Raw genomic sequence first — 144,179 nt, 5'->3', positions numbered from 1 at the left:
TACAAGAAAATTACTTCTCGACGAGTTCCAATCGGACGGCTGTCGTTGTTCCACGTCATTGCTTGCAGTTCCTTATGATCTTCAGTCTTAACCGGCAAAAATAGAAAGTAAAGCTTCTACTATAATACGAATAGTGTGCATTTTGTTACAATATAACGTCATTTGAAAACTAAATTACACGCAATTTGGCACAATAAGAGAAATTATTAATCGGAATAATAAGGCTAGTGATTTCCTAGAACAACTTAAATTGTACTAGAAATAACAACAACTACACCTCAGTTCCAAGTAAATTAGGGCCGACTATATGAATCCTAACAACTTTATTTAAAATTCGCATTGAAAGTATAAAGATTTATTTCGTGAAAGTCAGAGGGAGATTTTTATAATTCGCGGGCAAAATAAAATATATGCTTACGTATACCTGTTAATAAAATTGGTCCCTTAAGAAATTATAATATGACAGTTATATAATGATATCTTTGAAAACTACAATTGTATACCTTAATAATTCAATGTATGAGTACCTACCGAAGATTTTATAAATATTTTTGTAAATAGGTATGAAGTAAATATCTTTTCCAGACTCCACCGGTTTACATGGGATATGCTGTTATTGTATTACTCCCTCTGTTTTAATTTATGTGAACCTATTTCCTTATTAGTCAGTGCAAAAAAGAATGACCTCTTTCTATAGTTGGAAAGAGTTTACCTTTATGCAATGATTTATAGCCACACAAAATATATGTGACTCATTTTACACCATAAGTTTTAAAGTCTTCTCTACTTTCTTAAACTCCGTGTCCAATCAAATGGCTTCACATAAATTGAAACGGAAGGAGTATTTGAAATACATAAACATTTTAGCATAATTTTATTTGGCCGCCTAGTACACCAATATCCCTAGTCAAAATCCAAAAGAAGGTAGAAAAAGAAAGCACAACTTTTTATTGGGACCCAATAAGCACGTTAATAGAAGCTAGAGGCCGAAAATGACTAGAAATTAAAATGTAAGGTTTCATTGGTGCCCCACAGTAAGATGGGAGGCCTACTCCTTACCTGAGATTCACATTTGTGGTACCCACAAATCGTGACCACAAAGGCTATACCTTAAAATTTCAACCAAAAATAAAAATATGAACACAAAAACGAAATAAAAATTTAGTCTCGATTGCCACTTAGTATAAATTGTGGCTATTCCAACAACAATTACTTCAGCAGCTGGTAGCCCAATTATTCGATTCCAGTTCTTTTGCTGTTCTAAAACTACAAAGCAAAATTAAACTTGTTTTGCAAAAATGGCACAAAATGGTAACGTTATGAGGTTTTTGCTAGCCATTGCCATGGGGATAATTATGCTATTTTTCTCGTCAGCTGCTATGGCACAAGAACTTGCAATGGCTCCAACACCGCCTATGGAAACTGGATCGGACACTGGCAATGGATTCGGGTTGCCCGTTTCTGAGGCATTGGTTTGTTTTTCAGTGTTGTTTTCTATGGTGGTTGTTTTATTTCGTTGAATATCGTTCTATGAAGAGATATTGCTGCTGAAGGTGTTTGAGCTTGTACTATACTTTTTGTTTAATGTTGTTGTGTTGTAGTATACGTGCTTGTATTGTCGTTTTTATTAATATACGTATAAATAATTCTTCATTTATACTTTTGTAAGTAACAGAGAGTCAGAGACACGTGCTAATAGAATTACAAACTATTGTGTGTCACGAAAAGTTAGTGCTGTCATTGGTATCTTCTAAGAACCTTTTTGGGAACGATGATCTTGAGGACATGTGATTTCGCATTTTATTGAACTTTCATTTGAAGAAATAAAAACTCAAGTTGCAATTCTAGAGTTCGATGATCTAATATGTGCTAATTGAATGTTTGTATGGCAGTCTTTGTCATAATTACATTTTGATAAAGTTCAATGTTGATAAAATAGAGTTGGGAAGGTGCTTTTTCATAATATCAAATGTATCAATAACACATTATACATATCATGTATTTTGCACATACATTTTTCTCACTTAACTATAATTAATTTATGGTAATTGATACGTGAAACAGTCAAGAACATCAGTCGCAGCATCAATAGAAGAAAAGCACTTATATTCTACCGGTTCAAGGGCGATTCCAAAGGCCCCATTTTTTTGCTAGCTTTGGAACATAGACCTAGGAAAAGAGGAAGGCCAAACGAAGTAGTGACCAAAAGTCCAAAACAAAGAAAAAATGCGAGAAATCAGTCATGTAACCATTATATTTACTAGGGTCTGTTTGGAAAGCCACCTAGTAATTGGAATTGGTGTAATTACTAGGGTAGTAATTATACAACCTAGTAATTACACAGTATTTATTGTAATTACAACGACCTGTTTGTTTGTCGTCACGTAATTACAGTGTAATTACAAGCTTACTATTTGGTTGCACAAGTGTAAATTATACTGTTAGTTTAATTTTAAAATAAAATTTAATTATCAAAAATGAAAAAATAATATTTGAAAAATATGTGCCTTTATAAATGATATTAAATTATGTATTAACAACACATTATTTCTTGAAAATATATTACTTAATAATCATATATTTGTATAATATTGTAAAAATAATATATATATATATATATATATATTTCAAATTAATAGTATTTTAATTTTAATTAATTATAAAAATTAAAAGCAGACTTTGTTGTGAGAACATCATGGATTGGATGTTTGAGAGCCCAAACCTCCATTTCTCCTACCTGTTGTCCCCCTGGCTCTTCCTCTAAGGAGTTGTTGTCTAACAAGCGCATAATGAACACCCATGGATTTTATCATCAACTTGATGAATTAATTTCAAGATATAAGGCTTTCCTATTATAACGGGTTGTTCAAAAGGATTCCCCAAAAAAAAAAAAGTAATATTTATAAATATAATGCCATAACATTATTCAAATGTTTGACAAAAACAAATTTATCAATTGTAAGTGAAAAATAAACAACATGCGATGTGAAAAAACAAGTCAATAGTACTAAAGCAAATAAATTAAAATTGAAAATACAACCTAAATTCAAAATCTAAAAAAGAAAAGTTAACATACTATTTTGATGTCAAATTCCAACATTACATAAGTAAGTTCCAACATAACTTAAGCAAATATAATTTAAAAGAAAGGGAAACTGTAAATATATAACCTCATTCACAATGAAATTCTACTTTAATAACATCACTCATTATATGCCAAGTTTGTTGATGACTCATTCTCTTTAATACTAAGAGATGTGGTTTCAAAAATTAGAATAATAACACAGTTATGCTAAATGTATAAAATAAAAAATAAAAAAATAAGAACAATTACATGGAACAAGAAGAGTAAAGGTTAGGAATGAGGAAAAAAAGGAAATGAACGATAAATAATATAAAAAAGAAAAATATATTTTAGGAATAAAAATAAGAAAGAAGATAAAATAAAAAATAAAAAAGAAAAGAAATTAAAATAAAATAAAACAAAAAATAAAGAAGGAAGCTAAAAAGTAACAATGTAATTATAGGGTGTAATTACACCCAATTCTCAATCCCTCCTTAAGAATTGGAGAGTGTAATTACACCATCTCAATTTCATTCAATTCCCACCTAACAAAGTAATTCTTTGGTCAAACAAATAGGTCAAACTATATAATTACACTCAATTTCAATTATCAGGTGCATTCTAAACATGCCCTAAGTACATATAATTTAGTATAATCAGTTGAACATATGAAGTTTTATCGTCAAACAGTAACGAGGTAAAACTTATCGGGCCCTACCGGTGCCTCTTGACACCAATTTGTACACTATTTGTGTGATTTTCTACACTATTCAAAAATCAATACACACTATTCACAATTCTATGCCTCCTAGAAAAGAAAAAGGATCATTGAAACCAAGGGTTTTTTCTTTTTCTTTTTCTTTTTCTGCTGAATATTGAAACCAAGGGCGTGTTTGGTATGGAGCTGGAAAAGATTTTCTAAATTTTTCATGTTTGATTGCTCAAAATGTAAAACAAATAAATTATCAGGAAAATGACTTTTTTGGTAAAAGTAAGAAAAATAAGTTTTATAAATGACATTCCATGATAATGATCTCCCTTACAGCCTATCACTCAATACTCCATCTATGTACAATCCTCACCCCATCCCCACCCCCCGGATTAGATATTATAGTTAATTGGATGTGAGCCACTCAAAATGGATAGATAGGCTTGCGATCACTTTCTTTAAAGTCACACCCTCAAATGCGAAAATGTATACAAGAAAGCTACTGTGATTCTTTGGTTGATTTGTATTTCTTATTTATTAGATATTATTTGAGTTATGATTGGATGTAGAGGTTTGGAAATTTTGAACACCCTTTAAAATATTGTTAAGATAGATGAATAAGCGAAAGTGTTTCAATTTTACCTAAAAGTTTTGTTCTATTTCTTTCTTTTTTTCAAGGAAATTAATTGCCTTGCGTCAAATGTGGGATTACTTGGTCATCTTTTTCTTAAAAGAAAACATACAAACAATGTCCAAGTTTAACTTTGGTTGATTTGTATTTGCACTTATTTGCTTCCATTTCCGATTGAATTTATGGAGAATTTGTATTTGAGTTAGGCATGATTTGCATTTATTATATTCCTATGTAGGTTTGGAGTTACGTTGGATTCATTTGTCAAGCCTTCCTTTAGTATTTACTTTCTTTCTTCCTTCCTATTTTAAAAAGACGAAGACATATTGTTAAAAAAGAAGACAAAGATCTAATAGCAAGTTAGCTACCACTTATTTTGTTCTCTTTTCTTTTTTAATTGCTTGTGTGAACATTTTAATTATCTAATTTTGTTCCCTTTCTTTCTTTTTTTCAAAGAAAATTAATTATTCGTTATCTCTCGCGTTGTAACATTCTTGATATGATTAAAGTTACGAATAACGCCCCTTATTGTTCTCTACTGCTTTAAAGGGATTACGTACACTCGGGTATTGTTGTATCATCATTTGATACTACAGTAATCAATACCGTAAGAGTTTTCTAACAATGAAATTTATCAAGAATAACTTGCAAAATCAATTGGACCATAAAAGTTTAGCCTGGTGTGCAGTGATAATGTTTTAAAAAAAAAAATTGTTGCACGCATTCATTGAAAAAAATTTATATACTTGTCAACATTTGAACAACCTTACCAAAATTTTGAGATAGATAGGCTTATAACGCTGTTGATTTTACGATCCACCTTCATCCAATATGGAGAATTGGGTTTTTGGTCCTTTATAAACTTCCTTAAGTTTTAGACGCTTTTACGAGAGATCTTTATTATTTATATATAAGAGATCTGAAAAAAACATATAAGAGATCTGAAAAAATTATTTTTTTCTATTCAAATTATAAAAGAGCTAAAGATCTAATTTCCTCCATCCAAAATCCCTTCACACTCGTAGTATTTACCTAAATTAATATAAAGACAGCGCACATGAAAAATATCTTCCTTAGTACCAAACACTTCCGTTTAAAGATGTTTTAAATAGTTTTCTTAAAGTAAAAGCAAATTAAAGACAGCGCACATAGAGAAGAGTCCAACGTTAAGCAGGTCATTTCCAGAAGATACGTGAAACGTGTCCAGCATCTTTTTCCAGCGCCGCAAACCATTACGAAATACGAACTTTCCTCCTTTCACATGCCCCGCCGATTCTGGGTCATTTGCACTTTCGTCCCTATTTTACGTTGGTCATTAAGTTTTCTTAATCCCGCACGATAATTTAGCAGGTCATTTTCCAACAAATTATCTTTTTTTTTTTTTTTCGCATTTCTGGGTCATTTGCTCTAATTTATGTGATAATTTTCACTTTTTGAGATTGAAATTATACATGTATATGAAATTTTATCAACGTTTTAGAATTTTTTTTTGTTACCAAATTGATATGATTAAAGTTGCAACTTATAATACTTTTCATGTAGTTTTTAAATATTTATATTTTAATCTTAAAATATTGAGTTAATTTAATTCAATTTAACTTCAAAGTCATTAATTCTCGAAAAGCAAAAAAATGTCACATAAATTGAGACAACGAGAGTAACTTTTCGTGTATCATAAACTTATATTTTCACATTATAATATCCCATAAATTATATCTCAGGTGACTTTTTCCCTTAAATAATTTATGCTCTAAATTCAATTGCTAACTAACAAAATTGAAGACCAACCCATGTGAAGGACAAGTCGTGCAATTTCATAGCCGATTTTTCGGTTACCCACGCCAACCAAAACTCTTTTGCCAGCTGTACTCCTTCACGCGTTTCCCACTCACTATAAATTCACAACCCCATACCCTTCAAATCATCAAATCAAAACCCTAATTCTCTCTCTCTATACATCTAAAGCAAAAACAAAAAAAATCTCTCTTACCTTCAATTCTTCTTTAACAGCAATGGCACAAATCAACATTGTTAAGGCATGTTTGGTTGCAATGATTGTTGCTGTTTTATCTGCAGCAGCATCGGCTCAGGATATTGGAATGGCTCCAGCACCGGCTCCTGACGCCGGAGCTGCGTTCGGCTTGGCTCAATCTGGTGCATTGGTGGCTACTTCTCTACTTGTCTCTGCTGTTGCTCTCTTGAGGAACTAAATATTATTTATTATTATCGAGATCTGTTTATACAGAGAGAGTGATTATTAGGGATTTAGGAACCTTGGTTATTATTGATTTGATGTGTATTCCTACTATTATTATTCTTTTTGCAGTATATATGAGAAATAAAATTTACTACATTTTATAATTAAAGTTGGATTCCTTATTGCTTATTGTCATATTCTGTAATGTTTTGGTGTATTTTCTCTTAACGAATTGTTGTACTAAAAGTTACGATTATATGCAATATAATAAACACCGGAGAAATATATGCGTAATAGGCAAAATTTGAGCTGAGGATTTTTTTTCTTTTCTCAAGAACAAAATTAAAACAATTGCTCATTTTAAACTTTTGATAATTGTCCATATTACTAAAAATATCAATTTTAAACTTTTGATAATTTCTGATGAATGTTTAAGCGTTTGGGAAATGATTTTCGAACCTTTGCATTTCGATGGTTACAACAAAAGCGTTGGGAAAATGATTTTTGGTAATTTTTTTTGGTCAAGCCAAGTCTTTGATTTATTCAAAGGTAATGCAAAGGTAATTTTCAAGCCAAGTCTTTGATTTATTTAAAGGTAATTTTTAAGCCAAGTCTTTGATATATTGAATTTTAGCGTTCAAATGGAATTCGAGGTTCAAACTAAAGAAATAATTCTAAAACTAAACTAGGGTGTATTATTATATCTCCAGCTTAGTATGTCGGCAGAGTCATCAACCTTGAAAGGATCAATTTTATAAGTCACTATATTATTATTTGAATAATCAAACAGGGTTCTTGCTAACACAGTACATACTCTCCATTTCGTGTTTTCCTTAAGTACCCTTGATATCACATTAAAACTAAAAAACTAGAAGCGCTTTTTTGTCTTTAACTAAAGAACTAAACCCAACACTAAAAATGAACCCAGCTCTTCTTTAGTGCCTTTCTCTCCTCCATCCATGGCGAATTCTATTGCAGGTGTTGGGAACGTTTTACTCAATAATAGCTTCTCTAATTATCATTTTTCATCCAACTATGGATTGAAGAAGATGAATATCATTTATTTATCTGTCAAGTGCATGGACAATTTAGATTGGGCAAACTGATATTAAAAAGGAGAAAAACCCCTCCTCTGCATTTTACTCTCAAGGTAGCTTTCTGCTTTGCTTTTTGAATTGAAAAAGTCACTATTTGAGAATTGGGAAAACCATCCTTGGTAATCTTTTTCATTTCTCTGAAATGAGAAATTTCCATGTGTTTCAAAGATATTGCCAGAAAGCTTTTGTTGAAATAAAAGGAAGAACTAGCTAAATAGGAACTGTTGTGTAAATATTAGTAGAGATATGTCTATGATTAGAGAGTCCAAGCATACCATTTTGAAGGAGTTGGGTTTCGGTCAAGTTCAATCTGGGAGAGGGCGAATTGCCTTCTTCTGGGGTGGTCTTTAAATTTTGCCACTCAAATTGCTCGTCTTTTAAGTTTTGTCCTTCTCCTAAAATTCATAGATTTCGGGTTCAAATCCCGCTCATTCAAAAATTTTAAAAATATTCGCAAGGCAAAGTTTAAATTTCGCTCTGCTCCATCGGGCAGACTTTTAGTTAAGCATAACTAAAGTCTCGCATTTAGGCGACTTTCGCTCGACGCATATATTTTTTTTTTTTTACTTTTATGCGAGAAACTTTTGTCTAGGCAAAAGCTTAATTTATGCCTTAACGGGACATACTTTTAAGATATAATATGCCTTAACTAAAAGGCGGCTCATAAGATATAACTAAAAATGCCTTTTAAGCGAACTTTTTGCTTACGACATAACTAAAAAGGCATCTTTGGATATGTGCAACAAAAGTACGCTCTATAAGGCATAAAACTGCCTTATAGGGTGACTTCTAGTTATGCCTAATTCACCGATATCCATGCAGTTTTTCGAGCCTGTATAGCGGGTTTCGAATCCGGTAAGCACTCGTATTCGCCCACCTTTTTTTAAGTCACTACACAAACTTAGAAAAGACTTACAACATGGAAATATGAGGGAAATTTGACACCACAAATGAGGAGTAAAATTTAAAGACCACCCCAAAAGAAGGGCAATCCGCGCAAAAAAATGGAGGGATATTGCAAAATGTAGACGGGGAAAGTTTTGAGAATTTGGCTAAAAGACAAAAATGACCCTCCAATTAATGTGCTAGCTATGTGTTGGCAGTGGCATTTTTGAAGAATAAAAAAAATGGGAGGATGCTAACATACTACCTCCGTGTAGTATGCTAGCAAGACCCATCAAACAATTATTTTCTTGACTGACAAGAAGTGGTAAGTACTTTTAATTGCAAAAGATTGTGACTTTTTTTTTTTTTTTAAAAAATAAGGCCCCATGGGCTGTTTTATTAATATTGAAAGTAAAGGTCCTACAATGCAAGACCCATCAAACAATTATTTTCTTGACTGACAAGAAGTTTCCATTTTACTTGGTAAATACTTTTAATTGCAAATCTTCAGATTCATCATCTCCGTTGCCCTTTTTGCCGATTTGATTTGTGGTGTTGCTTCTCTTGTAAAGTTGACGTCTTTTCCGTTGCCTTCCCTTGTCGATCTGTATATTTGTTTCGATTGTGACTTAGAATCTGATTCGTGCTGAAATATGTACATTTATTTCAAAAAATTTAAAGAATCAAAATTTGATTTGAAGTTGAAAAGTAAATCTCTAATTGGTGTGAGATTATCAACTTTTTTCTCACACGATTAAAAGCATCCTTCGAGATTTTATTCAAATTCCCAATAATTTTTCATTGTAGGCAAAGGCATTAATTCGGGTCTCACGCAAATACCATACCATCTAAATACTCGTCTCTCTTTTATTATTATCTCACACCATTAATAGTATTATTACACTTTATATTTAACTTATTTTTGTTTTTCAACTAACAATATTGATTCACAAACCCAACACATTTAACAATATTGCTACCACACCTTAGAAAGTACTACACTCCTTTAATTGTTACACCCTCCATCTAGATTATTCGAAGGTGTTTGACTGTACACGAAATTTAAGAATAAAAGGAAGAAAAATAAGTCATAGATATTTACGTGTCTATAGAACATTTCATTTTTTTAAATAATATTACCTGATTGGATCCTGGTGGTGATGTATTTATTCATGTAAATGGTACATAAAAGCATGGGGAGGGGGGGTGCGCTATACCAAAACCCCATGTATACATCACAGATTGCAATGCAATCACCTAGGAATGTTTATGCAGATTGCAAAAAAACATTCCCCTTATAGTACATGCTATATATTTAGCTAACAAAAAAATTGGCCTTGTCGTATTTAATCCTAATGTTAGGGATCTGTCTCTTATCCAGCAAAAAAGGCCCTTTAGCACCAATAGGCAGCTGCTCAAAAGTGTTATAGACTCTTTGCTCTCTCAGAGTTGTAGCTAATTTAGCCAAATGATCAGCCACTCTGTTGGCTTCTTTATAGCAATGAAAGAAAGTAACATTGGAGTTGCTAGTCAAGTTAGCAATGTCCTTTATAATGGTCTTCAAATTAAGATTTTGAGATGTCTTGCTCTTCATCATATCTACAATGATCGCAAAATCCATTTCAAGGTTGCAATGTTTGTAGCCATCGTTCTTTAACCATTGCACAACATAAAGGGCAGCCAAAGCTTCAGCAATATTATGGTCTCTACATTGAACTGGTGCAACAAAAGCAAAAAACAGATTTCCAACAGAGTCCCTAGCTATTCCACCAATGCCTGCTTTTCCATTTTCTCTCATAAAACTTCCATCAGTGTTGATTTTAATCCAATCATCACAAGGCATACTCAATGTCACGACCTTTGCAATTGTTTTATGCCTCATTCTTTCAACTGTATCACATAATTGTATCCATTGTAAATTCATCTTGTGCATTTGATAGGTTTTATCCATAGCCGTTAAGCCATTGACACTGCTGCTCCATTCTTCTTGTGTAAAACCTTGTTTGTGTCCCATATCTACAAAAGCATCTTGTGGTCCAAAGTATCCAACAAATCACAGTAGGTATGATTTGTATCATCATTTTGTGAATAACATTCTTCCCTCTTTGCTTGCCACCAATCTTGTAAGAAGCTTCTCACTGTTCTACATTGATATCTGATCCCCATAGGCTGACCAAAGTATTTCCATAAGCTTTGAGCAAGCTCAGAGTCTATGAAAAAATGCTTGATGGTTTCAGGTTGAGAATCTGCACAGCATAAGCAATTCATTGGGCTTCTATTCCAAGACCTGCAAATAACATCATTAAAGGAAATTTAAATTTTATTAGTCTCCACATTAGCAAAAAAATCTTAAAAGGAACACTCTTGTGCCATATATTTTTGAACACAGGGTCAGTCATTCTAAAATCTCTAATAGATTCCCAAGTTGTCTTGTTGGTGAAAATTGCATCTGAAGAAGCATTCCAAGACAGCATGTCAAGTTTGTTGTTGGAACCAATTTCCAAGTTAATAATCTTATCCACTAGCCATCGTGGTAGAACATTTTGCAGTTTCTGAGCATCCCAAATTTGATTATTGAAGAAGTAGTTCGCAGTAGTGTTAATATGATGCCTCTGGTCAGGGCAATAGATAGCTAATGCACCATAGCTTGTCCAATGGTCCCACCAAAAACTACTATTCCCACTATGGATCTTCCATATCATATTATGTTCAGCTTTTGCTCTAGCTTGAGTCAGATTTTTTCAAATATAAGAATTACCAGATACCCATACTTTGGAAACAGCATGGGCCCTAATGCAATACTTGGCTTTGGTGAAAGTTGCCCACAGAGAATCTTGTCCTCTGAATCTCCACCACTTTTTGATATTTATGATGTCAAAAATATCCTTCATACTTCTCATTTCAAGCCCCACCCCCTCATTCTTAGGGTAGGACATATTCTTCTAAGAACTCCAATAGTATTTATCTTCGTCAGCATTAGAACCCCAAAAAAATCTCGCAAAATGCCATTTCATCATTTTGATGATGCCTTCTGGAGGAGTAAGAGCTGTCAGCGTATATATAGGCAAGGACTTAAGCACATGCTTGATTAATATGTATTTGCCTCCACATGATAACATGTTGCTTTGTCAACCATTTAACCTTTTAATGACCTTAGACAACAGCTTCTCAAAGTATTTACTTTTCTTCAGTTTATATAGATAGGACATTCCAAATAATAAAAAGGAAACTCTTTGTTGAGGAATCCTATAGCACTTCTAATCTTGTTGATTCTGCTGGGACCAATTCCTAGAGCAATAAGAAAAAAACACTTGTGCTTGTTCATTTTTTGATCAGAGCTTTTACCATATCATTGAATCTTTTCATGATCATTTTTATGGACTTAGTGTTATCACTTGTAAAAATCACAATGTCATCTGCATAAGGAAGATGGTTAATAATAGGCTCATGCTAGACATGACAAAAGGAATGAAATGCTCACTAGTAATTAGTCTGTTAGGAAGTCTAGCCAAAACCTTAGCACCAATGATAAAAAGAGAGGGGGAAGAAATCATTTCTAGTACCATTAATAATGATTGAATACCAAACATTAGAAGCAGTGCCTATAAACAGGATAATAACATCTTTAGAGAATCCCAATTTGAATAAATAAGCAGTGATAAAAGGCCATGACATTCTATCATAAGCTTTGGCCATATCTAATTTGATAACCACATTACCCCTTAAATTCTTACTTTTAATATCCTGAACAATCTCTTGAGTATGTAAAATATTCTCAGTAATAAGCCTTCCTTTCAAGAAAACCACTTTGATTTTCAGCAATCATATTAAGAAGTAAAGGGTTAAGCATTTTAGAAAGAATTTTAGAGATGATTTTTCTAGAAAAACTGCTAACGGCTGATAGGCCTTAAATCAGAGAAAGTAGCAGGAGAATCAACCTTTGGAATTAATGCTAAAATGGTATGTGAAAAGAACTTGGTTAGTCTACATGTCAAAAAGAAAAACTGAATTCTATTACCTCCTTCTTAACAATATCCCAACAAGAGTGAAAAAACTTACCTGAGAATCCATCTGGCCCTGCAGCACTGTCAGCACTCATGTCAAACACAACATCTTTAATTTCATCTTCTTGAGGACACTTAGAAATATTGACATTATCCTCATGTTTATTACAACTAAGAATGCAGTCCAATAAATTAAGATCCACAAGTATGGGGTGAAGATTAAAGAGGTGCTCATAATGTTTAATAGCAGCTTTGGCAATCTTGTCATTACCAAAAATCGAGTACCCATTCTTCTTCTTCTTCCTGTCCCTGACAACAAGAAGGAAATACTTGCTATTAGTATCTCCTTCTTCAAACCACTTCATCTTGGCTTTTTGCTTCAAAAGAGATTCCTGCTTATTGAGCCAGTATACATATTTAACATGACCCTTGTTAACTTCTTGTCTGTTGTCTTCAAATCTGTTGAGCAAGTCTTCATCTTCCAGTAATTGCATCTTAGCTTCCCAAATTTCCACCTGATCATTAACATCACCCATCTTTTCTCTGGACCATTTAGCTAATCTATTAACAATATCCCGACAAGAGTGAAAAAACTTACTTGAGAATCCATCTGGCCCTGCAGCACTGTCAGCACTCATGTCAAACACAACATCTTTAATTTCATCTTCTTGAGGACACTTAGAAATATTGACATTATCCTCATGTTTAATACAACTAGGAATGTAGTCCAATAAATTAGGATCCACAGGTATGGGGTGAAGATTAAAGAGGTGCTCATAGTGTTTAATAGCAGCTTTGGCAATCTTGTCATTACCAGAAATCCAGTTTCCTCTTTTATTTTTTATAGTGTTGATACCCACCCTGATAACAACACGGAAATACTTGCTATTAGTATCTCCTTCTTCAAACCACTTCACCTTGGCTTTTTGCTTCAAAAGAGATTCCTGCTTATTGAGCCAGTATACATATTTAACATGACCCTTGTTAACTTCTTATCTGTTGTCTTTAGATCTGTTGGGCAAGTCTTCATCTTCCAGTAGTTGCATCTTAGGTTCCCAAATTTCCACTTGATCATTAACATTACCCATCTCTTCACTGGACCATTAAGCTAATCTATTAGCCACAAACTTGAAAATTTGAATTTTGACGTTGTGTTTGGACATGTGTTTTACTTGAAAAAAAATTAAAATTTTGTGAGTGAAAGTGAAATTTGTCCCAAGAGCTAGTCTAAGTCAGTTTTTAAAACTTGAAAATAATTTGAAGACAAATTTTCAAAGTCTGATCAAATTTCATGACAAAGCAGATTTCTGAAGATAAAATTTTAACATTTGATTCAATATCTATTGCCAAACGCTAGCTAAGACATTTAAATTGAGGCAGAGGGAGTAAATATCTTTTATGAAAAATTTCTTCCTTAGTACCAAACACTCCCAAGACAAAATAAATCTGTTTAAAGATCTTTTAATTATCTTAACGTTGAAGCAAATTAAAGACAACGCACATAAAGAAGAGTCCAACGTTAAGCAGGTCATTACCAGTAGTAGTTTTTTTTTTAAAAAAAAAAGGTCACTAGGTGGGACCCTAGTGACCATTTTATTTTATTTAATCAATTCAGCAAAAACAAAGCACAAGAAAGAAAGAAAGAAAGAAAAGGTCTAAACAAAATATAGAGACATTAGCTATGTGTAACGTGTCCTTTTTTTTTTTTTTTTTTTTTCCCAGCGCCGCAAGTCCATTTCGAACTTTCCTGGTTTCACTTGCCGAGGCGATTCTCGGTTCCCCAACACACCACTCAAAATTCTAAGGGCCGTTTGCTAATTAGTAAAGACAGGCTATTTATATATTAATTTTTACATAATTTATCATGTTTGGTAGTTAATAAAGAGATATTTTATTCATGTTTTAATTTATGTATATTTATACCACGTTTGATAGCTAGTTAGAAAATAAGTTGGTATAAAAATAATATAACGTTTGATTTGCAATTTGAAAATCCGTATAACTAATACATGTATAAGTTATGAGAAAATTTATATATTATTTGATGTGGGATAGACGATGGAATAACTAATATATGAATAAAAAGTTGAAATAACAGTATTGCCCTTATCACTCCCCACTTAAATATTTCCTTTCTAAACAAATATTTTTATATAATTTTTTACTATTTTGTAAGAAAATATAATATTTGACTTTTAATTGTAAACAAATATTTTAAATTTTAAAAAGTATATAATATTTATTAGCTTTTCATATAACAAACCAATATCTAAAGAAATAATTTATACATAACTAATAGCTTGTTTGGCCAAGTTTCTAAAATCAGTTTATTTTTTTAAAAGAGTATTTTTTTTAAAAGCACTTTTAGCGAAAAATGCTTGCAGGTTTGTGTTTGATCAATTAATTAAAAAAACACTTTTTAACAGCAATTAGTGTTTGACCAAACTTTTAAAAAGTGTTTCTATTTGTATTTTTCTCAAAAGTACTTTTAAAAAAAGTGCTTTTGGGCAAAAAACGATTTTTAGGCCCAAAAAAGCTGTACCTGTCTTTCACGTAAGCGGCATTTTCTCCCAAGCTTATTAACGCCTTTTTTTTTTCAAATAAACACTTATTGAAAAAATAAGCGTCTTTTGGGGGAAAAATAAGCAGCCAAACGGTATAAATCATAAGTAACTAATACATGCATAACTATTCATAACCATTCTTAATCCCTATAACTAATAATCATACCTATTCTTACTAATAGCATAATTCTATTAGCTACCAAACGAAGTAGGATAAGGAAGAATAATAATTTTGGAATAGGATGTGAGATTATTTTATACCGTATTTGGTAAAGAGAATTAATTAGTTTTAAGATTATTTTATCTCACGTTTGTACTAAAACGGTGAAATTACTATTTTATATAGAAGGTGGGAAAAATAACTTCATGAAATATTCCAGCCCATAGGAATCCTTATTTTATACCTTCAATCAAAGTACAAATATAATTTTTAATATCCCATCAAACTATAGTACTTTTATTCCACCATTCAGGTGGGGACAAATTAATCCAAGAATCCCAGAATTATTTTTCCGAAATAACTTAATCGGCATATCAAACGACCCTTAATGCCAGCTTTTTCCTTCACGTGCTCCCCACTCCTTGTAAATTCACAACCCCCTGGCCTTCAATTTCCCATCATCAAATCAAAACCCTTAATTCTCTCCGCATCTCAAGCCAAAAAAAAAAAGTCTCTATTCTTCTTCCTCAAATCTAGCAGAAATGGCACAAATCAGCATTATCAATGCATGTTTGGTTCCAATGATTGTTGGTGTTTTCTCTGATGCACTAAATGATCAATTTTATAAGTCACTATTAATATTATCTGAAAAGTCAAACAATTACTTTCTTGACTGACACGAAGTGGTAAATTGCAAGAGGTAATTAGTATTCAAATGGAATTTGAAGTTCAAACTAAAAAAAAAATCGTAGAACTAAACTAGCGTGTATTATTGTATCTCTAGCTTAGTATGCCGGTAGAGTCATCAACCTTGAAATGATCAATTTTATAAGTCACTATTACTATTATTTGAAAAGTCAAACAGTTATTTTCTTGACCGACAAGAAGTATTAATACTAAGAGGTAATTAGCATTCAAATGGATTTCGAAGTTCAAACTAAAGAAATAATCGTAGAACTAAACTAGGGTGTGTGTATCGCCAGCTTAGTATGTCGGTAGAGTCATCAACCTTGAAAGGATTAATTTTATAAGTCACTATTACTATTATTTGAAAAATCAAACAACTATTTTCTTGACTAACAAGAAGTGTACTAAGAGGTAATTAGCATTCAAATGGAATTTGAAGTTCAAACTAAAGAAAAAAATCGTAGAACTAAACTAGGGTGTATTGTTGTATCTCTAGCTTAATATGTCGGTAGAGTCATCAATCTTGAAAGAGTCAATTTTATAAGTCACTATTATTATTTGAAAAATCAAACAATTATTTTCTTGACTGACAAATGGAATTCGAAGTTCAAACTAAAAATAATCGAGAACTAAATTAGAACTAAATTAGCATTCAAATGGATCATTCGTGACGATTGAAGCCGAAAAAAAAAAAAAAAATTTAAAAACGTTCCCTCCGTTTTACTAATATTGTAAAAATAATCTATGATAGGTTTAAAACGTATTCTCCTACTAGATTTTACAAAGTTACAACAAATTTAACAAAAATATTAGAAATTCTTTTGGTTTTGTGACTTTTTGAACTTGGTGCTCGTGTAATTAATTTAAAATTCTAGATCATATAGAGTCTCGAGTTAATATCAAATGGAAATATCTTTTCTCCAAAGTGAGAACAGAGAAAGTATGAAATTTTCAATACTTTAGTGCAAATGGTCAATTACATATTTTTCATAGAGTCACACAAAAACATAAAAAAATTTATGTTTGCACTTTTTTAACGGCTTCATTATTTGGGGTATATAATCAAATGTAAATTTTTGGCCGCCCTGTTTTCTTGATTATTGTGACTAGTATGTTGAAATGGTCAATTTTATAAGTCACTATTACTATTATTTGAATAATCAAAGAGTTATTTTCTTGACTGACAAGAAGTGGTAAATACTATGAGGTAATTAGCATTCAAATGGAATTCGAAGTTCAAACTAAAGAAATAATCATAGAACTAAACTAGGGTGTATTAATGTATCTCCAACTTAATATGTTGGTAGAGTCATCATCCTTGAAAGGGTCAATTTTATAATTCACTATTATTATTATTTGAAAAATCAAACAGTTATTTTCTTGACTGACAAGAAGTGCTAAATACTGTTAATTGCAAAAGATTGTGACTTAGAATCTTATTCGAGCTGAAATATGTACACTTATTTTCAAAAAATTTAAAGAATCAAATTTTTATTTGAAGTTGAAAAGTAAATCTCTAATTGGTGTGAGATTATCAACTTTTTTCTCGCACGATTAAAAAGCATCCTTTGAGATTTTATTCAAATCCCCAATAATTTTCCTTTGTAAGCAAAGGCATTAAGTCGGGTCTCACACAACATGCCTCTTCATACTCGTCTCTCTTGAATTATGATCTCACACCATTAATAGTATTATTACACCATATTTTTCTTTTCAACTAATAGTATTGTTTCACAAACCCTACACATTTAACTATATTGCTACCACACTTTAGTTTATTTGAAAGTGTTTGACTGAACACGAAATTTAAGAATGAAAGGAAGAAAAATAAGTCATAAATATTTATGTGTGTATAGAACATTTCATTGAAACTTTGAAAATTTGAATTTTTGAAACTTGAAATTGATATGGACATGCAATTTATTTGAAAAAAATTTAAAATTTTGTAAGTGAAAGTGAAATTTCTCCCAAAAGCTAGTATGAACTAGTTTTTGAAACTTAAAAATATTTTGAAGTTAAATTTTTAAAATTTGATCTAAAATTCATAGCTAAATGCTAAGACACTTAAATTGAGAGTTGAGATGGAGGGAGTAAATATTTTAGTACCAAACATTCCCAAGAAAAAATAAATCTGTTTAAAGATCTTTGAATTGTTTTCTTAAAGTTAAAGCAAATTAAAAACAACGCACATAAAAAAGTGTCCGACGTTAAGCAGGCCATTACCAGTAGATATGTGCAACGTGTCTACCTTTTTTTATTTTTGTCAGCGCCCCAACCCCATTACTAATTTTCATGGTTTCACATGCCGCTGCGATTCTCGGTTACCCACCACACCAATCAAAACTCTAGTGGTCGTTTGGTACGTAGGATTAGAATCATAATTTTGAAATAAAATATGAGATTATTTTATTTGGTATTTGGTAAAGTGAATTAATTAGTTTTGAAATTATTTTATCTCACATTTATATTAAAATGGTGAGATTTCTATCCAATATAGAAGGTCGGAAAAAATAACCTCATGAGATATTCCAGCTCATAGGATACTCTTATATTATACCTTTAATCAAAATATAAATTTAGTCCAGTTTAGTCTTGAATATCCCATCAAACTAGATAGAACTCTCTTCAGTTCAAAAAGAATATGTATTTAGTTATTTGCACACCTATTAAGAAAATACTAACTTTTAGATAAAAATAATAATTTGACTAAATTACCCTTAATTAAATAGGTATTAGAAATTGATCACTTAACATTTTATAAAGGCAAATTTTAAAAAATAAGGTTAGTTTTTTTTTTGACTTGACAAGTGGCAATTCTTTTCTAATCAAAAAATAAAAACTAAATGAACACTCTCATTGAAAAGGAGAGAATAATATAATACTCCATCCGTTTTAATTTATATGAACTTTTTCGGAATACGAGAGTCAAACTTTATAACTTTGACCCTCAATTTTGATATAGATTTTTCAAGTTTGTAAAAATACAATTTATATATTAAGAAACTATATAAAATGTACTATATGTTATGGTAATTTATAATTTAAATGATTTAGAAAAAAATATAAGAAAAATGTGGTCAAAGAACCACCTCGAAGTCTCCCTAAATAGTACTCCCTCCGGATAAAAAAAAAAAGAGTTCACTTAGCCATTTGCACATACCTTAAGAAAATACTAACTCCTAGATAAAAATAGGTAATTTGACTAAACTACCTCTAGTTAAATAGACATTGACATTTGATAATATAACACTTAATAGGAGCAAATATGAAAAAAATAAGGTTAATTCTTTCTTGATTTGCTAAGTAAACTCTTTTTTTTTATCCGAAAGAAGTAATAGATTCACATAAATTGAAATAGAGAGAGTATTTTATTCCAACATTCACGTGGGATAAACTAATTCACTGACCTAGAACTATATTTCCGAGATAACTCTTTTCGCGTACCAAACGATCCCTAATGCCAGCTGTACTCCTTCACGCGTTTCCCACTCCCTATAAATTCTCTACCCCATAGCCTTCAAATCATTAAATCAATACCCTAATTTTCTCCGCATCTCAAGCAAAAGCAAAAGCAAAAATTCTCTTCTTTTCCTCAAATCTAGCAGAAATGGCACAAATCAGCATTATTATGAAGAAGGCATTTTTGGTTGCAATGATTGTTGCTGTTTTCTCGAGAAAAGGACATAAATGGTCCCTTAACTATATGAGTAGGTTCAAAATAGTCCCTTAATTATGCACTTAACAGTTTTGGTCCTTTAAATTTGTCACAAGTTAACAAAAATGGTCCCTTAACTATGATGATTGGTTAAAAATAGTCCCTTAAGTATGCACTTAACAGTTTTGGTCCTTTAAGTTTACTAAAAGTTAACAGTTTTAGTCCCCGATAAAATATTCATCGAGCTCTGTTTGTTAGATTTGATGAGAACTATGAAACAAAAAGGAAAAATTAGTGAGAACTCACATATAGAGGTACACATTATTAAAGAAATAGTCAAATACCTCGGGACAAAACTGACGGACGTCAGTAGTTTATAGGAAAAAATTGAGGAAAAACCTACAGACTTGATAATGTCAGAAAATAGTGTCTCGGAACACAAAGACCGACGGATTCTGTCGATTAAAACCGAGGGTATCCATCGGCTAAATAAAATACACTAGACTTTAGAAATAAATTAGAAATATCAGAAACTAAAAAAGTTGTCACTACTAAAAACAAGCGAAAAAAACGATGGACGGAAACCAATGGATAAAATTGAGGGACACTATTTTTTTTTTTTTATTTTTATTGTTTTTTACGAAAACCAACGGAAGTTCATCGGTTATTGAGGAAATATGCGCGGAAACTATTTTTTTTAAAAAAAGAATCACTACACCGGAAGTATTTATTTTTATCGAGTTTTCAGTAAAAACGAGTCCAGTGTATTTTTGCTTGAGTGGACTCTCTCGATTTTAATTTACGAGTCCGTCGGTCTTGTGTTCGAGACACTATTTCGACATTATCAAGTATGTAGGTTTTTCCTCGGTTTTTTTTCTATAACCGACTGACGTCCGTCGGTTTTGTCTCGAGGTATTTGATTGTTTCTTTAATAATGTGTACCTCTAGATGTGAGTTCTCGCTAATTTTTTCCTTTTTTTTCATAGTTCTCGTCAAATCTAACAAACAAAGTTCCATGAATATTTTGTCGGAGACTAAAACTGTTAACTTTTGGCGAACTTAAAGGACCAAAACTGTTAAGTGCATATTTAAGGGACTATTTTTAACCAACCCTCATAGTTAAAGGACCATTTTTGTTAACTTATGGCAAATTTAAAGGACCAAAACCGTTAAGTGCATAGTTAAGGGACTATTTTGAACCTACTCTCATAGTTAAGGGACCATTTATGCCTTTTTCTCCTGTTTTCTCTGCAGCAGCATCGGCTCAGGAAATTGGAATGGCTCCAGCACCGGCTCCTGACGCCGGAGCTGCGTTCGGCTTGGCTCAATCTGGTGCATTGGTGGCTACTTCTCTACTTGTCTCTGCTGTTGCTCTCTTGAGGCACTAAATATTATTTATCATTATCGAGATCTGTTTATACAGACAAAGTGATTATTAGGGATTTAGGAACCTTGGTTATTATTGATTTGATGTGTATTCCTACTATTATTATTATTCTTTTTGCAGTATATATGAGAAATAAAATTTTCATTTTATAATTAAAGTTGGATTCCTTATTGCTTATTGTCATATTCTGTAATGTTTGGGGTATTTTCTCTTGGCGAATTGTTGTACTAAAAATTACAATTGTATTCAATATAATGAACACCGGAGAAACATATATGTAATAGGCAAAATTTGAGCTCTGAGGATTTCTTTCTCAAGAACAAAATTAAAACAATAGCTCATTTCTGTGAAAGTACTTTTTAAAACTTTTGTTTGGGATGGTTTGTACAGTAGTACTATTAGTTTTAAACTTTTGATCATTTCTGTTGAAGCTTTAAGCGCTGGGAAAATGATTTTTGAACCTTTGCGTTTAGATGGTTACAAAGTATTAACTAATTTTTGGTAATTTTAGTGTTTTAGTAAATTGGTTCTGAACTTTTAAGTATTTCTATGGTTTGGTTGAGGATTTTTTGGTTCAAATTTTCAAGCCGAGTCTATGATTTATTCAAAGGTAATGCAAAGGTAATTTTCAAGGCGAGTCTTTGATTTATTGAATTTTACTTTTGGAACTAAGAGGTAAGTAGCATTCAAATGGAATTCGAAGTTCAAACCAAAGAATACTCGCAGAACTAAACTAGGGTGTATTATGGTATCTCTAGCTTAGTATGTTCGTAAAGTCATCAACCTTTCAATTTTATAAGTCACTATGTTATTATTTGAAAAATCAAACTGTTATTTTCTTGACTGACTAGAAGTGGTAAATACTTTTAATTGCAAAAGATTGTGACTTAGAATCTGTTTCGTGCTGAAATATGTACGTTTATTTTCAAAAAGATTAAAGAATCAAATTTTGATTTGAAGCTGAAAAGAAATCTCTAATTGGTGTGAGATTATCTACTTTTTCCTTACAGGATTAAAAGCATCCTTTGAGATTTTATTTCAAACCCCTAATAATTTTCCTTTGTGCAAAGGCATTAAGTGGGGTCTCACCCAATTACTGCGCCATCTCCATATCCGTCTCTCTTGAATTATCCTTTGAGACTTTGAGCCCGTTTGGATTGGGCATAGGTTGGAGCTTATAAAAATTTGTTTTAATTTTTTGAGTGTTTGGTTGGTAATTTCCAGAAGTCATTTTGTCTTAAAATAAGGCAAAAAATAATTGGACCCATTTAATTTAGTTTATCTAAAGCAGCTTATAAGCTGAAAACAGCTTTAAGCTATAAGCCAATCCAAACGGGCTCTTTGTTACCAGTTGTTGGTCTAATCTAGCTCAAAAATACTCTTAATATGGTGTGATATAATTGTCTGTTTTAATCGCCGCACCGTTTTTTCTCAAAAAATCTCACACCATTGTATTATTACACCTTATATTTAACTTATTTTTCTTTCAACACATTCCATCTGATCCAAAATTTATAGCTAAATGCTAGATAAGACACTTAAATTGAGAGTTGAGACGAAGAACAGAGGTTCAAAAAAATAACAAAAGTTAAATAAAAAAATAATGTTGTTCCTGGGGATCGAACCTTGGATCACTTGAGCTAAATTTTTGGATATGCTTAGAGTGTTAAGAACTTATATATGTACAAAAATATAAAAAAATCTATCCTCTATATATAAAGTGTAATTTTTTACCTCACATCCCCTAAATCCGCCCCTAATGGAGAGAATAAATATTTTTAGTACCAAACACTCCCAAGAAAAAATAAATCTGTTTAAAGATCTTTTACGTAATTGTTTTCTTAAAGTTAAAGCAAATTAAAGACTACGCACATAAAGAAGAGTCCAACGTTAAGCAGGCCATTACCAGTAGATATGTGCAACGTGTCCAGCCCTTTTCTGTGTTCCCAGCGCCGCAACCACAATAACTTTCTAGGTTTCACATGTCGCAACGATTCTCGGTTACCCACCACACCAATCAAAACTCTTTCAGGGTCGTTTGGTATACGGCGTAAGGTTTTACCATTAAGTTTGAGATTAAGAGCGCGTTTGGATTGGCTTATAAGTTCTTTTATAAAATTTGTTTTCGAGGTTTTTTTGAGTGTTTGGGTAGTAGCGGGAACTTAAAGTTATTTTGTCTTAAAATAAGCTCAAAAAATTAATTGAGTTTGTTTGAACTAAGCTTGCTCGAAAGCGACATAGAACATAAATTTTTTTTTTAAGTTCGTCCAAACAGGCTCTAAGTTTACTTTTTTTGATAGTGTATATAAATTTATTTCACGACTAAGTTATATCTTTTACGAAACAGAATATAAGATGAAGTCCAAACTTATTGATGGAATATCCAGCGTTATTGTTAATCTTGAAATTATTTTATTCCACCTACTAGATGAGATAAATTGCTCGCATGATTATAATTTTGGGATAATTTAATCCGCATACCAAATGACCAGAAAGAAATATTCCATATAGATGAGATTTGGTAGGATGGGATATCTTGTCCCACTAAAAGAGTTATCCCACCAATCAAACATAAGACTAATAATCTTATTCCATCCTATCCTCTAACGATCTCTTAAAAAAAATTTGGAATAAAATGTTAATTTGTTTTATTCAGAGTTTGGGAAAGAAAATAAATTAATTTTGTGATTATTTTATATCACATTTGTACTAAAATGATAGTACTATCAAATATAAAAGGTCGGAAAAAATAATCTCATGAGATATTGCAGCTCATAGAATATTCGTATTTTATACCTTCAATCGAAGTATAAATTTAATTTTGAATATTCCATCAAACTACAGTATAATAAGTATTATTTTATTCCACTGTTCATCAGGTGAGATAATGCAATACTCCAAACCTATATTGCCGAGATAAGTTACTTAGCGAACCAAACGATACCTAATGCCAGCTGTTTCCTTCACGCGTTCCCCACTCCCTATAAATTCACAACCCCTTCCCCTTCAAATCATCAAATCAAAACCCTAATTCTCTCCGCATCTCGGGCAAAAAAAAAAAAAAAAAGGTTCTCTGTATTCTTCTTCCTAAAATCTAGCAGCAATGGCACAAATCAGCATTGTCAAGCAATTTTTGGTTGCAGTGATTGTTGTTGTTTTCTCTGCAGCAGCAGCATCGGCTCAGGAGATTGCAATGGCTCCAGCACCGGCTCCTGACGCCGGAGCTGCGTTCGGCTTGGCTCAATCTGGTGCAGTGGTGGCTACTTCTCTACTTGTTTCTGCTGTTGCTCTTTTGAGGCACTAAATATTTATGTATTATGTTCGAGAGACAGAGTGATTGATTTGTTAGGGATTTAGGAAGTTTGGTTATTATTATTACTTTTTTGATATGTATTAGTGCGAGTATTATTATTCTTTTTGCAGTATATATGAGAAATAAATTTTACGGTTTATTCCCTATGTCTTCTCTTTATGTCTGTTGTTTTAATTCTGGTTCTAGTAGCGTTTGGTGTATTTTCTGTTAACAAAACAAATAACTGTACCCGAAAATTACAATTATAATCCAATGTTGGTCGATTTTGCGGGATCTATTTATACAGAGTTGCTCTGTTAGGGATTTAGGAAGTTTGATCAATTATTGGTTTGATATGTCTTTACTACTATTATTCTTTTTGCAGTATGTATGATAAATAAGTTTACAGTTTATTAGTATTAAAGTGGATTCATTTTGTCGTATTCCCTATTTCTGTAACGTTTATTGTCCTAATTATGTTTGGTGAATGTTCTCTCCGCATCTAAAGGAAAAATCTCTCTACCTTCAAATTTTCAATTCGTCTACTTCCAAATTTAGCAGTAATGGCACAAATTAGCATTCTCTAGGCATTTTTGGTTGCATTGGTGGCTACTTAGGGCATCTCCAATCTTGTACACCATTTTGGTGGAAATTAATTTCAATCCATTACACTATTTTTTACACAATAAAAGAATATTCCTTTTATATTATTCTCTCTCTTCTATATTATACTCCTTATTTTCTTTTATTTATATTTTATTTTTTTATTTCATAAAACAAATCTTTTCTTTTTTTCGTTTTTACATATTCATCTCATGTAATTCATATTCTTTTGTTATATAATCATTTAATATAAAATTATTTTATACCATAAATTTTTAAATAATATAAATTATAAGCAAATATTATACGTTATACATATTAATGGATAATTCAAATAAAAGTGAAATCATTGATAAAATATATATAAAAAAATTATGTTATGGTAAAATTTATTTTAATTTCTACATAAATATTCTACTTCCACGATTAGGGCTGGGCGTTCGGTGTTCGGGTTCGGTAATTCGGTAATCGGTAATTCAAAGCATATACCAAATACCGAACTTTCAAACTTCGGTTCGGTAATTCGGTAATCGGTAAATCAAACTTCGGTTCGGTACGGTATTCGGTAATACCATATTGAAGTCAAAGTCCACTGTATTAGAATGCAAGTATACTATGCAGGGGGTCAATGTAATTAGTAACAACAGCAACAGTTCCAGAATTGAAGACATTCTACTCTAGTTAGATCTTTAAAAATCCTTAAGTTATTTCAATAACAAACGACAACCCCAAAAAGTAGCTACTTATAAATTCTTAGTCCAAGATCTCATAAGTCATAATACAGCAGCTTCCAACAACAAGAAAGGGCATTTGTGGCAATCCAAGAAAAGAAAAGATCTTATCCACTGGTAAGCTTAGCATATACTAATGAAAGGTGAAAGAATACAGAGGGCTCCATCTTAGGAATAGGCACCTATTTTTTCCTTGCAATTGGCCCTTCAAAAGATTCTGCTCACAACACATCTAGCTATAACAATATGGCATTGTTCCAGTGGCACACATTTTTGTGCATCTTAGTATAACAAAATTCATCTGTTTTCCTGAATTCAAAATTGCTATAAAGATGAGCTTTCTACTTTCTTCAACTAGATTCTCCAGATAAGAATAGAAAGTTGAAAAATTAAAGAGGGAACAATATTCAATTGCAAGACATATTTGCAGAAGCAACGACTATTTTGTAGCAATACACCATAGCAAAGACATATCGATAGTATAAAATATGAATAACCAACTGGAGGCTCTTTGTCAAGAAAGATAAAGAGAAATTAAGGGTTGAAAAGTTTTGAAAGACTAAGGGGATTAGTTAAGTGAGAAAAAGAAGAGGTGACCTTCCCCATCCATCCCATCGAGGTTGATATGTCTCTCTTATAGGTGCGTACGAAGCTGACAAGAATAACATGAAGCTCCTTTACCACCGTTGTAAGGTATTGATTCGCATAAGTTAAATCTCCAACCATCAAAATCATGGAAGGATCATTCATTATGAGATGATCAATGGTTGTGGTTGTATTGCTTGTAAGGCCCAAGTCGCCAACAACTATGCTATTCGTCGTGGATACTTGTTAGGTGTAGGCAATGCGAAGGTCTCAAATTCAAGTTCCTCACTCATTCTTTGCTAAAGAACTATCCCCGCACTTGTAGTAATACTTCGTTTCGGGTTCAAGACCTATGGAAAAAAAAAAAACTTCTCATTTTTGAACAAAAAAAGATTAATTAGCTATCACAAAATAACAATGGCATTCACGGTGTAGAAAGGGCCTAGATGTACATTTGACATGTGCCAATCCTTAAAGAGCTCGAAATTTATCCTCCACACTTACAGTAACATTTTTCAGATAGCTGCTAAAATACTAATGAGGTTCCCATTGTGATGAATGACCATTCCACATGCAGCTAAAATTAATAGACCATTCCACATGCAGCTAAATTAATGTGAGCTGGTCAAGTTTAGACTCGTTAAACACGTCAGAAACCAGTAATCGACTTCAAAAGTTGTCGTTCACGCAAACAATGCCAGCGCCTTCTTAAAGGGGTGTTCGGGTCAGGTTTGGAAGATGAAACGATGTCGTTTAAGGGGTTTTTGGAGGCTGAGATGATACAGTTTTTGGAGGCTGAGATGAAACGATGTCGGTTAAGGGGTTAGGGATGAAGGTGAAGTGATCGATGACGACGATGAGACGATGTCGGTTACTTAGGGATGAAGGTGAACGGATCGATGACGACGATGAGACGATGAAGGATTGAAGGTGAAGTGTTACTGTGTTAGGGCCTTAGGGATTTTTACGGATCTGGGCCATCTGGCTATTGGATTTCCGGATTTGGGCTATTGGCTATTGGATTTCCGGACTTGAAATGTTTTACAATGGGCCTTTAGGCTTTAGCCCTTCTCTCGTGATATTGGTAATTTAATTTCGGTATTCGGTATTTACCGGATGCCGAAACAGTATAATTGTAAATACCGAATACCGAAACACTAAATTTTATATTTCAGTACCGAATACCGAACCGAATTACCGAATACCGAAATAGCCGGTTCGGTTCAGTAATTCGGTTTTCAGTATTTTATGCCCAACCCTAGGCTTTAGCCCCTTACTCCTGTACAGTATTGGTAATTTAATTTCGGTATTCGGTATTTACCGAACGGTATAATTGTAAATACCGAATACCGAAACCGAAATACTAAATTTTATATTTCAGTACCGAATACTGAACCGAATTACCGAAATACCGAAATAGCTGGTTCGGTTCGGTAATTCGGTTTTCGGTATTTTATGCCCAGCCCTATCCACGATTAGTATGTTGCTCCCATAAGTGCTCTATTAATGCATTACGAAGTGCAAAATGAACCTCTTTGTTCTTCATATTTTTTGTGTCGAGCTAAACATTGTTTAAATCGATAATTTTCGTCTACTACCATTTCTACTGTTGGAGTTGGACCTTCTCAAGCATCTTTTTTTGTGTCTTAATTTTAATGTATTTTTAATTCTAAATTATTATGTTATTGAACATTGTGTTATTTATTAACAACATATTATATTTTTTTGCGATGCTTATATTTTTTATACAATTATAACTTATAATAAAATTAACTTACAATTTTATATAAAAATAATATATACGAAAATTAATTTATAAAAATTACACTCCAAAATTAAGATGTAAAATTAATATTATAAAGATATTTTATAAAAAATATTTAGGTATATTAGAGACCTAAATGAAAAAATTAAAATTTATAATATGTTAAATTAAAAGTGTTATATAATTAAAAAAAATATATTGATGAATAGTAATGGTGTTGATGAATAATGTTGCACCAAACACTATTCATACACTAAAATGATGTAAGAAAGGGTGCAAGGTTAGAGCTTCAAAACACTATTTTTTACACCAAAATAGGATTTGATGTAAAAAAAGGGGCAAGGTTGGCGATGGCCTTATTGATGTATTATTTTGATTATTATGTTCGAGATCAGATCTGTTTACCTAGAGAGACCGAGTGAGTGATTCGCTAAGGATTTAGGAAGTTTGGTTCTCTGTATTATTGGCTTGATATGTATTACTATTAGTATTATTATTCTTCTTTAGGAAAAGGGTAAAAAATGCTCCTCTACTTTGGGAAAAGAGCTAAAAATATGTTTCGTTAAGAATTTGGGTAAAAAATATCTCTCTTGTCACTAAAGTTTTCAAATATACCTCTATCTAAACAAAAATTTTCAAAATAATCTGATTTCATTTTTAAACCCGCTCTATTTAAACTCGGACCAATTGCATAAAAAATGCATATGCGACCAACTCGTTCCCGAGTTCTACATCTGGAGCCACTAAGCACAGGAACGTGTAATCCATATGGGTTTTTTATTTAGTTGAGTCATGTTTAAATGGAGCTGGTTTAAAAATGAAATCGGATTATATTGAAATTTCCGTTAAGACAGGGATATATTTAAAAACTTTAATAACGAGAGGGGTATTTTTGAAGCAAATTTATAATAGAGAATATTTTTAGCCCTTTTTTTAAAGTAGAGAGATATTTTTGACCCTTTTCCCTGTTTTTTTTGCCGTATATATGAGAAATAAAGTTAAAAATTTATTATGAAAGTTGAATTCCTTGTTGCCATATTTCCTATTTCTTCTTCCCTTTGCCTTTGTGTCTCTGGTGTTAATTCTGTAATGTTTATAGTTGTACTTGTGTTTTGGTGGATGTTCTCTCAACAAATGGTTGTACTCGAAAATTACAATTATATCCAATATTAAGAAACATCTCAGAAACAGATATTAATAGGCAGATTTGAGCTGAGGATTTCTTTCTTAAGAACAAAATTGAAACCAATGGTCATTTCGGTGATTTCTTTTTAAACTTTTGCTTTGGATGGTTATACCTTGCATTTAGTTGGTTTAAAAGGACTCCGTATTAACTGGTGTTCATGATTCATGAAGCTCGAGTTAGCTTAACTAATTTTTTGGTAATTTTAGTGTTTTAGAAGATTGGTTCTGTAACTTTAAGAATTTCAATGGTTGAGATATTTTTGGTTCAATTTTTTAAGCCAAGTCTTTGTTTATTGAAGTTTACTTTTGCAACAAAGAGGTAATTAGCATTCAAATGCAAGTTCGAAGTTCAAACTAAAGAAATAATCTTCGAACTAAACTAGGTTGTATGTAATATGGCATCTCTAGCTTAGAATGTCGGTAGAGTCATCAATCTTGAAATGATCAATTTTATAAGTCACTATTATTATTTGAAAATCAAACTGTTATTTTCTTGACTGCAAGTTTGCAACTTTGCTAAGAAGTGGTCAATGCACGACATAGAGTCCGTTTCGTGTTGAAATATGTACATTTATTTTCCAAAAAAGTTAGAAGAATCAAAATTTGATTTGTCGTTGAAAAGTAAATCTCTAATTGGTGTGATATTGTCTTCTTTCATCTCACACGATTAAGAATTTCCTTTGAAATTTTATTCCGATATCCAACATTTTTTTCCCCTTTGAATTAAATTTCACGTGAATTTTTTTTTGGTAACCACTAAGTGGGACTTAGTGGACTATTTTATTGATAATAAACAAAAGGTAATATATACAAAGGCCTATGCAAACTAAATGCTCAGCCGACAACATAAAATAAAATAAAGACAACATAACCAAATGCTCAGCCGACAACACCAAAGCAAGAAATCTAAAATTAGGAAAGTAGAGCCAGAGTAGCTCATCGGAGCTCCGCCAGTCTCAAGCTTCACCACCAGTTCAAGATGCTGATATATCTGATATGGAATCAATTTTTCGCACCCCTTAGCTCTCACCAGGCGCCTTGTATCCATATCCAAGGAGTTGTTTCTCAGATCAATCAGATCTATCTCTTTCACGTGAATTATCATCGTATTTGAAGATTAACTACTCTATATGACACCCACATCAGTAGTGTATTTATGTCTATTAAAGCCCCTGTAGTTTCTTTTTGTGGACGCCCCTGTACTTTCTTTTAGTGTACAAGTTTCCAAAGCTATAGTAAATCGTCTTGGTAGCCAAAGACATTAAGGTAAGTCCGGGTTCATGCAATTCTCAAAAAATCTCACATCATTAAAAGTATCATTACTCATTATATATATATATATATTTTCAACCAACTATATTACAAGGTCACAAACCCAACACATTTTTTTTTTTTTTTTGCCGAGGATCCAACACATTTAACTATACTGCTACCACACCTTAAAAGAACTACAGTCCTTTCAATTTTATCTTTTTACAACCACAGTACCTTAAATCGAGAAATATTTTACCCGTAGTTTTTCCGCAAAATTGAACAATTTAGTTTGAAAAACACAACACTCAAATATGGACCAAATAGAGAGCTTTTTTTTTTTTCCCTTTAAATTCCTCCCTCTTTTGCTCCTTAATTTACTGCAAAGGAAGACAGAAAAGCAAACATAGAGAAATGACGGGGACCAATCAATAATGAACCCAACGGGAAAATTATTGAGAACGTCTCTCTAACGGCAGACCAAACATCCCCCAAAAGACCATTCAGCAACAGCAATAATGCCATCCCCCCACAGTCCCCCCTCAACTTAGCTGTTATTCCCACTATAAATAACCTCCTTCCCCACTCTTCTTTTCTCCTCAGCTACTAATTCAATTTCAACTTCCTTTTTCTAAATTAAAAATTAATCAATTTCTTCTATCAATTCATTGAAATGGCGCAAGTTAGCAGCATCATTAAGGCTTCTGTTCTAGCCATCGTTCTCGCTGCAGTTGCCACGTCAGCACAGGAGGTCGGTTTAGCTCCAGCTCCGTCGCCGGATGCCGGAGCAGGTTTCTCCGTGCCGGTTTCCGGTGTGTTGATCGGAACCTCTCTGATCGTATCTCTGTTCGCTTCATTGAGGAATTAAAACTCCAGGCTATGGATTTATTTTTCTTCTCTGTTCGATTTTATTGGATTTGGAGGTTTTATTGTAATCGAAATGCTATTATTCGATTGATTCTTTTGCCTTTGTATATGGATAATATATCTGAATTTTCGTATAAATTGATTATGGATTATGATTTTTTTTTTTTTGGTGTATCTTATTTTTTCTTTAGTTTGACTTGGATTAGCAAACAGAAAATTGTTCTGGGATTATTGTGGTGATAAAAAAAACTTTTTACTGGTTGAAGAACGAAGGCATTTACTCTGTTTTACCTTGCAATTAATCTGTTATTTTTTTTTTTTGTTACAAAATATTAAATGGAAATATTAAACTCGTGCACAAGCTACACTGCTGAAAATTGCTGCGAGCAAAAAAGTCCCTAGGCTTAATCCCTTCTTCCCATATTAAATACAAATAACAAATAATGTAAGTATATAATATGAAAACAGAATAAAGGCCCTTTGCGGCCCTGGGAATTTTATTTGAACGGCCAATTTCCAGTCATAACAGAATAATGACTCTAATCAGGGGCGTATGTAGCACATTGGGTGGGGGTTCAATTGAACCCCAAACTTTCGACACAGGAGTATAAATTTATGTGTAAAAATGTCAAAATTGCAATAACATGAGCGTGAGACACATAACTTTTAAATAAATGGTTTATCTTTAAGAATGTTAAAAGGTTGAGCACTCAAAGTTTAAATCACTTTATCCGCATAGACTCTAATTAGTTTACTGTTTTAAGAAAAGTCTTACTACCCAAAAAAAAGTTAAAAATGAAATATCAATTACCTGTACATCAACAGTGCATGAAAATTAAACTCTAATATAACGCACGAAACGCATGACTTCTTCCCCATATAATTTTTTGTTTGTTCCATACTAACATATTTGGAACAGACAAAATATTATTGGTTGCACGTTCCATAAGGAAGTTATAGTCTAAATTGATTTGTTTCTGAAAACGTTACTCAACTTAATAACTCTAGATTGACTCTTGTGAAAAGTATAGTGCACCACATTACTCCTCTCCGCCATTATGTCCCACTCTTGACCTTGTTGTCATATTGGTTGTCACCGGGTTTCTCTTTTTCTAGTGAATTAGCTCACGCTTTGCGCGATCGTTAAAGAAAAATGTTTATGACTGAATTGATTGTTCTAATTATTATAAAAAAACTAATATTTATATATTCTTGTGATCAAGTTTATCCCCCATCTCTTTGAGTGAAATCATAGCCTTCCATCCATTTCTTGCACTCATAAAAAGCAAAAGACAGTCAAAAACAAAAACAAAAAAAATCTAGACTTGATGAAAATGTGACGGGGAATGGAGAGACATTATATCCACTTACATATATAGAAGCATATGCCGAATGATATGAGACATTTTAACTTCTCATTAATTGAAAGAATACTTTCAACCTCTATTTCTTCCGCGTTTTAAATATGGAGGCGTAAAACCTTCACCTTCACAAAATACACTATATACTTTTTCTCAATAATTTCAATAATATAAATTTTTTTATTACAATGCAAATGTTTTCTCAATACATGAATTTAGATAATTAATCAAGATAATGTCTCTTATATGATAAAATAATGACATATCTTGTTATGTCATTAGCCATAATTGGATGATATCATGTATCATATTAAACCAAAAAAAATGATATTTATCATATTGAACAGTTCAATTTAGAAAAGGAGAGAGAAAATTCAACACAACATATAGTTTTCTAAGAATAAATATAAAAACAAAAAACGTAAACACAAGGAAGTTTTGTCCCTTTTCATTGTTTTCATCCCTGGTATTATATTCTTTATTCATTCATTTTATATATATATATATATATATATATATATATATATATATATATATATATATATTAGAGAACTATTTTATTTCCAAAAGGTATAAGATAAAGGAAACTTAGAGAAGATACTATGCTTAAAATTCTAAATGAAAATAGCGAAAGTATCACTTTTTAATATATTGAAAGAAAAAATTTAGGATAACTTTTAGTTTTTTAATGGTTTCTATAATATTGTTAAATCTAAAGGAAACGAAATATAGTCAATTCCAAACAATTAAGGCAAAAACATTAGGAAATAGGCTATTCATTCATAAGATTTAAGCTATTTTATAGAAAATTACACAAAATTATCGTTTCCCAAAGTGAAAGAGACGTAGTTAGTTGTTCCAATTCTGATTCAAGTTCTTTCTTCAGAATCTTTAATCATGTCCATTCGTTCTAATATATTCCTACATCGAAATATAAAGAACAAATATTAGCAATATTAAAAAAAACACATATAAGAAAATAAAAATTTTCAAGCACAACATGTAAGAACGTTATAGACTATTTGATCACATATTTTCTCCATTCAATTGTAAATCCAAAAATTGTACATCAAAAAATTTAACTAAGTCTTACATATCTGAAGAGGTATTTACATATATACATTTATGTATTTAGTGGGTAAACTTTATAAAAAAAAAGTGTAGATTTTGAATCTTGCCGCAACTCTCTGTCTCATTCTCCTTAAATTTAATCTGCTCTAAAACAGTCTATGCAATATTATCTTGAGATCAGTAGCAGTAAATGCTTGATCACTGATGATAGGATTTTATGTGTGCCAGCATGAAAAGAAGAAGCAAATTAGTCCTCCCAAAAAGTAATGAGCAATGTAACTATCGTTTTTCATAATAGACTTAAAAATACACTTGCCGAATAATTTTAACAATATCTTTAAAACAAAAATAATCCAAATCAGCAAATTCACAAACTGAGCAACCTGCAATAGTCAACAAAACTAAAGTTAATAAAATATAAAAAATCGTAGAAAACAAAACACTAGAAACCGACACTCTAAGCACATGTAATATTCCAATTTTCAATAATTAAATTAGGAAAAGCCTCAAACAAAGATCAATAATAGAACATTCCCAACTTAAATTAATGGAAATGGGAAACAAAAACAAAAAAGAATAATAACAGTTGACTTCTAATTTTAAGCATTTTTGGAAAAGGTTTCAACTACATTGCAAAACACAAAATCTACTTAAAAAGAAAATGGGAAGAAGAAAGGAAAAGGTGGATTAAGAAGATTGTTTGTGGCAAAAAACGGAGGAATAGAACTAGAAGGAATAGAGGAGATTTCAGGAAGAGAATTAATTTCTTCAGTTTCAAAATGACTCTACCACTCTTCATTATCATTTATTAGTGCAAATCTTTATTGCCTCAAATCCTCGTTCTTCACTTTGTAGGTAACGGTGCCCATACTGTGACTCTTCATCATTCTCAATTATTTACTATAATTATTTATTGCCTTTACATAGGCTTTTAAATATAATTAATGAGAAGAATGATGCAATATATATATATATATATTCTTAAAATTGAATTTAATTGAATTGAATGAGTAGAATGAGGGGAAGGTTCATTGCCTTTAGTTATAATAAATTTAATACAAAGTAATTATAATAATTATAGGGGAAGTGATGGAAAAAATAATGATATTAAATGGTGAGTGAGTCTTTATTATGAGAGAGTGATGAAACCTTTAATATTTTACTTTATTTAGTAAAATAGAGAAATGAAGAGGAAAATGTCAAAAAATTGAGAAAAAAGATAAATGCCAATGGAGGCCATAGAGAGGTGTCATATAGGATTGTCTATGCCTAACTTTATATTATATATTGATTGATTATTTTAACAATGCTCACCTCATAAATTAGTTTTTGAAATTAAGTAAGGTATAATCCCATCTTTAATTTTAGTAGTCAATTAGCGAGACATTTAAAGAAGTTATACACCTTCACTGAATGTAAATGAAAGAAAGCCTTTCATCCTAATCTCAATTTTTGATTTCGTTTTGCTTCTCCGGATCGTCGAACCTGGTCGATGAGACTCTTTTTCCTGCCCCATTTTCTTTTTTATCATCGTATAAAAGCCAAACTAATCTCAATTATTGGTTTACCTGATATTGAGCCTCTATATTATATGTTCCAAGATTCAAATGTCTAGTTATGGACGTCCAAGTATATCAGAGTCTCAGATTGATTGTGAATAAGTTATTTGATTCCCTATATGGTCTTGAACAATGTTCACCTCTATATATTTTTAACGCCTTAAATGATGATACTATGAGCCCGTTTGGCTTAGCTTATAAGTTGCTGAAAACAACTTATAAGCTGTTTTCAACTCTTTTGAGTGTTTGGCTGGCTAGCTTATAAGTTATTTTGTGCTTAAAATAAGCCCAAAAAAATAAATTGGCTCGTTTGGCTTAGTTTAAAAAAAGCAGCTTATAAGCTAAAAAAATAAATATGATAGCTCAAGTTACTTTTTTGTTGGACTTATAAGTTGTTTCAGCTTATAAGCTACTTTTTTTAAGCCAATCCAAACAGGCTCTATGACTCCGAATTGAATTGTGGTTTTGGCCCCTCTGTATTTTAGAGGCAATTATCTTCTATCATTTTATTGGTTGTAAAGATTCTTGGTGTTTCACGTATCTTAAAAAGAATCGTGCAAATAAAAAGACAGTTCAACAATAATGCTCACAATCATTTCCACAGACAGAAAACTGAGCTGTTAGTTCAACGGATCAATTCCTCCGCCAGCTGTCATTTCCTTTCTTTTTCCTACTATAAATAACCTCCTTCTTAACTCTTCTTTTCCCATCCCAAAACCCATACTTTCTGTCTCTGCTAATTTAATTTCACTTTCCCTTTTTGCTTAGAAAACTAATTCAGCAGTTTTTTTTTTTGTCGTATCAATTCATCGAAATGGCGCAAGTTAGCAACATCATAAAGGCCTTCATCCTCGCTGTCGTTCTCGCTGCCGTTGCCACGTCAGCACAGGAGGTCGGTTTAGCTCCAGCTCCGTCACCGGATGCCGGAGCAGGATTCTCCTTGCCGGTTTCCGGTGTGTTGATCGGAACCTCTCTGATCGTCTCTTTGTACGCTTCATTGAGGAATTAAAACTCCAGGCGATGACCTAATTTTTGGAGTGAAATGGTTATACTTCACTTCTATGTTTGATGTGACTGGATTTGGAGGTCTATTGTAATCGAAATGCTATTATTCGACTGATTCTTTTGCCTTTGTATATGGATTCTTATTCATTAATATCTCAATTTTCGTAAAATGTTCGCCTGTGGATTGTGATTCTTTTTCTTTTGCTTCTTCCCATATTAACAAATACTAATGTGAAATGCAAACAGATAGGCTGTAAGACTGTAGTTGTAGGTGACGCGCTTTAGGAATTTTATTTGAACGGCCAATTTCCAGTCATAACAACAAAATTAATGATCTACTGTAATGACTCTAATTAATTTATTGCTTTAATAAAAGCTCATTACCAAAAACGAAAAAGTTAAAATAAAATATCAACTAAAATACAATTAGGACTCGTTTGGTCATGAGAATTTTTCAAATTTTTGAAAAACACCTTCCATTTTTTTGAAATTGTATTTGGACTTTTTAAAAAACCCTTTCATTTTTTTGAAATCGAATATTTTAAAAAAAACTAGCTTCAAAATTTTAAAAAAAGTGAAAAATATTTGATACTTATGGCCAAACGCCTACTTATGCTTCTACTGATAAAATAGGTAGCCGATTTAAACAACTGAGGGAAAAATCTAGTTTTACATGAAATAATTGTTTTTCTGAAAAAATTCCCACATAATCTTTTGTTTGTTCCATCGAACAAGTAAAGGGTACAAATAAAGATCTCATATTTGGCACAGACAAAAAAATTTGGTTGGCACGTTAAAACTGCCCACTATTTCTTGTTTGTTCCATCAAAGAAGCTCTATACTAATCGAACTTTTATCTTTCAAATGTAGTTGTTTGAAAAATTAGATATAGAAAAATAATTCTATATTGAATCTTGTGAAAGTATAGTACACCACATTACTCCTCTCCCATTATGTCCCACTCTTTACCTGTGTCAGTCTCTTTACCTATGTCAGTCTCATATTGCTGTCAGCGGGTTTTTCACCTTGTATAGTTCACCTCATGATTATGAGCTTGTTTTTGAGGTTAAGTTAAGTCCTATTGTATTTTTTTAATCATGATATTAAGGTTAAATTTATTTAATTTCTTAGTTTACCCAATATTAGATACACCATATTATATTGTTCTACGCTCCAAAATGTCTAGTCTTGTGCATGCACGGACGTGATTTCACGGTGGTTGTGACTTATGAGTTAGTTATTTAATCTGAAAAAAAATTCCCACATAATCTGTTTGAGGTGAGTGATGTTTACCATCGAACGATAAACTCTTGGCTCGGTAAGTTAAAAGAAAATACATCGGGTACAAAAAAGATCTCAACAATAAATAATACTCAAATATACTATGACTCCCTATTGAATTGTTGTTTTGCCCCCCTTTTTTGTATTTAGAGGTAATTTACTAATTTATATGTTATCATTTCATTAGTTATAAAGATTCTTATTGTTTTACAATTTTTTTAGGAGTATTATATTTATTGATCTTATGTAAAAAGGAATCGTGTGTCACGCACGTTAAAGGGTGTGATGCCCAATATTTCTTGTATTAAACCATCAACATAATACAAGCTTTCAAAAGAACAAACAACTTTATCTTTCAAATGTAGTTGTTTGAAAAATTAGATATAATTGATTTGCCTCAACTTAATAATTCTATATTGAATCTTGTGAAAGTATAGTACACCACATTACTCCTCTCCCATTATGTCCCACTCTTTACCTGTGTCAGTCTCTTTACCTATGTCAGTCTCATATTGTTGTCATTATCGGGGTTTTTTTCCACCTTGTATAGTTTTTGACAGGTCTTCACCGCGTCATGATTCATGAGCTTGTTTTTGAGGTTAAGTCCTATTATTTTTTTTAATCATGATATTAAGATTAAATTTATTTAAATTAATTAGTTTTCAATATTAGATCCGCCATATTATATATATCTTTATTAAAAACTACGATCCCAAAATGTCTAGTCTTGTGCATCTTGCGGACGTGATTTCACAATGGTTGTGACTTATGAGTTTCGGAGTTATTTAAGGCGTTCGTGGCGTTTCGACTTATATATTCTTTTAAGCACATTCTTGTTCGGGTCATAACAGGCATAGAAACTATAATTTGCCTGCATTAGGCACATCGGAGGTCGAAAACAAATAAGAATCCGGACATGCCAATAAGCCAGTATTCCAACCTTACGTCCCGCTTCTACGTTCATTCTACAATAATGTCATAAGGTGCCCGACATTAACCATATCTTCCAATTCCAAGCATTACTTTTTAACAACAAAAGACTTCATAAATCCATCAACCCCGAGAATTTAACTGCCAATTTTCAACAACCAAACCAATAATCATAAAGACAACATCCATAATCAACTCATAACGCATTCTAAGCAATTCGCACAATATTTCAAGACAACTCAACAATATGCTATGCAACCCGAAATCTTCCAACTTAATGAATACGATAATAATGCGTTTCTTTCTTTCCAATTCTCATACTATGTCAACAATTCCATTTATTTCCACATTAGCTCATAAATATAAAGAGAACACATTAGAACCATATTAACTTTCAAAAACGACCCACAACAATTGCGCAACTTCAACATAAGTCATTAAACTTTCATTCTCACCATATAATTCTCAACAACAATAGCTAAGAACACTAAATAAATTTGATTCATTCTTCCTTCACAAATCGGAAATAACATACCAACACCATAATTTCATGATTTCCATTCATTCCTTCACATATACAACACGCACAACCATCCATAATACGACAATCCAACATGTTAAATAAATTAGTCCTCATACAATCTAATACATACACACACACACAACTTACCACAAACTTTATTCATCTACACCCTCCACAACATACACAATCATCTATAACCTATGAAAATAAGATAAAACCATACCTTTCCTTCACCCTCTCTTGGCCAGATTGACGGGGAGTGTTTTTCTTGCTTGACAATTATTCCACGTCGACGGGGGACCTTCCAATTAGAGAAACAAGGAGAAAATATTTTTCCAGAGACCAAAATTAAGGGCTGATTTCGAGCCCCTTGGCCGTGCCCTTTCTCTTCCTTTCTTCAACTTTTCGAATTTAGGAGAGATGTTGTGTTCTCCCTCTCTTGACTCATATATATATATATGAATGAGCACATGACCATGCATTAGTTTTCTTAAATTTCTAGAGTTTTCTTTAAATAATAAAAGTTTTATGATCACATGTCATCTAATTCCATACATTTATATTTCAAGGTGGTCATGGCCCACCTCATTATTTCATGAATTTTAAATTTTCCCATACCCATTCTTACCCCAAATTTTTCTTATGTAAAAAGGAGATAACCTATCGTGCAAAAATATTCCGACACGCGCGTAAACGCGAGATAAACAAAAAAACAGTTGAGCAATGATGCCTCCCCAGTCGCCGTCATCTCTACAGTAAACTGAGCTGTTAGTTCAACGGTTCAATTCCTCCGCCAGCTGTCATTTCCTTCCTTTTTCCCACTATAAATAACCTCCTCCTCCGCTCTTCTTTTCCCATCAACTTTCTTCTCTGCCAATTATTTCAGTTTCCCCTTCCTATCGATTCTTCAGTTTTTTCTATCAATTCATCCAAATGGCGCAAATTAGCAGCATTATTAAGGCCTTCGTCCTCGCAGTAGTTGTTGCCGCAGTCGCCACGTCAGCACAGGAGGTCGGTTTAGCTCCAGCTCCGTCACCGGACGCCGGAGCAGGATTCTCCGTGCCGGTTTCCGGTGCTTTGATCGGAACATCTCTGATCGTCTCTCTGTTCGCTTCATTGAGGAATTAAAAGCAATTTCATTGCTTCGATTTGATTGGGAATTTGGAGGTTTTATTGTAATCGAAATGCTATTATTCGATTGATTCTTTTGCCTTTGTATATATGAAGTGTTATTGATTAATATCTGATTTTTCTTAAAATATTTGCTTATGGATTGTGTTCCTTTTATTTTATTTTAATTTTTGTTCAACTGGACTTGGATTAGCAAACAGAAACTTGATCTGGGATTATTGATGAACAAAGGCATTTACTCTGTTTTACCTTGCAATATTCTTAATCTGCTGCTTTTTTTTTCTTTTTTCTTTTTTTGGGTACAGAAATATTAAACTCGTTCATAAGCTTCATTGCTAAAATCTGCTAGGAGGAAAAAACTCCATATACTTTTAATCGCTTCTTCCCATATTAGCAAATAAGGTAAAATGAGAGCAGAATAGAGGTTGTAGTTGTAGGTGAAATACACTTTAGGAATTTTATTTCAACGGCCAATTTCCAGTCACAACAACAAAGTTTAATGTACTAGTTTTGTATTTCCGCTTTGAGTAACAAAGGCAATCTCCTGCTGGAATGACTCTGATTAGTTTACTATTTTAATAAGAACCATGTTACCAAAAAAAAAAAAATTCAAAATAAAATATCAATTAGTAAAAACAATTATGCTTCTTGTGATAAAATAATAGATAGCCGATTTGAAGGACTGCGGGAAGAATCTAGTTTTACATGAATGCACGAAAAACATGACTAAAAAACTTCCCCATACAATTTTTGTTTGTTCCATCGAATAAGTAAGAGGCTACAAAACAAAAAAAAGATCTCATATTTGGAACATACAAAAAAGTATTGGGTGCACGTTAAAACTGCCCAATATTTGTTTTTCCTTTCAAATGTAAAGTTTGAAAATGGGAAAATACATTAAATCCCCCTAAGTTGTTCTCAAAACTCACTTTAATAATTTAACTTTACGGGTAGCGAATTGGAGGAGGAAAATGGGGAGGATGAGAGTTAAAGAGTTAAATTCTTCTTAAAATGTGTTTACTTTCTGAGAATTTTATTTCACCAGCGAATCGCTGGCAGCGTTATTGCGTGTACGAGCAGCGTTATTGCGTGTACGAGTACCTGATTTTATTTATTTAATTTTGGCTTACTTTCTGTTAGGACATAGGAGTACCATTTAACATTTGTGTTAAACAAATAAACAATGTATCACACGTTTTTTACTTTTATTTCCTCGGTTACGTGCCTATAGAAGGGTAGAACCACTTTCTTTGCCACATCATCTCTTAAGGAAGTACTAATTTCACAGCGAATAAAAATAGAGGGGTAAAAAAGTAACCGTAAAGTTAAAGTGTGTAACTAAGTTCTCGGGACAACTTTGGGGAGGAACTTATGTATTTTTTCTTTGAAATATTAGATATAGTTGATTTACTTAACTCATGATGTGAAAAGTGCACCACATTACTTCTCTCCATCATGTCCCACTCTTTACCTAGTGGTCAGAGTCTCATATTGGCTGTCAGTGGGTTGTTTGATCTCTATGATTTTGACAATCATCAGCTTGTGAGTTAGTTTTTGAAATTAAATCGTAATATATATATATTTTTTAAAATAATGATAGTAAAGCAGTTTTTGAAGTTAAATCTTAATGTATATTTTGTTTAAATAATGGTATCAAAGCGAAACTCATATGAGTATTATTTTTTGATTTATTAGATATTAGACTTCATATTATATTGCTCCACGCTTTAAATGTCTAGTTCTGAATATGCAAGGATGTTGTAGTATCACATTTGTTGTTAGTGGGTTATTAGATCACCTATAATCTTGAATAATTCTCAATTAGAGCTAATTTTTAAGTTTGATTAGGCTCAAAATCTATGTTTTTTAATCGCTTATAGTACCTCAAATGAGTTGTAGTTTTGGCCCTCTGTATTTTAGATTAGAAGCAATCATCTCCTATCATTTCATTAGTTGTTAAGATTCTTTGTGCTTTTGAGTATCTTATTATATTTATTGATCTTTCTGTAAAAAGAATGGTGCAAATAAAAGACAGTTCAACAATAATGCCCCCACAGTTGCCGTCATCTCTACAGTAAAACAGAGCTGTTAGTTCAACGGCTCAATTCCTCCTCCAGCTGTCACTTCCTTCCTTAAGCATTTTTCCACTATAAGTAACCTCCTTCTCCACTCTTCTTTCCCCATCACTCAAGCCCATACTTTCTCTCTCTACAAATTCAAATTTCACTTTCCCTTTTCTAGAAAGTTCATCAGTTTCTTCTATCAATTCCATCCAAATGGCGCAAGTTAGCAACATAACTAAGGCCTTCATCCTCGCCGTCGTTATCGCCGCCGTTGCCACGTCAGCACAGGAGGTCGGTTTAGCTCCAGCTCCGTCGCCGGACGCCGGGGCAGGGTTCTCCATGCCGGTTTCCGGTGTGTTGATCGGAACATCTCTGATCGTATCTCTGTTCGCTTCATTGAGGAATTAATTGTTTTTGATTTGATTGGATTTTGGAGGATTTATTGTAATCGAAATGCTATTATTCGATTGATTCTTTTGTGTTTGTATATGGAGTGAGGAGTGTTATTGATAAGTTTCTGAACTTTCTTTGTAATTTTCGTCAACATTTTCCTATTGTAAATGTGATTTTGTTACTGCGTATTTTAATTTTTTATTCAATTGGACTTGGATGAACAAATAGAAAATTGTTTCTGGTATTATTGATGATGAGAAAAAGTTTTTACTGATTGAAGATCAAAGGCATTTATTTACTATGTTTTGTGCCTAGCAATGCGCTGAATCTATTGGTAAAATGAAGACTTTCTGAATGTCTAATTTCCACTGTCATTAACATAAAAACTAAATATTAAATATATTAATTAAAACCCGATTTTGCTTTATATGATATAAAACAATAATAGGCTCGATATTTGCTTGACCAAACATAATTTTTTGGTTAAAAAAAAACTTCCCTATAGTTTTTGTTTGTTTGTTCCATCAAATAAGTAAGGAACTAAAACAAGAGATCTCATATTATTTGGCTAAATCTTTGCCTCTTTAGTAGACAGAAGACACCCATAAAAAATGGTTGGGTCCACGTTAAAATTGCCCAATATTTGTTGTTTGTTCCATCAAATAAGTTTTAAACTAATTTGATTTTTTTTTTCTTCAAATGTAATTGTTTGAAAAATTAGATATGGCTCCCAATAATTATTGTTTTAGGCCCCTTTGTATTTTTGACGAAATTATCTTCTATGATCAATTATGTACAAAGATTCTATAAAGATCTTGTATTTTATTTATTAATATCTTATGTTAATCTTTTGTGAAAAGGGATATATAACCAAAAAAAAAAAAAAAAAAAACTCATCGACAACAGATGCTGTCCACTTCTTTCACTTTCGAAGACCAAAGTGACCCTTATTCCATTTAAACATTTCAATTGGCCATTCCTATTCCACTTAGACACTTTTTGCACCGTTATCGAGCAAAAACCAACAAAAGGGCGCCACCTACCGCACATCCAACCACCAAAGCCCCCGATTTTTAATGGTCCGTCAAAACTCCACGAATTTACAAATTAGTGAATTTACAATTAAAATGAGTTGACACAATTTAATTGAGTTGGCACAATTTAAATGAAATTTGACTCAATTTAATTGGCCACTTAATCCACGTAGAGACGGCGGTGTTGGTTTTGCTCGATAACGATGCAAAAAGTGTGCTAAGTGGAATAGGAATGCCACCTAAAGTGTCTAAATGGAACAAGTAGCCACTTTGAGTCTTTAAAGAAGTGGATGACCACAAGTATTTGTCGATGGGTTTGGCCAAAAAAAAAAAAAAAAATTCTAATGGCCTATACGAACAGATGTCCCATCTTAAACAACATGGCATACATGTGCTATAGTACAAATTCAATGCTCAAGATATTTGATGAAACATAATATAGGTAGGCCAACCACCACGTTCAAGCATGTTACTACCCATCATCAACTCCTATTTGTTAAAAGTTTTAAATAATTAATAAGTAGGAAAGTAGAGCAACAACTGTAAAGGAATCATTAAAAATCCAAATAAATAAAGTATGATTCAAATATTGTCTAGATATATTCCAATCATTTTTCCGCCTTTGATTCAAGAATCTTGCAGAAATAAGAGTGCTTATGTACCTTTTATTGAAGCTTAAATTGTTTTGTTTTTATGTGCATTACTTTTATTTAAGACAACTTGATGGCGAGATTTCAAGTTAAAATGGAAGCTATTCTACGATCTTTCATGAAAATCCTCTATGAAATTCATATCGCGTCGATTATGTCATAGGAACTGTCTCAACCTAGAATAATGAAAGCAGAATTTTCTCACATATTCAATATTGTATTAATGGCTTTCTCAGAAAACTTTATCATTAATGCAACATTCATTTTGCTTATTCATCAGTAACGTAAATTGATTTGGCTTACTTTGTTACACGCCTACATTATGACAATCAAAAGAGCACTATTCATTTTTAAATTAGAAGCGCCATGTTTTAGGTATGCATTTACTATAAAATTCTTCTCACTATCAACTAATAGACAATATCTGACTAGGTCTTGCTGATGTCAACAGTGAGGAAGAAATAATCAAAGGGGAATATCAACTGATTATGACTAACATTCTAGGTATTAATTAGGGGAAATTGGAGCAACAAGGAATGTCTAGACGCCGCTTTTATTCATAAAGATGATTCATCAAACAAGAAGATTTTAAGAAAATATGATTAAAGGTACATTATTTATTTTTGCTATATCTCATTGATGTCACATCATCATCCCCAAGTAATGTTTTTAGAGAGAACCAACTTGCTTGCAACTACCAATGGCTCCATCATACATATCATCAAGATTGTATTTGAATTTGAATCCACTGTCCATGAGTTTCTTCGAACTAGGCCGAGGGAACTTGAATTCTTTTGTCACCTTCAAACAACTACAATAGAATCAAAAGAGCCAATAACTTACACTTTTGTATGTAACATCAAATATTTGTAATAATTAATGAGCGTATCAAAATCTTAATCGACAGATAAAAAAAAAAAAAATCGGAGAAAAACTCACTCAATAGTTGGGATTTGGAATTGAGGATATCTAGCTCTTAGAAATTGAGATAATTCATCTGGACTTATATCTGCACTTGAACAAATGTACCTCCCTTTAACATTTGGACATTCCAAAAGAAAAATGTGAGCTCTAGCCACATCATCTATGTGCACCAATGCGATAACTCCAGAATCATACTCTATGGTAGTCCAATTCCCTACAAATTTAATTTGACAAAGTGAAATAGTAGAAGCATACAATATGAATTTAACAAGTATATATTCACAGTGTAAAATATTCTATGGGTCAACAATATTTTTGGTCCCTCGTGTATTAGTAAATTTTAATTTTAATCCTTATATCTGACTAAACACATTTAACTTTCAATTACTTGAAATGTGGATTTTGATTCCTTTGATTATCAATATTCACTAATTTTCAAAATTATTGACCGTTTCACCGTTTAATTACATACATGTTATGTTAAACATGTATTGTCAGGCCATATTTGAAAGTAATATCGTTATAAAAATAAAGTAGGGTGTGTTAGGTATGAAAGAAAATATTTTCTGAAAAATATTTTTCTCAGTACCGAATACACCCATAGAGTAAAAATTTGTTATATGTTGTGGGTTAGTGTATAGGAGTTAAATCCATAAAGATACTGCTACATAGAGTACCTAGAATCATAGCCATGGAGTAGCGAACAACTTCAGGACATTGAGGAGTAATAAAAGGGCCAAGAACCCAAGCATGATTCAAACACACAACATCAACTCCATTTTTCTCTCCAAAATTTAGAACTTCTTTTTCTATTAATGTTTTACTTATGGAGTAAACAGCTCCTAAAGGATTCAACTTTTTGATAAAATCTGTATCACTCCACGAACTTTCTTCTACTACATCTTGATCCTCAGTAACGTAACCAACTGTAGCATCACTAGAAGTGTATATAACTCATTTAATTGTTTTCGAATCCGAACATGCCTTTAAAATGCCTATAATCCCAGTAATAGCTCTTTGAATCTTCGTCTCCTCATCGTTTTTATCCTCGAAATCAACAGAATGACCAATTATGACTCCATTGCACCCTTCAATTGCTGGTTGAAAGCTTTCGGGCTTTTCAGGATTTGTCCTGAAAATTTTGAGTTTATTGGATGCATTTGGTAATTTCTCCAAGAAACTTGCTCCTTCTGATTGCATAGAACATGGAAAATTAGCAGGCCTTAATGATTTAGAGAACGGAAAAGGATTAGGAATACCTTTTTACTATACGAAATATTTTAGTTTTACTATGTTGTTATTCATATTCTTGTTGTTAACAAAATGTCTCAGCATATGCTTTTTGGCATAATAAAGCTCCAATTTGAAGTATAACGAATGGCAATTCCAAATTATAATCAAAAGCAAAGGATTAAATTTGGACATTTCTCCTAAATTACGTACGTAGACATATTTGGATTTCAGCCAGTGGTCCATATTGGAGTTCTATTAGAATCAAGGGAAAATTTAGATAATTTCTAACGACAAGGTTACTAGTGACCCAAAATAAAACAGAGAGTAAAATCAGTGACACAGCCACATTCAATGAAGGGTTATACGGCGTAGATAGAGTAAAACCAAAAAGCTTTAATACATATATAAATTTTTGAATCCCTTTTAAAATAGAAATAAGTTCAAGGTGCAAAGGCGGCATCTTTAGATTTTTCTGAATCCCTTGTTAGGACTAAATTTTGAAGAGTGAAATTAAAATATTTCGTATAATAAATTAACTAGAGATCGATACATACCTGGATCCAAGTTATTGTTAAAGGTGGTATTAACAGAATAACCAGATTGTAGGAGCCTCATTATCAACCAAGATGTTACATAACCTGTTCCACCAGTTACACATACAATGCTCTTCTCATTCTTCTCCATCTCTCTCTTTTTTCTTTTGTCAAATTCCTTATATGAAGTATATTTGTGTGTCTACATTTATATATACACATAACAGAAATTAAGATGAGATGCTAATACACGTGTTCAGTCAGGTATAAGTTTTATATACTAATCATGCAAAGAGATGTTACTTGACAGTTAACACCTAGAATTATTATCACTTTCTATAATAATTAAATATCTATAATATAATATATAGAGATAGTTTGCTAACTTAGCTATAAAATATGTAACCAACGAGATATGATAAAAGCCGAATATAGAACTTATCATTAGTGTAACCTTCATATTGCTCATGATTCATAGAGTTGTATTTAATATGTTACAAAAAATATGTTTATTCATCGTTAATCATGAATAATATGAGTTGGTTTGGATTACTTAGTAACACACATTTACAGTTTGACGATCAAGAGATCACCATTCACATATAATTTGCAATTTTGAATCCACTAATTCACTGCCTGTTGTTAATTCCGTTACCTAATCCTCTTGTTACAACTATATTAAAAAAGTAGTATTCAAGTCATCAATATTATTTTCGCCTTGTTGAGGCGTTGGGTTTGAAGGAAATAAAATTGGACGGAGTCTCCAAAATCTTTTTGAATTGTGATTCTTTATTAACATACACTCTAGAGGACTCATCAAACAAGATGATTTTAAGAAATTAAAATGACAACATGAAGAAAAGTTCATTATTTAGTTTAACTTGCTAATCTTAATTTATTCATGCCACATCATCATCCCCAAGTGATATTTCTAGAGTAAACCAACTTGTTTGCAACTAGCAATGGCTCCATCATACATATCTTCAAGATTGTACTTGAACTTGAATCCACTGTCCATGAGTTTCTTGGAAGAAGGACTAGGGTGCTTGAATGCTTTTGTCACCTTCAAACAACTGCAAATAAAATTAAAGAGCCAATAATTTACACTTCCGAATGTACATTAATTAATTAGAGGGTGATTTGCATAAATAGGATTTTTCAGTATCATTGTTTAATTTTGACTCCATTAGAATTTTTTTGCAAAAAATGGACACATCCAGCATTAGGCAACAAAATCCTGGCGAATCGCTACGATTTGAAATTGATGGACAAGACTTGATTGTCACAAAAATCATCAATCCCCACAATCTCCATAATTCGGGCCATTAATCCTGACATATTTCAAGTCGACGGGAAAAACTAGCCTCATCATGATTTGTGGCCAAAACCCGATAGATCGCCAGAATTTTGACCATAAATTCTGACGAATCGCCAAAATTGACCACAAATCGTAACGGATCGCCATAAGTTGTTGTGTAAAAATCTCACAAAGACATTTTTTACTTCAAAATCGGTCCAAACCAATTCCAAATGACTCTGAAGTTGATATACAATTTTCTAATATCAATCAATAATTTTAATTGTTAGATTCAACCCAAACCTTCAAAAACCAATAAAATTATTTTATCTTCTTCAACAAACTTTTTTCCAGCTCAACAAAATAAAATAATTGTGTTTTCAATTTTCTCCAACTAATTTTAGTTGTGTGATTCCTCGAGCCGAGGGTCTATCGAAAACAATTTTTCTACCTCCAAGTTAGAGGTAAGATTTGCACAATGGAGGTAGAGGTAAGATCTGTATACACTCTACCCTCTCTAGATCCCAACTTTGTGGGATTAAACTGGGTATGCTGTTATTATTGTTGTAATTTTAGTTGTGTGATTATAATTTATTGGAATAAAAGAAGGATAAGGAGGCCCAATACAAGAAAGTACAGAAATGACAACAACTCTTTTGGCAACAAAAATAATATAGTTGGCAAATTTTAATATTTGGCAACAACTTAGTTTTATTGTTGGCATATATGATGAATCTTTTAATTTTTTTTTTTTTTTTTTGCCAAACGATTTGATTTTGTTGCCATAGTATTGACTGTTGTTGCAAAAGTTTATTAAGCAACAACAAAAAAATTGTTGTTGCAAAAGAATAACCATTGGTAAAAGTTTATGCAACAACAATATTTTTGTTAGCAAATGTCTTCTTTCTTGTAGCGATAGGAATGTATTTAAATCTTAAACGACAAATACAAAAGTAGGAAAAACTCACTCAATAGTTGGGATTTGGTATTGAGGATATCTAGCTCTTAGAAAGTGAGATAATTCATCTGGAGTTAAACCAGCACTACAACAAATGTACCTCCCTTTAACTTGAGGACATTCCAAAAGAAATATATGAGCCCGAGCCACATCATCCACGTGGACGAATGCGATAAGAGAATCATACTCTATATTTGTCCAATTACCTACAAATTTAATATGACAAAGTGAAACAGTAGAAGCATTCCATAATTAGGTGCTCACGTTAGGTTAGATCAATAATATGATTTTAAAAATTGCTTAAACACATTAATTGGTATGAAAAATGCTTATACGATCAAGTCATTTATTAGATAGTTCCTGGTATAATAAACACTAATTGAGAAATCAAATAAATATGGTGACAAACATGCTAAAATAGGTAAATTACATTGATCATGTCTAATCTTTATAGGCCGTTACGTTCGGTTTGAAACTAGCATATCCCAAGATTATAATTTTGGGATTAAAACCAGGACTATTACCGGATAGCTTATCTCACCTTCTATATGAATAAGTTATCCAGATTATAATCCTGATTTCAACTCCGGTATAACGCACCTAATCTCTTGAACCAAACGGCCCCTTAGTATAGATAAACATAAAACCAAAATAATAAGGATTTAACTTATACTCCATTCGTCAATTTCATTATCATGCAATTTAACTTGCTACAAAAGTCTACTTGCTCAGGCTACTAATTTCACATATTATAGGTTGTTATATTTTTTCATTATCTTTAGACATATGATAATGTAAAAACGTTTTACAGTACTGTAGTATTAGTTAAACGAAAATAATAAAGAAATTGTTGAAGAAATACCTAGAATCATAGCCATGTTTTGAAGAACAATTATAGGGCATTGAGGAGCAATGAATGGGCCAAAAACCCAAGCATGATTCACACACACAAGATCCAGCCCATATTTCTCTGCAAAATTTTGAGCTTCTTTTTCTATTAAAGTTTTACTTATTGAGTAAGCAACTCCTAAAGGATTCAACTTTTTGAGAAAATCTATATCACTCCATGAACTTTCGTCTACTACATCTGGACCCTTTTCGTTATAGATAACTGCACCATCAGTAGAAGTGTATATAACTCGTTTAATTGTTGTTGAATCCAAACATGCCTTCAGAATGCCCAAAATCCCGGTAATAGATCGTTGGATTTTCGTCTCTTCATCGTTTTTATCCTCGAAATCAACAGAATGACCAATTATAACACCATTGCACCCTTCAATTGCTGGATGAAAGCTTTCAGGCTCTTCAGGATTTGTCCTGAAAATTTTGAGTTTTTGGGATGCATTTGGTAACTTCTCCAAGAAACTTGCTCCTTCTGAATATTGCACAGCATGCAATGCATGTTCCAACATGCATGGAAAATTAGCAGCTAGCAGGCATTAATGATTTAGAGAAGGAAAATTAAAGGGTCAAAATTAACCTTCACTAGATAAAAAATATTTTAAGTTTACTCTCTGATATATTTTGTTTATTCATATTCTTGCCGTTAATAAACAAAATGTCTTAGTTTTTGTTCTTGGGTTTAACGAAGGAGTTGATTTCTCAAATGGTCGCTCAACTAATAGTTATTATCTCATAAAGTCATTTTCATTGTTAAAAAATAATTTAGAATCAAGAAGGGTCATGACTTTCTAGGATAATAACTTAACTATTAGTAGAGTGACGATCTGAGAAATCAACCCTTTACAAAACTCCCATTTGAAGTATATTGATATAGGATAATTCCAAATTATAGCAAAAAGTAGAAGGATAAATTTGCATGTTGATGCACCGGCAAAGCTAAGGATAATTTGAAGAATTAGTCTCAAGGGAAATTGAGACATTTTCTACCGGCAAAGCTAAGGTATGAAGATATAACAGAGGGTAAAATCATTGGCACAAGTGCACAACCACATGCAATGTAGGGTTGTATATATTGCTTAAACAGTGTAAAAACAATAGTATAATTCTCTTTTGTATAAATAAAATTTTTTGAATCTCATTAACAGAAGATAAATACAAGTTCAAGCTCCAGGCATGACATTTTTCAATTTTTTGAATCCCCTCACTAGAATTCCTGACTCTCCCATTAAGTAAAATTAAAACAACAGTTATTATAACTAAAGAGATACATACCTGGATCCAAGTTATAGTTAATGGTGGTATTGACAGAATAGCCAGATTGAAGGAGCTTCATTATTAACCAGGAAGCCACATAACCAGTTCCACCAGTTACACATACAGTCCCCTTCTCCATCTCTCTCTTTTTTTTTTTTTTTCCCCCCTCTTTATTTGTCTAATTTTCTTTAGTTTGAAGTATGTTTGGGTGTGTAAATGGATATATATATATGTCAGAAACTAAGAAGAAATGCTGATACACGTGTTCATTCATATAATAATCATGTAAAGAGATGTTACTTAACACCTAAATAATTATAACTATCTATAATTATTAAGTATTGCGAGATTAGAACTTAATAACTCGCCACTATCTATAATATAGCTTGATTTCGCTAATAAGGAATTACTATCCTTTTTAGTCTGTTTAAAATAAACGTCTCTTTCCTAATTTGGCAACTTTTTAATTTCAACATTCCAAATGACCTGTTTATGACAACAAAATTAAAGGGCATGTTGGTACATTATACATATATTCAGTTGAAGACCAAAAGATTCAAAAGTCTTTTTTACTTTTTTAAATTTCGTTCCCAATCAAACTAAGACAAACAAATTGAAACATAGGAGTACTGGTTAAGAACGAGTTCGCCACAAGGGAAGTGCACGGAGAGCGAAGCATAGAGTGGTGTTAACTTCAACCTATTACTTTCACAAGTGGCGAAACCAAAAAATTAGTGTTTAAGAATTAATTTATAGATATAAAAAGTAAATTTTTGACCTATTAGTAGGTGTTCACACATAGATTTAATTGAAACTTGAAAAAAAAAAAAATTGAAGTTAGAAGTTGGGTGTGAATACGCACGGCATTTCATTTGAAAAGAAATAAAAGTGCTATGAGTCGGAAAATTACTTACATTGAAAAATTGATCAAACAATGTTTTGGAAATGTGTTTTTGACAAAATCTGTATCCAAAGGGGCCTTTAGTATTTTCTTTTCGACAAAGGGTGTTCAACTGAACACCCTGTATTGGATGCAGCTATGCCACTAACTTCCATCCAGTTGGGCCAGTGGCGAAGCTAAGGATTTTGCTAAGGGTGTTCAAGAATTAATATATATCTAAAAAAAGTAATTTTCGATCTATTTACTCAATATTATATTTTATATACATAATATAACTTTGCGATGAAAAATATTCAACTGACTTCCCTTTCGTGTATGTAGCTACGGCACTAATGGCCCCAAACGTTTTTCCCTCCTCAAAAGTTTCTTGTCAACGAGTTTAAATTATGTGCATTGGTAGTGTATGATATTCCTAAATTATCAAGACAAATTGCCTGTAATAACATATGATACAATTTATAATAATATGATATGATAACACAACTAAAATTAATAACCTCGCATAACATGTTAAATCATACTCTATTGATTAGTGATATGTAATTAATAACCTCGCATAACATGTTAAATCATACTCTATTGATTAGTGATATGTAACAAAGAAGCATGATTTTCCCCGTATTAATACCAGGGGCAATCTCTGACGTATTCCACAAAACCAATAATAAGATGTTGTTAATTTACTCTTTTAATTTGATGGGTGAAGTATCATTGTCAACCTATATTGCTTGGATTAGCAGATGAAAGCAAATCAAAATTAGTGAGATTAACGTGGTTTTGAGCAATTAGTGGCCGCAGGCTCCTAATTATAAAATGGTACTCTAGTAACTACTTTAACCAAAAAAAAATGATAATTACTGATGAAGACAAATCAGTCAAAGGAGCAAATTGTCCCTCCGTTCTAATTTATAAGAGTAATTTTTTTCACTTGTGCTTTCAAATATGTGATGACATGTGTGTGACAATAAAATGTAAGAAATTTGTAGTTCTAAACATATCATAACATTTATGAGTTCAACTTCGTGATTCTACCACAATTCACTTGATTTACTGAGTTTGAGGTCAATTATTTATACTTATGCGTAAACTTTTAAATAAATATACGAGATCTCAACCAATTTCTTAAAATTCAAATGGACCTATAACTTATACCCTAGATTGGGGGTAGTAATGTCGAGTTATATGGTGAAAACCTACATATCAAGTCGTCTAAGTTGAAGCCATATATATCCTACAAAATCTTCATGAAAACATTTTAATTCTAAAATTTTATATCGCATCGTCTGAGTTAAAGGGATTGTCTATGTACGACTAACGAAAGCAGAATTTATCCAAATCTTCACATTCTCAATATTTCTAGCAGTTTTCCAAGAGATCATTATTATCAATGCAACTTTCATTTTCATTCATGGTTCATGTTGTGTTTAGTATCTATGAAAAAGTATGATTATTCATATTCCATCAATAACGTGTGTTTATTTTAATTAATTACGCGCTTACAGTTTGGCGATAAAGAGATCACCTAAAGTAAAGATGCATGACATATATTTATACATACACTTCTATCACTTAATCATTGTAATTAATGCATATTTTAACTAAATTAAATCACTTAGACCATAATAAGTAAAAAGAAGTAAACTTCTAAATATATTTTTTAACGGTTGACTTAGTTTATTAAGTAATCTGATCGTACAAATATACGTCACATTGTGAGTGAATAGAACTAACCTCTTTTTTATGACAGAGAAGTCCGTAAGACGATATCCTCTTTTCTATGACCACCCCTTAGGACCAACCGCTAACTTCAAAACTCAGGGATAATGAACCCACCCATCTATCCTTCACCACTTAAATACCAAGTTTAATTCGCATGGTGCAGGGCTCGAATCTGTGATCCAAGTCTTAAGTCCCTCAACTTTGCCACTTGGAAGTAAGCCTTGTGGGCAGAACTTAAATCTCTTTTTTCATAATACTGATAACAGCATAAATAAACAGACAAAGCAACTAGAATTGGGGACAATTGCAGCACAGAACAAAAAATCACCAAAAAAGAATTATATTGGACACCCAGAAAACAATAATCACCATATGCTTATACATCAAATGTCTAGCTTCTGCATTATGTCAAAACAACCAGTACCCATCTTCACTGGTAAACCTAAGCAAATTCTGGAAGATGGTGTCTCCAAGTAGTCAGTTAAACCATGAGCAGCTGCTTCGACTATGAATTTAGAAGCCGTCTCAAACGACATCTTAAGGAACGGTGACAGAGACTCGGAAATGCTTCCATGTCTGCTCATTGGCTGGTATCCACCCGTATGGGTCATGTAGTCGGCTATTAGACTCAAATGTCGAAAATCTATCTCAACTCCATATATTCCGAAAACAGTCTTGACCTCTCGTATGATTGATGCCCGGGCAGCTTCATAGGTCCAATTCAACATAGTTCTTGGCTTTTTCCCAAAAGGTACCAAAATCTATTCTTTTTAGTTTGTTTCTTGGCTTTGTTTCTTTGTTTGTTTTTCATCCCACATCACCGTATTTTCAGTTACTTCATACTTGACCATTCTGCATTGGTCGATTTTACCAGAGTTCTTAACATACACTTTCTTTGCAGTCCTCTGGGAAACCTGCCAGGGCAGCACCAAGTAGAACATTTAGTAAACGAAGAGCATCATGGACCAAAGAATTTTCAAGACCAACAATTTGCCCAGTGATGCATAGAGATCGGACAGAAAAAAAGTTCTAATTGATCAACTGATGAGTCTACTCAACATAAGCTAGCTGAAGGATAATTACATGGTGGGTAGTGCATGATAAAGTGCTCAATCAAGTGTGGATTAAAGAAAAGAATGTAAGAACATAAAAGAAGGGTAACTCAATGATTTTCTTTAGGTAATTTCTGGAAAAAAATGATAGAAGATTACCTGAGCTAACAAGATATGAGGTTCGTTGACGAGTCTAAAGTGGACCTCAAAATGCTGTCCCTCCACATCAACAAAGACAGACCTGTCTGAATCCTTTCTGCTACGTCTTTCTTTCTTTTTCTTCTGTTTGACAGTTGTTTTGGTGTTTGATTTACTTGTTTTGGTACCTGATATGTCCTCTTCATTGCCATGGTCTCCAATTTCCTCTTCATCCCTATTTCCAATCTCCTGCGTTTGGACACTTTTCTCATCTTCAACTTCAGCAGTGGTCTCAGCTTCACTAGCTTCATCTTCAGAAGCATCATCATAATCCATCTCATCGGTGGTTTGCTGTTTCCGTTTTTGCGCGTCTGAACTAAGATCTTCAGTTCTTTCGTCATCGCCTTCGTCATCATCATCCAGCATCTCTTCTTCATGTCTGGCGCTAGAAGCATTTTCTTCAGTTTCATTTGAAGCCTCTGATTCCGAGCTTGTCTTGAAGTTCTGTATGCCATTTATTTTAGAGAGCAAGGCCAAATGACTTTCTATTGCATCCTCCAACTCTCTTAAGAAGACATATTTCAGGGTATACTCGCAATCTTCTGATGACACAAAATCGTGCTTTTTGAGCTTCACTGTGAGCTTGTAAAGTTGAGAAACTTGATGGTTGTAGATTGATAGCGGCAAAAGATTAACCTCCATACTCTCAATCATATCTGCAACAGTAATCTTCTTCACTTTTGCCAAAAGAGACTGGGCATCATCCCTGAAGATCATTTGAATCTTTTAGAATTTGCAACAGATTTCAAGAAAATGTCGATAAGAAAGACGACATAAAATCATTATCAATGAGAAAAGGCAGTAAGTCATTATATTGTCAATGTGGACTAAAGACCCGTTAGCTCATTCAAATGGAAATTGGAAACCATCTCGAAACAACGAAGAGATCGTTGGAGAATTCAACTAACTTTGATTTCCAGCCGAGGAAGGGGCACGTCATGATGGGAGTCTTAATAGCATCAGAGGCAGTCATCAGAATCTCCTGAAGACGTGGAATTCCAAGAGTGACATTCATTTCTCCACGGCCCGCAAGATGAAAAGTGTTAAGACTGAAATGAGAACAAAATGAGTGGAATTCAAAACATTATGTGTATCTGAAAACTCTAGCCTGAACTTCAATATTTAGGCAAAACACATGTTCCAACAAGTTCGTTATCAACGAATTCCTGGAGATAGATGTAAGGACAATATCTGAGAAGGCTCATTTTATGACTCGCATTCAATATCTTTTATTTCCGTCTCACGTTGCCTTTTGATATCAATTTTAACTAAACTTTCACCAGAATTCATTCACAACATCAGTACTTTCGGACAAACTTGTACTGTGACAGTAATTGGCAAGTAAGCGAAAGAATTAGGAGGGGTCGGTGGAATTTTCAAGAAGTTGAACAACCAAGCTTCAAGACAGACTTCATAGACAGCAATATGAAACTCTGTAACTAAAGAAAATCTGGATTTCATCAATAATGACATACAATAATGACGTACCAGATCCTCAATCATGACAACCATTTTAATATTAGACTGCCTGTGGATCATAGAAAGCCACAATAATTCAAGCAAGTCTATCTGAAATGGATCAATTCAACTGGCATAGACGGGAGAAAGTTAAATATTGGACCTGCAGTGTGGTCAGTGATCCAAACCAACAAGAGAACGGGCACATTCGTCTTCCCTTATTAGTAAGAATAAAGCACAGCCATAGACACACAGCCTTATTGTTTCTCATCGTGCGAGCACGCAAGGTATTAACATGCAGCAAGAGAACAATTAAGCGGCTAGACAAGTTGGACATTCAGGAAAAATAAGGATTAAGAAAACGAGATTTGTGGCAGTGACCTACTAAATACCCATATAATTATTTTCCATATACCTTCCTCCAGCTATATGGTTGTCTAATGGAGCAGTAAAAACAAGTTATTCACTTACTATATTAATCCTGTAGCTTTTAAAACCAACAGATTAAATCCAGCAAATTGTACTGCCTTATTTAAATCCAAATATCATTTTTCAAGTTCATATGCATTACATCCTACGAGTAACATACAAATTTGTACTGGTGCCTGGTGGTTTATAAGGCTGCTAGCTGGTTTCCCTCCTCTGCATCTCATTACTTTTATTTTCTTTTGTGTGTCTGTGCGCTGAGAAAGGGAGTGTTTGATGATCCAACCACACCGGCTTTCATATCTCAGTAAATCGTAGTTGGAAGTACAACCATAGTAGTAACTTAATTCACAGACAGTTTGCTACAAGACAATATGGGAGCAAAATGCCTGAAATTCAAGCAATGATTGTTACAGTAACATGTCATTTGATTTAAAGACCTTAATTTCATTTTCTTTGCATCATAGATTAGCATTTTCATTAGGAGATATCAATCGCATTTCCATATCAATGTGGTCCGAAAGTACTTAAAACAACAAAGTAAATAACCTACTAAGAGAAGAAAAGAGACAGTATACTATCTTACGTCATTTGGGTTGAAGGTTCACCTACTGACTGACCAGCAAGGACACCAACTGGTTCTCCTGAATCTGCCAGACTTGAGAAGTATTTTTGTCCCACCAATTCTAGAAAGTCCACCTCCTCCTCTTTCAGTTGCTTCAATATCTCTTCCTTTTTCACTTGCTTTTCTGATTTCTTCTCTAACTTTTTTGCTTTTTTTTCCCAGAAGTCCTTCACTTTTTCTTCCAGGCCATCAGGCAACTTCTCAATATAGGAGTTGAGCTTCTGTCCATGACGCAACTTTTGGCAAATGGTCTCTTGATTCTAAACATCAATAAATGGATAAAATGACTCAAGACACGGAGGATACACAATATATACATGTATAACAAGAATCCTTTATGAACATTAACTAATTTAATGACAAAAATATCAAAAATGAAAAATACCAAGCAATCAGTTCATTAATAACACGGATATTAAGGATATTATGGTATAATAAACACAGTATTAAATTCTATATCATTTCCTTAAATAACCAATGACCAACTTCACCTATTATATGCTAAATACCCAATTCCTCTCAACATTTTTTAAGCTAGAATGACTCGCATTAGTTTGTATTGATCCTTTCTTGATCCAAATGTACAATTTACTCAATATCTTTGGTAATCATATTTACGCTTTTAAAAACTTAGTAAATGTTAACATCCACAGTATCCAACTTTTTTCAATAAAGGAAGTAACTGAAATAAGTCCTCCTTATTCCTTAATGTAGTTTAGATTTTCTTTCAGTTCCATACGTAAACTCCACCGTTGCATAAAGTAAAGTTCTAACTTGAGAAAAGCGATAAAATTCATAATTACAAGATACTATAACAAATTTGACTTTTAGTAAATGATGTATAATACATAGCTTTTGACATGAATCTTTTCATCAACACAATACAGAAAATCAAAGTAAGATACATCTCTAATCAAGTTAACAACCTATTAGCAGGATGGGAAAAAAAATAAGATTATCTGTATGGCAATATTTACACAATCAGCAACACATTTATTTAACTGTAGAAAGGAATTCGAAATCCAGTTCTTACATTTTTCAGTGCTTTGAAGTTTTTGAGAAAACTTGTTCGATGTACATCAACACCATCTTCTCCATAATAAAATTGGATAATTGAACCATCTGCGTCACGGACAGTATAATCATAACAGACTTTAAGAGATTCCAGGTTTTTTATCAAGCACCTTTGCAGATATCCACTGCGAGATGTTTTGACAGCAGTATCAACTAATCTGTAAACAAGGAGCCAACAGTCAGGCAAGTACATGCAAATTTGACCAACAGAACAGTGATTGATGAAATACATGATAATGGTGATTCACAAACACTAACTAAAGAAATATAGGTAGTCTCAAACCATTTCCTCAGCAGCGGAAAGAGAATGGAACAAAGATGTCTAAACTATGGGTGTTACTCAGTAAGAAGTCAAGTCACCATTCAATAGCTAGCTTATTCATGCTTCAACAAAACATTTAAGGTGTTTCAATCTAAAATAATCTAGAGCCTGTCTGGATGGGCTTAAAAAAAGCAGCTTATAAGCTGAAAACAAATTATAAGCCCAAAAAAATAAGTTGGGGTAAGCTAAGCCAAACGGTCTCCTAATCAACCAGTAGAACAAAGTTGCACCTCCGGTCTGAAATGCAAAAACCCCCAAGGATGGCAAAAGATGTAGCATACAGAAAACCCAAATCCAGAGAAAAAAACTGAAGGACTATAGATCAACTTGTAACAACCAGAAGGTGGAAGTTAGATCTGGCAGATACCACAGCCAAAGGATGTAGAAGTAGTAGTAGGCGCACTTGAATAAATCATAAAGAGAAGGCTTAAAAAGGTTTTTGAAAAACACTAGGCCGTTTTGGATTTTAGTGGGCTTGTTTACGCAAAGGAATTTTGGGCCCTCATCCCGACTCCCCTTGCCATCTATACAAAAAGGCCTGGCTTCATTTTCTTAAATTACATGTCCTAGGATACGCTCCTCTAAAATGAGAGCCTGAACTCAAAATGGCTACATTTTTCCTGACCAAAATGAGTAGTAATCGGTCAGAATGATAAAACGAAGAGAGAGAAAAATCATATATTTACCCTTCTCGACCAGCCATGCAATGAAAATAGTACTCCTGGGGACGAAGTCCAGAAAGAAAACGATCACTGACATAGCCTCCTGCCCTAGAAGCACAATCCCATGGCGGAAAACTGGGCAAAGTCTTTCCAGAAACCATTCGTGGCACCCGTTTTCCTTCCAACTCTTGTTGGCCCAGATAAGAGGAAATTTGTTGAAAATTAACCTAAAGAAAAGATACAGAAATCCATCAGTCGGCACAGAGATAACATAATAATGATAGTAATGTTAGAGCTGAACTAATAGTGTATGCAAAATGATATGGAAGCAAAAATTTACTGGTCAACAACCGAGAAGTCGTGCAAAATCATGCAGAACATCCTAAAACAAACTCTACCAATCCTACAGCATCAGTGCTAGAAATTTAGTAGAAAAACAGACTATAGCATCAAAACCCACGTGAAAGCTAAAGAAATACAAAAACATTTAAAAAGATAGCTTTAACCATTTAATTTAAGCTTCAATGGAGTGTTTGCAGGTACAATTTTAGGTTGTGCCGAACATGCGACTCTTTTCTTATTAACTGCACCTTTTTTCTTTGTATCAGAGAGCTTATGCGGATCATTAATATTCCAGTTGTAAACCCACGTATTCTTTAACATTTTCCCTGGAAAGCAATCAGGAAGATCACGAATAATTAGATTTCTGAAAGTATTTTTATCAAAATTTAAATTGTGCAAGGTAGTTCCTTCTGAGTTCAATGATATTGACAATTTCTTATATGACCTAATAACCTTTTCAATGGCATAACAGGCACAAACATGCAGTTGTTTACATGAGCTCCTAAATCTATTACGGAACTCAGCAATGAAACTGCAAGCTTCTTCCAAGATTACGGAGTCATGTTTATGAGACATTTAATGAAAACCATGACTGATTAAGCAGAACAAGCAGCTATTACATGATAGTAGCCAAAAGAAAATTTATTAACTTCGTACTCCCTGTTTCACAGAGACAATGTAGAATTTTATTTTATTTTTTAGAAGGAACTACATATTGTAAGGTTTATAATCTATGATTAGCCATAGCAAACCGCATGTCTTGAAGTAACTTGAAAACTTATACAGACCTTTTCTTTTAACAGAGAACCTGAGGATATAAGGATGAGAGAGTAACATAGCACCACGCTTAAATTACGAGTGTTGTGAACTATATCTCATAATTAAACAGAAAGATTCCAAAAATTTACCAACTTACCGTGCTCCCCTTTGCCGCAGTAATTGTCATAAGGGCGATGCAGTTTCTGGGGAAAGGTTTCAGCAATCCTTTTAGCAGCAACTCTTTATTAAATTGTGAGCCTTTATTTGCCAATTTATTTTTCATCTTCATGTCTAAGGCTGCTGTGGCAGCTTCTTTGTTACTGCTTATTGCTTTCTCAATTTCTAGTTGGAGCTCCAAAGGGCCTGCAAGCCAAATTTCCAACATGCAACAGTCACTTGATAAGGACAAGAAAAATTCAATAGCAAGCAATTTTACAGAACCATGGTACTATATATCTCTTCATATGAAGCATATAAGACTTAAATGATTAATTTTCTTCATTGATACTGAGATGTTGACACCCTGCACATAAGTTTGGGAAACACCTGCAAACTCATGACATATACATTGGAACCTATTGGAATCATTTCCTTCAGACTTGATATATATTTGCTTCTACAGCACAACGTAACTTCGACTTTAATGTCATTATCAAATTCCTGACTAATGCCCCTAATTAATCCAGTTAGTGAAAAGTCAAACTATTGCCTCAAACTCACACATTAAAGGAAGCTACTTAGTAAGGCGTGTATAGAGAGAGAATTGTTTGAGCTGACAGCGATCATTTTCTCAAAGAGAAGGAATGATAAAAAATTGTTACAGCAGTTTGGACTGGTAACCCTTAGTAGCATATGCACATAACTGAAAGTGTATATACGTAATACAAAAGAATATGAAACTGTTACAAAGATAGCCATGCATAGCTATGATAAAGTAGGGCAATATTTTTCCGTCAGTTGCCTCACAAATCCTTAGCTTAATGAAAGATAGAATAATACTTACAACCTCAAAGAGCTTCATGACATACTCACCTATTTCTCCAGGCTTGAACTTCACAAAATCACAATGAGCGTCTTCTCCAACATCCTCTCCTTCAAGTTCCTCCTTCCTCCGAATATCGTAATGTGGTAGGATGACAAGATCATCAACACCACAAGTGAAGCCATGCAGCTAAAGAGAAGAGTAAATTTAGAAGAAAGATTTCACCAAGCAGACAGGATTAACAAACGTGCCAGGAAAAGAAATAACTAAAACAGCACAGCGAACCTGCAAGAAAATAGTAAATAATCGACTCAGAGCAGAAAGTAAAATGCCTGCTTTGTTGGATCCATAAAGCTCCTGAATTGTGTGAACTAAACCAAACTTTCCAAATTGAGCCTTGTCAATTACACCACGCACAAGCTCATTTTTCCAAATTAAGAAATTATTTTCAGCAGTTCTATCTTCTTCTTCTCCTCTTGACTGATATTCAACTAGGCGACTCTGGCTCAGGAAATATGCATACGGAATTTTCCCTTTGTTTTTCACGGTACAAGGTGCACAACCATTTGTCAGATGATTTAGTAATGCAGTGATGACCTACAAGTACAAAGCTTAAATGATCAGTTCTCGACGAAGTTGACCTTTATGATTACTCTTAACATTATATCCAAGGCCTCGAAATGAGTGCATAATGAGCTTGATTGGTCTTCACCTGCTTCCCTGTCCAAAGAGGCTTTGGTTTCCACACAGCAGGCAAGATATTCTGCACAATACCTTCAGAATCTACTACAGAAACTTTATTTGAATGACTTCCAGAAGCTGGACCAGGCCCAGAGGCAAACACACCAGATCCATACAGAAGCTGGTTGAACTCATGAAAGGTCAAAAAAGTATTCTTCATGGTAAGAAGCGCTGCACCTACAATGTGATCCTGGAGAAGATGAACAAGTCAAAGAATTATTAGGAGAAACATAGAATAAACACATAACAAGAATGAATCACAAAAAGTTGGTTTTGTGACTCAAACCTGAATCAGGCCTCTAACTGTATCTCCCTTAGTAGGAACAATGTACTGTTCATTAGCATTTACGATGTTATATGCTTCAGCACGAGAAATTTCATCTTGTGGAAAGTGGACATTCATTTCATCACCGTCAAAATCAGCATTATAGGTACTGAAGCAATACAAAAGCAGATTAGTCCTGGAAAGGAAATTTTGTACCATTACATTACATGGAAAAACAAATAGAGAATTCCAACCTGCAATTAGCATAGTGCATGCGAAGAGTTTTCTCTCCTTTCAATACACGGACAACGTGAGCCATTATACTGGGCTTGTGAAGAGTAGGCTGCCATCAGTTTTTTCCAGTTAGACCATTGTGCAGCTATGAAAAAACAAGTACCAAGGCAAGACAAAGCAGTTATGGATACACATTCCAATGATCACTTTCTTGAATATTTTGTCTTTGCAAGTGAAGCAACAAAGAGACGAACCAAACGATTATGTACCAAAAACCAGAACAGCTCAATCTAGCCCGCACAAGGTCGACCCAACGCAGTCATGGGTAACATTCCATCAATCACTGTCGTGACTACTTTGTTTATCAAGTGAAGCAACAAAGAAAAGAACCTTTATGTACAAAACCAGAACCAGCTCATTTTAGCGCGCAAAAGTTTTCAACGCTGGTCACCACATCAACATAATTGGACCCAAGTCATATGCCACTGCGTCGGATATGTGAGATCCAAACAGGAACCCAAGTATTCAGAATATCTTGCAAATAGTCCAAGCAATTTAAGTGGAGCTTCTAGGAGGCCGAGAACAGCTTTCCATAGTACCTACCCCAAGGCCATGACAACTAATGCAACCTTTTGTAGGCAAGTTATTTTGATTTTCCTCATTGATGAGACCAAATGTGGTAGTCTACTGCATTAATATTCTATTGCAAATGCTACAGTACTGCTACTATGAGGGCAATGAGAGGTTTCTCATGTTGAACACATACAGAAAAGAAAAGAATTGCTTAGCTGAAAAACAAGGAAGCTAGAAAATCCAAAGAAACTTCTGACGGCAATGAAAAAGAAACTCCCTTAATGTTCAGTTCTAGAAGCAATTCATACTGATCAATCCAGTAAAAGGCCAACTGGAGCGACACCGTGTTCAAGCTGCACAAACCAACAGTTTTCTTACACCTGGGTAAGAATTCCGGATAAAAACAGCCCGTATCAACTTGGTTATGTGTCAGGAACTGGTTTTCTTATCACTCCACCAAGAATAGAAATCCTCATTTGTTAATCCATCTATGAGATACGGGAACAACTGTGCCTCAACCCCATACAGGTTGGGCTCGGCTATATGAATCCTAACTTATCATGTCGCTCCATTTAAGCTCATCTCAAACCAATATCATACAAAATAAAAATAAAAACAAAAAATATTGGAAGTGGTTACTCGACGGGCTTCTTTCATTCATGTCGGGATTTCTTGAAGGAGGACATCATGAAGACTATCCCATACAGGTTGGCCTCGGCTATATTAATCCTAACCTATCATGTCGCTCTACTCAAACTCATCTAAAACCAATATCATACAAAATAAAAATAAAAACAGAAAGTGCTAGAAGTGGTTACTCAACGGGATTCTTTCATTCATATCGGCATTTCTTGAAGGAGGACATCATGAAGACTATGGATAATTTTCATACACAGCACTACTTTGAGAAAAGCTTTAATGAGACATACGTGGCTTTGATTCCTGAAAAAAATGGAGCTAAAGAGTTGAGGGATTTCATACCTATAGAATGCGTACAAGATTGTTCTAAAGTATTTGACCGAGAAACTCAAATTGGTGGTGGACAAACATCAAATAGCCTTATAAAAGGGGACAAATAATGGATGCCTCAACAACAACAACAACATGCCCAGTACAATCCCACCAGGTGGGATTAGGGGAGCGTGGAGCGTATGCAGACCTTACCTCAACGTTTATGAGTAGGGAGGCTGTTTCCGATAGACCCCCGGCTCAAAGAGAGATAAATAATGGATGCCTCGTTGATTGCCAATGAATGAGTGGATACCAGAATAAGGGGAGAGACACCTAGAATTTTATGTAAACTACAACAATGGAAAAGCATATGATCATGTAAATTGGGGGTTCATGTTGAAGTCCTGGAGGATCTGGGTTTTGGGAGGAAATGGATAAATTGGATAATTTTTTGTATTAGCACTGTCAGGCTTTCTTTTTGATGAAGCAAGGTGTGATATAACTGGCATCAAGAAGATGCAAAATAGTATAGAAGAAGATGGGTTAGCTCCATTACAAAAACTACATTATCCAGGGCATGGAGCTAACCAAAAGGATTGGCTGTCAAGCCAAACATAGAGAGATAATGAAATCTAGAAATGGGATAACATCATTTACAGGGGATAGATTACTCCAACTAAATGGATTCCCAAGACAAGAACAACTGACTAAGACAGCAAAGTGAAGCGGGAAATGAACAAAAGAGCAAAAAAGTTAATGTAAACCAAGAAGAACAAAGGGAAGGACTATACATTTGTTTTAATTTTGCTTCTCTTGTGCTTCGAATAAACACAAAAAACTTATATACCATTATATTTAACAAGATGAACTACTGACATTGTTCTATAGCATCTAACCCCAGCCAATAACATACTTATCTAAATCAGATTTGATATCCTTGTGTGATCCATGTTATAGTCTTATACATAGCAAAAGCTACAGTGGAATATCCATTAGAACTTCTTTTTGCTTAATTACATAGCATCGTAGTTGCCAATGATTAATCTGTTAAACAGCAGGTTCTTTTGTTAATTTGAGAACAGCAATTACACCCCTAGAAGGAAGCATGAAATACTGCATACAACTAGCTCTGCAGACTGAAGCAAAAAGCCATACCTGTCGATTCACGAGAACAATATCCCCATCTTGTAAGTGCCGATAAACAACTTTGCCTTCAAATTCATATTCATCGTTTCTCCCAGATTGAGTCACCGCCCCCCTCGAAGAAGGCAATTTTCTAGATATTGCTGTACGCATCTTTTTGCTTGATGGTAGTTTCACAGTAGATATTCTATCAGCAAAAGATACAGCCCCAGGATGGTTTTCAGGCCCATTGATGATAGCATCTCTCATTTTAACAGTATTCCAAGGAGTCACCCTCTGATAAAAGAATGAGATATTAGCACAGAACGAGCAAATATGGATAGTGCTAAAAGTTAAGCATTCAGCTCGCATATACAAATTAAGATGTTAAAAATACTTTTCTTCTCTTTTCCTCTTTCGACATTTTTTGATCTTCATCTTCTCATCATTTCAAGTAATTAATATTAGCCAAATTGAACTCCATGAACAAACATGGCTATTGAACAATACAGGGAAAGGGGATATATTTGCTCTAACCGGTTCATTATGCAACCGATGTAAATCAAATAAGGAATCCTATATAATCCTAGACACCAGAAAAATTTGATCCATCTCAGCAGCTTAGATGAATCTTGCACATATTTGAGCAAAGACAACATTTCCAGAGTCTCGGAATATGAAGCTTCGCCGACATTATTCTCTACAAAGATTAACAGGTGGAAGCTACCACTCAGTTGTTATCAACCCTTCCCTTCCACCAGAAGTACATGTTACAGGTGCTTCAATTGCGGGCCAGAGTTTTAAATAACAAGACTTAGTATCCCCAACCCCCCCCCCCAACCCCAACCAAAAAAAAAAAAAAAAGCAAGCATGACCCTTGTATACGTCATCATAGTCCTTCCAAATTAAGTTAATAACGCATGCTTGAGACCCATCGTTACAAGTGCATTGTTTTTTAACTAGGGCACTTAATCAAGGATGGCCAGAATAACTTGATAGATTCAGAACTGTTTGACAAGAGAATCTCATTGGTACAGGATCCGACACTGCCCCCAGTTTTATCTTTAGTTGCTTTCCAATTGTTCAAGGGAAACAACACCAGTTGCCTTTAACCTCCTATGAGCCACTTGAGTGAGAGTTTCAAAAAGCTTTGTGTGGGATTGAAGGATATGCAAGCCGACTAGGTAAAATTTTCTGTGCTTTTAGTCAAGACCTTCAAGAAAAGGAATTTGAATATATTTTACTTAAGTACCTGAGTACAATAATATAGAAGATAGAAGATAATTCAGAATTTTCGCAGAATACGGTGAGAAATGCAAGTAACAGGAAAAAAATACCAAAGCACAAAAAAAAAAAAAAAAAAAGAGATTAAAAAAAAGTCGTGGGGAGGTCAGGAGACAGTGATGAGAGCACACCCATATACGGAAGCATCGGAGCTACAAATTGAAAATTTCTACATATTCCGGTTCGCATAAGATGAAAGTATCTTCCCTGACAATTTTAGCCAACATTCCACAGTTGGCAACGGGTTCATGTGAGAAGTGCTAATCGCTCTGGTAGAAACTTTGCGCACATGATGGATTGAGCATCTAAATGGACTAGTAACCACATTAAACTCTAACAACGGTAGTAAGTTCATATATATGTGATTTTAGAAGCAAAAATAAACTCCGTCCAGGAAAAGCTCTGACTACAAACAAGTAGAGCAATAATAAGCCCATACAATTAGAAGTAGAGATTTCGCCGGAGAAATAACAAACAAAACCTCAATTCTTAGAGTAGTAGGCTTGAGTTTCTGATATTCTGTCCCCCCACCCCCACCCCCCCCCCCCCCCCCCCCCCAAAAAAAAAAAAAAACCACAACCCAGGGGAAACCGAAAAATAAAAAAAAAGCAGCACCAGGAAGAGGAGAGGGGGATCATCAGTAAAGTAACAGAGAAAAATTATGCATGCATATAGTACTTATAAGACTAGTGAATATTGATATATCTGGACAAAATGGTAAAATAATAGAGACTAATATATGCTGAATCGAAGAATGTAAAATCTATCTATTATGGTCTGAGCATAAAAGTTGAAACGTGTATTTCTTGTTCTATTTAATTTTCTCAATAGGTAAAGAACAATAGAAACAGCATAGCTATTCCAAAATAAGTAAAATACCTCAGGGTAGGTTAGCCTTAAAGCAAAATATGGTGGGATTCCAATTTCATTGACAGCCAAATAAGGATCTGGAGATATAACTGATCGGCAGGCAAAATTGACTCTCTTCCCCATCATTTTCTGCCGGAAGATACCTTCTTTCTTTTCCAACAATTGACATATGCCCGAACCAACATCTTTTTGACCCGGACCTGCCATTTGATATAGAAGATACTGCTCATCAGCCCAAAAACGATTGCAGTCGGACCACCAGAACAGAGTAGATTTAATTGCCCCAATTGCCAAATTCAGCAATAGAAGATGAAACTACAACTAAGCAGCAATAGCAAATAAACACCATCACGCAGACAATACTGGATAGAAAATTAGATGCTGTTTCAAGGAACATATGCAGACCTTGCTTTCTTTAAAGATCAAATGCCACGTCACATACGTGCAAGTCTACAGAAAAATAAACCAACTAAAAATTCAGAAAATGGAGATTCTTAGCTGCAACCAAGTTTTAACATTCCTATTTGGATGGTTGAAGACCTAAAAACAAAAATGTGCCCTCTCTAAGCATTAAAATGTTAGGCGAAATTGTCACATAAGTCAACATAATATTCAGGCGGCAGGCGGAAGTCCTAGGATCAAGTCACACATAATACTACATCCCAAAGGTTATACAAAGTACACTTAGCAGGAAGCAACCCCACTCAAATACTTTTAGAAGCAGATTTTTAAAAGAAAAAAGCTCAAAAAAACGACATCGTCCGTGGAGCTTGAAGCGAAAAGCGAGAACTTAGGCACACGCTTCTTAAAAGTGAAGGTGCAACTTACAGAAAATAGAAAAGTATCATAAATACATGAATTTAGTACTACACTAATCAATTCCAATTAAAATAACTAATTTTTCCATATCTCGTATACAATAATGTCTATAGCAATCCACTTCCTCAAAGTTGAGATTCAAAGAATAGATCATTTCCCATTGTGACCACTTTGCGCGCCGTTTCTGAAGCGCGCACTTTTCTGAAGCGCAAAGTCCCATGAGGTGATGACCCCTCGCTTCGCACGTTTCATTGCTTTAAGTGACTGCTTACAATAAAAATGTTTAAAAGCAGCATAGGCAACACAAAAGAGAGGAATACTCACCAGCAGCTGATTTGCTATCAAACAGCACATTTACAGATTGTTGAAGATCCATCAAGCGGCTAATGATCTTAGACCTTCCAGCCTGGTTGATATGAGCATTTCCCAATGCTATATTTGACTGAACGACCTTGCCAAGAAGAACAGTATGTGGATGTTCCATAACCTGAAGAGACATCAAAACTTAAATGTAAGTAAACAAGGGATATAAAGATAGGATGAGAAAATTTCACAAACCTCCCCTGAGGTTGTTTTGTAAAAGGCCTCTGCCCCCTGTGGTTTTAAATGTAACACAAACTTCTTTTCTTCATATTTAGTATAACAAAGTTATTTTGTAACTTAACGATGGACATGGTTGCCCCTCATGTGTTATTTCTATGTTCCCTTTATTTTGTGTACTTGAACCAAGACATACTATGTCCATAGGTAAAGACAAAGCTATAATATCCACCAAAAGTATCAGAAAAGACAGAAAACCAATATTCAAAGCTCTGAATTATTAATTTCATTTCTGCTGTTCAAGTACAGGATAAAGATAGAGGAGAGATTCACATAACTATGAGATAAAGACCTAATGTGAAATACTTTTTTAGAATCCGTGCGTGATATAGCAATATCAACCAAATAGGTAGACATACTATGGGCAACTGGCAAAAGTGGATGCCACACAACCTCCCAAAAAGCTTTACCAGTCAAAAGCTCTAATAGTGTATGTTCATTATTGTCCTGCAATTATAACATTAAATCTATGCGAGAGCAATTGCACTATTATACACAATTTTTAATAAGGAACTATTACAACAAGTTTGAAGAACAGATGTTGCATTACATGGTTCTTGGTGCCAGACTGACAAGAGAAAAGCATAATTACAAATTTAAGAAAATTTGAAATGGTGTTCAAAATGCTTACAGAGTCACCCCCTTTGGCTGGAGGGCGGAACTTGATTGGTGGTACAAGAATGGAATCCAAAAAGAACATAGAGGGCCCAGCCACCTTGCAAGGTGTATTACGGTGCTGACTCTGAATATCACAGAAGAATGTGCAAAGAGGAGCTTCGTTTTCCCATAAATGCTCTATAATATTTCTGACCTGTCAATTACAACCTAAAAAGATTGCTAAACAGAACTACAAATTTATATAGCAGCTAAGATATTATTATCATCAGAATAATCTTGCAAAAGACGACAACAACAACATACGCAGTGAAATCTCACAAAGTGGGGTCTGGGAAAGTAAATGTAGACAGCCGGATTCGAGGAACAGCTAAAATACATGTAAGCTACAACTACAAGCTTATTGCTCACGGTGGAAGCCATACCTGAGATGGTAAATTTGCTACTGAAAATGAGTTTCTCTGTTGCTCAATCATATCAGACTGCGCAACCCCTTGCCTCCCACGTGACTTGGAATTTTCTAATCCATCAGCTTCCCCTAATGGCTCGGTGGCATTTACCACCTCAGGGGAAGGATTTTCCTCACTTCCACCAGTGTAATGCAGATTGAACGTCTGGCCACTGTTCATATAATTCTCCCTAATTCGCTCACTTGAGATATCCTACAAAAAGAATTCAATTGAGCAGAAAACAGCAGTTTAATACTTCATAACTACGAGGTAATCTCTATGCCTGTAGAAGGAGTGTTGTCATTTGATTCAATAAAACATTTCACAAAAGATATCAAACATCAAATCTACTAACCGGCAAACTTGAGAAATCAACAGAAAAATCAACATCATGCTGAAATCAGGTAATTCTAAAAATATATTCATATGATAGACCTATAACTAAGGCAGACAACCCAATCAAGAGTACCTTCCATTCTGAAAGATCCACAGTGAGACAAATTTAAAATAGGGGCGGATATACAAAAGCACAAACATGTGCACTCATGCTCAACCAGAATTCCAGAATTTAAACAGGATGGGGCATAGTGCTTCGGAAGTTTAAAATAAAAAAAATAAAAAGTACCAGTGAAGCTGGAAAAAGAATTGATAGCTTACCTAGTATTTAGCAGCAAAAATCAAATAGCCACAATGAAACATTTAAACAACAAAAGCTTATCAAAATAGAGAATTTTAAGTTGAACATGGATACAGGAAGCCACAATCATGAAAACATGCAGGACGGCTAAAGCAACACTTATAGATATAGATTATGCAAAACAGACAGAGAAGAAGGCAGTTGTTAAGCCATTTGGTTCTTTAACTATTGACCACACCTTTTTTGTGCTTTTGGTGGCCGGCTGGGAAGGAGGTTACTTAATAAATGTGAGTTTGTGATAGCTCATACGAGGGAAAGAGGATTCCTATTTCAACTTAAGGCTAAACTGTGTTGGGTTTGAATAATGCCTCCTTCAACAATTAGATTAACATCTCACAGGTCATGCTCTCAAACCTTTTTTTTGAAAAGGTCAGTCATGCTCTCAAACTTAACAACCAAGTATACATGAACTAAGCTTTTATGGAACTACTTATATCCTCAACTGGTTTCTCCCTAGGCAAAGAGGTGGGTAAATGGTATTGACCTAAGGAATGTCTTGTTTGAAGGGGTGAGAGATGGTATTAGGAAATGCTGGATTGAAGAGGTGAGACATATTGTATTGATCTACTACATTTTTGCTTGAAGAGGAAGGAAAAAAGTGTGGTCTAACAGTCAACCAGACCATGGGAGACCAGAGTTTGAATCCCAAACCAGTCAAAAACTAGGAGTTTTTTTCCATATGCTTTAACTTTAGTGGGAGTTACTAGATACTAGTACTGATAGAAGGATGCACTATGCAGAAACAATCATTGCAAAGGGGAAAAAAGGAACTGTTATTCTTTTGTAGAACCGTGAATAGCTACAAATTCCCAAATATAATCTCAAGTGCCTGATTTGTTTTAAAGTACAATTGGCAATAAAATGATATTGTGAAGAGAGGGATCTTGAGCCTAACTCAACTCAAAAGCTAGCTCATGAGATGAAGATTGCCCAAGACAATACAAGGAGACAACGTACCCATTTCCTCCACCAATATGGAACACTTACCGCCGCCTAGAACTGGAAGTATGGAGACTGGACAACATAAAATAGGGTCCAAACATTGGATAAACTAAGAATAAGAATGGGTCTGTCTCTGATACCATGTTAAGAATGGACCTTGTCCAAGTAGCTCATGAGGAGGATTGTCCGAGACCACATAAGGAGATTGCAACTCATTCCACAAGCAATGTGGAACTTAAGACACCACCCACGAGGCTCCCCGGCATGCCAGGATTGGATAGCTAGAGAGTAACTAACTTAACACGAGGACCCAACATTGAGAAACAAAATAGGTATCGATGGTTATGGCTCTGATATTATGTTCATTGAAACGTGTGACCATGTTAATTAAAAGCTTTTAATTTTTTTTGAGATCTCAATTAAACATTTAAACTTTTAGATAAGATGGTCACACACTTCAACCTGGGTTGTCCCAGCAGCCAACATGTATTTGGTGGACTATATCGAAAGAGAGAAACCAGAGGTGTTTTGAGGGCAAACAGTGCAACATTCAGAAGTTGAAGATGAATTGCCTAGCTCTTTTCTATTTTTTGGTGTAAACAGGAATGCTTAGTACAAATAGAAGATATTTTTGATGTTTTAGACAATCTGTAACGAAGCAACATAGGAAGAAGTATTACATACTTTGTAATTCTCTAAGTTGGGGGACTATACATTTCGGTATAGTACACCTGTTAATATATAGAATGTTACCATTGTCCAAAAAAAAAAAAAGAGAGAGAGCAGGCAAAGGTCCTAGATTCCTAGGTTCGAATCTCACCGCCATCCATATCAAAAGAATTTCACATACTTGACCCATCAAAAAAAAAAAAAAATCAGGCCCACACGTGACGTGACATGTTGAAGACATAATTAAGTAAATAAAAGTATGCTCTCCTAACAGCTTAAACTTTTAGATGAGATGGCCACACACTTCAATTAACAAATATGCCAAGCTATTTTTTAGAGAATGATATATCAAGCTTAGGACAAAAAAACATCTACATAACAGAATCAATATTCATTCGGTAATATCAGAAGGGCAATACAACATGACATCCAAAAATCTGAACAATGCATCTTTTTTAAAGGGAACCTAAACAACGCATTGAAGACACCAATGTGATCAAAAGAAAGACATACCATATGGAACCGTCCAAAACTAGGTTTGTTGATCTTTGGATTTTTTGCTTTGCAGTTGCTACATTTCTCAGTTTTCGTCTTGAGAATTCTATCGATAACTGCCATAGCTTCAGTAAACTGGAAATTGTCCCAAGATGGCCTCTTGTTGTACTCAGAATGATCTTGCATATTCAAATCATCCATTGTACATGACATATGGCTCCCTTCACTTTCCTCCTGATCAGTAAAGTAATCAGGTGAAAGGACGCCCATCGTTTTGGCCCCAATAACATCACCTTTTGCAATTAACTCTAATTCAGAAACACACTTTTCAACCTAACTCAGAAAAGAAATGTAGAGTATTAGAACGGAAAAGAATATATGGTTATACAACTGCTAGGAAAAGAATTAAAAAGACTTACCTCTGCTCTGGATGCCCTAAAATGGAAGCAATAAAAGCATGTTCTTTGCAGAAGATTGTGCAACATATTGAAAAGCAAGGGATTGTAGACTGGCGAAACAAGTTCAATATGACCACAGTGACCAGGGCAGTGAAATGAACGTTGGCCACATGATTTACATCTGAACAGGTTGTTATATAGAGAAATCAGCGCAAAGACATAAAAAAAGAATATCCAACAGAAGGAGAACAAATTGTAGTGACTACCCAAAAAAAAAAAATGAAGTCATTGTGCTGCAAATACGCAATTGATTTTCAATATTAAAATAGGGTAAAACGAACTATACCTACAGTCACGTGTCTATATATTTCCCAAAATATATTTCACAAACATATTAACTTAAGCAAAAGACTACCAGTTGAATAAATATCAAATTCAAATAATTACACCTACACTCCAGCATAGTGTGGGACGTAGCAGAGCTTACACCTCCCTGTCAAGTTTCGGTTTCCATATTAAGAAAAATACTTACTCAAATTATGATGGCAAGAGGATCATACATACTTGTATAAATAGACACTGGGCATATAAGACACTCTAATCAATTCCGACCTCATGAAAGAAATAGTAAATTAAAAATATATTACTATGGGTCGTTTGGTTTGTGAACAATTTATAATGGGATTATAATGTGAGAATCTATTATAATCTTTGAAGTATACATTCAATATATACATCAATTTACTTATTCAAAAGGTATACTAGTTTATGATTAAAGATAACAAGAGGCTGTAATTCTTTCATCTAATCAGTAGTACTTGACTAGTCCAAAGCATGCATGTACATTTAAAAAAACTTACGCGGAATTATCATCAAGGGGACCCATTGCCGGATCATACAGCCCACTAGGCACTGGCTGCCCTATTGTATCAAGCAAATTAGGGTTTGTGACTTTCACAACACTGTGCCTACGAACTTCTTCATCTGTCATGAAACTGAAGTGAACCGCCTCAACGGCCTCTGATGCACCCTATAATAAGCAGCAACCTTTTTTGTTACATAACAATACATCCAAAACACATGTAGCCCAAAAGTATTTTCCAGACAAAGCAGCCACTGTTAACAGATATTATCACCCTATTTGCATTTCAGAAATTAGTGGGACATTAACGGGTCGTTTAGTAGGATGTATTAGATAAAATAATACATGTACTAGCTTTGGTATTATTAATCCCTTGTTTGGTAGTGTTTTTAAACCTATGTATACACCCTATTCAGTACTATTCTAATACATAGCAAACCATGATATTAGCAATACAAGGGTTATTAATACATGGATAAGCATGGTTAAAGACAAAACTGCCCTTAATACACCAAACCAAACAGAGGATAAGAAATAATCTCAGCATAACTATCCCAGCTTTACTAATCTCAACAATAACAAGAACAACATACCCAGGGTAATCCCACAGATTGGGTTCTAGGGAGGATAGAGTGACCTTACCCCTACCATGGAAGATAGAGAGGCTGTTTCTGATAGACCCTCGGCTCAAAGAAAAGCACCAGCATTAATACTCTCAGCATTACTAATACACCCTCTCTTTTATTTAAACTAGTAAAGTTAGCATTACTAATACACCCTATTCAGTACTATTCTTATACACTCAACCAAATGAGCCCTAAGCGTAAAAAATTACCGCCATGGAGCATCCACATAAAGCTAACATATGGAAGCATACACAACATCATAATCAAATTCACTAAAATTTGTGCTCTAATGTTAAAACCCAAAAAGTACAGGTGTTTTGGCTTTTAGTAATACACTCCCTCCGTTCACTTTTACATGTCCACTATTCCAAAAATAGATTTTCACTTTTACTTGTCACTTCTAGCATATCAAGAAAAGTCAATTTATTTTTTTCTGTTTTACCCTTGGTATTAATCACTCACTTCAAATCATTTTTCAAATCCAATAAAAATAAGCACCAATTAATATGGGTACATTGGTAAATTATGCACTTCATTTATTATTTCTTAAACAGTGTGGAAAGCCCAAAGCGGACAAGTAAAAGTGAACGGAGGAAGTATCTGTTAGCAGATATGGAGAGGAAAAAAAAAAGGAGAAAAACATAAACATACCATTAGTTCCACCGGAAGAAAAATAATAATACGAGAAAACGGGTTCAAATTAGGGTAATCAAGCTATAGAGAGAATAGGGGCATCAACAAGCCTATATATCAGGTTTTTGGAAGTGATATTGGACATTAATAACAACAAAAAAAGCGAAAATAAACTGAAGCATACAAAAATAGAAAGAGATTACCTGAGCCATCTTCAAGTTCCAGTTGGAAAAAATTAAATCTCAAAGCTTCAAATTCCAGCTTGGGCAAAGTGTATATTTTGAGGCGGAAAGTTTTTGTTTGGAGGCTGTGGAGAAGGTTTTGAAGAAATGGGTTTAAGACAAGACAGGGTTTAGTAACAAGTCGCAAACAGCACTGTTATTATTCTTTTGCCGCTTTAATAAATAATAAAAAAATTATCTTCTCCTTTTTCTTTTTCTTTTCTTCTTTTTTCTCAAATTTTGTTTGAATTTTCCAGGTTTTGCTCGGTAATAAATTATTCACCTTTTTTCGAAAAAAAATTTCACTTTAAAAATCAGCGTTTAGCCATGAAAATTTAAATAAAATTCTGGAAAAGGTCATATTTGCCCCTCTACTATCGGAAAAAAGTTATATTTGTTCTTCGTTATACTTTTTCAACAAATATACCCCTACAGTCATACTTTAGAACTATATTTACCCATTACCGGTTAAAACTAGCTATATTTACCCCTTACTCATTAAAACTTCATTTTCAACTTTAAAAAGCCACGTGTCATGCTCTTATTGAATGAAAAAACATTCCTTCTAGCTCAAAAATACCCTGACCTTATACATTCTTAGATCAAATTTATCCCTCTTTCCACCGACTATTTGATAAAAAATGCTCTCATTCCACTTATTGGATCAAATTTGCCACTAACATTATTTTTAGTCTTAAGATTGTCCCTCCATTGACGGCATAATTAAATGCCATTTAATTAAATATGTGGTTTTAATTATTGGTCCACATAAAATTCTGATCCAAAACCCAACACAAAAATCATTTTAAATTAAAGCAGCTAAGCAATAACATTATTCTTTCACCTCCCGTTTTGATTAATTCATGTACCATTATAGTTACCTCCCACCAAAGACAAATACTTAGTAACTCTGTTCACTAATGTTGGATAAATAAGAAGAAAATACCTAGTAATTTTGTTTCCCCTGAAGTTTGAATTTAAAACCTCATATTTAACTCACTTCATGGATTACCATAATGGTCATTCTAACTTAAGAAACTACAGACATAATCCACTCTTCTGAAAATTTGATGATCGACTGTACATTAAAGTACACTGGATACGTATGTGATATGTCTTCTACTTTTGTAATATCGCTCACCCTTTCTTTATAGATTTCTTAATAAAAATTATGTCCAAAGTAATTTATTAGAAAGTACAAAAGAAATAGATTCTCCCCTTGGCTAATCCCCGAAATGTGTACGAGATACCATAATGGCACGTGTCTTAATGACACATTTGTCTAAGGTGCCGTTTGGATATGGTTTGAAACCATGAGATGAAATCGCATATCCAAACGCTGATTTCATCTCATGGTTTCAAAGCATGATTTCAAATCGCATGTTCAAACGCCTAGTAAAGCTTCAAAGATGACTTCATATTTGAAACACATAATGGATCTAACCAAAAAGTCATTTAAGACTTGATAGAAAAATCAATGTATTCATTGATTTCTTAACGGACGTGATTTTTGCTAAGTTGACACTTATTTTAGCACTGAGGGAGTATAAACAATTTGATTTTTTTTTCTCTTTCCTTTTTGTTTTGCTTTTCTGTTTTTTGGAGTAAGGAATAACAAAGGAGGAATAAATAAAAGAAATAAAGTTCCCTTTTTTTTTTTGGGTGAAATCAGAAAGATAGTCACTCGCACAAGTTGATTCCTTTTGGTGACCATACATAAAGTACTTTTCGGGGAAGAAAAAAAGTTTAATAATTTCTGTTTAATGACTTCCACTTCCATTTTCTTTTGTTACTTTAGTAAAAGCCAACTTTCATGCATATAAACAACGTACTTTTAATATAGATATATATAATATATATATTGTGCACGTAAAGCAATTTTCTTCTTATCTCTGCTTGTTTATACTTTATAGCTTGGCTCACCTCCTCCTTCTCCTGTAAGTAACTTTGACAAACAGAAACAAGAATGATTACCAGTAATTTTGCTTCCTAATCAGTCTTCTTGTTTCTTGAGTTATAATCTGTTCTCCAAAAGTTCAGTTTCTCTCAGTACTGTAAGTCCAGAAATTTCTCTTCTTTTTTTTTTTTTCCTCTCTCACTTTCCTGAAATAGTATTTCCTTTTTTGTGTGTGTTGATGGCATATGATGTTGCAGCAATTTGCAAATGTCTGAGTAAATTTTTCCCTTTTTTTGTCCGAATAAATAAATAAAGAACAGAAGTCTATGGTTTTTTTCTATCTACTGTCCATTTCTTTAGTCTTTATTCATTGTGCTGTTGTGCAAAGTAGTCTAATTGCATGTCAATTTCACCAGAAGTTGAATCTCATATGATTAATGTGAGATTCATTCTTGGCAAATCTCAAATATCTAACATATAAAGTTTCAAACTTTTTATTAATCATATTTGAAAGGATTTGAATTTCACAATCCAATTGCATTCCTTACAATTTACATTGTCAAAGGCAGAGGATACTAGCAGGACATACTTACTGGTATTTGGCAGATTTATTGATATTTCTTCACTTTGTTCATTTAAAAGTTACTCCATTTTGTATTTGAGTGTGCAAGATTGGATATTTAATTTATGGACTAATTTTTTGCAATAGAATATTTATGCAGAAATGGAAGCTGATATCAGTGAGAAATTGTTGTGTGAAGTACAAGATGCGGAGGAGGGTGATGAAGAAGTGAATTTCAAGGACAAATTATGGAACGAGACGAAGAAAATGTGGGTGATCGCTGGTCCTGCCATGTTTACAAAATTTTCGACGTTTGGAGTAACTGTTATTAGCCATTCATTTGTTGGTCATATTGGATCTAATGAGCTTGCTGCTTATGCTTTAGTCAGTACTGTCCTCCTCAGATTTGGCAATGGCATTCTGGTACTAGTCTCACTTATTTCTAAACCAGAAATGAAATGTAACACTATAACTGAAATTGGCTGCGAACTTCTTCCTAATCCATAGCTAAATCCCTCGTTGCTAGCATAATTTTATGATAATCCGTGGCTAATCCATCGCTAAATAGGATTAACGATTGATTTTGCTGTTTAGCTACGGAATTTATCGGTCGCTAATTCCTGTCTTATTCAACAATACTCATGACTTATATAATGCTTTGTTGCCTGATGAACTTTAGATACAATTTGTACCTGCAGATGGGAATGGCAAGTGGATTAGAAACTTTATGTGGACAGTCCTATGGTGCTAAACAATATCATATGCTCGGGATTTATCTTCAAAGATCTTGGATCGTCTTGACAGTAACAACAACCCTGCTTTTACCACTCTATATTTTCACCACGCCGATCCTAAAAGCTTTAGGCCAGAAAGAAGAGATAGCAAAAGAGGCCGGGATCATTTCTTTATGGTTAATACCGGTGACTTATTCCTTCGCTGCATCATATACATGCCAAATGTTCTTACAAGCACAAAGTAAGAACAAGATTATTACATACTTGGCAGCTTGTACCTTGGCGATCCATATTTTCCTCTCCTGGCTTTTAACCATGAAGTTTAAATTCGGAATTACCGGTGCCATGATATCTACAATTTTGGCGTACTGGCTTCCTAATGTTGGTCAGTTAATGTTTGTAACGTGTGGAGGATGCAAAGAAACTTGGAAAGGTTTTACATGTTTGGCATTCAAGGATCTTGGGCCTGTAATCAAGCTTTCTTTGTCTTCTGGTGCCATGCTATGGTGAGACTCATTAAGTAGAAACTCATCATATGAGCCTAGTACAGTCAAACCTCTCTATAACAGCGTCGTTTACTCCGATATTTTTTTGGCTAATATAGCGAAATGCTGTTATAGAGAACATGTCATATAACATAACATAAAAAATCAGTTCCAAGAAAATTTGGTCATTATAATGAAATATTGTTATAGAGAATGGCTGTTATAGAGAATAGTTGTTATAGAGAGGTCTGACTGTATATAGGGAGTGTCATGTCACAAAATATCGCATCTCTTAACCTTAAAAGTTTGAATATTTTGAGTTTCTTTTGGCAGCCTTGAATTCTGGTACAGCAGTATACTAGTTCTACTTACAGGAAACTTGAAAAATGCTATGGTTCAGATTGATGCTCTTTCTATATGGTAAGCTTATTGTACTCCTTTCTCATTTCATTTAGACCTTTTGTACATGCTAGCACAACAAACAAACAAAAAAACAACTCAAATTAGTTATGAACTTCGTTCGTAGCTAACCAAATCTTTTGATAATCTGTGGCTAAATAGGATTAGCGATGAATTTTGCTGTTTAGTCACAGAATTTATTCGTCGCTAATTCCTGTTTTTTAGTGGTAACTTCAATCACCTATTAATCAAGTTTTTGCCTCTTTTTTGCAGCCTTAACATCAACGGTTGGGAAATGATGATATCTCTTGGTTTCTTAGCTGCAGCATGGTAATATAATTATAGTTCTTAGTCCTCTTTAAGTTATCTTTAAATTCTTCTTTATAGGCTGTTCTTTATTAGTGTACGAGTGTCAAACGAGCTGGGAAGAGGAAGCGCGAAAGCAGCAAGCTTTTCAATCTTGAATACAGCGACAACATCGTTTGTCATTGGATTCATTCTGTTTCTGTTCTTTCTGTTCTTGCGCGGACGCCTGGCTTACTTATTCACGGACAACCAAGACGTGGCTAAAGAAGTCGAACAATTGTCTCCTCTACTAGCATTTTCCATACTCATGAACAGTGTTCAACCAGTTCTTTCTGGTGAGTACATTTCTCTGATTCAAATGCTGATTTTACTAAAAAAACATTTTCAAGAATCATGCATAAATTTCAAGATTTTGTTGATCCAGGCGTTGCTGTTGGTGCCGGATGGCAGAGTATTGTAGCCTATGTCAACATTGGCTGCTACTACTTAGTAGGCATTCCAGTTGGAGTTGTGCTAGATTATGTTTTCAAACTGCAAGTTAAAGTAAGTTCTCCCATTTCTTTTCTTCTTTCTCTATAGAAAAAAACTATGTTGCTCGGGCTCTCCAAAAATGAGGCTCCACCGGTATCGGATCCTCCAAAAGCCGTCAACATTGTGAAAGTTCCAAGCAACATAGAAAAAAGTCTATCTTTCTTTTTGTTAACAGTTTCCTCCTTTTTGAAAATGTCTTAGGGTGTTTGGGTTGGAATGATTTTTGGTACACTGGTCCAGACAATTGTTCTACTTATAATTACTTTGAAAACTGATTGGGATAAACAGGTATATATCATCTTTAGTTTATATTAAGCTTTGGATTTATTGTCCTGGAACAGAAATAATCAAAAAAATTCTCACCCATACAGGTTATAATTGCTCAACAGAGAGTAAAGAGATGGCTTGTAGAAGCTGAACCCAATGCTGATTCACAATCTGCTTGAAGTCGAAGAATTTCCTCTGCTTTATTGATCATGTAATTTCATTGGATTAAAATCTGTACTATGAACATATAAAAAAGTGGACGGGAACAAAAAAATTGAGATGAACTTGTGGCGTTCACTATTAAGCCCATGCTCGTGCATTCCCTTCGAGTTTGAACCTTCCATTAGACTTGTTACCTTGTTTGACATGCCAAGTTGCATTGGGAGAATAGGTAAGCCTTGTTAGCAGCACATTATCAGGAATGGATTCCCCTTGCCTCCTGCGAGTGGAAAGGTAGTGGAGAAAGCCCAAGACAAAGAGACAGTTTGAATTAGTATCAAAAGTAAATACCAAATAATCTATTATTTTTTTCACTTTGTTGAAATAAAAGTTTGCCGATTGAAGAGGATATTAAAGTTTACAGGGTAAGCAAAGCACTGACGTGACCTGTATAACCTGGCGACTGAAATTAGGTGTCCAATCATTTATATTTTCGGGCAATTTACACAAAGCTTAGTTAACTTAATATGACAAGATCGTTCTATACTTTTGCTATTAATAAAATTTAGTGACCACACGTGGAAATAAAACATGTACTCTATTGGCTATGACTAACCTGTTTGGCCATGAAAATGATTCACTTTTTTCCGGAAATTCTTTTCACTTTTTAAAAAAATTAGTGTTTGGCCATAAAAATTTCAAATATACTTGAAAAACTTGAAAAAAGTTTTGCACAAACCAAACAAGTACATTTCAATGAAAAAAATATTATTTTAAAAACTATGGTCAAACACAATTCCAACTCTAAAATTCCAAAAAAAGTTTTTGATTTCTATGGCCAAATGCCTACTAAATTCTTATCATATACCATGACACTAAATTCTTAGACGCAGCAATAAATAAAGTGTACATTTTCAACTCCCCTTGTCGACCACCCTTATTTAGAACATTTATTCAGTAGAATAACATAGATAAAAGCTGCCCATCCCATAAAATTTGTGAACAATTTAATAAAATAGATAGAATAAAAATAATATCAAATTATGTCTACCCAACTAAGAGCCTATTTGGATGGACTTATTTTAAGCACCTTATAAGCTGCTTTAGATAAGATAAGTCAAATAGACTCAATTATTTTTTAGAGCTTAATTTAATCACAAAATAATTTTTTAAACACTAAAAAAAACCAAAACAAATTTTTATAAACAACCTAAACCCAATCCAAACGGCTCTAAATTTGTAAATAAACAACACAGGTAAAAGCTGTCATCCCGCAAACTTGCGATGAATCTTGTGTAAAGGGCTTGTAAATAAGTGAACAACACAGGTAAAAGCTGTCATCCCGCAAACTTGCGATGAATTGAATTGTGTAGTGTTAAGGGCTATGTTTGCAAAAAAACTTCCTTAAGAGGAGACAAAATATAATAAGTAGCCTCAAATTATCCCATTTTGTGCAAATCTTCGATAAAGGCCCATTCCGAAGGTCCAAATTGGATTTAGCGGGTGGAGAACTTGTGCTGCAACTTTGCTCTGTTTCGACGGTCGAAATCCAATTGTAAGTCCCCTCTTCCTAATGTCTAATCTTTTCTCCAATGATTTTGTGTCTACTATAGAACTTGTTTGGATTGGCTTATTTTAAGTGCTTTTAAGCCTAAATACTACTTCCGTCCCATAATAAGTGTCACTTTAATCAAATTTTTTTGTCCCATAATAAGTGTAACCTTAATTAGTCAAGATATAAATTGACTAATTTTTTTCAATTCTATCCTTAGATAATAAAGTAATATTTAAATATTGATTGAAAAAGTCATATAGTAAGTTAGTATTATTAGATTTTCAATGTCAAAAGATTTACTTTTTGTGCGTGCTCTCATAAAAAGGTAAAGTAATTTATTTTTATTATATAGGGTAATTTGATAAACCTTACATTACATTATTTATTTCTTAATATGCATGAGGTGACACTCATTATGGGATAGAGGGAGTAACTTTTAAACACTTTTGTAGTGTTCAGTTAAAATTAAAAAGTATTTTTAAGTACTTATTCCAAAATAATAAAAATCAACCAAATGTCAAAAGCCCATCCAAACAAGCTCTAAGAAATTGCTATCTGTTTTCTTAACTTGAATGAATGTCGAGATTAGGAAATTATAATCAGCTCATTTTGTACTGTGTGTTTATATAATGTACCAAAAGGAGAAGATGTACTCCCTCCGTCCCAAAACATTTGTGTACCTTTCGCTTTTCGAGAGTTAATTTGACTAATCTACGTAGCTAAATTAAACTCAATATTTTGAAATTAAAATGTATATATTTGAAAACTATACGAAAAGTACTGCTACTATAAGTTGCCGTATGATGAAAAAATACATGTCAAAATATTGGTCAAAGTTCATGTAATTTCACAGTCAAAAAGCAAAACATGACAAGTATTTTGGGACGGGTTAGTATTATGATGTACAAAATCTGTATGATGGGATTTGCATTTGCTGTGTTGATAAAATTTGTTAACGGGGGGCTGCAGTTAACAATTTTGAGATCAGTAGCCACAAATTTTGTTTTGCTTCTGAAGTGTCCGTCTCTATGTACGAACTCAAATGCAAATAAGCGAAAATGACGTAATCTGTGCTGACGATGGCGTAATTTGTACGTGGCCTAACTTCGTCACTTCTGTGGATAATTTTGCATTTGTTAAGCCTTATGTGTGGATATAACAAAAAAGATTACTTTTTTTTGTTTGTTTACAATTACAGCTCTTCAGTAGCAATGGTTACCTAACTATTTTTTAGTTGCAGTGAGTACTTCTTGCAAAAAAAGCATGCAGATTCAACAAAAGCTTCTTTTTAGTCCCAGTCCAGCTATGTGTCCCCATGGTGTGAGAGGCCTTGTACCTGTTTATCTGAAGCATCACATTTATCGAGGCAAACGCAAGATGCAACACACGTCATGTCAGCATATATTGCAAAATAGAGCTAAAAGATGGGGCTTTTTAGTTAATTGTCTTGTTGGAACCATTGACAACTTGAATAATGAGCACCAGACTTGTCATAGAAATGGTGAGGAAATTTCTTATGATTTATACAATGAGTCTATTTGTGAGTTGTGTACTGAAGGAGACGTTGATAAGGCAATGGGGTTGCTTTCTCAGATGGAGGCTTTGGGTTTTCATCCAAGTTTTGTAGTTTATAGCAACCTGATCGCTGCTCTAGGAAGTGTTGGCAGGACTTTGGAAGCTGATGCAATCTTTCAAGAAATGTTATGTTCTGGTCGCAGGCCAAGGATAAAGGTGTTCAATACCTTACTTAGGAGTTTCTTGAGAAAAGGCCTCTTAAGGCTAGCAGATAAGGTTTTGATGTTACTCGAAGATTTGGCTGTTGACAGGAACCAAGAAACTTATGAGATCCTGCTTGAGTATTATGTCAATGCTGGGCGGTTGGAAGATACTTGGTTAATTGTTGCCAAAATGAGGAGCGAAAGTTATCCGTTAAATTCTTTTGTGTATAGTAAAATAATTGAACTGTATAGGGACAATGGCATGTGGAAAAAAGCACTAGGAATTGTGGAAGAGATCCGCGAGATGGGGCTACGATTGGATAAGCGCCTCTTTAATAGCATCATTGATACTTTTGGCAAGTATGGTGAGTTGGGAGAGGCCTTAGAAGTTTTTGAGAAAATGCGCCGAGAAGGCATAAAGCCTGATTTTAGAACATGGAATTCTTTGATCCGGTGGCATTGCAAGTTTGGGCATCTAGATACTGCTATAGATTTGTTCAATGAGATGCAAGAGCAAGGGCTATACCCTGATCCAAAGATTTTCATTATCGTTATTACCCATTTAGTGGAGCATGGCAGGTGGGATGTTATTGATGAAGTTCTTGAGAATATGCAAGGCAGAGGACATCACAAGAGCGGGGCTATTTACGCTGTGTTGGTTGACATTTATGGTCAGCAGGGGAGATTTCAGGATGCAGAATATTGTTTAAATGCCCTAAAATTGGAAGGTCTACAGCTTTCACCTAGCATCTTTTGTGTCGTGGCTCATGCCTATGCTCAGCAGGTGAGTTGTTCTCTCTTTCCTTCTTGAAGGAGACTGATTTGCTTTTATTTGTTACATAATAAAAAAGGAAGGTGTGAATTATATTGACAGCATAAGGAATGACTCCTGAAGTGTTCTTCAGAAGGGCAAAAGTTGCCTCTAGGTGACAAAGCAAATTCTTTCGTTGGGACGTGAATATTTCCAACGTGGGGAGCTGCATCACTGTAAATCTGTTACTTTATATAATGGTAGTGCTAATCTTGGATTAGATAGCTTTGGAAATGGTTGTGTAGTTGAGTTGATATTTAACCATTGCCCTTCCATCTAGTATGTTAAAAACTTTCTCGTACCCAGTATACCCAAAGGGAAAAGGGTCAAAAATACCCCTCTACTTTAAGAAAAGGGTTAAAAATATCCTCCGTTACGAATTTGGGTCAAAAATACCCCTCCTGTCATTAAAGTTCTCAAATATACCCCTCACTTAACGGAAATCCCCAAATTTTCCCCAATTCTCTCAATAAGGGGGAATAAAGGGATCGTATGGGTTATTATTTAGTTGGGTCGGGTTTAGAAAATGAAATCGGGTTATTTGGGGAGTTCCATTAAGTGAGGGTTATATTTGAAAACTTTAATGAGGTGAAGTTATTTTTGACCCAAATTCGTAACGGAGGATATTTTTAACCCTTTTCCCAAAGTAGAGGGGTATTTTTGACCCTTTTCCCTTAACCCTATCAAGACATGTTTGGTGTTTAGATCAAACCAATGGATGCAAGACGGGGTTTTTTTTACACACTTTTGTTATGGTTAAGTGATATGCGTTCTCACTTCAGTTTAACTGCTAAGGTTGAACTATTTTGTTTGGTGTAAACACCTGGTGGGGGTGAGTATTTTACTCATCTAATACCGTGTCTTGATTTCTGGCATGGCTTTTGGTTTCCCTATAAACATCATTTATATATATAGTTAATGTTTCCTATCACTATGTTTAAGATAGTATCTTTATGTAGCTTTTTGATGAAGGATAGTATCTTTATGTAGCTTTGAGGAGATTCCATCTTTTTAATATTTTTGCCTTGTGTGCAGGGATTATGTGAGCAGACTGTAAAGGTTCTGCAGATAATGGAAGCTGATGGAATGGAACCAAACCTTATAATGCTAAATATGCTGATAAATGCTTTTGGGAATGCTGGTAGGCATATGGAGGCACTATCAATTTACCAGCATATAAAGGAGATGGTAAGTCCTTAAAGTTTCCAAATTTTTCTAAACATATTCCCTGACATAAACTTTGCTGATAGTGGTGCTGCTGTTTCTGTAGGGTATTACTCCTGATGTGGTTACTTATAGCACTTTAATGAAGGCCTTTATGAGGGCTAAAAAGTTCGATCAGGTTTGGCTTCTAATATTGCTATCAGTCATTGGCTTTCGCTCTTTTCTTGAATATGATGTGACTAAACAAAGTCACTAGTTGAAAAATGCATGTTAAGTTGTAATGCATAAAGGATGTAATGATTCAATTTCTTTTTTGACTTCAGTGAGCAAAGGCTGTAAAAGGCATGGAAATTTATATGCTGACTGTCTTTTCTGTATATAGCAACATTTATCTGGATCTATTTGATTGTTGCATGTTAGGTCCCCAAGATATATCGTGAAATGGAATCTGTTGGATGTTCACCAGATAGAAAGGCCAGAGAAATGTTGCAATCAGCACTGATGGTCGTTGAACAGAGACATTATTAGTTTACATATAACGAGTCAGCCTTATTTGGTTCTATAACTTCTGCTGTTAGCTTCTTCATTCAGAAGATGACGTACAACACCAAAAACTAGAAGCACTTTTGATGCTGACTACTTTGTTCAGAATCTCCAAGGACTTTGATGCTCAAGTAAGATATGTTCTCGATCTGCTTAGTGATTATTTCTACATTTTGTTTTCCTTATAAGTCTCATAACTCATGCTTTATCTGATCCAAAGCTTTAGCTAAATTGTTGATTCTGCCCCCTGCCACCTCTTTTTTGCAGCTTGTCTGTTGTAGCACTTCTTCGTGCCTTGTTTAGGGAGCATTATTTAACCCTTGAGATTACATATCTTCCTCAAATGAAGATACAGCAGAGTTGCTTGTCATTTCTGAGGTTTGTGAATACGAATTTTGAATTGTTCTGGATTGTATTCACATTTGTTATAGCCGAGTTATCAGAGAACCCATGGTTACAATTGCTAGCACTTTGCTTATCTTTCATAGTTATTAGTCTAACAACTAAAATCACAATCTGAATTTCCTGAACCTGATTTGTCAAAAGTTGAATTTGACTTGTAATAAACTCTGTGTATAAGTCTTCCAAAAATTCATTGAAGTTGCTACAGATTTGTTCTATACATTGGGTTAGGGATCTAACGTGCAATAAAAACTTGTGCATGGAATTCCATCGTTTTTCTTTATTGGAGCCATGTTTAGAGACCATAGATATACCCTGATACCTCTCAGATGCATCACATATGTAATATGTTCATTCGTTTGCTGCTAATTATATTTTTATTCATTATATATCTGCTCCTATTGAAGCCGAGCTTATACCCTTGATCCTGTGGACTCTCCAGGTTTCAGTGAATGACAGCCAGCCTGTGCCTGTAAAAAGAAATAACTGGTACTACTAGCAAACTTAACGATAATAAGGTGTCTGTGGAACCTTCTTTCATCAATATGTTGTCTGTTGCATCCACATGTAACCATTATTGAAATTCTCTTGTTTCCTTGGCAGCAATTCTTTTCTCCAGATGTACTTCTCTTCTGCATTATCGCTATATCAACAGGGTAAGAAATGGTCCGCTCGATGTTCTTTACAAGCTCAATTAGATGTGATGACAGATTAGACTGTGCATGTTTCTTGAATAATTTGATGCATCAGATAGTTTATTTCTTATCATAATAACATAATTTGTAGCCTGATTAACTTTTAACACTTTGCCAGTGAAGGGAATAAAAGCAGCGACTCTGAAGGCTAAAACACTGCTATTGCAGCTGTAGTTTCCATTGCTCGACATTGATGCAGAATTTGCAGATGACAACACTAATTAGAAAGAGGACGGATTCTTTGTAATCATGCATAGATTTTTTTTTCTTTAATTATTAAGACTTGGAAATATATATAAGAAAAAAGTTAACAGGCTTGTGGTATTTAATTGTTGCCGGATGATTAGATTTTCACGTTAAAATAGAGATATATGTGTAGAATTGAAAATATGGGTTTGGTTTAAATTGGATAAAGATTTGTTTCCAATAACCACTCTTGATCTACATTAAAATCTTATTAATATTGGTTTCTTATTTCATGTGATTAAAGATAATTAGTCTTGTATGATTGAAAGTCAAATAGAACTGATTATAAAATGAGAAATAATAATCGCATTTAACAGAGTACAAACAGATATAAAAGACACCACGAGAGGATGTCACATGAGATAATTATAAAAGTTTTATAAGAACTTGTAAGAATAATTACTACTCATATAAGAAGACAACAGTACCTCTAAAAGGAGAATCAAAATTTACAAAAGTGATGGCATTTCACAGGGAAAAGGAAGCGAACTTATTCCTCGTTTAGATTTTTTCTCCTACAAAGTATTTCCTTCTTTATACTTTACATGACATTTTTGTCCGTTCAAATTAGATTACAACTTTACATATATAATTTTTAATGTACAAACAACAACATACCTAGTGTATTCCCACAAGTGAAATCTAGGGAGGATAGGATGTACGCAGACCTTATCCTTACTTTGGTGAGGATAATTATTTTTATTTATTTTAATGATATATTTTTAAATAACATGTCACGTCTAAAGTTATTGATAACATATTATTATACACACACCCTATTTGTCCAAAGTCTTCGTTTTCTTTTAAGATTTGTGATCAATCAAAGTAGTATTATAAAATGAACGGTGGGAGTTGTCCTTTATAATCTTTTTGACGTGAACCAACTAATTTAAATTCGCGTAGAAGTTTTTTAATTATTTTTTAGTTTCTTATATTGTGTTTTGTAAACGTTTTGAGATTCGATTAATTTATATTTGTAACGGAAAATCTAATTTTATGAGTAAAATACTTCCTATTAAAAGAGACTTTATTTTCAATCCAGAAATTAAGTAGGCATTTGGCCATAGGTTTCAAATATTTTTCACTTTGTTTGGAATTTATGGAGTTCGAGGTGAAAATGGAGTTGTATTTGATTATATATTTTTTTCAATTTATGTGATACTTTTCGTTTTTCGAGATTCAAGCTGCACGAACTTTGACCAATATTTTAAGATGTATTTTTTCACAAAATTGATATGAGAAAACTTACAACCTATAGTACTTTTCTTGTAGTTTTCAAATATATATAAATCATAATATTAAATTATCGAATTAATCTAATCCAATTTAATTTTAAAATTTAGTCAAATTGACTTTCGAAAAACAAAAAGTATCACATATATGAACGGAAGGAGCACTAATTTTATGCCAAAATAGGTCCTAAGTAGGTGTTTGAACATGCGGTTTGAAATCATGGTTTGAAACCATGATATGAAACCAGCGTTTGGACATGCAATTCATCTCATGGTTTCAAACTCCAAATCATAAAAAAGACATGATTTGGGGTTTCAAACCATGGTTTCAAAAAAATTAAATATAAAACTTGACTCATAAGTTTATATTTTATAAAAAAGACCCATAAATTGGTAAATATTTTTAACAATTACTCCGACCAACCATTTACCAACCTCATTAACTTCCACCAACCTTTATTTATGTCTACCATGTGGGAGGATTATATTAAAGAGTAATTACATTACTATTCATGTTAAATTTTCGTTTTTATTGAACTAAAGTAGATCAATTAATATTGTATTTTTTAGAAAGGCCTTCTAGTAGCATATTGATTTTGTTATGAACTATGACTTACTTATTTAGTAAGATTGTATAAGAATTAAGAATGTTTTGATAATTTTCACAACTTATAGAGTTTTTATATCTACAACAAAAAATACAACTTAAAATATTTAAATTACATATTAAAATATAATTTCAAATCATGATTTGAACCATGATTTCAAACCATGTCCAAACCGCTCGTAAGTCCTAACCCACGAAAGTGCAGGGATGAATGTAATATTCCCGCACGTAGTGAATAGTTCCCATACTCCCCCTCACCTAACAATAAACCCTGAAAAACACGCACACTTTCCCTCCTCTTTCCCCCTCTCCGCCGCCACGTCACCATGAACATCTCAACCCTAAGACTCGATTCCACCTCAATCACCACCGCCACATCATCATCATCATCAAAGTTGACTCACCGGAGTGGGACCCTCAGTTACAATGGGAGTAATAATTGTAGGTTCCTTCAGTTCCAGCAAAGGAAGAATAAGAAGAATTCTTCAATTATCGTTTGTTCGACAAAACCGGTTGCATCGGTAACCGTTGACCATCAGGCGGTCAACGAGTCAGGACTGAGTCGAATTGAGTCATTGAGTCAGGTATCAGGTGTGTTAGGTTGTCAATGGGGTGATGAAGGAAAAGGAAAACTTGTTGATATTTTGGCTAAGCATTTCGATATTGTTGCTCGTTGTCAGGTATACTTATACTACTTATGAGTTTATGTTCCTAAAGTATTTTTGAGCTACAACAAGAAGTAAGAAGTAGTAACACTCTATATCAAACCTGATATGATAACCTTAAAAATAGAGTGATAACTTCCTATAATCGGTTAAATAACACTAGTACTTTAAAGCTAACGTCTTGGAGTAAATTCTAGGCCATAGCAACAACTTCCCTAGTGCGGTTTACATCTCCTGTGTGGTACGTGGGCTATTACAATAGGAGTGGGGTTTATATGAGTTTATGTTTGTAAAGAATTTGTTGTTACTGTTCTTGTTTCTGAATCCTATGTAATTAGTGGCGGATTCAGGATTTTCATTCTGGGGGTTTGAAAACAACGTTAAAAGCTTAATATAAAAAATAATGTTGTCAATGGGAATCGAACCTAAAACGCTAGAGACAATTTTGAACACCCTGGACCGCTTGAGTTAACCTTTTGCATTTATTTAGGCCTTTAGGGTAGTCAAAAGTTAGTACATAAACACAGAAAATCTACTCTATATATACACTGTAATCTTTTGCCCCAGTATGTAATGATTTCTCTATTATCTGCTTTATTTCTATATTTTACTCCCTCGGTTTCAATTAGTTTGTCTGGTGTTGACTTGACACGGAGTTTAAGAAAGTAAGGAAGACTTTTCAATCTTGTGGTCTTAAACTAAATATACGAAGAATGTATCAAAATGTCCTTTAATCTTGTAGTCTTAAACAAGCCATGTGGAAAGTTTAAATTAAAGATTTGCCAAAAAAGTAAAGAGGCATTCTTTTTTAAACAGACTAAAAAGAAGAGTAAGACAACCAAATTGAAATGGAGGGAGTATTGATATGAGTTTATGTTGGAAAAGAATGTTTGACTTACAGCAGCAAGTGACACTTCATATCAAGCCTGATATAATAACCTTAAAATTAGAGGAATAACTTCCGATCAGGGGCGGATGCAACTTGTCAGGTGTTCATATGAAACTAGTACTTTAGGCACGGGATGTCAATTTATATGACAATATTCACTAAAATTGCAATAAAGAGTAGATATGAACGCATAACTTTAAAAATATAATAGGTTCAATACGAAGAACCTTAAAAGTTGAACTCATAGAATTTAACTCCTGAATCTGCCTCGGCGTCCTATAAACGGCACTGATACTGTAAAGCTAATGTCTTGGAGTAAATTTTAGGCCATATCAAGAACGATATTTGCTTCGTTATTTTTGAATTTCTTTGAAATATGTTTGGTTTCAGTAAGTGGGTGAGTTAGGATACAGGATACAGGAGGCCTCCAAAAGATGCCTCGTGCAAGTTTGAAATTCAGGGTCATAATTTCTGTAGAAAACTGTTTCGAATTGTCTTTTGATTCTAGAGTCTCCTTATTTTTTTTTTTTTTTTTTTTTGATAACCGTGGTGTCTGGGCCAGCTTGTGTGCACCTTGGCAATTCCACTTGGTACCTCTATCCACCAAGGCTTGGACAAATATGGAGAAATTACCTCCTGTTTTCACCTCCAAGAAACTTGGACCTGAGACTTAAGCGTTCTCAAACTCACTTCATTGATCACTAGGTCACACCTTTGGGTGCAGGATCAAATATTTTTGTATAATGTTCATATGTATTTCTTACCTATAGGCTATACCAATTTGTTTTAAACTTGTGATTTGTATTTTCTTGCCATCCGATCGTTCTACTTCACTTTATATTTCCCCAGGATAGGTGACTTGTTAACGACTCTAACTAAACTCTTCAATACTTCTTGTTATCAGGGAGGAGCCAATGCTGGGCACACCATTTACAATTCTGAGGGGAAGAAGTTTGCTCTGCACCTTGTCCCTTCAGGGATTCTCAATGAGGAAACACTATGTGTTATTGGTAATGGAGTTGTGGTGCATCTACCAGGACTCTTTAAAGAAATTGATGGTCTTGAATCTAATGGAGTCTCTTGCCAAGGAAGGATCTTGGTATCTGATCGTGCTCATTTGTTATTTGATTTTCACCAAGAAATAGATGGGCTTAGAGAAGCTGAGCTAGCTAAATCCTTTATCGGAACCACTAAGAGAGGCATTGGGCCTTGCTATTCAAGCAAGGTTATTCGAAATGGCATAAGAGTAAGTGATTTAAGGCATATGGACACATTCCCCCAAAAGCTTGATCTGTTATTATCAGATGCCGCTTCAAGATTCCAAGGTTTTAAGTATAGCCCTGAAATGCTCAAGGAAGAAGTGGAACGCTATAAGAAATTTGCTGAGAGATTGGAACCGTACATTACAGATACTGTACACTTCATGCATGATGCTATATCTCAGAAAAAGAAGATTTTGGTAGAAGGTGGTCAGGCAACTATGCTAGATATCGATTTTGGGACATACCCTTTTGTCACTTCATCCAGTCCATCAGCTGGTGGAATCTGCACAGGTCTTGGCATTGCTCCCAGAGTTGTTGGTGATCTTGTTGGTGTGGTAAGCAAATTTGATTTATTTTTCTTAAAAGAATTTGTCCCTTATACTAAAGAATGAAGATTCTCATGTGCTCAATTTTATCTGAAAGTCTAGCTAATATTTTGTGGGAATGAAAAGTAGTGTTATCTTTCCAAAAACGTATTGCAGTACACCTATCCTAGTGAATCAGCTAAACGTTGTGCAATACACCCAGCTTTTAGCCAGAAGAATATGATCCTCATATCAACTAGCTCTTAGGAACCAATTAATTGCATGGTACTTCAGTCTGCATTTATTGCATTTTACGTGTCGAGCAGCAAATATTGAGCTTTTTTAATTGATGTTTTTCCTGCAGGTTAAGGCATATACCACAAGAGTCGGTTCTGGTCCTTTCCCAACAGAAATCATGGGCAAAGGTGGTGATCTTCTTCGTTTTGCTGGGCAGGAGTTTGGCACAACTACTGGACGCCCGCGTCGCTGTGGTTGGCTAGACCTAGTCGCACTGAAATTTTGCTGTCAAATAAATGGATTTGCTTCTCTGAACCTAACAAAACTGGATGTGCTGTCAGATCTATCAGAAATTCAGTTGGGTGTCACTTACAGGCATCCTGATGGTTCAACATTAAACTCTTTTCCTTCTGATCTCAATCTTCTTGAACAAATAAAGGTAAGTTTCTTGTGTGTTTTTTTCTTTATACTTCAACATCTTTTTACGTGATGATTTTGTGGTGTTTGGAAACCCAGATTACTAGTTCCAACTTTCATGTGAATGTTTTGGGGAAATTGAGCCATATTAACACATTGATGAGCGGATCTTCTTCTGAAAAGTTTTGTTTTTAGTGAAGAGTTAACTTTAGTTTAATTTCCTCTTCCCCACTATTGGAAAGTGGAAGGAGACGAAATTTCCTGATTTTTTGGTACATTTTTGTTCTTTCCGTCTTGTCTTTTTCTCCCGGCATTGTTATTTTCTTCTATTGGCTGTTCATATTTCAAGACCTTCAGTATGCATATTGAATCTTCTTTATCCCCTGTTGCTTGTGTGTTATTACTGTTTTTTACTTTCTTGTATTCTGACTTCTACTATATATTTTCTTTATTCTCATCTGTATAGGTGGAGTATGAAGTTTTGCCTGGATGGCAGACTGACATTTCTTCCATCAGGAAGTACTCTGACTTGCCTAAGGCTGCACGCGAGTATGTAGAAAGGATAGAGGAGCTAGTCGGGGTACCTATCCATTACATTGGTATTGGGCCTGGTCGTGATGCCCTTATCTACAAGTGATTTTAGATTTTTTCGTCATATTGCCAGAATGAATTCTTCAAACTGCTGGTAAACCTTAGGCTAAACTTGTAGTAACACCAAGAATTATCAATTTGATGCCATTGGTTAAATGTAACAATCATGTATTTGTTGTCTTTAAAGTTAGATCCAACCCCCCCCCCCCCCCCTTTCTTTTCTTCCTTGTTGAACCTGTCAAGGGGAATAGTCAGTTAGGAATGCCACCAGCGTCCTTGAGTTTTGAATAGTAGTTTCAAGTCTGCTTGTTGCTTATGAAGTCCTGGAAGTTGCCATTTTTTTTTAAACCTTTTCTGCTGTTGGCGAAGATTACTTTTCAACTTTTTGAACGCATAAGTTGTCTTGAACTTCCATCTTTTGTGATCCTGATTTCATATTGCAAAAGCTGTGAGGCCTCTAGGTTGTCACGTTCACCTGTGAACTGACTTTTCTTGGAGAAAACTTGAAAAGAGTGTTGTGTGCCTGATGATTGATGACACTTTTGCCTATATTGAACTGATTCCCTTCTAATTATTTGTTGACTTGTTGATCTATATCAGATTTTAAAGTTGGTAAACAGTATACTATGTAATGTCAGGGTTCAAAGTTTGGAGGTTAATGCATGTAATATTGGTGTGGCCTCAGACATTGGTTTCTTTAAACTTTCTGAATATAATCTTGTAGTTGAAACTATAAATTAATTTATTTTATGGTAAAAAAAATTTAGAGAGGTTAGAAAATTTTGTAGTGAAATAAAATTGTTGACTTGCTAATAGTGATAGTATCTTTATTTTTGAGATGGATGGAGCGGAGCATCATTCAACAGTCGAATTGAAGAACATGAACTTAATTCCCATGGTTAATTTGAGTTCCACGTGATAGAGGGCGCTCTATTTTGAACTACTTTTATTGGTTTCCTACCTTGTTTGAAATACAATAACAAAGATCTATTTGTCGGAAATTCTTTGACCTGGCATTTTATTTTTGTACTAGACGGAAAATAATTAACTGTTATTATGTCATCTCGGTTTGTGATTGTCTAAATAACCTTTTATAATATGATAAAATAAATAGACCATGTAAAAGATTCTTCACATGATTCAGTTTATATAAGATAAATTCTTTCAAGAATTAGTATCAAGGAGAGTTTTAGTACGTATAAATACTATGGCGATATGTCTATACCTATATCTTCTGCTAACATAAAAAAGATATCCTCTTAAATCAATTATATATGTAGTTTACCGAACTCAACCCCTATAGAACAAGGAATTGCCCTGATGTGGTTTGAAATTCCCCCCGAAAAATAATTCAACTATTCAAAAGTTCCATATTGAAGAGGGAAACATAAGCTCATCATTCACATTATAAGCATCAACAAAGCTACTAGCCTCTGCTGCTTCCTCATGATCTTCTACCCCTGTTATTTCACCCAATGTGTCCCAATCATAACTTGTATCAGCAAACAAATTATTGTCCTTCAGCGAAACTCCTGACTCTGTGAAACAATCTTGACTTTTATCAGGCTGATCATCTCTTTTCAGTATTCCAATCTGTTGAAGAAATTCATTCAGATCAAGCTGAGGCTTCTCTTGATCATGACGAACTGCTACTTTGTTGTGTGATGAGAATTCAACTTCCTTCTCCTTCACTTGCGGAATTGTTAAATGAGGTTGTTTACTATAGTTTTGAATTTCATTGTTGGGATCGCTGATTGATGAAGTACTCGAAGATGATGCTGCCGCCTCTGTTCTCTTGAGTTCTTGAAGTCTTTGGTGAATTACATGAACATTAGGTTGAGCACTTAAGTTGAGCAAGCCAGTACTATTAGGGAATGATGAAACAAAGTTGGTGCTTGAAGAAAACCATTTGAACTTTTGCGATTTGTTCAATGGATTGAAATTAGCTCTCATGTGAGGTAAATTAAGATAAGCATCTGGTCCATATAATCTCCTTGCTGCTTCATCATAAGCCATAGCAGCTTCTTCAGCTGTAGCAAAAGATCCCAACCACAGCCTTGTCCTCTTCTTAGGCTCTCTGATTTCTGCCACCCATTTTCCCCATGTTCGTTGTCGAACGCCTCGGTATTCACATAACGCGTTCTGTGGGCCCCCTTTCCCTCTTGCAGGGCCCTTTTTCCATGGTTTTATTGGATTTCTTTTGTAGCTGTCCATGTCAGGATCAGGCAAAGCAACCGACGTCCGTGTGATTACTATCCGTCCAACTGAAAGCCCACGCTAGACTAGATTATCAGTGCCGTACCAGAAGGCCAATGAGTAGAACTAAATTGTATGAAGTTAGCTTAGTGAAGGGTAGTAGTGAAGAGTGTAATATATTTTTGGTAAGTGTTGAGTGTGAGGGATATATTGTGAAGGCGCGGGGGATATGTATAGGGAAGAATTTGTAGTTCTGATTTAAATGTTTTCACGTTTGTAGAAAGCCTTATAAGAGCTCATGCATGTGACCGTTTTAGCTAAGTAGTAGTACTGTACACTGAATATAATGTCAAGTCACATTATTCTTTAGTTCTAATATAGCTGCTGGCTGATGCTCCAGCTGCTTTATTATTTCTTCGATTTATTTTTCCTTATATGGAATGCATAAGCTAATGGTTTGTGTACTGCATATATGCAAATTGCATGCATTAATAAAAAAAATGAAAGTAGGATTAATTTGCATATATGTGCAATTTTTCTTTAGTATAGGTTCCTCCGATAGCAAGTCAAAATGTGTTTTTCATATTGCTATTACGAAGGAGTTCCCGTTCTATACTTTTACGATATGAAAAAAAACTCACACAATCAGGTCACTTATAAGGTCCTCTTTCTATCCTAATTTATGTGAATGACTTTCAAGTACGAGGGTCAAATTAGAGACTTAATTTTATGACTATGAATTCGATATAGATTTTTCAAAATATTTTTAAATAAAATTTACATATTTAAACCCACATGAAATATATTACAAGTCAACACAGCTAATGATTCAAAATATTTTTAAAAAAGTTTGAATTGTAAAAGAATAATTTTTTGACTCTCCAAACAGTAACACCTTCGCATTACATGGGACGAAAAGACTAATTACAAGTAACCAAAATTAAATGGTATGTAACCTGTTATGATATGTTAAATCACACTAATGATATAAAACTTTATTATATTGACAGTATATCATAACTTAAAATCGTATAATCAGTACTTCTAATCCAGTGGTATTGGTGAGAGTTTTATGTTCAATTCTCACTGTCCCCTTCGTTAAACCTCATGCATAATTCAACTTTCTTTTTAAGACTATACTCTATGATGAAGGCCATCATTGTTCTATCTCAACTAAAGAGATTGCTTTGAATTGAATGCAGTATGACACCTCACTTTCCTTGGATTCTCTATTAATGGTCTACTCAACACTCTTCTCTAATAGTCAAAGATATTCACAGAAGAAGAAACACTAGCCAGTGAGTTACCACTAAGCTGTAGTAAGTATTAAAAAGCACCTCACAGAAATTTTTGACATTCACGAGCCTCTAATTCACATGTTTTCCTGACATTCACAACCTGATTCTCGAGTCTTTCTCTTCATCTCTATCCCATGCAGTCATATACGTACGCACATAACTTGAATAGCACTGTGAAAAAACAAATTCTATTTGTGCATACACACAGCTACAAAGGGAGTGGAATTTTCGGTGCCGAGGTGGGCATATCCAAAATTTAAAGTTTATGGGTTCCTATGTACAACGACCGCAAGTAATATAATAACTAGGTTCACAGCCAAATATTTACAGATATTTAGAGAATTTCTTGATATGTACATATCCAGAGTTTCGGCAAAAGTTACTGAGTTTACATAAACCTATATATTGTATTGTGGATCTGCCTTGGGAAGGGAGAGAGAAGCAGAGCTACATGATTCGAAAGGGGTTCAATCGAATTTCCTTCATTAGAAAGTTACACTATGCAAATAAGGAAAAGATAATTTTGTTTTGAAATTATACAAATTGTTGAATACCCTTAATAGCTTCTAGCTAGTGTAGAAGTAAAATGACTCAAAAATTGCTTTATATCAGTTGCAGGATTGACTCTCAGTTGTGACATTTTATTACCTCTTTTTTTTAGATCTCTTGTTAGAATTCGGGGCTGGATCACTACTTAGAGGGATATTCTTGTATTTTTTTTTTTTAATCTCGTTAGAATTTTTGACTCTGTCACTATTCTCCTGGAGGGAGCTAGGAGCAGGCCCTTTGTTAGAATTCATGGTCCCACATGTATTTGTACCGATTAACCAATTTCTAAACACTGGAGTAGATCTAAAGAGATACCACTTGCTCATGAATTTATCTTGAATCGAGATCTTTTGGCTCAACTTTATTCCGATTTGCTGAGGAAGCAACTCCACTTTTCACCTTGAATTGGTCAAAATATGCGGACGTTCTTACTTTTCGTCGAGGATTAGATCCATTAATTGGGGTCTGTGGCTGACTGATATAGAAGAGGAGGGATGGGCAGGTAAATTATCTAATCCTGTAAATGAACGACGAGTGATATTTTTGTATTTTTAATAATCCCGTTAGAATTTCTGACTCTACTTTTTCTCGAGGTGGAGGGAGGGGCAGCGTAGTCATCTCATCCAGTAAATAGATTACAAGTTGACAACAAATGGTAGACAAAAAAAGCAACTAGTTGAAGAAGACTAGTAGTAAACCTGTGAGAGTAATAAAAGGAGAATCACGGGCTTATATTCCCCTTTACATTCTTGGCGTATTACCATGCAGCTAACGCCTAAAAGGTCCGTGGAAAAAAAAATTGCAGATGACATATACGACAAACATAGAATTACAACAACATTATACACAAAGAAGAAGTCAGAAAGTGTCTTTCACATGAAAGTAGAGAAAAATGCGGAGAGGAAAGAGTGTCTTTCGAGCCAAAAACACAGCAAGTCATCAAAACAAAAAACATAAAAAATTACAACATGCTCTTCTCATTAATATGACCTTTCATCTAGATTTATTCCCAATCGTGATGATATTTTTCCTAAATTTTGGAACTCTGTAAAATTATGTCCATTTCCCCGATAGATCTTCAACTCAAGTAAAGCAAAAACACAGCAAGTCATCAAAACAAAAACATAGAATTACACTGTACTTATAATTGAATTAACTTCTCATTAATATGACCTTTCATCTAGATTTATTCCAGAATCGTGATGATATTTTCCTAAATTTTGGAACTCTCGTAAAATTATGTCCATGTCTGTATTCGTACTTAAAAGAAGAGATTTTTGACATCATAAAAGCCCGAGGTTGAGGCACAATTTTAGCTACAAATAACTTTGGCTTAAACTCTGTATTTGTGTTAAAAAATTTAGATATGTATAAATAATTTATTCAGAACCCAATAAGTAAGAAAATCATAGTCTAGAACCCATAAAGTAAAATGCTGGCTCCGCCTCGGATTAAACGAACTGTTAGACTTGCTAAACAAGGTTGTAATTACATCTTCAGGGATTTACAAGCAGAACCATCAAGCCTTTCTATAATTGGCCTAGAGAAAGGATTACAAAAAAGTGCTATTTTCTGCAAGCTACATGCTTCTTCACCTTACTTCATTCCTTAAAACTTCTATAACAGGGACATCAAGGTACAACAACACAGCCTCGAGGTCGAGCCTAACAAAAACTACCATCGAAGTGACTTTAGCCGCATCTCAACAATAACTGCGTTATGCACAATACTATGTTGTTCCAAAAAAAAAAAAAAAAACCGGCCAACAATATCAGACAGTTATACACATATACAGAGTCCATTTCAAAAAGAAACCTTTACGTTGCCTTCTCACTTGCTTTGCTAATGTTTCTCCACTTATCTTTGAGGTCCCCTGCTGTCCGACCTTCCAGGAAAACATCACATCCAAATTCCAAAATTCTCTTCCATCTATCACGAAAATGTGAGAATTGTAGTAATCCCTCCTGCAGAAGCAACGACAAAGACTATTACCAAAAGATAGCCAAAGGGAAAAGTACTGACTACAGTATATCAATAAAATTGATATTTTTCCTTAACATATGCAACATGAAAGGAAAAGCACAGCTTCATGTAAATTCCTCCAACACACTCGGGTGAAACCAACAAAAAGAAACCCCATATGATCTTCGTCAACAGAGAATGGGACAATCTTTTTTTTATATAGTAAGTGTGTGTATATATCATATATATTACTCATAAACACTCAAGAACAAGAGGTGAATTCTCCTTCTATTATAGAACAAATTGGATGCATTCATACCACATTTTAAGGAGAGAACTAGCATGAAGCAGAAAACGAAAAAAAATTAGGCAAAAGAATATGCAGCTACCTTTAATGTTTCCTCCTCTATTTTGGTCCATGGAAGCTTCTTCCTCCTCTGTCGAGGATTTAAGGGAAAGGTACTGCAAATTAAAAGTACATCCTTTATCAACACAATTTCCAACTACTCGCTCTAAGAATAAAAATGAACAGCAAACTATCAGAGGCAGAAATCAACCCCAACCACCACCCCCAAAAAAAAATCACGTGCCTGATAATGATTATTAACAAAATCTTTTGATTCAATGCAATAGAGGCAGTAAAACAGAAAAAATGCAGACACTGGAAAGTATAAGTGAAAAGGATGACACTTTTGGAAGAATACATGAAGTGACCGCATGATTTGCATACTTGCAGAAGTGCGTAAGACTTACTTCTTTTCTGGCTTCCTAAATTGTACACGGTATTTGGAACCTATCTCATCATCATCTTCTTCTTCAGAACTTTCTTCTATAGAAGAACTTTCTCGTGCTTGAGGTGGACGGATCTGCCTGACTTCGGCATTCATAGAATTTCTAATGACTGGACAACTTCCTGCTTCTTCAGCCTTCTCCAAGGAATTCGTGTTTCTATTCTCATCATGACATAATTCTTCTTCCTGTCTGGACTGAGACTGTCTTGATCTAAGACATCTAAGAGGTGATTTGTTAGGTTGTTTACCAGCTACTAAGAATAGTTCAGGTAGAGAAGCCTCTGGTTGAGGTGAAGCGGTTTCCATGACTTGAGCTCGGACAGAACTCCTGTCGGCTGGAGCACTCCCTGCTTCTGTTACCTCATTCAATGAATTCCTCCCATTCTCATTGCGGGGTAGACAAGCCTTTGGTTGAGGTGAACCGGTTTGCATGACTTGAGCTCCAACAGAACTCCTGTTGGCTGGAGCATTTCCTGCTTCTGTGACGTCATTCAATGAATTCCTCCCATTCTCATTGTGGTTTAGAGAAGCCTCTGGTTGAGGTGAGCCAGTTTGCATGACTTGAGCTCCAATAGAACTCCTGTTGGCTACAGCATTTCCTGCTTCCGTGAGCTCATTTAATGAATTCCTCCCACTCTCATTGCAGCACAGTTGTTCATTCTTATTCCCTCGAGATTGATGCTGCTTCATTCCTTGTGACTTAGGTAGTGACTTCTTTGATCGTTGCCCAGCTCCCAAGCCAATAAATGCATTCAAGTCTTTCCTAGCAAGTGAGACCTTCTTCTTACCTTCCAGGTACTCAGAAATTGCTCGAGAATATGAACAAAAGGGGCAATAGAAGTTTCCCTTGTAATCAAAGTTGGGTACAGAAGCCAAGCAACTTTCATGAACAACTAAAGGGCAGGTATCAGAACTACAAACAAATAAGTTTCCCCCCTTATTACACTTCACACAAAGATTAAGCTCTGTACAATCAACAGTTGCCAAAGAATCTTCACCCTGAGCATATTGCGAGTTCAAGAAATCATTTTTCTGTGAAGCAAGATCAGTACTTTCATTGTGATACTCATCAGTATCACTATAGAATTCAGATTCATGACTTTGCTCTATATTTTCTTTATCTCCTTTAGAAGGTTCACCATTTCGCACATGTTGTGGAAGATTACACCCCAGGTCACCTTTGGAGCCACTTGATGATCCCAGTTCAGCACAACCATTGCTGCTACTTCCAATATTTTGGAACTTTTTGTCTGTACTCGCTCTTTGAGGCAAGAGATTATTGATATTAGAGTCAATGCCACATAAAACACTTCTTGATGCAGCATGCTCAGCGCTACCATCCTTCAGCAATCCATTTGCTTCGAGGGTACCAACTTCAGCTTCATCTTCCGAGTTCCTTTTTTGAACAATAGATTGACTTCCTCCACGTGATTCTGCTGGGACTACATCCCTTTGAGACGATATCAAATCAGGAACTGTGTTCTGAATGGGACTAATAACATCCTGCTTAAACTTCTTGGCAGCCTTTGCACAAGGATCAGAACTGTTATCTGATATGGTTTCAGTTTCATTGACTTCTATGTCATAAGCAGTAGAAGCATTAATACTCCTCTTAGCAGGCACCAAAGTGCTTCCAGGCTGTTTTTCTTGCAGGTCACTTGTGTTTCCCTGGGTAAAAGTATCCAAGTTCCCACTTGGTGCAACACATCGGGTATTCACACCTACTACTTCATGCCCCTGCTTAAGGTCATCAGAATCAATTGGAACACTGTCTCTGGAGTGATTCCCCAACTCCAATCCACTTCTTTCTTTCAAGGACACACAAAGAGGACTTGTAGGTTTTACAATGGCATCTTTAAGCTGTTTATCAACAGAAAATAAAGCAAATCCCAGAATCAGACGGATATATTTACTATACAATCCAACTTATCGAAGTCAAAAGACTATTAAACCTAGCTTACTTGTTGCAAAAGAGACTTTGGCTGGCCAGATCTTTTTTTCATTATGAATGACCGTAAATCCCAATTAAACATCTCTGGCGTAGCTGCTTTTAGATCTGATGCAGACACCTAATAATATTTACATGTAAAGACACAACTAAGCACGTGTAAAAAAGGAGTATTTAAAACTCTCTAGTCTCAAGGAGACCCTTTCCCTTGTAAACGGGTCAGTTTCTTAGAGCTTTCAAATAACTGTATGAAATTGTTCACCTTAGATAAGTAAAAGAGAGAACTAATTACCTCTAACAATATGCGACGAAGGACATCTTCGCAGCTCCTTGACGGATCAAGTTCAATTTTGTCACCTGGAACTGAAGCGACATTATTTGCATCTGAACTTTTCCGGGCAAACAAGCCCTCTAAAACTCTCAAGGAAACCATTTCCCTTGCATTTCTACCCAGATCATCAGAAAGTTCAGGAGTCCTCTTAACCAAATCTGTTATGCATGAACTATTAAAGTCAAAATTCTGATGCCCAGAATTCAACAACAGCTTCCACAAAATAAAGCAATTGTAACTTCACACATACTGATGAGTAAAGATGGGTCTATTTCATTGAAACTTGCCAGTGCTTCAATCACCCAAATCCAGGGCAGAGATGATGTACATGAAAGCTTGGTAGCCATGAAAGACTGTTGCAGTGCTTCAGAAACCATAAATTCGCTGTGTCATTTCCCTGCTACTTCATACTTAGCTTTGCTCACAAAGCTGTTTGACATAGAGATAGAAGGGATGAGAGGGCGATGAATACACAATAGTGACAAAGTAACAATATATTAGATGTGTGCACCCATTAACTCAACAACAAATGACATTCTACGTGATTTTTGTTCCAAACAGAACAAATATAGAACTTTATCTAAAGGCCTTAAAAACAAGGCCAAAATATATTGGGGCTTTCATTGAGGAAGGGTAAAACATGCCAAGTAAACATACAACAACAACAACATACCCAGTCAAATCCACAAAGTGGGGTTTGGGGAGGGTAGAGTGTACGCAGACCTTAACCCTACCTTGGCGGGTAGAAAGGCTGAAGTAAACATGATTAAAGAATTCCTCAAGCAAGTGAACATAGCATATAAACACTATTCTTGATTTCTTTAGATGTCAGCTTCCCCAACAAAGTCTATTCATAAACTGAAACTGGCAACGTGAAATTGCATAAATCAGTGAATATTTACTCAAAATGAAAACAATTATGTATTACAGCATCTTGGGTCGAAAATTTCCTTCTTGTCCTACCAATGCTATTTCTTTAATAGCTTCCTTCCTTTCACTATCCACTCACCTCTATAAGTTGCATCAATGTTGTAATAGTGATTATGAGCTATAGGGATAGAAAGAAGCGCTAGAAAATGATGTTATGTTTCAACTAATTAAATCGTACTTCTTCACCTGTCCTTTCATCTCGAACTAATTTCATACTTAAACTAATTAGTATACCATTGAAACGAGAGTTGGATATATCTTTTTTATGCTAAATCAAGGAACATTATTAGGTTAGAAATAAACTGTGTAATTGTTTCTACTAGCCCTAGTACTAAATACTAGATAAAATGGACGGCCACGGTAGCATAAGATCCTTCTTTTCTTATCTAACTCAAGCAAGATACCAAACGGTCACCATTATAGTTATACAAATTGAACTGAGAAAATGATAACACAGCCAACAGGATAAGTTAAAAATAACATATTCTTAATCTCCATAAAGAAACAAAAACTCCCTCTTCAGAATGCAAAAATCAATTGGGACAAAAAAAAAAAAAAAGGGAACATGATCAATTTAACTTGGTTGAATATGAAAGTAAATAAAGTTGGATCCTTTCACATGTTTTAGCTTTAAATTACTATAGAAACTCAAGATAAAAATAGTAAAGAACATTTTTCAGTTGTCACTCACAAAATCCAATGCCACAAAACACTAAAGAACTAATTATCTAGAACCTTTTCTTCTATAATTTTAAAATTCTCCAATTTCGATTTAAACACGCATACACAAAGATAAATATAAAGATATTCTTGAAAAAAATTGAAATTAGTTTTATAACAGGCTAATAAAAGTAAAAGTATAACCTTTTTAAGAACCTGATTCTCCTTCTGTATACATTCAGCAAGCTCCCCAATTTCCCAATAATTCAAATTGAAACAAAAATAGAAATAGAAACAAAACAATTAGATTTTTTTTTTCTTTTTCAAGCGTCCAATTTTGATCGGATTTTTCAAATTATCGGAGAACGAAAGTGAAAACAATTGAAAAAAAAAGAAGAACCATTTAAGAAATAAGTCGGGTTTCGGGTCGTTTGGGTCGGGTCCTCGTTCAACTGGATAGGATTCGGCAACCAGTTGAATTAAATCTAATCAAATTAAAATTTATAATTAAGAATTCAGAAAGTTGAATTTAAATTAAGTGAAAACCCTAAAATAGTCCCTAATGTATTGGGCAAGACGTATTTTAGTCCTTAATATAGGGCAAACTGCAAAGTGTAATTTTCTATTAGTTTTAGGATTTTCTCTAGTGTATCACTAAAAGTGTCCACCTTATAATAGAACATTTATGGTAAGGAATTTAAGCTCTAAATGTTAATGGTGTAAAATATATTTATATCATTAAACCGCTTAAAATTAATTGAATGTAATTTTACTTAATACGAATCGATCGATCAACCATTGTATTATGAATAACCTACTATTACATGTTACATTATTACGAAAAAAGACAGTCAGGTGCACGAAGTATTTTGTGTTCACGTAAGGTTCGATGAAGGGCTTCATCTCACGAAGGTGTGATGTATGTAGTATATCTTGATACAAAGCATCAATAATTGATTTTATGACTTGAGGTCACATAAATTTTACCATCACCGAGCTCCCCTTCCACGGGCTAAAAATTTACATTGTATAAACTTGTTATCCCTGATCGTGATCGATATATATAACTTGACTCGTATGATCTTCTTTTTTCCTTTTTTTCCTAACAACTTGAATCATATGATCACTAGCATATATTAAAGACCAAAATATATTTAGTTTAGCCATATACATAAGGGACTATTTCCATCTTTTTCCTCTCACAAAGCACTTTCCAACTTTATTACACTTCAAAAAGCAACATAAATTCAAAAAGCAACATAAACTCTCTATACTTTATGAACAAAACCCAAAATAAATTTTCTTCAGAAATGAAGAGAGAAAAACAAGGGATGACTTATTCCACTACCTTGGAGCTGGGGACGAGGAAGAGGAGAGGAGAAGTACAGGAGGAATGGCCAAGTATCTGGAGAAGAAGGTGCGAAAGCGAAGCATGGTACTTAAATTACATATCGATGTGGCCTCATAGTGTAAAAATTCTAACGACTCCACAAATGAGTTCAAGCTCCGAATTGGCGGGAAAAAGAGCGTAAGTGGTGCGGCCATAAACCCCGCTGCAAACAACAACTGCAACATTCTCGATCTCAAGAAGTTTATAGAAACGGTATGACTTATATTACTGAATTTAGATAAAACTAAAATGTCGACCTCTGAATGACCGAATAATCTAGTATAGCAATAAAAGGGTTCCACGTGTGATATTCTAGTTAAATCCCCTTGCATAAACTTTTGGCTCCGTCACTATCAACAATCGCAACTCTGTATAAGGCTCATAACGCAACTAGCAGTGTAAATGGACACATTAACACTTATACATAAGGTCACACATTAGCACTCGTACAATAAAATGAGTACGGTATTTTGTTAATGCTTTTTCACAAAGCTAAATCCTTTTATAGAAAAAGAGCTTTTGGACTAGGATTATGAAGGGATTTCGGTTCGGGAGTTTTCTGAAAATTTGGCTCTCTGCTGTAGTTTTTATACAGAAAAAGCAGGCAAGGTTATGATGAAGATTAGTTTATGTACTACAATTTAAAGAATAAATTGGCCGGCTTTTCAGAATATTCGCTAATAAAGTTCAGTTACTATTAGATAAAGACAAATGAAAAAGAAAATCATGAAAGGACAGTATGGAATTGGGAAATTATAATGGGAAAAGACAACAAACAAGGAAAAGATTAAGGCTTCCGAACTCATAAAAACGTTTTTCCCTTTTCATATTTTTGATGTTTGGTTTCAGAAAAACATTTTCACATGTTTTCGCTCCATAATGGTACAAAAAAACAGGAAAAAGTATTTACAATATATATATATCTTACATTTTTCTAGCTTAGGGTTGGAATTGAAATGATGCAATGAACATCCTCATTTTAATTAGAGGCCTTGGATTAAGTGTTGGAATGAAAAAAATCCTGATATGAAGCATTTTCTCCTTTCATTGTTTGATGCGATACAAATTTTGATTAGTCGGAGTACCAAAACATATACGGTACACCAGGTGAAAGACATGCCTAATATTAAAAAAAAAAGGTAATTTTCACAAATGATCATGTAACTATACATCTTTTGCACCAAAGACACAGTTCTGTTTTGTCATCATGGTAACCAAATAATCACAATAGCCGAAAATAAAAATATTTGGTGGGATAGGTATATTTTTTTCTGAAGTGGCACATCCCATCTTTCTTAAACTTCTTTTAAACAAATGACCTTTGAAAAAGAATAATCAAATGAGATGATCATACATGACTACAAGAATATTTTGAAAATCCGGATATGCTAATTTTGAGCTAACTCTCATCCTCTCTGTATGAGTAAATCCAACATGTACAATAGTCACATACCTACTATATAAATTTGACTCGAATATTATGAAAATATAAATATAAATATATTACATACGGCATTTAAATTTTCTAAAGGTTTATTGAGGGAATGTTATTTGGTTATGACTTATGCCAGAAAAGATTAAGGGTGCGGAGAAAGGGTCAATGGATGCATATCCATTATTCCGGTTCGAGTACTTGGAGTGGAGTCGATTTTGGTTGAGATCTTTTATTTTATTTAACTTGGTAGAGACATTTTATTCATAATTGAGATATTTCAACTCGAATTATTAGTCAACTCCCAAATGTGTATCAAACATTGAACGGGAAAAAAATCCATTACTAGAAAGTAGAATACTTAGACACATAATTGAGTGACTTTCTCTCACGTTTGGCTTTTCATTTGCTAATATCACAGAGGAGGAAGTGTCATGGAAATTATGCTGTACTAATTAATGTAACCAACAAGAGACATAGAAAAGTCAAATTAGGACTAATAAATTAGTATTACGTTGAATTTTGGGATACTTCTTGGAAAATGCTTATATACCTGAATATAACTCTTGCTATGGTCCTTTTCACATAGCTGCTGAAATACCCAATGGCCAATTCCATGAAATTTCTTACAAATATTCAACTATAAGAAATTCAAAAGAGTGAGAACTACTTCAAACTGAAATGTCTGCTTGTATATGTAGAATCGAATTCGTGGGGTTGGGCTGGTTTCAGTGGCCCAAGTTTACCTTCTTTCTAGGACTGGTGTTATGCTCAAAGTAACTTATCTAGTAATGTATGCTGGATTTTTCGTAAGTGATGTCAATAGTTAAAGAAGTGAATAAATTACTATATTGATAAGCAATGCCATTTTTTATATTTATAACCATTATTTCTATTTTACTCCTTGTCTATATATGTCTGTGAACAAGATTCAGGTAGAGAATTAAACAATTAATTTTGATGCAGACTTGCTTTTGTATTTAAAACATGTAATCTTTATACGTTTAGGAAATTCCATTGAGAAGTTACTTGTGAAATATTTGCATTAAAATTTCCAAATTTTTACCAAAATAGACAGGGTCCTTCAAAGCCCAAAACTTAGTGGCCCATTGCCTCTCATCCAAATTGAAACAGCATTATATATAGAGATTGAGATGGACGGGAGTAAGCTTTACATGCCTTGTCTTCAACATTAATTGAAAGGGAAATTTGATCACATAATATATCCTTTTCCTAAAATAGTTCATCATCTCGAATTGATGCTAGACCAAAAAAAAAAAAAAAATTCCCCTTTCTCTTTCCTTTTATCCATTCAAGTGATTTATATTACGGAAAAGGGCCAAAATTACCCCTAAACTTTGGAAAATAATTCATTCATACCCTTTGTTATACTATGGGGTCAATTATACCCTTACTGTTATACTATGGTTCAGTTATAGCCTATGTTAAACAGCCTGCCATGTGGCATCATCCTAGACGCCCAACCCATTTTTCCCCCCAAATAATTTCTTACCCACCAACTTAACCCAGCCCGACCAGGATATAATTTTTTCACCCAAAATTATACGGACCCAACCCATTTTCTTTTCTCTTTCTTACTCTCTTCTTCTTCCTCCATGTCCACCATCTCCGATCCCTCACCCCAACTCCTCCATGTCATTCTCTTTTTTGTTTTTTTGTTTCTTTGAAAATAGCTTGATGAGTTTAATATTACGCATAATAAAAAATGATAAATCTTATTTTGTAGGTAGATTAGATGCGGATAAAATATATTGATGTAAAAACTGGAAATAATGAACACAACAAAGTTGACATCTTGTCCCGTTGTTAATTCGTAATAGGTGGTGGAGAAAACTTGGACTGATAGAAAATATGAGCGTCAGCAGAGATAAAGTTGTTGAAAGCGTTTTGTGGTCAGTTGGTGTTGCTTTCGAGCCTCAGCATTCTAATTTCAAAAATTGGCTCACCAAAGCCATCACTTTCATTATAATAAGGTGACCAAAAAATGAAGAAGATCGGAAAATGTGAGTGCATGAGCAAGACTGCTGGCAAAGAGTCCTTAAATACTGTTTTTCAATTTTTTCATATTTGGTTGATAAAATTTTGAAAAAATATTTTCGTTAAGAAAATAAGTTTCTTAAAAATGAGAAAAATAACTTTTCGGGCTGAAAATGTGTGAGTGTACAAGCAAGACTGAAGGCAAAGAGTCCTTAAATATTGTTTTCCAATTTTCTCATATTTTGTTGATAAAATTTTGGAAAAAAATTTCGTTAAAAAAATAAATTTCTTAAAATTGGGAAAAAAAACTTTCCGAATGGAAATAGATAAAACAAGTTTCATAAATAGCATTTCATGCTAAATGTCTAATACCCACCCCAATACCTCTAACACTCATGTCAACCCAATAGTGTTTGCCAAGATTATATACTGAATATTCTTGAGATAACATATTTTGCTTGTTTACCAAAAATCGAAAAATAAGTTAGATATCCACTGTTCTTCCAAAAATTATTAGGAAAACATTTTTTTGTGGAAAAACATTTTCCTTCATACCAAACACACCCTGAGTCATTTGGTATGTGGGATGGGATAAGCAAGGATATCTCATGGGATTATTTTAAAGCAGGTTTTATATGGAATAGTAATCCCATCATTTTAGTACAAATGGTGGGATAAAATAGTTCCGGAATTAGCTAATACCCCAAATCAAACATGAGATAAAGTTAATCCCAAATTTTATCCTGAGATTATTATCCTTATCCCACGTACCAATAGACCCAATGTTTTACACCAACCGAATTAACGCGAGACACCTATCAAACTTTTGAGACTTTAGACAGTTGACACCAAAACTTTGGTTCCCATGAAGAGTAAGCAAGAATCCACCATTATCCTCTATCTACATATATCATAATAACATTATGCTATTGGAAACAAAAAGAAAGATAAGGCTACACAAGGATGGAATAAATCTATATGGAATACTATTTCTCATAACTTTGAGCATCAAATTACATCAGAACTACTCAAATGGTCTTTATATCCTTTAAGACAACTTTCTACCACTAAATTTATTCCAAAAGCCATCACATCAGAAGGATATCATCTTCTTGTATTTCTCTTTTCCACCCAACATAGAAGTGGATTGAAAAATAAAAAAGATGTCAAATCTCAAATGAAGTCACTTCTTGTTCTGATTTCATTACAATGAAACAAAGTGAGAACTTTTCTGAAAAATTAAACTACATTAAATAACAATATAGGAGAAAAATCACCTATGCTTTGGTATCATTTCTCAATGGCCCATTCTTCGACGACGTTCTTGAACAACAAATTCAAATATAAAAGAAAAAAGTCAATCTTCTTCCGAATTCAGGACCTGCTTTCTCTGCTGCTTATTTCTCAGTTCACAGTTGCTTGCTCCCAAGATAACATGTCAAAAAGAACATTAGAACATAATGCAGTTACTATTTACTAAAACCTTACTTTTTTGAAGATGTCAAGGCCCAATAAAATGAAGAATTAGAATGTTTTTTTATGACGGCGGTGTCAGGGCCAACTTGTGCCACCTCGACTAATTCTATCAGGTACCTGTTACCTCCCATCAGCACAAGTAAATTCATCCACCAAGGCTTGGGCAGATGGGAAGAAATCACCTAGTATTTTTTGTCTCCGTTCATGTACTCAATTTGATCAGATTGATCAATCTGGGAACTGGACACAGAGCCTTCACCAAGATCTACATGAGGAACACATTTATCCTTCATAATTTCTGGAGGTGATTCTTTGACAAGAGATTGCACCCATGAAAGATCAGGCTCTTCACCATTGTTAGCAAGCTTAAATGATGATGATTGCCTAAGCCTACCGAACTCATCAGTATTGACAGCCCAGTCTGGCTTTCCCGTAGCTGTGCCCCACTTTGACCAAGTATCAGCTGGAGGCGACCCAACAATAGCAGAAATATTAGAGCCAAGATCACGAGAGCTGAGACTTCTAAATTGCTGCTGCCTGTCACGTTGTGCTAGTATTGACACACGGGAATTTCTTGGTGAGATTGGCTCCATTGCTCGGGGAGACATCCTTTGCAATAGAGGATTATCAACATTTTTGGGCGAGAAATTCGTATTAATGGGAGATAACAGGCTTTGCTGCTGCTGCTGAAATGGACTGCAAACTGCTGAATTGTGGGTAGGGGAAAAACCAGCTTGAGCAAATGCTTGATCAGAATACCTAGGAGATGAGCTCTCTGCAGAAAAATAATCCTCAAGATTTGCACGGGTAAGAGTCATCGGACGAGCTGAACGGTTCAAAGAATTAGAACTCATGCTGCGCTGGGATAAGCAGGCAAACTCATTTAGGAGTTGCTGTTGTTGCGCATCAAACTCATTGAACGATGACCGCAGGCGACTCGAATGAAGAAAGCTGCAAGGAAGTTGCAAGGCTGGGACGTTTTGTTGGGCCCCCCAACCCATGTTTGAAATTCCATTAGCAGAGGGTGACATTGGAGGTGTGAAAGGTGACGGTGACATGGCAGCAAAATCCATAGCATTGGCAGCAGTGGTATTCGCACAAGGTGAAGGAACAGCAGAACCAGTAGAGACATAAAGCGGTCTTAGTTCCTCCTGCTTGTGGGCAAAGAAGCAAACTCTTCTATTACAATCTATACCATCTTTGCAAAGCCGAGTTCGATATTGCGCAGGGTGCAGCCAACACTCGAAAACACCATGAGCGTATTCACACATGTCCCCGCGCTGGCAAGCGCCCTTCCGAAACTCAGGGCAAGGTACACAGCTGTAGTGGTATTTTCTCGGATCCCTTCTTCGTGCATTTTCACCTGGATGGAGAAATGGACATTCAGTCCAATCATGAGAGTATGCACGAGAGCAAGGTCTGATCTTAAATGAGAACATCCTGAATTCGTCTGAAGAATATATGTCGTTTTTTATGTCAGGCAAGAAGGGGTCAATAGGGTATTCTTTCTTTTCTGGTAGGTCATTGGACTTTGCACTCTTTGGGGAAGAAGTAGAGTCTGAAGCAGAAGATGGTGATCTATTTCCAGGAGGAGGCGAATGTGGAGGAGAATTCAAGTCCCCAATGGCACTAGTCATCAGAAGGCTTTCTAGGCATGATTTTTTAACCGCGTGAAAACTAGGAGAAACAACTATAACATCGATAGGGTAATGACCATTGATATCTTTAGAGTGTGGGTCAGCACCGGCTCCTAAGAGAAGTTTGACAGCTTCTGCTGCATTTAGAGATCCACCAGAGGCAGCACAGTGAAGGGCGGTGCTCTTATCATGGCCACAAGAACGATTCACATCAACTTCGGGTAGCGATAGTATCTGCTTTAGAGCATCAATACTTCCATATGTAGCAGCAACCATCAAAGGAGTTCTATGATCAAGAACCATTTGCTTCGAGCCCTTTTGGCGCCCATACCACAGTCCAACCTCATGAATACTAGCTAGGTCACGCTCAATCCATCTCTTAAAGGACTCTATGTCATCATTGGCAGCGAGTTCAAGCAAGCTAGCAAACGTATCTTCAGTTTCAACAGTCGGATTATTCACGGTCATGATGGCAGTCCAACAGATACCAAAACCTATGGAGTAGTTGGATACAATCTGGGTTTTAGGCACATACTTTCATCTCAGAACCCCACTGTAAGAAAAGAAAACCAAAGCATAAGAATCAGACATAAGGAAACAAGAAAAATCTGGAAATATAAATATAAAGCACCACGGAGAGGAATCTGGTCTTCTCTGTAAAAATCAAATTCATATAAGTAAAAAAAAAAAAACTTTAGTGTCAGGTTAGCATGTTTAAGTTGTTAGATTTTATGTATTTATCCATTTAGTGTGGACATACGATTGGACCGTACTCGTTGTGTGCAGCCAAGTACTATTGCCAAAACATAGACACAACTTACAGAGCTCTAACAATTAAATGAAATGCTACAGATTTATAAAAAGTAATAAGATACCCAGGAATTCTAATAAGGAAAAAAAGGAACAATGCTCCTTTAGGTTGGCGAGAAGACAATAAAAGAATTGAGCTTGAACGCCTATTTTCTGATGCTCAAGACAACAGAAAAGGCGTAGTACAGAAAAAAAAGAAAACAGAAGAATCTGTCTTAGTAACAAATGAGTAATTTTCATAGTACTACTTTTTTGAATGAAAATATCATTTTCAAAAAATAAAGGAAAATTCCCTACGGACTCAGACTTTTCGTTTTCGTACTTCATTTTCTTGAAACCTAAGGGGCCATCCAAGCATTGGAACAAGATTGGTTAACACAAAAAGACTTGCTGTTCATACAATACAGAAATAACATTACTAACAAACAAAGATATTTCCGATAGGAAATAAAGAAAAACGACCAAAGAAGAGAATCGGAGAAAAATACCTCAGACTGGAAGGGGGTCTTCTTTGAAAATATCATTCATATAGGGGAAAAACTAGCTTTACTGGCAAGTTAACATATTTTGTACAATGTTAGATTTTTTAATTTGCACATATGAATTAGACAATACGTCTTGTGTGTACAGCCAACGACTATCTTCAAAACATAGACAACACAACTTGTCAGAGCTCTAAACAACAAAATGAAACGCTAGAGATTCATACACAGCAATAATCTTCCCATTAATTAATTCTAATAAGGAGAAATAGGAACTGAGCCCCTTTAGGTTCACGAGAAGACAATAAAAGGATTGAGCTTCGACGCCTATTCTCCGACTCTGAAGACAACAGAAGGGGCACATATGACATAAAATAAAACAGAAGAATCTGTCCTAGATAACCAATTTAGAAATTATTCACATAACTACAACTTTTCTGAATTGAAAGAATCATTATTAACTAATGGAAAATTTTCACTATTTTCATTTTCTTGGAAACCTAAGGGGACCATTCAAACATTGGAACAAGATGCTTAAAACAAAACAAAAATAAAAAACCTTACCTTTCATTCAATAGAAATATAACACTAGTAAAGAACAAAACTTTTCAATAAGAAGTAAAAGAAAGCGCCCAAAGAAGAGAATCAGAACAAAAAAAAAAAAAAAAAAAAAAAAACTTTCCCAAATTACAGATAAAAAAAAAGGTCACAAAGGGTAGAACATCAACTTGTCATAAACCATAATCAACTAAATCTTCAATAATTTACAAGCATACCTATTTATTCATATATGATTTTAGTTAAGAATTACAAATATGGACTATAAAATCAAAAAGGATAAACAAGATTGAAGAACAGTAAAGGAAGAAACTTACATTAGGAAAGCATATAAAGTACTACTAACATAAATCCTAATTTTACAATGAAATTTAAACAAATTAAAGTGAAAATCAGTTCTGACCAAATTATCAGCACAGAGCAAAGTTTGTAGTACAAGCAGCAACTCCCCACCCTTTATTGTGTGTATATATATACAGATAGATGAATATATATAGTTATGCCTGTGTATGTATAGAGAGAGAAAGTGAATTTTTTTCAAGAAGTAGAGAGAGAGAAGTGGACGAGAAAGTTGTGAAGTTGTCTTCTCCTTTTTAGTACTTCGCCATTTCCTATGCTCTTTCTCGATACTGTAGCTATTACTAGTAGGGGCTGTTTGGTTAAGAGACAATAGAATGCAGACTTTAATAATGTAAAAATTGTATGATAATGTAAGATTTTTTTTCCCCCCCTGAATATTTAGTATGATATATTATGAATTACTCAGTATATAATATGTAAATAAAAATACTTGAAAAAACTTAATATTTGTTATTATATGGGACACTTTTAAAAAATTAATTACATCATGAAAAAACTTATCTATAATCTGTTTATTTCCGAGTATCATCTACTGCGTTATCCGTCGTCTCTGCGACAGCCAAAAGCCTACCCTCTCTGGTATATTCCAGGGAAGAGATCTGGAGGGAAGGAAAAAGGGGAAGGAACGCCACGATGTGTTAGAGTTTGAACTTTCTAGAGGATATAGAGTTCTTCAGGTATGAACTAAGTAACTAACCCTCAACATTCTACTGCGATTTACAAGAATTAATTTTGTCATTTTAGCACTTTTAATACAAACACAGTATCTGAACTTAAATTACTAAGCTCGGCTCCTTTTATTACAATAGTTAATTTTTTCATTTTAGTACTTTTAATATAAATACAGTATCTGAACTAAAATTACTAAGCTGAACTCCTTCTATTACGAGGGTTAATTTTATCTTTTTAACACGTCTAATACAAATGTAGTAACTGAACTAAAATTACCAAGTTCGGCAGAATTCGTATATCGCTTCTAGCTCCGCCGTATACATTGTCTTAACAGAAAAGAAAAAAGAAAAAAAAAGTTAAAGGATCAAAGACTTTGTCACAAACATTTTGTGCGTTTTGGTCCTTTGTTGCTTTGATATGGACAGCGTGTGACACTTGTGGACGAGTTTTTCGAAATTGTTTATCTTAGGGCATTATTTGTTTAGCATTATCACGTTATTAGTATTTCTTAAATTGTTTTTTTATGTCTCCATCCCTAAGCAATAAGTGCTTGTTGACTTCGCACTTTCACCTCCGTTATTAATCCTAAAATATTCTATTATTGCTAAACAGGCTATATGCATGCCTCTGATGCTTTTTTAACGAACCGTATGATGGTTTGGATCCGTTTTTCAATATATTGCCCTTTTTTTTATATAAAAAAAAAAGAATGTTATTGACTTTGCTGGTCTAATAATTTATTTCTTTTTTTGGTTTTGAAAATATATTTGTAAATAAATTGTTAAATTTTATGTATTTTTTTTAGTCAAAAGGGGAGTCTTAGAGCAACGATTCCGTATGATCTATAGTTCACAGTTCGAGCCTTGGAATTAGTCAATCAGACATTAATGCTTACATCAAAGTAGACAATCTTATTATATTTTCTTGGCTGCATCCCTAATACAAACTCTGCCACCGATCTCCTTTTAAAATAATTAATTCGAAAAAAGCTTTGGTACAACTTTAAGAATTTGTCGTTGTGTGACCAAAAAGTCAAGAGTTCAAATTGTGAAATTAAATAACCTCCAAATATAAGGTAAGGTCGTATCATAGACCTAATATGATCCACCCCTTCCTGAATATAGCGAGATTTTTGTGAGTGCTATTCTTTTTATTATGAAAGTTACATTAGAATATCATAATATCTCCTAATAATATAATTACTTTAGAATATCTCCTAATTAACATGTTATCAAACTGGTACAGTATTAAACATTCTCATGCTAATTAAAGTGCTTTCATCATCACTTAATTCATGTACATTCATCTCATGCACTACGCAGATTAATTACGACCATGATTATAAATGAACAACCATAATTAGACACTTAATTTAATTAACTACATCTTACTTTACATACTATAAAATTTCAAATCAATTGCGTATATTTTTTAACTAAGAAAAATTAGAAAAATTTCCATATTATACATTATTAATTGATTATAGTTGAAAATTGAACAACTTGGACTATGTTGGACCTATAAAGTGCACCAAAACCTGGAAAATCCCTTAAATATATGGTTTAACTCAGAAAAATTTCCATATTATATATTATTAATTGATTATAGTTGAAAATTGAACAAATTGGACTATGTTGTCTATCAATTCCACTATCCTAAATTTATATTGTGCTATTTATTTGGTTGTCTGTCCAAAGACACTTGTAACGTCCCTATCTTTAAATGGCAGGTACAGGAAGAAGCTTTAATATTACCTCCACTGGGTAAAAAGTTTACAGAATAAATAAATTTTCTAATGTTTAGATCTAGTCAAATGGCTTAGATATTTTTGCCAAATTTACCCCACTTAGAAAGGCACATTTTAGACGAGTACATTGTGCAGCATGGCAAATTTGGATCAATTCCTAGAAGTCAGTATCATGACCAAGCTACGAAAAAAGGATTCTACGATTTTTAGTCAGCCGAATATACAATATTATACTCGCAAAAATTTGTAAAAATGAAAATTAAAGTTATTTTTATGAATTTTGTTAGAGTGGCTAGGCGAAAGACTTCTGACCCAGTTCAGTAATTACTAATTGGACCACATTGGCGATAAATGAGTTATATTGTAATCTTAGGCCTCGTTTGGACATGGTTTGAAAATATGATTTCAAACCAATATGTTTATCACGCATTTGAATATTTTAAGTTGTATTTTCTAACTTAGAATAAAAACCCCACAAATTGTGAAAAACTATCAAAACATTTTCAATTTTTATACAATCTTATCAAATGAGCAAGTCATAGTTATAACAAAATTAAAACTACTAGAAGGCCTTTCTAAAAAATACAACATCAATTAATCAAACTTTAGTTCAATAAAAACGAAAATTTAACATGAATAGTAATATAACTACTCTTTAATATAATCCTCCCACATAAATTAAAGGTTGGTAGACATAAATAAAGGTTGGTGGAAGTTAATGAGATTGATAAATGATTGATGGGGGTAAATGTTAAAAATATCCACCAACTTATGAGCCTTTTTTTTTACAAAATATAAACTTATGGATTAAATTTTATATTTTAAAAAGTTGAAACCATGAGTCAAAACGCATGTCCAAACGCTGATTTGGAGTCATGGTTTCAAACCATGGTTTGAAAACGCATGGCCAAACGCCTACTTAAAGCATGTACTATATGGCAACAGGAATTAGGCAAATATTTAGGAACTAAATATCCTATTAATGGTAACAGGAATTAGGCAAATATTTAGGAACTAAATATCCTATTAATGGTAACAGGAATTTTGTGATTCAGCCAAATTATTTGGTAGGAGCTTCAGGAAAATATAGTTGAATATAAAAGAATACAACCTACTAAATACAGGTGAGTATGAATGTAAAATACACTAGAAATATAGTGTATAGGAATTAGCTAAGGAAAATACATTGAAATACAATGAAATATATGAAAATACAAATGAACCAAATAAAAAACATATGAAAACTACAACTAAATACATCAAAAAATACACAACATACAGTCCAAAAACATGACCTTAGCAAAATAAAGTACATTTGAAAACCAAAAAATACTTTATATCAAAAATATAGTTGAATATAAAAGAATACATGAACTACTAAAAACTGGTGAGTATGCATGTTAAATAAAATAGAAATATAGTATATAGGAATTAGCTAAGGAAAATACATTGAAATACAATGAAATATGTGAAAAATACAAATGAACCAAATAAAAAATATATGAAAATACAACTAAATACATCAAAGAATTAAATGACCCAGATAATGAAATTGATGAGAATACATATAAAATATACATGAATACATCACGAAAAATAAAATATTACCTATTTTGAGGCTGAAAGATTATTATTGATGGGAATCGTTGAGATCCTGAAGAGAGATGGAATGGAGAGATTTTTGTTAGTGATTAAGAAGATGAGAATGATTTTCGGTAGTGATTAAGGAGATGGGAGTGAATTTAGGGATGATGGGAGAGAGAGCCGTGTATTTAGTAAAAGTAACTGAATGTTACTGCTATAGCTACTAAGTGTAATTAGCAACAAAAATATAGCTACGAATTATAAATTAAAAAAAATAATAGTTATTATATATAATTAGCTCTTAGACATAGCTGTAGCATGTAAAAATTCCTAAACTAAAATACAAAATCTTTTACAAATTGCCATATTTCTGATCATTGAGGGCCAAGATAATGACAAAGGCTAAAAGCCCATCTTCTGAATCTAGATTACAACGGGCAATTTGCATGATTGGCCTTCGTTAGAGATGGTCTTTAATTTTTGGTCCTCAAATTGCTGGTCTTTAATTTTTGTCTCTGGTCTGAAATACGCCGAGATGATGGGTTCGAACTCAGACTTATTCATAAAAATAAATAAAAAATCGCAAGGCAAGGCTTTGCAAAAAGTCTGCCTTATAAGTCAAACTTTTAGTTATGTTTTAACCAAAGTTTGCCGCATAAGGCAGACTTTTTGCAAAGCTTTGCTTTGCGATTTTTTTTAACTGAGCGGCTAACCCAGAATTTCGGAGTATTTTTTATCACCTTTTTAAGCAAAAAGAAAAAAAATTAAAGATCAGCAATTTGAGGACCAAAAATTAAAGACCATCCCAAAAGAATGACAATCCGCGCAAAAAAATGGATTACAACCATGAAGGATTTGGGGGCCCAGTTCGTACTATGAAATGAAGCTATTAAAGTCATATTCATTTATGTTCCTTCCTGAAAAAAATCAGTTGGTTTGGTAGAATTTTTCAAATTTGTTTTTAAGTTTCATATTTTTATAATAAATTTTTTTTTTTTTAAAAAAAAAAAGATCTTTGCAGGACCATCTTCTTCCATTCAAATTGCAAAGGGCTATGTTCACTTTACTGTGGTTAATGTAAAATTCCTTTTAATTTTACTACGGTTAAATGATACATTAAGGTAAGAGTACATATAATTTTATCATGCTAAATTGATAAGACATATGCCATTTATTAATTGCTTATTGCATAGAGAGGGTCCCAATAAGTATTTTCCTTAGATGATATTTGTTATTTTCTTTGATGTATCTCTTTTGTAATTAGTTTGTTGCTTCTTATTTACTTTGTTTGTGAAATTACTTTGAACTCACACTGGAAAAAAAAAAAGAAATTACTACAGTACTAGGTACTGTATTGGTAATTGCTGGTTGTAGGGATAGGCCCAAAGGCCTCATCCAAGAATCAAAACCTGGCTCTTGAATGCCTAGAAGAAGGACATGGCACGGTGCAAGTGACCCGAATGCCTATGCTGTATGATTTGGTATGGGCAATTTGCAGGATTGCCCTTCGCTGGGGTGGTCTTTAATTTTTATCCCTCAAAATGGCGGTCTTTAAATTCTGCCCTTCAAGCAAAAATTCTGCCTTCAAGCAGAATTTGGCTTGCATCGGCAGAATTTCTGCACATGCAAATTTTGCCTTGCGATTTTTTTTTTAACTGAGCTGGGGTTCGAACCCACAACCTTGGGGTGTTAGGCGATGGGTAAAATTTAAAGACCACTAATTTGAAGGGAAAAATTAAAGACCACCCCAAATAAAGGCCAATCGACGCAAAAAAAAAAATTGGTATCATAACTGGCCCAAAATGCTGATATACTTGGCCCAAGTGTACAGATACCCGATTTTGGCATTACCATTTAAGTTAGGGCAACTTACATAAATAACTATCTTTTAGGAGCAATTAACCATTCATAACTATTCGTAGCTACATAAGGCATTTTCGCTGTATTTGAATATATTGTTCAGTTATATCTAACCTTAGATGATGTCACATGTATTTGAATGTATTCGAGCTGTCACGAAATTGAATGTATTCACTGTATTTGAATGTATCTCAGATATAAGACAAGAAGCTCAAATACATATGAGATACAAGACATATAAGCCAAATACATATGACGAAATACACTCAAATACACTCAGATACAAGGAGAAGAAGTTAGGAAAAATATGTAAGAAAAAATAATGTGGTTGACTGGGTTTGAACTTGGGCAGGCAGGGGCAGAGCCCACACCCAATAATCACTTCAGCCACGGCCGCTTGATATATTTTAGTATAACTATGAATGGTAATTTACAAAATCACCGTAGCTACTAAATATAAATAAATTAAAAGACAGTTCTTATCAATAATTACCTCTTAGAGGTAGCTATATATGCCAAGTAATTATTCCTTTAAGTTATGCTTGTATTGCGTAGAGAAATTTGTATTTTTATATCTATTTCGGAATAACTTCATATATGCGGTGTATGAAATTATATGCTCAACAAAGCCTAATATGAGTTATGACTGAAGTCTAGTCATTTTTGCCTGAATTTAAGGTATGTATGGCTAAATTCAATCATTTTTTATAGACTTTAGCCATTTTTGTTTGAAGTTCATGCACATATGACTAAAGTTCAATCATTTTGCTTAAACCTCAAACACCTGAACTTCAACCACATGTAACTTCAAATATTTATGTTTGAAGTCAGGCTAACATATATGTCTGAAGTTATTCCGAAATACGAAAATTTACAACATTTTTAAACAATAGTACATGTTAAATAGTGATGTCCAAATAAAAAATACCCCGTGAAATTTTTAACACATAGCTGTTCTTTCACCGAATAGACTCTGCCATTAATAACTGTTTTCAAAGCAACAGTACTTCACTATAAAGGAAATACTTACAAATTTTAACTCAATTTTATTCGTTATCAAGTTTAATTACTGCATAAGCTAAGAACTCACATATAAATTTTGTGATTAAGGATTTAGGTATCTGAAAAAAACAACCAAATTTAATAACAGAAATCGAGAATGCATGACATGTACATATAGGTTTGAGCAACCCTAATAACTAATTTAAATCTAATGGGAATCATGCATCTTCCTACTAAATTAACAACTAGTTGAAAAGATCAGCGGAACTTTTGGCAATATTATTGTTCCTAATTGCACAAAAGAAGAAGACTTCAACCTCAGTAGGAGAAAAAAATAATGCATCATCTGATAATTTTCTTCTTTTTGACAAACACTTAGCTGCAGCTACCGGCTTTCGCTTCTTCGGAGCCGGTGGACACGACGAATTCTCCGGTATACGATATCTCTTCCCCTTAGGTGTTACGCACGAATATTCGTGCACTAATTCGTCGTTCATTACTTCCTTCATATTAAGGCGAGCAGTTTTATCTGACCAAAAGTTGAAGCACTAGGGTTTTGGTAATATTCCGAAAATTTTGGAGGTGACTGCAATGAATAGAAATCTGACTTGCATGAATTTATTCTTCTTTCATGTTGTTACCTTTATCCAAGAAAATAGTTGAAAAATGGAAGTGCGTTTTTGTTATGTAAGCGCTGAAAATACAACAAAAACTAAGTACAATAAGTAGAAAACAAAATAGCAACTGCTACGATGAAATTTTGGCGTGGCAATTTTTTTCTTCTAATTTGCTTACCAATCATGATAAGAACAATGTCTTCTTGGATTGTGAAGGATTAGAACAAAATATTTAAATACTAAAAGAATGTATAGATAATAAAATGTCATAATAAATAAATGAGAATGCAATCTCACTTGTTGATTAGGTGTATAATTTATGCGTCTTGCTCGGTATGGACAACAAAATTTGAACTAGTACTACTTTATTGTGAAGGACACTTTAGATAAAGAGTAAAGGACCGAAAGTGCGAATTTCGAATTAATTGAAGGTGAAATGTATTTTGTTGGATATTATCAGAATTAAAATTAGAATTTATCGATGTTTAAGATACTAAAAGTGTGAATTTTCCAAAAGAAATTAAAAATATTTAATTTGCCTGATTCAAGTGTATTCGAAGCAGTTGCAACAATTTTCAAAAACTTTTTTCCCAAATAGTTAGGTGAAAAGTAGGAAAAATCCAATTGAGCTGCAAGTGGCAACTGAGATTTGAAGTTTTGAACTCTTGGTGTTAAGGTTAAAAGTATGATATCTTAGTCATTGAACTGCTTCTTTGAAAACACTTATTAATGCAGAGTCTATTGGGGACGCCGTGGGTAAATACGCACTAATCCCTGCTATTAAGTATTAATCACTATTTCGAATATTATTATATATTTAGCTACTTTTCCGACACAAAAAAAGTTTTGGAAAAAAATACCTACAACTAAATACAGAACAACTATAAGAAACGGTGTTGGAATTCAGAAAATTGACAAGTGAAATCCAGAGAACGATTAATGGAGCTAAAAGTTTTGCTGAAGTTTCAAAATTAAGGAACGATTCATGGAGTTCAAATCTCTAATCTATAAGTTCAAAACTAATGTAAGAAATAATTCACGAGGTTCAAACCTCTATAAGTCCTTCCGTATTTGAAGTAAGACTATTTTGTCCGAATATAATTTCCATATTAAAAATACTCCCTATGTCCTAATTTATGTGATATACTTTCCTTTTTAGTCTGTCCAAAAAAAATATATATTTCTATATTTAGAAATAATTTAATTTAAAACTTCCTTTTTTACCCTTAATGAAATGATTTGTAGCCACATAAAAATTGATGACGTGTTATAGATTACAAGTTTCAAAAATCTTCCTTTCTTTCTTAAATTTAGTACCTAGTCAAACTATATATGACCGGGAGTACCTATTTGCCTATTACTTTTCAAATTATGGCTAAAAGTTTCATAACATTGCCCGTAATTAAACCATCCCCCCTAAGTTTTAGGTCTATTCGGTGAAAGATCTAAGCAGATCATAATTTTGGGCCTCTCATGCTTCCTATCACAGACCATAGGCCTTCGAGAGTCGAATTCTACCAACCAGAAATTATCATATATTAGTCTCAACAAATTTTATGGCCTATCCTTTTAAAGACAGACGTTTAACCTTTGTCTTTGTTAAAAATGTTTAGTGAATATAGACATCCGTCCTCCTCATCCTTTTTTGTATGTGCGATAAAAACTAAAAGATCCACTATTTATTTGTAGTTGGTTTGAATTAGTTTGATTGAAGAAACTTGAAAACAGGAAAGCCCCATGCAAAGGTTTTGTTGATCTTAAAGACAATGGAAGTCTATTGATTTTGAATCTTGATGGAGATAATGTGCATTTTAATATCATATTAAAGTTCCATATTCATTCATCAATCAATGACCATAAAGGTGTAACCATTTTCACACGTTTTGGTGCCATAACATGGCAATTACTTTGGTCCTTCAACTAATTCATTACTCATATGAGTTATGGATGAATGTGGTAATGTGGTGTTCTTTTTCTTTGTAACCTCTTACTCATAATTCACCCATATTCTCCATATTTACATCTCTTTAATACCCCCACTAATCCACTCTTTCATCCAATTCAATTCACAAGGATGAATTCTTCAACTATAAATAGTTTGTCATCCTTACCTTATGGGTGTGACAAAAATATTGGAGAGTTCTTGAAAAAGTGAGGATAAAAGAGAGTAATTTTTTGTTGAAGGAAGGTGTTCTTTTTGGTGGAGCTTTGGACCCAACGTCTTGTCCAGAGTTGGTTGAGTCACACGACGTTGACGGGTTGTTGTATCCTGGAGGGGACAAGTCAGAGTATAGGGGGACAAGTCAGAGTTATACTGCCGGACCGGTGAAAATTATGTCGCAGTGGGCTTGAATCTCCTTAAAGAGAACGAGATATCCGCGCCTCAGCCTGAAGAATATTTATTTACTTTGTTCTTCATTTTATTCATTTTATTTTCAACTATAATTTATTGTAATTGTGGTATATTCACCAACAAATCTCACCATTGTGAATCATTGGGAATGGTACCAAAATGTTAGAATATCAAATTTAGAGTCATTAGGAGATTATTTGGGTCAGTGTAGATCAGTTTTGAAGCAAAAAAGTATTGGTGAAATTTCTATATAAGTCCTGATGATTCGTCAGGACTTGACGTTGTTCCAAAACTATGATATAGTTTATACTAAAATTCCGGTAATCCGTTAGGACCTCCAACAAATCCTTCCATCCAATAACTTCTAGTGATTTGCCAAGATAATTTATACTGAACTTTTGATGACCGCCAAAACTTGGGAGTCAACTAGAAATTCCTGGTGATTCGTCAATGTAATTGTTGAGCTGAAAATACAAGGGCAATTCGCAGGAATGCCCTTATTTTGGGGTGGTCTTTAATTTTTGCCCATTAAATTGGTGGTCTTTAATTTTTGCTCTTCGTTAGAACCCTTTGATTTCGGGTTCGAACCCTCGCTCAGTCAAAAATTTAAAAAAAAAATCACAAGGCAGAGTTTTGCATGCTTTAGGCGGAGTTTTAAACTCTACCTTAAGTAGAATTTTGGGCCAAAACTCCGCCTTAGGGCAGAATTTTAAAATCTCAAACATTACTTGAGTGTTCTCAATAATGTGTCCATTCTCATCCCTCAGCCTATGGAAACAGATCAAAAAGTTTACTTAGCTGAAACAAAGCAAAATCGCCTAAAGTATGTCCTATTCGGTGAAGAACACTATCAAAATGAATTACCTCTCACATATCTGCACAACATCTGCCCTAGCATCAGAGTTTTGGTCAAAACTCTGTCTTAAGGCAAAAGTTTGCCTTCAAAACTCTATCTTGCGAAGCCAAACCTTTACCTTGCGAAATTGCTTCTTTTTTTTACTGAGCTTGGGTTCGAACTCAGAACCTCGAAATATTAGGCGAAGGATAAAAATTAGAGACCACCAATTTGAGGGACAAAAATGAAAGACCACCCCAAAAGAAGGACAATCCGCGCAAAAAAAAATGAAAATACAACAAGAACTAGATTCTAAGTCGTTAGGCCATTGGATAGTTGGAACTGCCGCCTTTTTCTTTTGTGATATTTTAACTAAGTACAATTACAACAAAACAAAATAGCAACTGCTACAATGAAATTGGTGAGGTGCTATTTCTAGTTTTCTTACCAATCATGACAAGAGCAATGCCTTTTTGGATTGAGAAAGATCACAACAAAATTAAATACTAAAAGAATGTACAAATAATAAAAGTTTCATAATAAATAAATGAGAATGCAATATCACTTGTTGACTCGGTGTATAATTTATTCATCTTGCTATTCAGTAAACCTCTGGTGTTGTGCCAATTCATGTTCCTCCTTGATAGGGTTTAAGTTGTTTAATTTTTAGCTACATCTGTGATATCGAATTTAGATAGAATCTGTTATGTTAAGGCGGATTTCTCGAACAAGACTTTTTAATAGGTTCATGTAAGGTATTAAATATATGGGTAAGACAACATGTAATGCCTCAATTTCCACATTATTGAAACTAAAGCCAATTATGTTTTTTCCAAATTGGTATGCCTAATCTTGTAGTCAATCATTTCCTTATGTTGGTAACTAGATATTAAGGTCATTCCGAGGATATCTAAAGGTAAGCCTTTATAAAATTAGAGATTTAAAATATGAAAATAAAATATGTTACACGTTAATAATAAGTGAGTACGATCTGATAATATAAAAACATATACACTAGCAGTACATATTACTTAAACTCAAGTCAAATAGAATGGTACATTCAAACTTCTTCTTAAGCTCATGAAACTGCATGTAACTTCCAAAAATCTGTACAAAAGTGTTTCCCCACACACACAAAAAACTCAAAATTCTCACTACAATACTCAAAATCACTTGAGAGAAAGGATTCAACAAAATATTTCAAGCACAAACTAGCAAACATTTCTTTTTTGGGAAGTCTTGAATCTAGTAATTTTATATGTCAATAGGGGTACCCAGTCATTTCAAAAAGAGAAGGGGATCCCCTATAGACTAATTAACATACTATTAAATAAATTCCAAATATATATTTCTTTTTCTAAGACTAAACAATTAACAATCCTTTATTAAAAGAAGGAACGCTTAGCTGGAGCTCTACCAACAGCTCTCATCAAATTGGAAATTTCAAGAACTTTTGCTACTTTTGTTCCTCTCTTTCCTTCAGCTGATGCCCTTTTTTCTTCTGCTTTTCTACGTGCTTTTGCTATATCATTTTGCATTTTTTCAAGGGCTTTTGCTCTCTTCTCCTCTAACTTCCTCTGGAAAAAAAATATGAAAAATAACAAATAAATTATTATAAATAAAAAGAATAAGAAAGAAAAAGAAATAAATTAAATTTCTAGTGAACATTCTGGATCCATACACCAACCTCAGAAAAAAAGGGAAGAATTTGATTGGTTGGGTTGGTTTTTTTTTTTTTTTTTGGGGGGGGGGGGGGTGGGGGTGTAGGGGCCAGGGGAGAAAGAAAAATATGATCCCATGTGTTATTGCGCGTGCATTACGGTGAAGGAAATGTTCAATTATTCAGTCCCTCAATTAACTTTGATACACTAATAATGTAAATAACCCTATTAACTCACCTAAAAAATAATTACATATAACTAATCATTCTTAGTGAAATAATTTACATCGATCGTGTGTACACTCCCTCCGTCCCACTTTATGTGAGCTGATTTGGAGTAGGAGGGTCAAACTATCTTAATTTTCATTGTGAAGTCGGACATAAAATATTCAAATTGTTTGAAATAAAATTTACATGTTTAAAAACTACAATAAATAAAATATACAGTACATCATAATAATTAACAATCGAAAATATATATAAAACATATGAAAAATCATTGTCGAAGAAAAACCCTTTTTAACTCTCCTAATAATAATTGTGTTACATACGGTAGGACAAACGCAATATAAGTTAAGTCCCTTTAAATTAGAGAATGAGCTGGCCAATAAAATCATTATCTTGTCGCATAACTAATTACTGTATTCGTAATGCTACGTGAATATGTTCATTAGTCATCTGATATTTGTACAACATTTAGAAGATAACATTGGTAATACACAGATATACGCTTAATTATTACAAGACAAACTAGAATTACAAATTGTTTAGACTCCTAATACTAACCGACTAAAGAAAGGAGATGTTACTTTAATTACTCCTAATACTAACCGACTAAAGAAAGGAGATGTTACTTTAATTTTGATGTTAAATGGAATGGATCCAGACCAATTAATATGTATAATTTCTCTAAAGGCAGGTAGAGAAAATTAGAAAACATGTGGGCACAAAGTTCATCAAGAAACACTCAAAGCATGAACAATGCTTTTGTGAAAGTATATTATTGAAGATGAGTCGATCGCAAGTATTATATATATAATCTCTAGTAAGTGCTAAACTTATTCTATTTCATTATTTTGCATATTAAGCTAAGCGTACTATAATTTTCATACTGCCAAATTAAATTAACCTAAAACAACAAGTAATTATTTGTAATCAACTAATATAATATTTTAAAAAGAGGTAATAATATAGTATAAGTAACTAAATTGCATTGATGGTATAAATAACTTAATTAGAGTTCCCAACCTAGATTTCCTAACCTACGAGGGAAGAGCATGTGCTTTGCCTTAATAGACAAACCGAAAGCAATTGAGTTGGTGCTAAATTCATCTTGCAATTGAGGGTAGTTGCCCTATTATTGGACTCATTTAGTATCCAATCACTATAGAACCTCCAAATATAGTGGTGTGTCAAGCTGGACCAATCATGCGCACAATCAATATCGTAGAAAAAAATAAGTGCTCCTGATTTTTAGCAATCATGTAAACCACTGATACTTTAGCTTACTAGGCACATCATTCACCTCGTATTACCTTTTTTTGTCCCACCCGAGTCGGATACTCATATTGAGAGATTATATTTGTGTCGTGTAAGTCCATTAAAGGTGAAAGTACTCTCGATTGGAATTTTTTCCAAACCTAAAACTCGAACACAAGACTTGTCGACTTTAATTAGGAGTAGAAGGATCACATCCATCCCATCACAATCACTTAATATTATTTTATAAGCAATTTTAAATATCAAGTTTAGTTTTCAAAATTTATTCTAATGTCAATTCATTAACAAACTCCGCACCAACATATAGACAATTAAGCGCATAATTAAAAGATGCAAGATACATTAAACTAAGTTTTGTGGTGGTAGTTAATATAAAAATAAAGTCAAATAAACTCCAATAGGCAAAAAATCTAGAATTGAAGCAAAAGAAGAATTAACTAAATCTGGAGAAATTGAAAGTAAAGAAGATTTTAAAGACGCACAATGTAGAAAGATTAGAACCATAGGTGAAGGCGTGGAGCTATAGTTTTTCGCATGTACAATTCAATAGCTTTGGCCCAAAATTTACATTTGTGTTAAAAATTCACTTATTTTTTTTTTTAGAATTTATAAACTCAAAATTCTAATTTTGTCTCTGAATTTAAAAGAACATAAGAAAAGGTGACTTTTTACAGTATTAAATACAAAATCGAAGTAACATACCTCAATTTTCTTCATCCAAGAAGTAGCTCTTTGTACCTCTTCACTTTCGCATCCATTAATAACAGCATCTTCACGTTTAAACCTATTATTAATCTTCGAAATTTTAGCAGTTTGCCATGCACTAATCTTTGATTCAACTTCTTCTTTTTTCACCCTTTGAACCGTAACTTCCCCATGACTAGAATTATTATTAATCCTTCTTGGAGGCGAAGGATTAATAGTAATTGGATCCACAGTGTTACTATAATTATCTGGCACAATAGCTAACGGATTTGTTTCTTCTATTGGCTCATCTTCCCCTATGCTCCCCAAAATGTTGCTATTGTTATTATTATTCTCGTTTTCACTCCCATGATTGTTGCTAATCGACGATCCAGCGAGGACAAGAGCGTTGAATTCACGACTCATGGTTGAAAAATTCTCACTTGATGCTACTTCTGAAATCGACGATGATCTATGGCTACTTGTTTCCCAAGCTTCTAATCGACGACCACGATTTGATGGAGGTCTTGGTGGGGTTAGAGCATGGATATCTCTGATTTGTTCTTCTTCTTGATCATCATGATTGTTTTCTCTGAATGTGCTGCTGTTGTTGTTGCTAGTACTAGCTATGGTATTAGGTCTTTGATAATTCAACATATCTAAGATTTTTCTTCTTTTGCGGGGGTTTTGGTTTTTAGTGTATATTTGGTTTGAGTACTAGTAGTAGTGGAAGGAGGAGGAGGAGGAGGAGGAAGTGGTGGGGTTAAGGAGAGGAGTATTTATAAGGTAAAGAATTAAAGATTTAGATGACCTTGATTTTTGTTTTGTTGATATGATTAAATCTAAAGGACGAGGGGAAAAGATCAAACAAAAAAAGATGGACCAGTCATATGTGCCACACATGCACGTTGGAATAGTACTAATGGAATTAGGAGAGTTCAGAAATTAATTAGTAGTGGACTACTTTGCATTGAGGATTATTGAGGATTTAGGAGTCCTTTTGGTCAAACCTTTACAAATTAAACTGTTTATTTTGATGGAAATAATTTTGTCAAAATAGTTTTTTTCAAGAAATAGTTTTAGGCATGAATATGATAATGATAATGTGAAATTAGTGAAGTAGGTTGAAAAGCATAAGGTTTCAGTTTCAAATTTTAGCGGAGGCATAGATAATATATAGGTGATTTCTTTACATTTATTTTGCTAGTTGGTGGGCAGAGTTATCCAAAATATGTGTTGTTGCACGTAGCAGATACCTCGTGAAGTTAGTGGAGATGCACAAGCTAGCCCGGACACCATTATTATATTAAAAAGATGTTAATGCGGATGATTAATGGATTTTTGCGTTGATTAAACTTTTAGTCCCACATGTCATGTTAATCAAGATTTCACCTCGAGGTCATGTCCAATTACTTTTCACGCCCTATTCTGTCTTCTTGTAATACTAGTCTCAAGAAGCCCGGGCTCTAAGATCTAGGTAACAAAGTACTCTCTTAGTCCTAATTTATGTAATAAGATTTGAATTTTCAGAGTCAAACAGTTTAATTTTGATAGTGAATTTGAGCATAGAATCTTTAATAAGTTTTTTGGGAATAAAATTTATATATTTGAAAACTATGTAAAAAGTACTATAAATCTCAATATTTGACAATTCAAAATACTTAAAAGATATATGAAAAATTAATTTTTTTTTCTCCTTTCAAAAAATGTGAAATGATATTTTCTTTCATTTTTCTTAATCTAAGTGGAATATTTTCTAAATTTACGGTATAATAACTATGCTACAGCCTAAGCAAATTAGAATTATCTAAATTTAAATAATTAAATTATATCTCAGTGCAACGACGTATCTAATGATTTGTTCCTTCTCGCTAATATTTATTTGAAGGATCCATTTTAAAATCTATTTTCTATTGCATAATTATGTTAGATCATTAAACCTATTAATATATTCAAAATAATTTTTTTATTAAAAATTAGATCAGGAGAATTTAATGGTAATTTTAGAATTACTAAGAAAATATGCTCGACAGAGTACTCCGTCAGTACCAAATGAGTTCTCCAAAGTCACCATTTTAAATTATCTTTGTGCATAACTATTTCTATTAGATGACATCAACACCATCAACAACTTTTCAAATATTTTCAAAGGACTCAAAGTTTATTATATTTACGAAGTTGGTTAAGAGGTCATGAATTATTGGTTAAGAGGTCATGAATTATCAAAAAGGGTTTAAAATATATTGAGTTATTGGAAACATACTTTGGTATTGAAGTAATAAATAACAAATACAAGGGCATATATTTGGAAGATCAAGTACTTTTAGTTGGCAAGCTAACCAAATAGTTATAATATAACTAAGTACTACAAAACTCTTTACATTATCACTTATATATAGTACTATAGTAGTAATATCAGTTTCTTGCAATAAATAAAAAAGACAATTAATGAAATCACAGAGTTTACGCACTCGGTAGCTATATTAATGTTTTAGAATTTCAAGCAATTTTTGTTTTATAAATATGGTAAGAAGTAAAAGCCTCGTATGCTAATTATATAATTCCATTATTCCAAGAGGTAAACTAGAGCTGCTAAACTACCACACTAATTTGACCCAAATTTGATCACACCTGTGAAAAGACCTTCATAACCTTTACATGTACAATTTTGAATTAAGATGAATTTTAGGAGGGAAGGATAGGAATGACATTCATTAAGTATAAATTATTAACCTTAGATACCCTTGTAAATTAAATTTATTATGCTACCCTCATTTGGGGAATCCGCGACTTAAGTAGTACAAAAAAAGAAAAGTTGAACCAAAGTAGTACAGAAAAAAAAAAAAAAACACATAAATAGCATTCGCGCAATTTAGTGCGTGAAAAAAGCGCAAAAAATAACAATTTGCCCTTTCACGCACTAAATTAGTGCGTGAATAACAACAAAAAGTCACCTTTTCACCTTTTCGACCAATGACATTTGTTGTCATTAGGCGCCCACTTGTCTCCTCAGCTTCTTAAATTTTCATTGCCTTTGCGCATCGCATGGAGTCAATCAAAATACTGCAAAAAAAATCACTTTGAACAAAATATCTTCAATAAAAAAAAGTTACAAAACTACCTTTAACGCGGTAAAATATTGCGTTTAGAAACGATACCAAAAAGCAAAAAAAAATTGGCCAAACTTTATTTTTTACAACACTTAGTGTTTTTTTACTTTGACTAACGATTAGTCGTGTGTCAAGACCCGAAAACGTCAATATTTTATATAGAACTACGATATTTTTTAGCGAACAATAATGTAGGCCAATACATCAAGGATACGTAGACGTTCGGATAGTCATTTTAGGGAGTTGAAAAAATTACCGAGAAGTAAGTTTTGTTTGAAAACTTTAGGGTGTATTATTTTTTAAGATTTTGATTTAAGCGTGTTAATTTTTAATCAAGATAACTTTATTTTGAATATAAATATAATTCTAAAAAATATAGGAAAAAACTAGTTGTAAAGTCGTCAAACTTTAGATGGTCATAACTTACGGAGAATTTTTTTTTTGCTTCTATAACGCAAAAAAAATGCGCTAAAGCGATTAACGGCTCCAATTTTTTTTTGCTTTTTGCATCTTGTTCAACCCCTAAAATGACTATCCGAACGTCTACGTATCCTTGATGTATTGGGCCTACATTATTGTTCGCAGAAAAAAATATCAGGTTCTATATAAAATATTGACGTTTCGGAGTCTTGACACACGACTAATCGTTGGTCAAAGTATGGAAAAAAACACTAAGTGTTGTAAAAAATAAAGTTTGGCCAATTTTTTTTGCTTTTTGGTATTGTTTCTACAACGCAATATTTTTCTTTGCGCTTAAAGGTAGTTTTGTAACTTTTTTTTTATTGAGATATTTTGGTTCAAAGTGATTTTTTGGGGGTATTTTGATTCGGATCGTGCGATGCGGTGCAATGAGAACTTAAGAAGAAGGAGAAGACAAGTGGGCAACTAATGACAACAAATGTCATTGGCTGAAAAGGTGAAAAGGGGGTGACTTTTGGTTTGCTCATTCACGCACTAATTTAGTGCGTGAAAGGCCAAATTGTTATTTTTTACGTTTGAGTCTTTCACGCACGAAATTCGTGTGTGAATCTATTTATGTGCTTTTTTTTTTTCTCGTACTACTTTGGCTCAACTTTTCTTTTTGTATTACTTAAGTCGCGAATTCTCATTTGGGCCATTGTGGCCAACATCAATGTGGCTAAAAGACCTTTCCGAAACTTAAAAACCAAGAGTACAATGAGACATTTATCATGTACTCTAATAAATCAAACTTACTAAATACAGGTGTCTATATTCATGCACATTATTCCGTATAATAAATAACTACCACATACAGTAGCTTTTATATTCGTGCACATTGTCTCTAGTTATTCCACATGCGGTCCTAGATAAGGTCAGTACAATAACAATAACATACTCAGTGAAATCCCACAGTGTTAAGTCTGGAGAGAATAAAATGTGCGCAGACGTTACCCCCATCTCAAAAGATAAAGAGGTTGTTTTCGAAAGACCCTCAGTTCAAGAGTCCTAGATAAGCTCAGTATAGTAGATAATCACAGCATTACTCCCTATTCATATTTACCAATCTCTATTTCTAGGATCGACACCTCAACAATTCCAATTTCCAAGTAAACGAAAATAGTTCACTGACCATTTTTTTGGCCCTTTCTTGTTAGGAGTTTCACATTACATTGCGAAATTTAAAATTCATGATAGTAGTAATTATTTTTCAATTATAAAATCTGAAAAATAACAATTTATGAGTTTTACCCCATTCCAAAGGCTAGCTATTTTGCGTTAGTTTCAAAAAAAGGTGAAGAAGATTCTCTAAAAAACTGAACTTTTCCAATGTTTGAAAAAGCTACCAAAAAAAAAAAAAAAAAAAAACTACTGCAGACCTATTTTGCCAATAAAAAAACTGTGAAAAAAGTGACAATGTTAATTTCCGTTTTTGTGGATAGAAGTGACAGCTTTGATTTCACCCTTCAACTTTCATTAAAAAATCAAACTTCCCCCTCAACTATGAACAATGGACATTTTCTCCCCATTTATCCTATGCAATATCTATTTTACCCTTGACATTTTCTATCCTCCATCTATGTAATATCTTTTTATATTATATAAAATCTATTTTTTAACCTAGGTATTTATAGATTTTTATTTAAATTCATATTATAAGTAGAATAATCCTTTTTAATTTATCACAAAATCAAATGTTACTTTTTATGATTGATATTTTAATACACACACTCACATATTACCTGTTATTTTTACATATATATATATGTATATGTATATTTAAGTTTCACTTCTCTCTTATTCTCTATTGTCAATATATAAACAAGTTTTGGTTGTCATTAATGATTATTTTAAATGATAATTTAGAATTCATTTATAATATAAATAGATAATCTTTTAGGAATTTTTTATAGACTATACCTCTATTTTTATTAATTATTTTGTATTACCTGCATTGAAAGATATTTATAAAGTTATTATTACCTGTTATTTTTACTTGTATAAATAGATATCAGAGTTTTGATTATTATTAATAAAAAGAAATTCTTTTTTTCTTCTCATTTATTTCATTATAGAACGACAATAAGTTATATACTCAACTAGTATTTCTCATTTTTCTTTTTTCGTCTCAAAAGTAGTATATTTTTTTTTGTAGGAAATTTGTTACATAGATTAAAGAGATAAAAAAAACTCATAATTTTAAAGAAGTATAAGTAAAAAAAGAAAAATTGATAATGTAAGGGTAAAATAGAAATTTAAAAAAGTCAATTAGGATAAAAAAGGGAAAATGATTATTATTTAAAGTTGAGAGGAGAGTTTGATTTTTAAAATAAAGTTGAACCCAAGCTTTTCAAATGAAGTTTGATAAACAAAAAAAAAAAACATTGAAGATTTTTGTTTCTTTTTCCAAAAACTGAAAAGAAAAAAAAATCTAACCCAAACTTTTTTTTACCATTTTAATTTGTAATAATCACTTTCTTCTTTTGTCTTAAAGTAGTGTCGGCCAGAACTATTTTGCATGGGAGGAGCCCACAAATAGTATTAGTCGTAATTAGTAGTAGCCTAGTAGGTGATGGTGGTGGACCATACATAATTCACACACGCGTTGTACGTTATCAGTCAAAACTATAATCTAATACGCGTGGAGTCCATTCATTGGTTAATATTAAACTGTTACCATATGTCAATTTCATCGATACAAAGATTGACCAATCGTCAGGTTAAGGACACGTGTACGACCAATCACGAATAAAATATTAAAGGGCTTTCAAATTGCCCACGTCACACGTAATAATTAACATTATCAATCGCTAAAAATGGACTAATATTGATAAACTAATGATTAAGACACTTTTAAGAAAAATCAAGGAAGCTTACTTGGTCTCACATTTAAATTTCAGTGGAGGCATAAATAATTTTTTTGTACGTTTCCAAATCTTGAACAAAATTACTCATGAATATTTATCTTTGTGACGGGAAGTAGCAAGTACACAATAAAAATTAGTCAAATACGCATGAGTTGGCTCGAACACGTACGCGATAGAATTAGTCAAACACACATAAATTGGCTCGAACACTGCGATTATCAAATTGATGCGGGTAGTATGGTATAAAACAAGAAGCTTACTTTTACTTTTGTTGTTGTAACTTTATTATTTTCCAATAAAATATAGTGATGTGAATGTGAGTGGGTGAAAGAGGGTGGAATATGACATGCGTCCATTAATTTTGTTTGCTACAACAAAGTTAGATTACAAGTGTTTACCCTGATACTGGAACATATTACATGAAAATGATGTTTTGAATATTATTTTAATTGTTTTATTGTTTATTTTATTCTAGTTGGTGATCTCCACGGTGACTACTGTTTTATGAAAGTAGACATTTGAAGTTGATATTTTGTCCTTAATAATATTGCTACAATTCGATGTAATGGAGTCAAGTCGTTATAGTGGAGAAACAATATTGTGGTTAATCGCTAGTTTTTGGAAAGAAAAAACAACAACAACGTTAATCATTAGTAACATTGGAAGAATGCATCAACATATATTTTTTCTTACTATAGCATAGGTCTTTGCCACTTTAAACGGGTATTTCACTCCTCTTTTATTAAATTACAACGGACAGGGTTTTACTTATTTGAAGGATAAAACACAAACAAAGGGATCAAAGGGCTTTGGTCAGAGAAAGAGAAGAGGCGTGGTTAGAATGTCCCTACATCGATGGGGACTTGTAGAAAAGGGGGACGATGTCATCATAAAGAATTAACGCGTAAACTTAGAAAGGTTAAGAAAATTCTCAATGATATAATTCGACTGAGTTTTAACTTGATGAACATGGACTCGTCTAAATTGTCAGCAGCCTTCCTTTTTTGTTTTTCTATTTTAAAAAATATTTATAAAAAAGCGAAGATACAACCTATTTCAGATAAAGTACAATCTGAAAATTGAAACAGGTGTCCTATTCACATAGTAAAGTGTGCTCCAAAGGTGACATTACTGTAAAGTATGCGCCTAAAAATATCCCGGGGACAATAGAGGATTTTATAACTAATCCACTACTTCTGTAAGTTAATTATGTTTGATGACAAATGGACGATCTAAATATCAGTTGAGAGGAAAAGAAAGACGGAGAATAATAGCAACTTTCTCTCTCTAAGGTTCGCGAACTCTATGGCGCATGAAGCATAACGTGCGCCGTCCATGGGGAAGAGAGCTCGGATTCCCACGGAGAAGGTACTCATGACACTGCAAGCAAAGGCGAAAGGTTCTAAAACGCAACGGAAGAAGGATGAGCAAACTACGGCATAGCTGAATCAAGTGCAGATTTGGTGGAAATTGCCAATGAATAGGGTGAAATCACTGCAACAATTGTTGAATCTAGTGGGACAGGGGAAAATCAAGCTGAAGAAATTGTTAAAGTGACGGACGTAGCGGTTGCCCTAACTAAGATGAGTGTTGAGAAAACTACCATAGCTGACAAAGGTGGGTCGAGTCTACAACAGGAATGGGAAGCGGTTATTCAAGGACCCAGTAGTCCAAGGAAGTCATGGGCGGATGAAATTGAGGAATCTCCCGACCGACCGATAAGGATCAGTATGGGACAACTTTGACATTAAAAAGATGTCTAAAGCTGGGTTCAAGCTCGATTATGTAGCTCCTGAGGTACATGGTGAGTCCTCAATCTGTGAAATTGAAATTGAAGATATTGATACTGAAATTGAGTATTGGAAGCATGCGGTTGTGTGTTACGTGTTGGGGGCCCATCCCCCGTTTACTGTAATGAATGGATACATACGAAGGTTATGGGGGAAACACGGCATAAATAAGATCTCGATGTTGAAGAATGGGATTGTGTTAGTAAGGTTTGATACAGGTTTGGGGAAGGATGAAGTATTACAAGGTGGAATCTACCACTTTGACAACAAACCCTTCATCGTGAAAGCTTGGAATCCCGATATGGAGTTTAGCGGAGAGGAATTATACACGGTTCCCGTATACGGGTGAAGTGTCTGCTCGGATCGGAATTCAAATATTGGAGACCAAAAGGGCTTAGTAAGATTGGAAGCTTGATTGGGAAACCTCTAATGGTGGACCAACACACGGAGAAGAAAATAGGTTTGAACTTTGCAAGATTGTTGATTGAAGTTGAACTGAAACAACAGTTGCCTGATAAAATCCTCTTCAAGAATGAGAGGGGTGATATAGTAGAGCAAAGAGTGCAATATGACTGGAAACCTTTGCTGTGCAATTTTTGCAAAAAATATGGGCATGATGAAGAAAACTGTAGAAGGAAGAAACCACCACCTGCGCAGGTAGGAGGTACGGGTATGGGGATACAGACCACAAATGATATGGGTACGGGGACACTGGTGGAACCAGGGACAAAGGCAACATCAAATAGAAAACAACCTGAGAAAGGTGAAGCTGCTAGTATGCCTAAAAAAGAAGTGGGAACTAGCAAACCAACTAGTAACAGGCAGTCTCGACAAAGGCAACCACTTACAGGGTGGGTTACCCCAGTGAAGACTACCAAAAGTCCAAGTAGACAACCAGCTCACCAGGTGCAACAACAGAGTGTGAATCAACAGAATCACTTTCAAGTACTAAATAAAATTGACCCGAATGTTCAACTAGAGAAGAGCACAGTTAGGAAAGAGGGAGGAAGTGTTCCTCTCTCTGGGAATGGATAGCATGTTGTGTTGGAATGTTAGGGGTTTGAATGCCCCTAACAAGCAAAAGGAGGTCAAACTCCTTTGTAGTAAGGAATGCGCTGGACTAGTAGGACTAGTAGAGACAAAAATAAAAGTAAACAATATGGGGAAAGTGGCTAGTAAACTATTTGGTGGATGGGAATTTGTAACGAATCATGGAGATCACTATAATGGTAGGGTGTGGATAACATGGAGACCAGACTATTTTCAGGTGGTACAAATTAGTAGTTGTGCTCAAGCTGTAACCTGTAAGGTGAAAAACTGCAGGTTGAGTATGGAATTCATGATGACTGTTGTGTATGCTTTTAATACAAGGGAAGAGAGGAGAAGTATGGGGATACTTAGAAGACTCGAATGAAGGAAATATAGTTCCTTGGATAATTATGGGAGATTTCAACTCTGTAATCTCCTCTGGTGACAAAATAGGGGAAATCCGATGAAGTATGGCCGAAATAGTAGATTTTCATGCATGTGTGGAAGCTTGTGGTTCACTAGAAATGCCTAGACAAGGGTGTACGTATACATGGAATGATAGAGGAGACAATAGAGTATTCTCAAAAATTGATTGGGTGTTTATAAATAGTGAATGGCTACAAACCATGCCTGCCTATAGTGCTAACTTTCTTCCAGAGGGTGTGAGTGATCACTGCCCAGTGAAAATCTCCCCTCCGAATGGGGTTAGGAGATCCAGACCAGCTTTTAAGTACTGTAATGTTTGGGCAAGTCATCCTAACTTCCTATACATTGTAAACGAGGAATGAAATCAGGGGATTGAGGGGTATCGGATGTTCAGAGTGGTGAAAAAACTGAAACAACTAAAGAGAAGACTGAGGAGCCTGAATAGACAGTATTTCAAGAATATCATTACAGAAGCTGATGAGGACAGAATTGCCCTTGCTCAAGCCCAAGCTACATTACACTTGCAGCCACTGGATAGAACTCTACAAGAGCAGGAAAAGGTGAAGTTTTTGAAGTTTCGACAATCTTCATATTTGGATGAATGTTTTCTAATGCAGAGAAGCAAAGCAACCTGGATTAAACTAGGTGATGATAATACAAGATATTTCTTCTCAGTCATCAAACACAGGAAGTTACAATAGGCCATTATACAAATAAAGGATAAAGAAGGCGTGATGCATAATGATCAACAAGAAATTGCAAAAATATTTGTAGAATACTATCAGAACTTACTGGGAACTAAGGAAAAACAGAGAACAAAAGCTAGTGGGAACCTACTGGGAAATGGTTATGTTCTAAATACTGCTCAACAGGTGCTGCTCATGCAAGCTTATACTGCTGAGGAGGTAAAAGGAGCAATGTTTGGTATAGGCATAAATAAAAGCCCTGGGCCTGATGGGTATGGCAGTGGATTTTTTAGAGTAGCTTGGAGTGTCATTGGTGATGATGTGACTAAAGCAATTTTGGAGTTTTTTGAAAATGGGAAACTGCTGAAACAAATAAACTCTACAATCATTTCCCTAATTCCCAAAGTGGATGCACCAGAACTTGCAAGCCAGTTTCGACCTATATCCTGTTGTAATGTAATCTATAAGTGCATTTTTAAAATGATATGTATGAGGCTGAAAAAAGCGATATCAGTGGTGGTGGCCAGTAATCAGGCTGCGTTTGTGGAAGGGAGGTCTCTAATACACAATGTACTAATATGTCATGATTTGTTGAGACATTAATCAAGAAAGAAACTCCAAGGTGTTTGATGAAGATTGATTTAAGGAAAGCGTATGATATGGTTAGCTAGGATTTCATTGAAGAAGCTTTAAAGGGCTATGGATTTCCAACTCCGTTTGTGCAACTGATTATGATTTGTGTTACCTAACAAGGTTCACGGTCAAAGTAAATGGAGAAAGATATGGCTATTTTGAAGGTAAAAGAGGGTTGCGACAAGGAGATCCCATGTCCCCATTATTATTTGTGTTAGTAATGGAGTACCTTACTAGAACACTCAAGAAGATGAGTGATCTACCTGATTTCAAGTACCATCCAATGTGCAAGACCACTAAACTTACACACTTGATATTTGCAGATGATCTTGTCACGACCCGACTAGGGGCCATGACGGGTCCCGGGGCTAACCACCAAGCACCGCTCATACCATTACCCATCACACTCATCAAGCGTTCATTCATTAATCTTATACTCAAGTCATAGGAAAAATCATTTTTCACTTCGAAACATAATTACCTTTATATACAAAAGCCCTTCGGCTATCAAAATAATGTACATACAGTAAGGACATCGTGAGACCATACTACCCACACATACGCGCTACGAGCCTCTACTAGAGTACTAGACATATGGACGGGACGGGGACCCCGTCATACCCCAAAATATATATATACACAAAAGAATAAATCAAAGGCACCTCCGAATAATGGGGTGCTCTCGAAATGTAACTGGCATGCTTCTACGAGTCCGGATCACCTCCACCGCCTACCAGTGGTATGAACACAACGTCCAAAGAAAACGGACGTCGGTACGAACATTGTCCGAGTATGTAAGGTATGAATGAAATGAACATAATAGAGAAATCATAAGACATAAGATGAAGATATAACCTGCGTAACTTTTAAGGGTGGATACATTTCATACATATATCATATATAATCATAGTACATGTATCATCATAGCGCATACATCATCGTATCATATATATCATCATCGTTAACCCGCGTCCGGTAACCATCATATGCCACCCACTAGTGGTGTCATGCCGGCCCTACTAGGCTCGGTGTAAACATAGCAGCCCGCCTTAGCGGTGACATGCCCGACCGGTTAGGCACGGTGGAATCGTATGCAGCCCGCCTTCGCGGTGACATGCCCGGCCAACTAGGCACGGTGGAATCGTGTCGTCATATAGTCAACATAAACTTATCATCGTCATACATTCATCATTAATCATACATTAAAGCTTGAAGGTAACCATGGCTATGTCGGGGGGACATAAGGCCGTGAACCCCCGACTACGTTATGTATGATCATAATCGTCATATCTCACCTTGGAGGGACTAACATTTTAAGGTGAGTGCACACAAGGAAAAGCATCAATGGAACCATATTTAGGATCATTAACCTCATGGACATCGTATGTTACTCTAGGATTCTTTATACTTAAATTCATCATCATCATTATCATGCTCGTATCGTATCTCTTTTCTTTATCATATGCGTATGTAGCTCTTTATAGTCATGGACTCATAATTTCCGTTATTCAGGAAGATCACGAAAAAATAGGAAGATTCATGTCATAGGAATCATGCCTTAGAGGAGAGGATTAGCCTTACATACCACTTTCGCTTTAGCTATTCTATCGTTTGATCGCTTCTCATCGATGCTCGCGTTTCTACCTTCAAGAAAGTTCGTATTAACATTAGCTAATCGATTATAAGAACATGCTTACTAAAGCTAGAGAAAATTGGGCGAAGATTTCCTTTGTTTATACAACTTTCCTCATATTACATATCAACTCCCAAAAATCCATAACAACATTCACAATATCATAAGCAACAATCATTTCATCTACGTTATCCACATTTCACAATTTCACTTGATTCCTCCATAATCATGGTCATAGTACACTATTACGTCTTCTCACATATAATGCTTAGCCCATGTCCTAAATGTCATTTATAACATAATTATAATCACAACATATCAATATTCATGACTTATTCCAAACTACCACTCAAAATGTCACTATCCTCACATTCATAACCCATTTTCTATATCCTTCTACAATCCAAGTCTTTCAACCCCTCATTACTTTAAACAACATGGAATGATCATAAAACTTACCTTAGATAGTGTAATAATAAGCCTTTGGCGGAGATACTCCTCTTGCACCAAAACCCTAGCTTCACTTCTACTTAGATTCCTTGTCTTGGATGAACTCTAGTGAGCTTCTTACACTTAACTCTCTTGGTTTGATGAAGTTGATCTTGAATCTCTTGAGTTCTTATGGAAGAAGTGTGTGGAACCCTCTGAGAGCACTTGAGAGAGATGAAGAAGTGTGGGAAATGAAATTAGTGAAGTGGGATCACATTTATATAATTGAACTTAACTCGGCCGTCGGGACTTCCACGGACACTTATACGGTCCTTATAACATTGCACGGCCCGTATAAGTGGTCGTGGTTCACCACCACGCAAACATCATCTCTACTGTTGGGTGTTATACAGACCACTTATATGGACCGTATAATGTTATACGGACCGTATAAGTCGGTCGTATAACCCCATTCCTCGAAATGATCTCCGTCGTTCGTTTGATCTCCAATCCTTATGGAACCTTCGACACTTGTTTAACACCTCGTTAACAATCTAAGGGACATTATAACTCTTCTCCAAAACATCATTAAGCCATCATTAATTCGATACTCGTAAATCTTGCCCGACATACAACATATACCTTACTTTCCTTAACAACTTTCGTCTCCTACCTCAAATGTCTTTGAAATCTCATTTAGAATCATCAAATGTTATTTCTTACTTATCAAAACATTGTATACGTCGTGCCCTTCGTTAATCTATTCACTGTATGTTAACGAAAAATTTTCGGGGTGTAACAGATCTAATGGTGTTCTGTAAAGGAGACTTAGCCTCTATTAATAGAGTGATGGAAGCTACAAACATTTTAGTGCAGCCACTGGCCTAGTTGCAAACCTGGAGAAATCAAACATATTTCTAGCTGGAATGGATGATGACACTAAGGTAAGTACATTGGCAAGTACTGGTTTCTCAATAGGTACACTACCTATAAGATACCTAGGACTACCATTATCCTCTAAGAAGTGGAATAAAGTTGATTGTCATCAACTAGTGGATAAGATCACTAAAAGAATAACAAATGGCTACTCAAGGCAGCTTTCGTATGC

At 34.0% G+C, this 144,179-nt stretch overlaps 11 protein-coding genes and 1 long non-coding RNA gene across 20 annotated transcripts; 4 read left to right on the top strand and 8 right to left on the bottom strand.

Annotated features, from left to right (window-relative positions):
- Positions 1-39,959: 39,959 nt before the first annotated feature.
- Positions 39,960-42,913, top strand: LOC132050831 (uncharacterized). The gene is made up of 2 exons (XR_009413509.1): positions 39,960-40,216; positions 42,680-42,913. It is a non-coding gene; the product is annotated as an uncharacterized LOC132050831 (long non-coding RNA).
- Positions 42,914-44,909: 1,996 nt separating this feature from the next.
- LOC132050830 (protein BRI1-5 ENHANCED 1-like) lies at positions 44,910-47,189 on the bottom strand. The gene is made up of 4 exons (XM_059442183.1): positions 47,032-47,189; positions 45,922-46,431; positions 45,260-45,458; positions 44,910-45,131 (listed from the first exon to the last, which is right to left on the bottom strand). Exons 2-4 carry the CDS (start codon positions 45,935-45,937, stop codon positions 44,990-44,992), a joined length of 357 nt encoding a protein of 118 aa, XP_059298166.1. The 5' UTR covers positions 45,938-46,431; positions 47,032-47,189; the 3' UTR covers positions 44,910-44,989.
- Positions 46,199-47,161, bottom strand: LOC132050752 (protein BRI1-5 ENHANCED 1-like). Its single transcript, XM_059442117.1, has 2 exons — positions 47,032-47,161; positions 46,199-46,434 (listed from the first exon to the last, which is right to left on the bottom strand). The coding sequence occupies exons 1-2, from the start codon at positions 47,159-47,161 to the stop codon at positions 46,199-46,201; spliced, it is 366 nt and encodes a 121-aa protein (XP_059298100.1).
- Positions 47,190-50,086: 2,897 nt separating the features above from the next.
- On the bottom strand, positions 50,087-51,561 carry LOC132050751 (vestitone reductase-like). Its single transcript, XM_059442116.1, has 2 exons — positions 51,441-51,561; positions 50,087-50,637 (listed from the first exon to the last, which is right to left on the bottom strand). The coding sequence occupies exons 1-2, from the start codon at positions 51,559-51,561 to the stop codon at positions 50,087-50,089; spliced, it is 672 nt and encodes a 223-aa protein (XP_059298099.1).
- A 2,805-nt stretch (positions 51,562-54,366) lies between these two features.
- LOC132049252 (DNA-directed RNA polymerase I subunit 1) lies at positions 54,367-76,151 on the bottom strand. Its single transcript, XM_059439983.1, is given in 21 exon segments — positions 54,367-54,956; positions 55,254-55,998; positions 56,201-56,341; positions 57,763-58,061; positions 58,835-59,033; positions 59,884-60,086; positions 61,118-61,323; positions 61,993-62,131; positions 62,228-62,539; positions 62,655-62,873; positions 62,970-63,117; positions 63,203-63,291; positions 65,862-66,125; positions 67,992-68,182; positions 69,126-69,288; positions 70,033-70,212; positions 70,442-70,678; positions 73,287-73,601; positions 73,688-73,847; positions 74,527-74,696; positions 75,991-76,151. Coding segments are annotated over 21 exon segments (4,920 nt in total). The 5' UTR covers positions 76,000-76,151; the 3' UTR covers positions 54,367-54,425.
- Positions 76,152-77,877: 1,726 nt separating this feature from the next.
- Positions 77,878-81,516, top strand: LOC132049253 (protein DETOXIFICATION 21-like). 4 transcript variants are annotated; one of them, XM_059439985.1, is made up of 9 exons: positions 77,878-78,062; positions 78,628-78,890; positions 79,166-79,707; positions 80,020-80,106; positions 80,359-80,415; positions 80,488-80,726; positions 80,816-80,934; positions 81,124-81,210; positions 81,294-81,516. In XM_059439985.1, exons 2-9 carry the CDS (start codon positions 78,630-78,632, stop codon positions 81,366-81,368), a joined length of 1,467 nt encoding a protein of 488 aa, XP_059295968.1. In that variant the 5' UTR covers positions 77,878-78,062; positions 78,628-78,629; the 3' UTR covers positions 81,369-81,516. The 4 variants fall into 4 exon arrangements, with proteins under 4 accessions (XP_059295968.1, XP_059295969.1, XP_059295971.1 ...); XM_059439986.1 differs by having other exon boundaries at positions 78,615-78,890; XM_059439988.1 differs by lacking the exon at positions 77,878-78,062 and adding an exon at positions 78,155-78,500.
- Positions 81,517-82,652: 1,136 nt separating this feature from the next.
- Positions 82,653-88,553, top strand: LOC132049250 (pentatricopeptide repeat-containing protein At5g42310, chloroplastic). 6 transcript variants are annotated; one of them, XM_059439981.1, is made up of 9 exons: positions 82,653-82,675; positions 82,819-82,903; positions 84,144-85,405; positions 86,468-86,620; positions 86,703-86,774; positions 87,017-87,270; positions 87,407-87,517; positions 88,145-88,197; positions 88,355-88,553. In XM_059439981.1, the coding sequence occupies exons 3-6, from the start codon at positions 84,167-84,169 to the stop codon at positions 87,122-87,124; spliced, it is 1,572 nt and encodes a 523-aa protein (XP_059295964.1). In that variant the 5' UTR covers positions 82,653-82,675; positions 82,819-82,903; positions 84,144-84,166; the 3' UTR covers positions 87,125-87,270; positions 87,407-87,517; positions 88,145-88,197; positions 88,355-88,553. The 6 variants fall into 6 exon arrangements, with proteins under 6 accessions (XP_059295964.1, XP_059295963.1, XP_059295962.1 ...); XM_059439979.1 differs by lacking the exons at positions 82,653-82,675; positions 82,819-82,903 and adding exons at positions 83,630-83,994; positions 87,984-88,059; XM_059439980.1 differs by lacking the exon at positions 82,653-82,675 and having other exon boundaries at positions 82,755-82,903; positions 84,138-85,405.
- Positions 88,554-90,553: 2,000 nt separating this feature from the next.
- Positions 90,554-94,975, top strand: LOC132049248 (adenylosuccinate synthetase, chloroplastic). Its single transcript, XM_059439975.1, has 4 exons — positions 90,554-91,001; positions 92,780-93,472; positions 93,807-94,118; positions 94,563-94,975. Exons 1-4 carry the CDS (start codon positions 90,648-90,650, stop codon positions 94,731-94,733), a joined length of 1,530 nt encoding a protein of 509 aa, XP_059295958.1. The 5' UTR covers positions 90,554-90,647; the 3' UTR covers positions 94,734-94,975.
- A 323-nt stretch (positions 94,976-95,298) lies between these two features.
- Positions 95,299-96,975, bottom strand: LOC132049249 (dehydration-responsive element-binding protein 2F). The gene has a single exon (XM_059439976.1). The coding sequence runs from the start codon at positions 96,899-96,901 to the stop codon at positions 96,047-96,049; it is 855 nt and encodes a 284-aa protein (XP_059295959.1). The 5' UTR covers positions 96,902-96,975; the 3' UTR covers positions 95,299-96,046.
- Positions 96,976-100,153: 3,178 nt separating this feature from the next.
- On the bottom strand, positions 100,154-104,243 carry LOC132049247 (uncharacterized). The gene is made up of 6 exons (XM_059439974.1): positions 104,013-104,243; positions 103,724-103,920; positions 103,445-103,552; positions 101,446-103,343; positions 101,082-101,154; positions 100,154-100,694 (listed from the first exon to the last, which is right to left on the bottom strand). The coding sequence occupies exons 1-6, from the start codon at positions 104,137-104,139 to the stop codon at positions 100,548-100,550; spliced, it is 2,550 nt and encodes an 849-aa protein (XP_059295957.1). The 5' UTR covers positions 104,140-104,243; the 3' UTR covers positions 100,154-100,547.
- A 6,976-nt stretch (positions 104,244-111,219) lies between these two features.
- LOC132049246 (zinc finger CCCH domain-containing protein 30-like) lies at positions 111,220-115,684 on the bottom strand. The gene is made up of 2 exons (XM_059439973.1): positions 115,539-115,684; positions 111,220-113,838 (listed from the first exon to the last, which is right to left on the bottom strand). Exon 2 carries the CDS (start codon positions 113,751-113,753, stop codon positions 111,831-111,833), a length of 1,923 nt encoding a protein of 640 aa, XP_059295956.1. The 5' UTR covers positions 113,754-113,838; positions 115,539-115,684; the 3' UTR covers positions 111,220-111,830.
- Positions 115,685-127,175: 11,491 nt separating this feature from the next.
- Positions 127,176-130,763, bottom strand: LOC132049245 (remorin 4.1-like). The gene is made up of 2 exons (XM_059439972.1): positions 130,028-130,763; positions 127,176-127,742 (listed from the first exon to the last, which is right to left on the bottom strand). Exons 1-2 carry the CDS (start codon positions 130,664-130,666, stop codon positions 127,551-127,553), a joined length of 831 nt encoding a protein of 276 aa, XP_059295955.1. The 5' UTR covers positions 130,667-130,763; the 3' UTR covers positions 127,176-127,550.
- Between the last annotated feature and the right edge of the window lie 13,416 nt (positions 130,764-144,179).

The sequence above is a fragment of the Lycium ferocissimum genome, chromosome 3 (genome assembly GCF_029784015.1).
Source record: "Lycium ferocissimum isolate CSIRO_LF1 chromosome 3, AGI_CSIRO_Lferr_CH_V1, whole genome shotgun sequence".
NCBI classification, from domain to species: domain Eukaryota; kingdom Viridiplantae; phylum Streptophyta; class Magnoliopsida; order Solanales; family Solanaceae; genus Lycium; species Lycium ferocissimum.
Note: the sequence above shows the minus strand (reverse complement) of the source record. Positions and strands in the feature narration are given on the sequence as shown.

Bases quoted from the DNA above. Each gene is read 5' to 3' on its own strand.
- LOC132049249 (XM_059439976.1), bottom strand. From the start codon at position 96,901: ATGGACAGCTACAAAAGAAATCCAATAAAACCATGGAAAAAGGGCCCT.
- LOC132050752 (XM_059442117.1), bottom strand. From the start codon at position 47,161: ATGGAGAAGAATGAGAAGAGCATTGTATGTGTAACTGGTGGAACAGGT. The intron at 46,435-47,031 runs GTATGTATCGAT...CTATGCAATCAG, and splicing joins TAACAATAACTTGGATCCAG to AAGGAGCAAGTTTCTTGGAG.
- LOC132049250 (XM_059439977.1), top strand. From the start codon at position 83,946: ATGCAAATAAGCGAAAATGACGTAATCTGTGCTGACGATGGCGTAATT. The intron at 83,995-84,143 runs GTACGTGGCCTA...TTTTAGTTGCAG, and splicing joins TGCTGACGATGGCGTAATTT to TGAGTACTTCTTGCAAAAAA. The intron at 86,775-87,016 runs GTTTGGCTTCTA...GTTGCATGTTAG, and splicing joins GGGCTAAAAAGTTCGATCAG to GTCCCCAAGATATATCGTGA.
- LOC132049253 (XM_059439985.1), top strand. From the start codon at position 78,630: ATGGAAGCTGATATCAGTGAGAAATTGTTGTGTGAAGTACAAGATGCG. The intron at 80,727-80,815 runs GTGAGTACATTT...TTGTTGATCCAG, and splicing joins TGTTCAACCAGTTCTTTCTG to GCGTTGCTGTTGGTGCCGGA. The intron at 81,211-81,293 runs GTATATATCATC...TCACCCATACAG, and splicing joins AAACTGATTGGGATAAACAG to GTTATAATTGCTCAACAGAG.
- LOC132050751 (XM_059442116.1), bottom strand. From the start codon at position 51,561: ATGGAGAAGGGGACTGTATGTGTAACTGGTGGAACTGGTTATGTGGCT. The intron at 50,638-51,440 runs GTATGTATCTCT...AATATTCAGAAG, and splicing joins TAACTATAACTTGGATCCAG to GAGCAAGTTTCTTGGAGAAG.
- LOC132049245 (XM_059439972.1), bottom strand. From the start codon at position 130,666: ATGTTGAATTATCAAAGACCTAATACCATAGCTAGTACTAGCAACAAC. The intron at 127,743-130,027 runs GTATGTTACTTC...TTTTTTTTCCAG, and splicing joins CTTGGATGAAGAAAATTGAG to AGGAAGTTAGAGGAGAAGAG.
- LOC132049248 (XM_059439975.1), top strand. From the start codon at position 90,648: ATGAACATCTCAACCCTAAGACTCGATTCCACCTCAATCACCACCGCC. The intron at 91,002-92,779 runs GTATACTTATAC...TCTTGTTATCAG, and splicing joins ATATTGTTGCTCGTTGTCAG to GGAGGAGCCAATGCTGGGCA. The intron at 93,473-93,806 runs GTAAGCAAATTT...TTTTTCCTGCAG, and splicing joins TTGGTGATCTTGTTGGTGTG to GTTAAGGCATATACCACAAG.
- LOC132049246 (XM_059439973.1), bottom strand. From the start codon at position 113,753: ATGACCGTGAATAATCCGACTGTTGAAACTGAAGATACGTTTGCTAGC.
- LOC132049247 (XM_059439974.1), bottom strand. From the start codon at position 104,139: ATGGTTTCTGAAGCACTGCAACAGTCTTTCATGGCTACCAAGCTTTCA. The intron at 103,921-104,012 runs GTATGTGTGAAG...CATGCATAACAG, and splicing joins AGACCCATCTTTACTCATCA to ATTTGGTTAAGAGGACTCCT. The intron at 100,695-101,081 runs GTAGCTGCATAT...TTGCTTCTGCAG, and splicing joins TAGAGGAGGAAACATTAAAG to GAGGGATTACTACAATTCTC.
- LOC132050830 (XM_059442183.1), bottom strand. The intron at 45,132-45,259 runs GTGAGTTTTTCT...ATTCTATTGTAG, and splicing joins TTCCAAATCCCAACTATTGA to TTGTTTGAAGGTGACAAAAG.